Source organism: Camelina sativa, chromosome 2 (genome assembly GCF_030686135.1).
Source record: "Camelina sativa cultivar CO46 ecotype springtype chromosome 2, ASM3068613v1".
Classification (NCBI taxonomy): domain Eukaryota; kingdom Viridiplantae; phylum Streptophyta; class Magnoliopsida; order Brassicales; family Brassicaceae; genus Camelina; species Camelina sativa.
Genome location: NC_141881.1, coordinates 21,115,150 through 21,238,469, shown reverse-complemented (window position 1 = coordinate 21,238,469; position 123,320 = coordinate 21,115,150). Strand labels below are relative to the sequence as shown.

The following is a 123,320-nucleotide window of genomic DNA, read 5'->3' as shown; positions in this document are numbered from 1 at the left end:
GGGTACGAAACAATCAACCTTTTTCTTTCTAAAACCAGGTCGGTATGTTTTTTTCCTTATTTTTACACTTTCTATGCGTTTTAATTGAAATAGCAACTCGCTAAAATCTTTAGTGGAAGATTTACCGTGAAGAGGGTTAACAAAATCCTCAAATTAGCTCAACAAAGGATTAGTTAAATTTTTCAAACTTTTCCTGTTGTTACATCTTGTTTTGGATATTTTTACATGCCCAAAAAACTTTCGAATTGGATATTTTTATTAAGGTTTGTTTTCGAAGATATTTATTTGCTTATTTTCATTTGTGAGGTTGTAATATTAAAACGCATGTGTTTGTTTAAGATTACTTATTCAATGAAAAAACTATTTGCTGGAAAATAGTCTGCACAAAATGCCCACACACGTTAAATATGACATACAACATATATATAAAATTGTAGATATTCTTTTTTATGGATCTTTACTTCATAAATTTTTTTCTCATTTGTATTTTAGTTATAATATTTATTGTTTAAAGTGGACCAACTGTTACTTAAAAATAATTAAATTAAACTATTGCATGTTTTGGAGTTTTTTCATCTTTTAAAAAATTATTAAACAAATAATTAAGTATCTATAATTTAAGAGGTTTTACTTAAAATATCCAAAATGTTTGATTTTCTCCATTATAAAGTGATATTCTTTTTTCTCTTAATGTGGTTGTCCATACAAATTATAATAGGTACGTCCAGTTATTTTGTTTGATAATATAAGCTTTTTCCACACCTAAGATAATAATATATTAAGATTTAGACTTTACTTATTTAGTTTTAGAGTTCCAATCTTAACCTTTGTATTACAGTTAAGTTAATTTTTAGTCTTCCCTAAAGATTATCTGTCTATATATATTAGACAAGCATTATAAACTAGATATTTTATAACATATTATTTTTGACATAATTTCTATTTACTATTTTAAACCATACAAAAGCAATAATCCAAATTTATTCTCTTACACTTTTTTTGATTCAACCATAAAAAGCTAACCAGTGACATTGTTGGATCTCAAATTTTACTTTGGATTAAGAAAAACATTAAAATAATAAATATGAACTATCAGTTTAGTATGGTTCAATGAGCATAGTTGTTGTGCGAGTAGAACTCACACATCTAAATTTAACCGGAAATTAGAAAAGAAATTAATTCGATGAAGAAAATATATTCTTTTATTAATCAAAAACATCTTTAAGATTACAAGAAATAATTAACTCCTGTGAATTACAAATAAGGATTTTTTAAGTGTGTAAAAAAATTTCTTTGCGTAAGCTCTCCTTATATATCTTCGAGGTCTCGATCGTCGTCCGTCGATAAGACTTGTTTTCATTATTTTCAGAGAGAAATATTTTCTTTTCCCTATCTTTCTTATAAGTTATAATCTTAGAGAATTCATTGGATAGTTAAATTATCTCTCGACAAATTTATGAAGGAAAAATGAGAAAATTTAGTAGTATATATAAAGACAACCTTGAGTTACATGGCAGAGAAGATGTGTATATATATACTAATATCACATTTAAAAAGAAAAAAATAGAAGAAGAAGATATATGCTAATACTATATATCATCATACAAATACCCTAGGTGCTGTATTATCAAGTTCTCTAATGGCCATTTTAACAATAACCCATAAAATGATAAAATAAGTCAATTTGGTGGTACCACCAACAAACAGATGTCACTACTTCTGGTCATCAATCTACTCAACTCTTTCTCGGCTATCACAATCACCTTTGAATAATTAAATAAATGTCTGGAACTAACTTGTGTTTTTGTATATTTAAGCCTATAAAGTAGAGCTTTTTAATTAATCCAAAGCAAATATATTTTATTAACCCAATCTCTTTTTCATACAAAGATCAAAATACATCAAAGTCAAAAGACAAAGAGGGAACAAACAGAAACACACATAAACACAAAACATTCAAAAGCAAAACCCCAAATCTTCAGTTGCCAGAACTAGGTTGAACTCCCCTAGCTCCACCAACACCGCCTAAGTCACTTCCACTGGAATCCGAGAACCCCATAGTCCCTACCATTGCAAGAAAACATTTTGAGTAAATCACAAAACAAATGAAAACACATTTAAATCTTATTAAACGCATAACAAGACGAGTGAGTTTTTACCAACGGTGGTGCCAAGTGATTGTGGAGACTCTTCAGCCGAATGAGGCGATTTCGGCTTCACCTCCTCCTTTGTACCACCGAGCCAAGAAGTGACCGCTCCTTTAACTTTCCCCACCATTCCTACACCTCCTTTCCCTTCCCCTGCAACCGCCTCACTGTGTTCTTTATCCTCCAATATCTTCTCCGCAGGGATTGGGATCTTCTCAACCGTCACTTCCACCTCCTTTGTCGCCGTTGTCTTCTTCTTCTCTCCTCCTCCCCCAAAATGAAGTTTCTCAGATATCACTTCTGATAAGGCTTTGTCTTCTTCTCCAGGTCTCAGCTTCTCTGAGAGATAATCTCTAGCCGACGACACACCTTTCTCTTCTCCTTGTTGCGTCTCCTTCACTCCACTTCCACCTCCGGAGAGGGGAAGTTTCGTCATCACGTTTGATCCTGTTTCTTTGACCTTTTCATAGACCGGAGTCAACTTCTCAGCAACAGTTCCCGCCACTGTCTGCCCGTAACCCGTAGCGGACCTCGGAGTTTCGTCTTTTACATGGCTCTCGTATTGCCCCCCACCGCCGCTTTCTCCAGAGTAACCTAACTTTGAGGCCACGGCGTTCTTCGCCGCTATAGCTTTGTTTGTTATGGCTGAAGTAGCTGAAGCAAACTGCTCTGTATAAGTGCTTGGTTTTGTCTCATGTGTAGCCTCTTCTCTCGTCTCCTCAGAACCCCCTCTCTCTTTAGGGCGAGAAAGTTCCGGTGAGAACTGTTCATGAGTTCCCGTCGGCAAGTCTCTTCCCTCCAGTCCACCTCCTGATTCTCCTCCAAATCTCGCCGGCGAATCCTTGCCGATTCCAGATTCATTTTTCAGACCAAATTCTTGGCTTCTCAAGTCTCTTTCGAATCCTTGTCCTGTTCTCTGACCAGGAGACTCATCTGTCACTTTCATCCTACCAAGAGACTCAGCAATCTCTGGTACTCCAGCTACTCCACCTATTACATTAAACACAAACAAAGAGTTCAAGATTCATAAACCCTAACAACACAACCCTAAAGACCTAATGTAATCTCACTCAAAGTGCTTACCTTCTCTTGTCGGATCAGTGACTTTGGACTGATAATTAGATACACCACTGAGATAATCCGACCCTCCTCCTGGACCAGCAGGATCTTCCTCCAATCCTTTCGGAGTCTCGACGTTTACTTTACGTTGACCACCGAGATAATCATCATCACCACCAGGAGCAAACGTCCTCGTCACATCCTCTGTTGCAGAAAGCAGAGAAGCAGGAGTGTTCAATGGCTCGTAATGAGCTTCTCTCCTCTCTTCTCTGTCAGACACTCCGAGAGGATAATGAGTCGATGCCTCTCTTCTCTGTTCCCAGTCCGACGTATCCATCGGTGTTACAGGATCAGACAGTGCCTCATGTCCGTAAGCGGTATCTTGGAATGATACAGGTTCAATAGGTTTGGTTTGCTCGGAAGACACGACAGGAAACACCTTTGTCCCGGGAGGAACGATCTCCTCCGCTGCCGGAACATTAGTTTCTCCGGTATGACTTAAAGCCTCAGGTTTACCCGTTACACCACCTCTCACCGCAGATGATTCATACACTGGTGCGCCGTGAACTTCTGGATCTTGCTCCTCATACTCATCATATTCTGCTTCGTCCACATCGTGATCATGGCCATTACCATGTTTAGTGAGACTGTTCTTGATCTTCTTTGCTTTTTCTTTTACTTTCTTCAACACTTTAGATGCTCCCTTCTCATGATGCTCTTCTTCCTCTGTTTCAGATTCACAAATAGATAAGATAAGGCTAACTAAAAGAAAGTTTCAATCTAGCTACTTGCATAAATCTCATATATATTACCTGGATGGTGAATTCTGATTGGATCCTCTGCCTGATCATGACCATAAGGACGTGTCATCTGCGACTCCATTTTCCAAAGCTGTGTTCTCTCTTCTTTTTATTTTTCAATCAAACTCTCCCTTTGTTATAGTGTTGTTTTCTTCTTTTCGTGTCTCTGATGAAAAACAGAACAAGGTTCTATGAAGTTTATAGAGGGAGAGCGATGACATATGGCCCGAACCACCTCTCTCTGGCTTGTACCGCTTTACTTCTGTAGGATTCTGACACGTACGATGCGTCGATTTGGTCGTGCCACGTCTCAGTCATTTGCTCTCTACGTGGCTATGTAACATGATCTTTTTTTATCCGAAACCAATCTTTTAATGAAGCCCTGTCGATTTAACTTCTATTATTAGTCGGTCCACGTTTATAACAAAACGGCACATCGTTCACATTCTAAAGTTAAAAACGGCGTGGAAAAATAAAACAATTTAGATAACTGCGTGCAGGTTTTGAAAAGGGAAAATGGCAGATCGTTCGCATTTAAAATCGAAAGACGACAAGTGGCGAGCGTTGCTTCGGTCTTCTCTCTCGTTTGAAATCGACGAAGATATTTTTTAATTTCTTAAAAAATCAATCGGCGAAACATTAAAACCGCCAATTTCAAAATTCGTTCTCTTCTTCTTCATCATCATCACTGTTACAGTCTCACATCCCAAGTCCGAATCTGGGGAATTTAAGATGCGAACTCGATTTCTCAACATCGATTACTTCTCTACTCCACCTTCGGAGGTATTCAAAACCCTAGGTTTCCTCAATCTTCCGGTTCCTGATAATTTTCCGGCACCTCTCGTCTGCGACGGGGTAGAAGACCTTCTTCGGTTTGGATCTATCGAAAATGTCTCTCTCCCGATCGGTAATTTTCCTATTGAATCTGCTTTGTCGAAGTTCCTCTCCGACGTGGTTCCCGATCGCGTCAGTGTGGACCATGAAGTTTTTGAAATCGGCGGCTCTTCGCTCCGAGATTATTATCTATCAGACGAGGTAAGGTTCTTTGGGTGTTGAGATCTTTCATATCCTGGAAGGTGAAATTTCGAATTTGTTAAGTCTCGCAGTGTATAGTGAGATTGGGGTTTTCGAAATTTGTGGTGTATTTGCTTAGTTTCCATAAGTAGAGTAGTTTCAATTTTGGTAGTGAATCTGGAGTTTGAATAACATAAGTTCCTATCTATTGCAGAAGAATGAAGTAGATGCCATTGAGGAGAAAGCTACATTTAACATTATTGAGTTAGAGACTCCGGAGTTGGATTGCGAAATGGTAATGCTCAAGCCATGTAAACATGTACCAATTATGCTATAGTTCAAACAACCATTTATTTCGAAATGGTAATGCTCAATCTTTTGATTTACAGGAGAACAAGCTCTTATCCACTGGTGAGGATCATCTCCAATGTTTCTCTGAAGTTCTAGAGATTGAAAATGAGCCGGTAAATCCCTATTGAGTTGATTTTAGTTGTCACACACCACAGTAGTTTTGCTTTTGTTGTAGAGTGGTTGAGCTTGTTATCCTGTTCTTCTCTGGTTCTGATTCTGACAGAGATCTTCACTAAACAGTTTCATGGAAATGTATATTAGCAGTATGTATGGAAATACCTAATTGTCATCATCTGATTTTAGCTAGTCTTCATATTGCAGGTTAAATATGAAGGGTCAGATATTATCCTGAAGAACTCAAAGGACATTCAAGAACAGATTTATTCTGTTGATTACATTTCTTTTGATTACTTTACAGAGAACAACACTTCTGTAGAAGAAAATGAATGCTTCCGCAAGAATCGACCATGGTTCAAAGATGCCAGGTTTCCCCTTCTAGAAGTGGATGAAGTTAACTTGAGCGATCTATCAAGCTTATCTGTGCTTGATAAAGTATTTACTGTTCTTGAAACAATCGAACCCCAAGACACTGATGCAGGGAGTTCTCTCATTATCAATTCTAAGGAGCTTATAGGGTCTAAGGATTATGATCTGTTGGAGATCCTCTCTAGGGATTGCTGTTTGAACAAGAGTAGCCAATCTGATGTGGCACCAGAGGATGAATCTTCTGAAATGGATATAGTGACTATCCTGGATATATCAGATGCTGAGGAAAATTTTCAGTTTGAACAACTGGGAAAGGTGGCTGTCCCAGTAACTTTTGAAGAATTTCAGATCCTGGATGTGGAGATATCTGATATTTTTGATATCTTCCTTGGTCTTCAAAAAGCCATTGAACCAGAAATGTGTTACGGGATGTTCAGTAAAGAGATGAACTTCAAGAATTTCGATGAATTAGTTGTCAGTTCCGAACTTGCTTTCACGGATGATGCCTTCAAGTCTCTGCCTACTCCTATTTTACATGATGATGAGGTGATGAGATCTCTGGATCTCATTTATGAGGATGTTTTGTCAAAGATCAAGCCTCAATCCTTGTCTGCCTCAAATGACATATACTTGCCCTGGAACCTTCTTGAGGAGAGAAACCACAATCATTGTGAGTATCTGTTTGAAGAAATAGTTACATGCAAAATTGATTATAAGTGGGAATCTTCAGAAGGAGACAAATGGGTTTATGATTTCGTTTTCTCTGAGGATGCTCTCTGCGAGTCACTTGCAGAGAAATGCACTGAGCCTTTCTATGGTATATCTACCCTTGATGAGCATGCTCCTGTTAATACCTCTCATGGGTCATTGGAAACCGCTTTCCAAGAAACAGGAGCCAGGGATTGTGGAGGGGAAGATAATGCTAAGAAGGCTACACTGTTGTTCAAATCAATGTCTGCTTTTGATGACTTGTCCTTTTTCATGGATCCTCAGAAGGCTATGACTGAAGATAATCTCGAGTCTAGAGTCGAAGCTGCTAAGAATGCCAACCACAAAGTTATGCCTATCGACTCGAAGGCGTCATGTCTGGTTGGTGGCATGCACCCAAACCCAAAGACAGAGGAAATGATACTTCACAGTGTGTACCCGTCAGAAAATATTCTGGCCCTTGTCAGGGACTTTGTGAGGAGCTATTTAACTCTTGTGAAGGATGAATCAGAGAATTTATCAGATGATAAACTTAAGTTACTCAGCATATCCAAAGGAAAGCTTATTGACTGCATAAGAAAGGCAAATGTCCACAAAACACAGTTGGCGGATGATAACTCTTTCACGTTTGCATTACTACTAGCAATTAAACAGATGGCATGGTATATGTGTTTCTTCGGTATCCGTGTGGCATATCTCTATCTTAAGAAGTTGTGTCGAAGCTCAAATCCCATGAAGCTAGGATTGCACACCCTCTACTCAGCAGTTGAAACAGAACAAAAATCAGATGAGACAGACGTCACAAGATCACATCCATCACTAGCTGTTATCCAGGGGATTTTACAGTCAGAATTTACCCGGGGGAACTCCAAAGCATTACTTTTGGCTGAGAAAGTTTTTTGGTCCTCGCTGAAGAGGCTACTGATGTCCATGGGGTTATCTTACAATGAGCTCAACAGTCCCTCCCCAAGTGGAAATCGACCAAATGTTCATGAAGCCGCGGGGTTTAAAACCACAGAACTTGGTTTCTTGCCGACTTCAGACTGTCTAGTTATCTCTTACGAGTGAGTATTATTTCTTCGTATAGCTTTTCACATTTAAATTTCATGGGAACTGGTAAGGGAACCAAAGAATTAATATATAATGGCCTGGAAAACATTTACAGTCTTTTAGCATGGTGATTGCAACAGACACCACAAAATGTTGTTACTTCTGAATCTGCTCGGGATATTGCTGCATTATATTTTTTCTTTTAAGTCTTTCAATGCTAAAAACATACCTTTATCAATTACTTTTTCAATATCTTTTAGTTAATTTGACTATTTGGGAGTAGTTAAGCTAACTAGTCCTTTCTTTTTCATCCAAGGCAAATTTCTCCATCTTTTCCTGTGGAGAATTTCAGCATCATTGTAGAATATGGAGGTGCAAATGGTTCGCCCAGATTTTCTGCTCCTTCGAAGTTGGATCGCTTTCCTTCCTTCCATTTCATTAAAGTGGAGTTGGATATGTCCAGTGCATGTGGGCAACTGTGCGCAGGTCTTACAGTACCTTATAGTCTGAAAACGATAAAGGTGAGAAGTATTCAACTTTTTTTAACAACGTATATCTGTAGATTGTATAATATGATGGAAGAGTCTGTGTGAAGGCTTCAAATTCAGAGCAGAGGAGCAATCTATATCAAAAATTATGTTTTCAGGAGCACATAATCTTGATTGGTTTTGCAACTCTGAAAATCATACAACTTTAACACTATGTACTTGAACCTATAATTGTGTTTTCACATCACTGGTATAAGTGCATATATATTGAACGCGTTGTTTGAAAATGTTCCAGAATATGCATCTGTCAAGAACTTATGACTAACTTTAATGTCTCTTTTGTAGGGAGATGAAGTTGAGACGAAAACTGGGTGGTTGGAAGAAGTGTTGAACTTTGTTCCACTTGAAAATGTGTGTTTTGCAGGATCTTCAGAAACCACAAATGAATCTGAATTTATCTCCATGCCCCAAGAATCTGAAAGAAAAGGTGGGATAATTGAAGAGGGAATTCTCTCTAACCAAAGATCCGTGATTGTTGTGAACACAAAAAATGTTGATAAGGAGATGATCATATCCAGAAGAAGTACATACCAGAAGGTTTTAGCAATGGAAAAAGAAGGAGTGCAAGTTGTGGAGCGTGATTCAGATCTACCTGTGGACCTGATGCTAAGTCCTGCAGTTTGCCTACTCTGGTATGATTGTGAAGATTTTAGTAAGAAGTCAGCTGCAACTATTGGTACTTCCTCAAGCTCACTTTCATGGATTGGAGATATCGCAACCAATGTTTTGACGTCATTGAGTTTCAGTTTTAACAGCTGCATCATGGTAAATCTAAATTCCACTGAACTTTGCTTTTTGCCATTTTTTTGTGGGAACATTGCACTATACATATGGAATTATCTTTCACTTTATGAATCATCTTCTAATATTTCGCTAAATCTATGATTACAAACTCACTAGATGTATAGTGCAATGTTCCTTTTGTATTGCATTATTTTTCATACTCTTGTACCAAGTCGCTGCAACATTTACGTCTCAAACTGGAGAGTGAGCCAGAGAACTTAAAGAATGATTTTATTTTTCCTACAGGTTTTTGAAGGGGAACCCGCCTTCCTAGTTACAATAATGGATTCGTCTGATGAACTGTATGCAGCAGCTGGTAGCCTGGGAATCAGTTTACAGTTGTTTTGCTCATCGTCAGCTGATTTAACTGATGAAATTATATTGAGGTGTATCAAATCTTCCGTTAAGTTGTCCAAACTCCCTGTCAAAATGCCCGAGTCAGAATCTCTTGCCGAATCATTTCTCACGAAATTTCCGTCCGTGAATCCACTTACAGCTCAAGTAATTCTGTCATCTTCTGGATCACTTCTCGAATTCATGAAGCTCCCATATAGTAGCAAGGTTGAATGGATGAAAAAGTATCATGTACCTGAAGAGAGTGTTGATCTATTTAGTTCACTATGCAGATACGGTGCGAGGGAGGACTCCAAATCTGTAATGACAGACAGCTCTTCGTCAGTATCTTCTGGACCTGACTCAGACACACACCATGTCAGTGTTCATTCTGGTTCGAAAAAGAATCACCACAGTGCTGAGAAAAATAGGATAGATATGGAAGACTTGGTCCATTTTGCTCCCTCGACAGAATTCGCTGATGCGCAGCTCAAGCCTTCAGGGGATTTCCAACTTGACGATTCTTGGTCATCTAGAGATCATGAGATATTTGATTTTGACCCTGTCACTGAATTCTCCGATGCACCTTTCAAACCTTCTGGGATCATTCGTCACAATGACTCTTGGCCAGTTAGAGATCCTGAGAGATTTGACAAGAAGTCAGGACCTGGTTCATCATCGAAGGACCCGTTTTGGGGAAAAGATCTACCTGACTTTTCAGTGGAGGACAGTCTTCCAGAAATTCCTGAATTAGAAGATTGGAGTTTCCCAAGTAAAGACGAATTCATAAGCCCGAACAGAGGATATAAACTTCCAGTGATGGGAAATTTCAACTTGCATGACCATAGGAACTCAGATAGTTTCATTGCAGACTACAAAGGTGAAGTGATTGACAGAGCTGATAAGTATCTCGAGGAAGACTTCCCGCCTTCTCCTGGTTATAATAGGTTTGCTCCAATAGTTTCTGATGTTGATGAAGACGAACTTCCAAGAAAATCAAAATCTGCAAGGAAGTTATCTTTCTTTCAATCTCTGCAGCCTAACTTCCCAAAAACGGCTGACATTGACTCGAGTTCTGAAAGATTCACCACCGAGAAAGATTCAAAATATGATAACAGTGCTTCTGTACGTGGCTTTGTTGACAGCTATCCAGCAAAACGCCAAAGGACCCTTTTGGAGGAGGTCTTAACACGAAGATCTGCAGTTCCCACGACAGAGCTTCCATTTAGAGAAGAGATATCACATTTCGGTGGATCTCCACTATCAAACGCAATCCGTTCTTCCAATCCAGTACAAGGTTCTCCTTGGACGATTGAGTTTCTTAACAGAGCTCGAGAAAGAACCAGAGCAAGGAGACAACAACAATCTCTTCCTTATTATGTCCCTCCCTCTAGTTTGGAGACTACAGGAAACATAAAGAAAGCAAATACCAAGCGAAAGAGTCCTTCCATGCTCGAGTTTTTCAAGTATAGAGGAGGCAACAAACTTCAAGAAGAGAAAAAGCAGAAGCGGTCAAAGAATTCTTCAGCCTCGCCAATAAACGATAGATTTTACTCTCCTCTCAGGTCATGGACACCACTTGATAAGCGAGCAAAACAGGTATTCATTATATATGATCTCTATATAAGTGAGATTTGTTCATGCTTAACACTGTGTTTTCTTTCCAGTCTCTATCTTTCTCAGGGAATGGAACTGAAGGCCAAACAAAACTGGTATGGAAGTAAAGAAGCAAACACGGCGTAGCAATTGGAAACTAACATTAGTGGAGATTCAGATTTGAAGGTGAGCATCTCAAAATCTTATGTAAGCTTTACTTATTTCAGAGAAAAATATTAATTTCTTGACAAGGTTATTAAATAATGTTTATATGAGAGAAACCAATTCTATTAACAACACAAGTTATATAGTAAATTCTACTATGATGTTACAGCAATTGTACTCGCAGCAACATACAAATACTAAAACTTCTTACCATTCTTGAGGTTTCTGACAGCCATCACAAGTTGTTGTCTTTCTCCTTCAACCTCTGCAAATCTCAGGCTTATCTCTGAATATCTCTCTTCCATTTCTTTCAACTCTCTCTCCATTGAACTGTTTTTGTTCTTACAGTAAGCCAATTCATCTGATATCTTTGTTAGAGTCTCCTCTTTGTGTCCGTTTTCTTTTGACCTTGCTTCCATCCTGTAATTGTTGTGTTAGATCGTTATAAGTCAAATATTCACAACTGAAATATATAACATGTCAATTTAGTTCGTTTATTGTCCACATACCTTGCATCTAAGATTTTAGTCATCTCTTCTTCTTTTCTCCGAATATCGACTTTCAAGTTTGATACTTGTTTTCTCAATTCATCATTCTCCATTTTTTCTTGAACAAAGCTGTTTTGTAATTCACTGTACTGTAAGCTTAGACCTTCTACTTCTGTCTTCAAATTCCTGAGTCTGGTCTCTTTTTCATCATTTGACGACTTAGTGAGAGTTAACTCTTTCTGCACTGTCTTGGCTTCGTCTTTAGCCAAAGCAAATTTTCTCTCAAATTCATCTCTTTCTTTCCTCCACTCTTGTATGATCTTCTCTGTTTCAGTAGCTGCTGCATTCGATTCATCTCTTAGCTTTGTGAGCTTCAGAACCTCACTTTCAAGCATCTGGACTTTCATTGACAAAGCTTCGTTCTTCTCTTCCACGTGCCTCTTTATTTCTTTCTGTTGTGTAATCTCGTTATGTGCTTTCTCTTGCATTTCCTCAAGATTTTTCTTTTGCAGACGAAGGTCGTTTGCTTCAGCCAATGTTTTCGTTGTTAGATTCTCATGCTCGCTCAGCTTCGATTCCATTTCAAGAGTAAGCCTCTTGCATTTCTCTTGAAGCCGCTCTGCTGTTATAGCGTTTTTCCATCTTGTTTTCCTCAAATTCTCCTCTGCTTGGATGGCTCTCTGCTCTTGTTCAGTTTTTTCACGCATCATTGTGTCAATATCTTCATCAAAAGCCCGTGTTTGATCCTCCAGTTCTTTCTTTAACTCCTTCACTTGACTCTCAAGCTCATTAACTGTAATCAAGCATTCTGAATACTCCAGAGATTGCTGCTTCAGTTTGCCTTCCAATATCTCTATCTGAGATTTCAATTCTTCTATAATATCCTTGGAATCCGAGAAGTCATCTTCCGCATTTGAGCATTCTTGTCGCTCTAATTTTAAGGATACGTTTTTGTAATTCTCCTCCTTTAAGGTTTCATATTCCTGAGTAAGTTCATCCAATAGAATCTCTTGTTCTTCATTCTTTTTCCTGTAAGACTCTAACTCCCAATCTAAATCTTCGATCTGTTGCTTTAGCGTATCAATCTCACTGTTTCCAGAATCCATTCCCTTATCTTCTTCAAGCTTCTTAGCCTCCTCTAATAAGCTATTCAGAGAAGATATCTCATTGTTCTTTTGCTCCAACATCTCATTGAGATCCCTCACAGCAAGAATCAAATTAGAGTTTGACTCTTGTGTCCTCTGCAACTGCAACTTAAGGTTACTCGTCAAATCCTTCTCACAACTCAGCTCATCTCTGATCTCCTCAATCATATTACTCGAATCTTCGCTTACGCATCTCAACCTGCTTTCAGCATCAGCCTCATCTCTACTATTCTGCACCCTGAGCTTTTCACACTCTCCCAGAGCTCCATCTCTTTCACTCTTGAGACAACTAACTTCCCTCGACAGTTCCTGTATCCGTTTGCTCTCCTTTGTCGCTTGTTTCCTTAAAGACTGCTTTTCCAGCTCGGATAACTCTGATTGCCTCCTCAAAGCTTCCAATTCCATCTTGAGCCTTTCAATAGGGTCACTCGATTCAGTAACAACACCAGGGAATCCTCTTTGGAAATTGTTCTCAGGACTGGTTCTTGACTCGATGTAACTTTCGTCTGATGTTGAACTAGCTGACCAGTCTGTGTTTGATCTTCGATGCCCGTTTTTTGTTGCAGGAACTGAGTTATGTCGTTGAGGTAAGCGTGCATTTCCATCATCTATCCATCCTGATTCACCAATTGAATCAAAGGAACCTCCTAGACCAGCATTCTTAGCCGTGTTTGCATCTAAGCTCCTTTCCTGCAAAACAAATTCAAAACCTAACTATCACAACTTTCTTAATAAACAAAGACAGTTTAATTTAACTTATCTGAACCCCAAAGAACCTTACATCTTGGTTATATCCTTCTAACTCATCATTGCTTTGTAGACTTTTGAAGCTGTCTTCCTTGCTAAGTGTTTGATCTTTATTTTCCTCAATAAATCTGCAAAAATTTGAAGTCAATAAATCTCTAACAAAGAAAACAGTAAACAACAACAACAACATGTAAAAGAAAGAAGAAACTATTTACTTTAAATCACTGGCTCCTTGTATCTTATGAATCGTCACCTGCACCAAACACAACAACCAAACAATTTACATAAACTTCTCATGTATTTTTCACATATTTCTAACTCAGGTTTCAAAAAGGAGAAGAAAAGGAGTACATTTAAGACAGCACCAGAGTTGGCAAATTTGAGAGGTAAGGAAACAGTAACTGGCTCTGTTTCTGTCAGAAAGTCTGCAAAATCAATGGAAGCTTCTCCTAGAAAACCCGATTTCGAAGAACCCTGAAACAGAATTTGGTAAATTTTGAGCCTTTTCTTTCCCAGAATAACTCAAAAGACATAATATGTTGGTGTTCCACTCACAGTTGCAACAACAAAATGATAAATTTTCTCACGAACAATCCCAGATTTAGGTGCCTTGATTAGCTTCACTGACACATAAATTGGATTCTCCCATGAACAGATCCCTTCTTTAACCTCAGCTTTCTCCAGCTTAAACGTTGGCTTCCCAACATCATCAGGAACCAATGAGATCATCAAAGCAGTCTTCTTCAGCTTCGGCACCTTCACATTCAATAAAAAAGGTAACATTTTTTTATTTCTTCTAAAAATCACATTCACACTTCAAAAACAAATCTTGAAACTTTGGAATACACAGATCTAGGAGTATAGCCAACACATTGTCTGAATTTTTACAAAGAAATATGAAAACAAGTTTCGAGATTTAAAGAGACAAAACACACACAAACCTGAGTTGCCTGAAACTGAAGCTTGAACACAGCCTTGATCTTGTTCTTGTCGTTCCTCCATGACTTAAACATTGTTTTCTTTTTCTCGAAAGAAACCAAAAACCTTCTTCAACCCAAAATAAATTTGGATTCTCTGATTTGTATCAGTTTCCAAAGAATCTAGGAGGAAACAAAAACAAAACACAAAACCTGATTTACAGACTGTGTGTGATCACTTTACTTGTAGAATATAAAGGTTGATTCGTAATCGTACCACTTTGTTTAATAGTATAAAACTTAATCAGTGAGTTATAAGTAGATTCCATCTAAAGCCTAAATTTTTTCTTACTGCTTTAAATGGGGTTTTGATAATTGATTGAGTAGGAAATTAACTTTTAATAGTTTATTAAATGAATTGAAAAGTGCTTTCCTTTTTAATGCAGTAAGGCATATAATGTGGGTGTGATTTTATGGGTCCTTGTAAATTTAATAGACACCCCAACCTCTCCCTTTTTAATTGCTTTGTGTGACTTACAAAAAAGTCTTTTAAGAATTGTAATTGAAACTTGTATCATGTTAAAAAGTATCTTTACATTTACATGAGTGAAGGGTAAAAGAGGTTTAGTGGCTTCTAGTATTGAAATGTATTTAAAAAAGTTTTAAAGTAAATCATATAGTATATGAAAGGCATTTGCACATTACACCATTATTGAGTTGAGACTACTCTTTTGGTGGCCCCAAGAAAAACCAGAAACACCTTTATCTGCATGCCACATCCTGGTCATGATCCATCATGCATTATGTTTATGTACATACAGCTGTACTACACACTATAGAATATATGTATGTTGCGTGTGATGTGTTTATATTTAATGATACAACATTTAATTCAGAATTTTAATGAATCTGCACTCAATATATTTTTCTTGTATCAGTAGATATATATTGGTTTGATAATTGCAACACTCACTCTCTTCTCCATTTTTTGGTACTAATTCGCAATTTTAAAACTAATTTTGATATATGGACATTGACACATTGTATTAGACTTTTGTAATGATTTTAAAAGTTTGATTAAAGTTATAGACCTGAAATTCTTCAAATCGAAACCAACTCATCAGAATTTTATGATTTTGATTTTCTAATAATGAAGGTGAATATTTAAAAAAAAAAGGTTTATACTGATTAAAAAAATAATTAGAAGCTGGATCAACAAAACGTATATAAAAATGAGAGCAAGTATTGGAAGCACATGAAAACATGTGCAACAAACACTGTCCCTCTCTTCAATGCTCTCATTTTCTTTGTCTCCTAATTTTCCTTTTTCTTTTATAATAATGTTATGTTTAGACATCTCATCTCTTAATATTTTGTCGTTAACAAGTTTTGTAAATCATCCCCATAATTTTTCTTAGATTAGGTGCAGAACATATTCAATAATTAGCATTTGGTGATTAAAACAAAATCGGGAATGACGTCAACAAAAAAGGTTAGGAAATTAAGACGCATGACTTTGTCTATAAAGACTATAGAGAAATCTGGTTCACTAGAAGACATATCTTGCATGGGCCACTTGTTAGTTGTTAAGCTTTTGTGAACAATTGTCAAACCACTTTATAAATGTAAGACTTATATGATTTTTTATTTTATTTTTGCCTAGAGAAAATTGCTCAAAATACCCCAAAACAGTATAAAGAATTTTATTACATTTTGTCTTCAATCCACACAATCATAAATGTGTGTATGCTATAAGTTTGCATCGCTATCATTGTGGTCTAACCATATTTATGACAGACTTGCAATAATTACTTCGGAAATTTTTATAGAGATTAGGTGGGTTTACACAATATTCGTTTGTGTTGTTTGAGTGAATCTTAGCCTTAGTAATAGGTGGGCTTGGGCTCACAGAGATATGAATGTGTGCATGTAAGCCTAGTTGCCAACTACGACGTGCGGCGTAGTTAAATAGATGCCTGCTTTGGCTACTTCTCGGGTTGCCACATGACAACAACCTAGTCGTTTATTAGATGTTCATCAACGGTCACGATAACACACATGAATACAAAAATACTAAAACAAAACTTATCATGCATGTGTGTTTCCGAAACGTGCCCCACCAAATGGATAAAACAAAAGTATTAGATTTTTCATTAGATCCACTCTCAAGAAGATTCAGATTCTTATTACTTTCTAAGTTCCATATCTCTCGGACATATATATATCGAAGAAGATCCCAAAACATGGTATCGAAATAAACGCGAGGAAGGTGGCATTTGTGCCACACGCATTCGCTATAGTCGCAAGTCGCAACGATGATGGTGCTTCATTGTTGCCATCAAGAACCACAACGAGTTAAACATCCCAAAACGCGGTTTGCATCCATGAGACGTGTCTACGGCTACGGGCCTCCATATTTGTGTTGTTGCTGTTGGAAATTCGGCTTTAGGCGTCGTTGAAAAGCTTACTTCCATGGAAAATTCAGGGGTTGACAAGTATGGATCGGATCAGAAGCGTTTCTAGCCAATCTGATGGCTATGATTACAATTCTCTTTGCTACTTTTGTGATATTCATTGTTTCCCTCAAGTCTCCTCCTTCCTCAGGATCCATTGAAGATAATGATGATAGTTCTTAATGCCGCAGTTCCACCCGTGGTAAATGAGTTTACTAACTAATAATGGTCTTGAAACCTTTTTTTTTTCCATAAATTATCATTGTTTCCTTGTAATTGGATTGATTTAATCTTATATATATATATATATATATATATATATATATATATATATATATATATATATATATATATTGGGGTTTTTTTGGGAGATATATAACTCTAGACGAAGACGTGAAGGTTTGTTCAAAATCCGGAATTTTTTAAAAATTTCGAAAAAACTAATTTGATGTCCAACTGGCCTTTCCTTTAACATGATTTGAATGTCTTGATCCTCAGTGCTATTTCAACAATAGCTGACTTACATAAGATAAAATAAATATAAAAGTATAAAGCTTATAATAGTATGAAAAATATATTAAGCACCTAAAATAAATGACCGTTAGGCTTGTGTATTACTTTGAGTTCAACAAATTAAGTCGTCGGTCTTAATTAAATCTGTGACTCTTAGCCTGAGGTGGGATTGGGCTCATATAGACTGAATTTTGAGCCTGTAATAGATCCACTGACATGTTTAGTAAATTATCCATTCGTTGACTCGTTGGCACGACGTCCGTGCTACTGCAAGGGTTAGTAGTTGACTTTCATTAAGACTCAGGATTTTCTTCTTGCTTTTGGTTCCAAATTTATCGAACAATCGAAGAAACAAACACATGGCCGTCAAAATAAACGCAAGGATGGTGGCGTTTGTGGTACACACGCTCGCCTTAGTCGCATCGGTGATGGTTCTTTATTGGTCAATCAGTTACAGAGGTGGATTTGCATGGGAGTCTACGAACAAGAACCTCATCTTTAATGTAACCTCTTCTCTCTACACCTCTCTGTTTAGTTTCTTCTTTATTCGTACGCTGACCAGTTTTGGATTTTGTATATTAAGCCAATAAATTAGATAGTAGAAAGAAAAAAACTAGTAGTCTCTTTTTGTTTCATTGTTAAAGATATGTGTTTTTTCTGTTGTGATGCTTAAGCTTAATCAGTAGACCTAATTCAGTTTCTTCATTTGCAAGTTAACTTTTCCTGAATTTATGTTTATTCATCTTTCTATCTACATTAGCTTCATCCTGTTTTGATGCTCATCGGCTTAATAATTCTGGGAGGCGAAGGTAACAAGACAGTAATAAAACTGATATACCAAAAAAGATGATATTTTTACTTCATGCAGTCTAAATTGTGAATGGTTTTTTTTTTTCAAATGTACTCAGCAATTATAAGTTACAAATGGCTTCGAAATGAGAAACAAAAGAAGAAAAAGATCCACCTTGTCCTCCACGCCATTGCTCTGATTCTCGGAATATGGGGGATATGTGCTGCTTTCAAGAACCATAACGAGTCACACATCCCAAATCTCTATAGCCTCCATTCTTGGATTGGTATTGGAGTCATTGTTCTTTATGCCTTCCAGGTAAATAAATTCGTTAATTCATGAAAATATATATCTTTAAAATCGAAGTTGTTGATAGAAAATGCTTCTTTTTGTTTACTTTGCAGTGGCATTATAGCTTTATAGTCTTCTTCTTCCCAAGAGGATCATCAACTCTTAGAAGCAACTTGCTTCCATGGCACGCGTTTCTAGGCCTCTTTGTTTATGTTCTTGCCGTTGGAAACTCGGCTTTAGGGTTTCTTGAGAAACTCACTTTCATGGAAAATTCAGGGCTTGACAAATTTGGATCAGAAGCGTTTCTAGTCAATTTCATGGCTATTGTCACAATTCTCTTTGGTACTTTTGTGATACTCACTGTTTCTGCCAAGCCAGCTGATCCTTCCTCTGATGAATATAACTATACCTACTCAGCTATCTGACCTCTTCAATCTTTTTCCCTTACAAGTCTCTACTTCCATAATTTGTTTATCACATATAATGTTGTCGTTTCATACGTAAAAGGTTTGAACCAAAATTTGTATTAAACATTTGCACTTTGCAATTACACAAGGAAAACTAATATGCTTTCCCCTTCCCTAAAGTTGTCTTTATGAACAAGATATCCCAAATCTATTTTAAATCGCCTCCAAAAAGTTTTCCTACATTAACTTCCCACCACCACGCTATGTTTCTTTGCATATCCAAATGGAATATCTTCATCTTCAATCTTTCTTCCCCCTATCGTTGTTTATATATGACTAATTAACATAAGATTGATCTATTTTCTGAATAAATTAAGAATCATCGATCATGGTGAAGCTAACAATAGTTGGTAGGGTTGAAGATGGATTGCCTCTTGCACAAGATCAACCCTATGTAAATCAACAAGACAACATTAGTTTCTTGTTGTACAAGCAACAAGCCGAATTCCTTCTAACACAAATCTCCAAAGGCTCATTGTTACATCCAAAGATGACCATCTTGCTCGATCATCATTCTTTCCAGTATCCTTTCATATTAATCAATACTACATTTTCGACATATCCTCTGTTTGTTTTTTTTTCTATTTACTCAAATATTAATCTCTCAAGTTTTGAAACGGTGAAGCTTCTTGGTGGAGAAGAAGATATGTTACATCGTGCTATCGGATTCATCGTACCCAAGAAAGCTATTGTTTCATTACCTGCAGGATCTGCACAAGGAACTTGATAAGCTCGACGAGACAGACCTGATTCAAAAAATCTCAAAACCCTATAGCTTCGTTAGGTTTGGTAAGATCATAGGGAGAATAAGGAAACAATATATGGACACGAGAACACAGGCTAATCTATCGAAGCTAAATGCTTTGCGGAATGAAGAACTCCATGTAGTCACTGAGCATATGAATGATATAAAACAAATACGACAACTTTTAGGTACTTTGTTCTTGATCGTTTTTTTTTACCTTAATTAACGTAATTTTTGTTAATCCTCTTTTTTTTTTTTTTTTTTTTTTTTTTTTTTTTTTTGCAAGAAACATCGGAAATAACGTCTTTGGATGCACGAACGTCTGTTTCAACCATTTGGAACTCACAATGTCTTCAGGTATTTGAAATAAAAAGCTAGACATGGTTCATCAAATTATGACTAATAACGTTTCACACTTTTCAATCAAATTATGACTAATAACGTTTCACACTTTTCAATTGAATTTTTTGTCTTGGTTATAGTTAATGTTTGTACTTTATGTTATTACAAATTTTGCAGGATATTGCATTAAAATGGACACCAGTGGCGATCATTATTCTCGTTATTCTTGTTCTTTTCAAAGCAAGATTGATTATGACAGATGATTATTTAATTTCAACAATGATATAATCAAGTAATATTTTTAAAATTCAAAAGAAGAAGAAGAGTGTATATACGAAACATCCTAGCTAGCTAGTAGTTATAAAATTATCGTTACTTGTTAAAATAATTTGACTTTGAAATGTTGTTTAAGAGTAGTCTACGACAATAGTAAACTCTATGGAGGAACAAGAAGACAGACAATGATAGAGACATGAACCAATTATAAAAAACACTTCACATACAAATAATTATTCTATTTGTATATACAGATTTTCTTGAAAATTTAATAAATAACTAAAACCAATTTGAAATAAAAGATCCAAGCTTTCCATTGAAAAAGTATACTTTGTTCATGTTTGATCTAAAAAAATCAGAACATTTTTTGTAACTTGTAACGCAAGGAAGTTGTTTATGTTTCTCTTGCGATCATATTCACTTTTCTTGATTACGTCTTCATTTAAACGTAATTTTGGTCGTTGTTGATGAAGAAATCTCCAGAAGAATAATAATTTGCATACTCATGATCCGGCTGCAAGAACTCTGTACGGAGCATGACATCCTCAAGTGAAGAAGAGTAGCTGTTGTTGTTGATCATCATTACTTCTTCCTCATCGATTTGATCTTGAGTTTGATTAATATGCTTAGAGTCTGTAAGAGCAGAAGAGTAGTCGATGTGCGGATTTGAAGAACTGATCCACTCGGAGAAGAACAGCTTGGGCAAGTATTTACCGTTGTTCATCATGTTTGTGTTGCTTTCTTCTGGTGGTGATGAAGATGGTTTCTCTGCTAATTTCTCGAAGGATATCACGTGATCTAGGGTTTCAGTTTCCAGGTTTCTTTTCCCGCAAGAAAGTAGTGAAGAAGCAGACTCTGCGAGGTTTGTTCTCTGAGTTTTGAGTTGTGGTTGAGATTTGAGCCATCTCTTCTTCAGATAAGAGTGCCAATAGTTCTTTATCTCGTTGTCTGTTCTTCCCGGTAAGTACTTAGCAATCCGCGACCACCTATATATCCAATTCATACTATCAAATTTAGTGACAAATCCACTACGGCTTTTTCTATTCGGGAAGTGTATAACTAAGGTATTACTTACTTGTTACCCAAGGAAGAATGTAAAGTCAATATGGTCTCTTCGTCTTCTGCACTAAATGTTCCTCTCTTTAGTCCTGGTCTTAGGTAATTAATCCACCTTAATCGGCAGCTTTTCCCATTCCTTTGCAATCCTGGCAGAATAATAATAATTAGTTAAGGATGAGACTAACAATAATGATGAGAATTAAGAGTGTAATAACGGTTTTGAGAGATTAAAGAAAAAGAAAAAAAAAACCAGCTAGGATGGGAACAGTGGTCCAGCAAGCATGGCCATGAGAGATAATGAAGTTCTTGAGCTTCTGGTCTTCTTCAGGTGACCATAACCCTTTCCTCTGTCTTTGTTTTGGTCTCTCTCCAGATTTGGTCATCATCTTCCACGTATCCTTCTTTCTTTCTCTCTCAAGTCTTGTCAATTAAGAGATAATTTGTGTAAATGATGAATGAGAGAGAGAAAGAGACAAAGACAGATAGAGAGAAGTATATATGAGCATAGACAATTATGCATAGAGAGATAGAGAGACCATTTATTTAAAACGCAAACGCAAACACAAACACATAAAAGCCATAATCTAGAGACTTTTAGGAATTAGCCACAAATGGGGCTGCGTAGTATATAATAAAAGGCATATGACTCAAATGAAATTGCATGTATACACGTGTTTATCTGTGTATTTGTAATTAGTGCATATGTGTAATTAAGTATTAGAAGGTAGCTAAGGATGGAGCCAGGATAAAAGTCTGGTGGAATATGTAAGCAAAGATTAGTTGTAAACCCAAGTCACTTGGTTTAAACTAAACTATACATTAATTGATGACAAATTAGAGAGAAGAAGGAATCTTTAATTGTTTTTTGCTTTCAGATATCTTTTGTTCTTTTCTTCTTAACTCTATATGAAAAAAAGTCTATAAGGCCTAATAAAATATAAAGATTTTGACGAAACTGTGAATCACAAGGAAACTTTTGTTACGATGATAAGATCGATGTTAGTATTAATCACAGTGTTATCTATGATTTAACTCAAGTGGATTTATATCACTTGTCTCCATCTCTTTACACAAACAAAAGTAAACTGAAAATATCACTATCAATGTCAAACAAGTTTGTGTCAAAAATTGACTTAAGTACTTTGGTTCCGGATGCGTATTAAAGTAAAAAGATCAAGACTTTGGGTTTTCAAGTAAAAGCGCAAATGATGTAATTTGACCAAATCATATAAATGAGTAAAATGTTCTCTCTTGAGGGCAAAACTTAACGTTGACAAAACAATCTTTGTCTGGTACGAATCAATAATTATGAAATTAATTAAAGAATTTAAAGAATCATCCAATCTTTGCAAAGGTGTATCTTTGCTAAACTAATCAGAAGCGAGCGGACAAATTGGATTTTCCATTAACCAAACTTGGCAATGTTTGTATTTAATCATAACCATATAATATAAACTACTATCAATATAAAAATTTTATTTGTTAGGATATTTATGTAATTAATATTGGTAGGTGAGTCAACACTTTCCTCCTATTTGCTACACATTTTTGTACATTTAATTTTTTTTTTTTGGATTTTATTGATAATAGAAGTGTACAATACATTTCAAATTCACAAATAGGGTTTACATTTGAGAGAGGGAATATTTTGCATTTCCATATGTAGCCACCCAAATGGGTTTGCTGGCTTTTCATTTTGAAACTAGATTAGGACCCACAGTACACCGTGGACAAAGTTATTTATAACTAAAATATTTAAATTATAAGTTGTATTTGTTAGTTAAATATGTTATAATTATATAATAATTTTTAAATAAACCATATAATACCGTAATATAATTTATTTTTTACATAATATTTATTTATTTTATTTAATTAGATATGTCTATTCTCTGATACCGATAGTGTTAACAAAATAATGAAATGATGTTTTATCCCGTAAGACCGAATTAATGATATTTTTTAATTTATATAAATATCGATAAAATTCGTCCCGCTATATAACCCCGTCCCGAGATATTTTTAACTCACACTATATCATCTTAATTTTTAATATTTATTGTGTATCTACGGTATAATAATTATCATATTTAACTTTTTAAAAGTTTTAAATATTTTTCATATTTAACCTTTTAAAAATCTTTAAAATAAAGAACCGGAATAAACCAAAAAAAAGTTTTTAAAGTTTGAATGCCTGATAAATTAAGATTTCTACTCATTTGTATTCAGAATCATTTTGGTCTGTTTTATAGTATGACTCTAAACCATTGCCAAAAATTTTTAGACGATTTGGGATATTGTACCCGTATTTTTTATTCATCTATTGAGTAATATATGTCTGTTTTGAAAACTTTGTATTACATCGGAAAAAATCAAAAATTTTGTTAACTAAATGTATTATAGAATAATTCAAGATAATTCAAATAAAAAAATGAAAGGAATCATATATTTATGTTTGAATGAGGTAAAAAGATTTCTTTATTTTTAAAAATATTACCTATAATTATTTTTGAAGTTTTGGTAACTAATATTAAAGTCAATGCATTAAATGTATAAACTTTCCAAAAAGTATTTCTGAGTAAAAACTGCTGTAAAAATACTAGTATAGATGCTTCCAATATACATCATGTTCTAATTCTTACGTATTTTATTAAAGGCATTCTCAAAAATGCCATTTGAACAAGTTTTGTTTCAAAAATATCATCACAGTTTTTTTTTCTTCTCAAAAATACCACTATAATTAAGATATTTTTTTCTTAAAATAACCCAAAACTAAAACTAAATTTTTAAACCTTCAAAACTAAATCATAAACACTAAAAAATAAATCATAAAACTAAACTTTAAATCATTAAAACTAAATCATAAACCCTAAAAAAATAAACTCTAAGCCCAAAATACTAAGAGAACCCCAAAACCAAAATTTTCAATTTAAATTATAAATCATTAGTTTTTATTTTTAGCGTTTGTGACATTTCCGGACTAAATAATTAGTGTTAGTATTTTTTTTTTTTTAAAAGAATAGTATTGGTATTTTAAAACAAAAAGATTTTTAGTAATATTCTAAAATTTTAAGTACAGTTTTGTTTTATTAATAATAATTATTCTCTAAAGCCACATTCACGTTTCTTTTATATAGCTATCTTAACAAAAAATTGACAAAAAAAATATGATGATCATATATGATCTTATATTGCCACAGTCTTATATGGACCAGTCCACTTTCATGGCACATAGCAAGAGTTTTGAATTCAATATTAACTCTGTGGAGTAAATGTGTCTCGTCAATGTTCTCAGAACCTGAAATTGACCAACAGCTCTTTACGTTTGATTTAAATTATATTCTTACAATACAAATAACCAATTTTCTAAACAAATATAAGGAATGTGAATTTTAAATTTTTTTACTATTTTTTTTCTGGTCTTCTATTCGACTGTTTCGTTTTAGCCAGTCTTCATTGTGCAATTTCTCTGACCTAGTATGAAATCAGCAAATAACTAATTGAGAAAACAAACCAGAAAAAAATTATAAGGATAATTGTGATAATTTACTAAAGAAATATATCTCATTTTTATTTCAAACTGTATAAATTGCTCAACAAATATAAAATAAGCGGCCTTTTCTCTAGCTAGTTTCAGTTTAATAATTAAAATGAATTGATCCAGCGAAGTCTCGAGGGATGTTATAGACATCAAGATAAGACAATTATTAAGATCAAACATAAAAAAATTAACATTTATAGAACACATCTATTATTTATCTTCATTCTCGTTATCAAAATTTCTAGTAAATGAAAATAAGACTAATGTATAAGCCTAAAGTACAAAAGCTTTGTCCCATTTATATAGAAGAAATCTTAAGAGAACAAATGAAAAATATTATTTGGCAAGAATTGTTTTCTCTATGCTCTAAATCATGCAGATTATTTTTTCAAGACTCACCATGTTCCAACTCATTATCAACTTGCAAATGGTTTCACCAAAACAAATCATATTTTCTAGATACAAAATATCATTTTCCAATTCAATATACGCACTCTCTTATATACCTTTTTATCTTCCAAAGCAATTAAAACTTTCCTATATTCCATCTCTGTGTACACTTCATGTGCATTCGTTTACCGATAATATTAATATATATCAAATATAATAACTAAATTGATATCATCTTCTATTAATCCTCCTTTATTCTTTGACCACCCAAGTTGTATCCCACGAATTATGACTGATTTAAAAGAGTTGTCCATTTGCGTATATCATTTGTAGTGCATATATATGTAGATTTTTAAAAAAAATATTGATGATTATAGCTAATGGTAGTAACTTGGCTTCGTGATTTTAGATTAGTTGACAAAATCTTCACCACTAAATTTGGACTCTCCATAAATTCTCATGAAAAATGAATGTTAAAAATTGAGTTTGTAACTTCGAAAGCAAAAATGACCATAATCATTTTCATTTTACGAAATTTGTCTCAACTTAACATATACATCGAATTTAAAAGTGAATATTCTTTCATGAGAAAAAAGAAAAATGTTAACCATTTTGAATTAAATTTTAATTCCTTATAGAATGTGTATTCGAAGTGCGATGATTGGAAGTTCTGAATATCAGTTACAAAAAATAAAATTGGTCACATTGAAATTGAATCATATTAAAATCAATAATTATAGACAGTTTATAGTTCAACTTTGTATTAATAATCATGAGCATAATATATAAATACTGACTTAGCTCCGTTTGCCCGAGAAAATCTCTAAAACCCCATCGGATCCTCCGGCCACAAGTGTGCACCAATCTTCATCCACTTGTCTCAAACACACACTGCTCACAAACCGTCGGTCAGACCCAAACCGGTCTGTTTGACCCAACCCACACACCCAAACCGGTTCCTCCCACCTCTTATCATACACAAACACTTGGTTATTCTCGGACCCGGACACGACCAAACCACCATGTCTCCAAACCGACAACCCGACAAAATTCCGGCTGTTAACATGCCCCCGGTACGTTCGAACCACGCGCCGTCCGTTGTTTATATCCCATTGCTTCAAGCTCCCGTCGGTCGAACCGGTGACGATCGTATGAGGATCCATGAACCGAGCATACGTCACCGTTTTGGTATGACCGTCTAATACGATCAAAGGATCAACGAGTCTTCTGATGTCGTACACGTAAGCATTCCGGTCAGCACATCCGACGGCTAGGGAAGCTCCACCGAACGGATCAAACTCTACCGAACAGACCGCCGCGCCGCCTCCGGGCCTAACCATTTCCTCCAACGACCCTCCGTTACGTGGATCCCACATTTGAACCGTTCCGTCGTCGGAGCCCGACGCGCCTATAAGAGAGCCATTGTGTAGCGTGTAGTCCATGCTCCAAATCCTTCTACCTCCATGCTCGTCTCTCTCGAAAACAGGAACTTGTTTCTCGACGTCGTACTCCGTGACAACCCCGTCGTAGTCTCCCGATCCGATAACCCGACCGGATAAATCGGGTCTCCATCTGAGACTGCTTAGCTTCGCCGGCGTGCATATACAGCTCTCTGAAGCCGTAACGTGATCGTCACGTGACCTTAACAAAGAGCTCAAACGGTACGTTCTGATCTTTCTTGCGATACCTCCTGTAGCTATGATCTCTCCGGTAGGGTCGAACTCGATTGTTCCGATAGCGTCTGATCCGGTGGATGCAGAGGAAACAACGGCGGAGAGAGAAAGATCCCAGTCGCATCTAGGAATGTTGTTATCTGTTTCCATGATTGTGTGAGATAAAGAAGAAGAGGAGGTCATGATCATTGGCCATGTATATGAAGAAGAAGAAGAAGAAGAAGAGTAAGAGAGATCGTTAATGGAGGATCTGATGTTGTTGTTTGGTATCTCAGAGCAGAACAAAGCCTCCATGAATGAGTTACGACGACTAGTTTTAGCTAGTTATTAGGTCCACACGAAAACTATTTTTACATTTCATTTCATGTGTTGTTGATGTGTATATATAAGCTATAAAGTGGGGTTTATAAAGTGGGGTATATATTTTAATTTAACCTAGATGCATATGTATATGGGCTCTTCTTCATCTAGTAAACAAATAAAATGCTAAATTCATGACTCATGGAACTTTCCTTTTGTGTGATATTACATGAAAATGCATTCATGGATTTACTACTTGTTCTCCGAATGGTTCCAACTAGAATAGTAATTTAGGAAAATTACATGTGGATATATTGCATTTTTTTTTTCAAATAATCCAAAATCTTAATTTATGATAATTAGTCTATGATTTAGAGTGTAACTTTGATCACTCCTTAAGTTAGAACAAGGCGATGAGGGTACTAACTACTACGGATTTTGGGTAGACTATCAACTTGCAATTTTTTTTTTTTATTATGTATATAAAAAAGAAAGAATGTAAGGTAATATTTACTTTTATTTTTAGGTGCAGATATACATAGATCGCATTGAAGGAGGAACGAATGGAAACACGAGATAAGCTTCACAACCTCAAATTGTGAAATCTTTCCTAACGACTAGTTTGGTCGTCGTAGCGTAGATCTCAAACTCCTTAGCTACGTGGGTTACATTGAGCCTCTTTATTTCTTAGTTTTCAATTATTCTTGAAGACAAAAATAAAGTGAACGCAAAAAGTACACGTCGATCGACGGTCCATTACGTTTGGGGAATGCTATTTGCTATAATAACAACTACATGTGCATTAATATCTTGGTGCATGTTTGGCTTTTTTCTGATCTTTGACGATTTCAATTATATCTCTCACGACTTAGAGAGAGTTGAGACTGCTGTTTTAATAAATATACTAGGATATATCCCATGCTTTAAGCACGGATCAACATTTTAAAAAAAAAATTATAATATAATAATAAAAATTATTGCTTTATTTAAAAAAAAAGTTATTTTGTTTGAGATAATATTTATTTTTAATTGTTATGTAAATCTATTAGTCTATTTGAATAATAATTATTTTAAAATATTATAGTATTTTATTTTTGACGTATTATTACACTTTTATATTGTTTGTTTGTTGTATTTGCATCATTATTTTGTGAAATATAAAATAGTAATTTTAATATTATAATTGTGAGCAAATAAAAATTATTAATTTATCATTTATATAAATTTAGTTTTACCAACCTGTCAATGTGGAAATTAAAACACACATTTTCATACAATGAGTAAATATATATTCGTTTAAAAAAATTCAAATCACAACATATGAAGAAAAAAATATGCATTTTAAATTATAAGTATTATATGAAAATTCCAAACAATTTGTAAATAAAATAAAATAAAAGTGATAGGAGAATCATAATTTGAAAACTTAACAAAATCTTCGAATTTAGTTATTAAAAATAATTGTATTGTATACTTGGATATAAAATCTTAGTTTTTAAAATTCTGATTGGTTTATATATTTTTGAAAAAATAATTAGTAATTTCGTCCATAATTTATTAGAGAGAGAAAATATTTTTTTAGATTTTTTTAGATTTTTTAATATTTGATATGTTAGTGTTTTTTATTTTTAATTAATTATATTTATTTAAATTAGTTAATTAAGCTTAATTATTTTTTTCTAATGGCAATTGAATGTAATTTTTTACACATTTTAAAGTTAGTTTTATATTTGTACTTCTCAATTAATATAGTAGGATTCATCAATTATCTTGACAGCTTGGAAAAAAGGTCTCTTTGAGCCCACATCAAGTAGGTCTTAACCCATATGAATCGCTGAGAAGCGCTCTAATCTTCAAACTTAAAAGTGCATCTTGTTTTTTTTCCTGAACCAGCAAGTGTTTTTTTGTTTGTTTGGCATATATAGCTTCCCATATCTAGGATCAGCCATGAGATTTATGGAGTCAAAAAGTTGAAACTTCGAAAGAAAGATTAGAACCTGCAAGGCAATCATAAGAGATAATGTTCTTGCGGATTAGAACCAAAGAATGGTGCCGATCAAAGCATAATTGCTATGCTACCAGAGGACTAACTCGATCCTAATCAAAACTACAAGCGATCACTATCTAACCAGAAATGCCTAGGTAAAGAAGAGCATAATTGTGTATGAATATTTTGTTATAATTTGTTTCGTATCCAAAAGTTCTGAAAAAGATGTAAACTAAACCAAAATAGAAGAGAAATTACAGAAAAAAAAAAAAAAACGGGGAAGATCAGGTTCAGGCTTGATGGTTTTTGTTTTTCAGATACATGAAGCAGAGTCATAAAACAAGCATAAACTCAACCACTCAGTAATCTATTTGAAAAAGTCTACACTTTATAGTGCTTTTTGTCTAATCATTAATCATCAAAGATTACATTGACACATTAACATTAGAGATTCTACAATCCTTTTAATAAAACTGGTCTCTATGACAAAGGAGAGCATACATCCGAAATGGACTCTATTCTTTCTTCAAATCACTCTCAGCAGGAGCCTCGTCACTCTTCTCCACAACAGTCTTCTCAGGCGTTGTGGTCTTATGAGCATCACGATCACCGGTTTCTACGGGTTCAGACACAGAGGCGGTTTCAGGTTCTGAACCGGTCACTTTCACAGTACCAACCTTGGCATACTTGCTCATGAACTTGTACTCCCAATCTTGAAGAGCTTCTAGCTCAAAAGGACCAAGACCAGAGATATCCCAAGTCAAGTCTTTCTCCTCAAACGACATCTTTGCAAGGGCTCGGCTAGCATCTCTCCCTGCAAACAAAGCATATGGTCCTCCTGGTCCATAGAACATCCTACAAAACCAAATAAGCCAATAAATATCAAACCTTTCACTACAAACACAAAACTCATACACACAAAAGTGATAAAACCCAGTCTCGAGTAATCATAAGAAGATGATCTAAAATATGATCTAAGAGCCTTCACAAAAGATTTTAACAGCTAGCAGAGATTAATACCAAGAACATATTACAACTTCATCTGAATATTTCTCTTGTATGGAAGTAGCAAAAGGATAATTTCTATGCTATGCAAGCCAAAAAGCTCGACTATACCAGCTTAGGAAGAATCAATTAATACAAATTAGACTAATTTTGCGAAATTTATCCTTAAAGTGAACAAATGTCCAACTTGTTATAGGCTCAAACGAGGCAGGGAAAGCTAGAAAACACAAAACTTTGTATACTATAACCAGTCTAACGTGATCATAAGAAGATGATCAAATTGAATATACTCAAAGATGAGCTAAGAGAGTTGTCACACAATTAGCAGACATCAACAACAAGAACATACTAACAGCTTCCGCTGAATCATTCTCTTGTATGAAGTAGCAACATAATACATTCTTTAAATATGCCAACCCAAAAGCTCGACTAGATTGATTCTCAAATTAGACTACTTTTGTGAAATTGATTCTCAAAGTGAACAACTTTACAATATCACAGCTTCATAGAGAAAAAGAACTCTGCAAAAGGTTGGATCTTTACAATATGCCACACATAAAGAAAACATCAATCACCCTAAAACAGATTCTCAAAGTGAACAACTTTATGATCTCTCACAACTTCATAGTCATAGTCTCATAGATAACAAAAAAGCATGCAAAGTCTAAGTTGTTATATACTTAAACAAGATTAGACGAAACCATAAACCAAACCCAACTCAGATTAAAAAAAAATATCTCACCTGCTTTGTGTCACATCATAGATCTGATGTTTGATAGCCATAAGAAGGGGCTTTTGAGGATCAGAGCCATCGTACTGTTTAAGCTCATCCTCTGTGATCTCACCGACTTGAACAGGCGGAGGAATCGGTGGCTCCTCCTCCTCTTGAGCCAACGATCTAGCTCTCTGATGTCGGCGAACATCATCGAACGGTGAGGCGAACCAGCCTGAGACAACTTGGTAAATGGCGAAGGCGAGAGCGAGAGCGGTGAAGAAGACTACAGGAGAGAGACCTGTGTAAGCATGGATTGCTTCTTTGAGAGTTTGCCATAGGTGTAGTGCCATTGATGAGAGAAGAAGAGATCAGTCACTGTGTTGATTGTTAAAAAGTTTAGATTTTTTTTTGTGCTAAATAGAAGAGTGGTTGGAGTCTTTCACTCTTTTGTTACTTCCTCCTAAGTCCTAACCTTGATTGATTTTTTAATTTACTTCCTTGGGTTTATAATCAAATACAGGTAAGACTTCGTTAAAACTTAAAACCACCAAAAAAAATATACTGTATGTTTCTATACTGAGGGAATAATCTTTATTTTTACCATATTAATTACAAGAATAATGCTTTATTTTAAGTTAAAACTTATAATACATGGAGCAATAGTTGGATTTGTTGTAGCTGTACAATAAAAACCTACTTTTAAAAAAAAATCCAAATTTCAATAGAATACTTTAAATCTAAAAATGGAATAAAAAAAATCATACTTTTAAAATCTACTAAACATAATATAAAAATATAAAATTTAATAACATGACTTCTACCAACAGATGTTAAAAATGAAATAATAAATAAGAAATAAATTATACCAGCAAATTGTTATATATAAAAAAAGACTACATTTCCATTTTTTTTTCTAATGACAAATCTACTTCCCATCTTTTTTTCTTTTTGTCAACAAAATAAATTGATAAGCTCAGGAGAGCCAAATCTAGTTCCAATCCTAACATTTATAATTATTTATTTTCTAATGACACATTGACACAACATGTGTGTATTCTTAATTTATTTTCAGAAAAAAAAACATCACCATATTTAGATTTCATTTACCAAACCAAGCAAAGTTTTGATCTACAGTGTAAAGTTTTAGATAATAAGATTCTGAGAGAGAAAAAAAAGAAAAAGAAAAGAGTTACATGAGAATAATAAAATGGGAGCAAATGAGGAAATAGATAGAGAATAGAGAAGAGAGGCGTTGGGGCAGAAGACTCGCGTGCTGAGTTGTTGTGGTGTGTTGTGTTGGACTGAGTTTTCTCGTTAGCCTCTCAAATCGGGAAATCACCATTGAAATTGAAAACCTCCTTTCACTACTACACCTTTTCTCCTTCTTCTTCTTCCCAATTAAAAAAAAAACCTATCTTTTTCTTATTACCTTAGTGGAGAGATACCCAAATCAGAAAGGTTCCTTCTTTATAACTCCGAGGACTCTTTGGTGTTTGCTTTCTGGTGAATCCTTTGATGGGTTTTGGCGTTTTCAGTTGAGAAACCATTCTGGGTTACGAATCAGGGGTTCTAGTGTGAGAGGAAAGTGTGGTTTCAGGTGAGGAGTAATGGAGGGTGAAGGGATCTCAGCTGAGCGGAGAGTGGAGATCAGAGTAAGGAAGAATGGGAGAAAGGATAAGGTGATTATTGAGTTTTTGAACCCAATTCTTAATTTGACTTTCTTGTGTGTCATTGTTTGTCTTATGCATGTTTGGTTCTTGTTACTGAATGATTGTATGATTCCGTAATAATTAATGGACAAAAGGTGAAATCTTTTGTGCCCGTTTAATTGATTTTGTCTTGCATGCAATGCATAGCTTTTAGGAAAATAGATAGGGACTAGATCAACAGAGAAGATGTTTGATGAACTAGTTTTTTTTGTTTTTAGTGTCTGAAAATGGATAAACTTCATAGTCTTGTGATGTGGTTTGATCAAAGCTTTGTTATGAAAGCTACATTTTTTCTTTTTGAATTAATTGGAGATGTTAATTTGTAGTTGGCCTCTTGTGAAAAAGACGTATCTGCTTACTCTGCTGAGATAGTTAAGAGTAATTGATTTCGTGAAAATGAGTTTCTTTTTGTAAAATAACCTGTTTGATTGTTGATCTGTCCTGTTCTTTGGTTATTGGCTGGAAATGACTATTAGCACACCACCTTCGTGGGAAGACTATATACCGTAAAACCTTTTTTACCACTCCGCTTATATGCAATGGGAAGATTAAGAAGATTAACATTCATATTGAGAGAGGTCATGTATCAGATTGTTTAAGAATATTCATAAGTAAATAGAGAGTTTTGTGTTGTCTGTATGTTTGGAAAGAATGTTATTTTGTTACTTGTGATTTCTCAGATTTGACACTTAAACATCTCTTAAAAAAGAAAAACTCTTTTATGTTCAAGTGATACAGGTTATAGTTGAGAAATCTGCAGCTAAAGGTTTACCTGAAGGATGGATCAAGAAGCTTGAAATAACAAACAGATCAGGCCGTAAAATCAGAAGAGATCCGGTTTGTACCTTCTACTATTGTTCAGCTTTCCTCATCTTTGATCTCTAAAGAACATTTTGTGTCTTTTGACAAATTTTATCTACATTGTACCTGCTCAATTCTCGTATGTGATTTTATTGTTGCAGTTCTTTATTGACCCTAAAAGTGGGTATATCTTTCAATCCTTCAAAGATGCATCACGGTATGTTAAGACTGGCGATATTGGACATTATGCACGTAAGGTGAAGGAAAGCTATACCGAAGATGATGATTCCGGAAATGGAAAGACCGTCGTGAGTTCCTTTTACCTTTTCGTGATTGTTAGTTAAATGGAAAGCTCTATAGCTGAGTAGTTGGTCTTCTGATTATTTAACTCTTGACTTTTTACTGTCTGATATTAGCTTTGTCTGCAGTCTGTGGAAAAGAGATCTGCTGATGATTTATTGGAAAAGGAGAAAAAGATAGATACTCATGTCAGAGAAAGTAAACGGAGAAACTTATCTACTTCTGATGAACATTCCAAGAAGTGTAAGTACAAATTCTTTTGTCACTTGCTAGGGTACGTATAATCATCATACTATTGCCGAGAGTAACTTAAAATGTCAATATTTCGATTATAATTTCAGGTAATATGAATTCTGACTTGAGCATCGTAGCCTCACATGTTCTTGAGGATTTGGGGGAGAAGGAAGTGGCGAAAGATCCTATCGAAAAGCAGCCTATAGTGAAACGGGTTACTAGGAGCCAAGCTAAAGCCAGTAAGAATGAGGAAGTCGTAGATTTAAAAAGAAAGAACCCGTCTTCATCAAATGCAAAATCAGCAAAAGGTACGTAGATTCCTGACTTAAAATTTCCACCCGAGTAGTAGTGGCTGAGATAACAAAAAGTCTGACTACGCCAATGTTATCTATGGTGTCTGTATTTGTAGAGTCTGTAAAATCCAGATTGAGGAGCAATGCAAGGTCACAAGAACCAAAGAAGGAATCTGTTATGAAGGAAGAAGAGGAAAAAGGTTCTACTGAAAAACGGATTACAAGGAGTAAAGCTAAAGTGAAGACGAAGGAGCTAAGTAATAGTGTAGCCCGGCGAACATCAAAACGATTAGCTGGTATTGAGCTTGAACCAACGCCTGAACTGAAGACAAGAACCAAAGTTCAACGAATAGTACCTCCTGATGAACAACAGACGCCTGAATGTAATAAGACAGGAACCAAAGCTCAACGAATAATACCTCCTGATGATGGCACAGCCGGAAAGTGCACTGATGATGAACAGACGCCTGAATGTAATAAGATAGGAACCAAAGCTCAACGAATAACAGCTCCTGATGATGGCACAGCCGGAAAGTGCAAGCAACCTGTGAATCCTGTTGCTACCAGCGGATTGAACGAGACGGAGATACCCCTCAACAAGGAAGCAGCTAAAAGCTATATTGAAAATCGTTCTCAGAAACCATATGCTGCTGCTGCTGCTACAAGCAATAATCGTGTGAGTGCAGAAATGGCAGTGGGAGTTAAAAAGATCCGTAAATCAGTAGGCAGAAAGCCTTCTGTAGACAAGAAGACAGTAAAAACACCACCGATTATATATGAACTGAATCCAGTTTTTCATCTTGACGGTTACATGCAGAAGGAAGAAATGTCGCCTGTCTCACCATTGTCTTGCGAAACTTCTGCATCAAAGTGGGAGAAGACAGCAGCAGGCAAAAGACTGGGACGGTCTAGTCCAAAGGCTAAACTTACTACCAGTGTGAAAGCAACGGAGACATCGGCTTCGAGATCACCAAATAAAGGAAAGCATCCATATCCTTGTGATAGTAGTAATACCATTCAAAGGAGAAATAAATTAGGCAACGAGTTATCTAACGCATCTGTCGTAAGAGGCGCTTGCTCAGAAGTGATGGAGAAGAATACCAACAGCTTCTCTTCAGCATATAACTCGACTCTTGCAGATCTTTGGAAAGATCCTTGCATTGCCTTTGCTATCAAAACTCTGACCGGAGGAGAGTCGCTGCATCTTCCCAACACCACAGCAATCTCTTCTGATCCCATTAACAATCATACCAAGCAGAAAGGAGTCTCCTTTATCCCAGAGACTCCTGGTAATGTTAACACATGCTCTGAAAAACCAAGTGAACCCCCAGTTCCGGATATCTGGAAAGACCCGTGTATCGACTTTGCTATAAAAACTCTGACAGGCGCCATCCCAATAGGGTTAGATGAACCACAAGTGAAATCCAAGTCCGACGGAATGACGATAACCACAGCAGCAGTGCAAGAACAGGAAGGTAGGTCAAGCAACTGTGATCATTTGGTTCAACAATGTAACATGAAGAACAAGTCTGTGGCTAAAGGAGACTTGTGTGCACAATCTTTATCTAAGGACTAACAGCAAGAAGAAATAAAAGCTTAGTGTTTTAGTTCCGTATGTTAGGGGGCCTTTTGATAACGCCATGGGTGATAGATAGTATAAGATCCATGTGCAATGCCTTAGTCTTGTACTTAGGTAGCCATGTTCTGTAAAATACATAATGTATTAGTTTTGTGTATCGACAGAACCTGGAGAAAACTCTTAACCACCTCAATGATCTTGTTTCTCGTCTGTAACATTGGTTGTTTGATCGTTTCTTCTTAAAAGTTAGCCTTTTTAAACTCAATTTTGGAGCTTTCAGTTCACACTACTCTGATCGGAACTGAGAAGATAATGTTGACGTCATCTCAAACGAAAAAAGCCCGCGAAAAAATCTAGCTTTCCGCCAAAAAAACCTATACATACATATATACACATATAAAGCAAATGTATCGGAGACGAAAGAGGAAGAAGAAGAAGAAGAAGATGGAGATTCGAGTGAAGTGTAGATGTGGAGAAGATGAGTGTAGCGAGTGGGCAATCGTAGAACTCCAAGGAGTTGTCGAGACTCAAGCTTCGTTCGAAGGTTCTATTCAGAATCTCGAGATCGGTCGTCTCTGTCATACCGAATCGTCGCAGGTTTCGGTTTTTTTTTTTCCTATTTCAATTCTCTAATCGGAATTTGTAACCACCAGAGATTGATGATGTTGCTCAATCGGTTCAGGAAACGTACACGTTCACGGTGGGTTACCATGAACTCATAGGCTCTAAAGTGATTCTAAAGAAGCCATTACTGGTTTTGAAGAAGCTTCAGTTGGATGATGAAGTTTCAGGGAAAACAACGGAACTTGAAGTTGTTGGGATTATACGAACTAAGATCTTGTTTAAGACCAGACCTAAGCCTCTCATTTCTGGTAACAACCTCTCCCTCTCTTCTGTTCTTGATTGCTTTATGAACTTTAAGCCTTAGATTTGGTCTGATAGTTCTGAGTTTTCTAAGTCACTTCTTCTTCTTTGTTTCAGGAACAAACTGAAACCTCTCTGTTGCTTCATTGTCTCTGCTTGTTTCCTGTCTTAAAAGTGATAAACTATGTAGTCTCTCTGTTCGTTCTTTTCAATGAGTTTGCAAATCAAGAAACTTGATTACATTATTTGGTTTGTAGTACAAAGAGGGAGTAACTAAAATGCTCATGATCTCAAAATCTCAATTGAATTCATAACATTAGTAAAAGGCCGTAGATAAAGAGATTACTAGTCCTACTCATCATGTGAATTTTGATGCTAACCAAAAACAATGCAAAGATTCTTTTTTTATCTACATATATAATCAAAGGAAACCAGTTGGTTGGAGAGTTGAGTTTGCGAGTCCTTTTTCGTGTGTCTATGCATTTGGCACGGGAGCGTACCCTGCACGGGCTCTTAATGTTTCGGTTCTTTTGCTTCTCTCCATCACTCCAACCAGCCATTCTATACTTTCTTTAATTCCTCGCCTGTTCACCAAAACATACGTTTTAAAATTCTGGTGTGTGGCTAAAGTTAGATTCCGGTATGTAGCTAAAGTTAGATTTTACTTACCCATCATATCCAGAAACTGCTTCAAACATGTAAACCCTTTCGTCCAATTTCTTTAGATCCAGATACCGGTCCAGTTCCTCAGCTGACACAGCACTTGGAAGATCCTGCTCATCAATTACAGATTCAATACTATCAGCAACAACATATCAAAGGAGAAGTTAAGCCAATAAATGAAGCAATGCAACTTCCTTACTTGCTTGTTTGCCAATATCAAAAGAGGGGCTCCTTGCAAATCCTCATGCCGCAGGGCTTTTTCTGGTGAAGGCAATTTATATTTTAGTTTTGGCTTCATAATGCTGTGTTTGATGTCAACTTGTGTGCACATACTTACCTAGAGCAGATTTTGAATCTTCAAAGCGTTGTGGACAAGCGGCATCGATCAAATATATCAATGCATGTGCTTCTTCATAATACTTCTCCCAAATCGACCGTAAACCAGGCTGCCATAATGAGGAAAAGGCTCAGATATTTGGTTAGAAAGACTGATCCTTTTACACAATCAGGATTTGTAAATCAAAACAAACGATCGGAAAGAAACTATATTGCAAACAAGGCTCTATCATATATTCCCAAAAAGAAGAATGCTAACTTAGAGAGGGGAAGAGTTCAAAAGAATCGCTCATGTAACATCTATCTCTCATATCATCTCAATGCAAATGCTCTAGAGTGGTATATGTGACTATTAAATAGTAGAGCACAACAGAACATGATTAACTAGGAACACATAAATAGGCACAAAGACGAATGATCAATTACATGATGTAAGGCATTTCCAACTCACCTGACCTCCCAGGTCCCAAAACACAATTTTAGCATTGGAGACTTCAATACGACCAATATTAAGCCCAACAGTAGGAACAATTCGATCATGAGGAAGACCTTCTGAGATTGAGTATATTGTCTTCAATTTCTCCAAAAACGTCTAAGAGGTATAAGCAAGTACATCAGAGGTGAATTCAGGCAGTACTAACACATGGAAATAAGATAAAAAGAGGAAAAAAAAATTACCGTCTTCCCAGCTTTGTCGATACCAAGAATGAGCACATGGAACTCAGTCTTGCTGAACATGTAACTCCATAGCCCAGCCATAAGAGAAAACATGACTTCCTCCTCCTACTTCAAACTTCTTTAATTACTTTGATCTTCCTTTGGCTGAACCAAAACAAGAGTGAAGCTTATCATCAGTATCAAGATAACTTTGCTTCCTTATCATAATTTAACTAAAGCATAACAGAAGAATCATCAAGAAGTAAATTAGATATCACAAGAATCCATGATCTGACACACATTCACTCACAATAACAAAAAAAAGAACCCCACAATGCAATAATCAAATCTACCTAAGAGACATCAAACTATCAAAACCACTTTGAATCACAAAAGGTTTCAATTTCCAACACCGTAGCAACTAAAAGGGTAGATCTTGGAATAGGTAATGGATCAAATAAGAAAAACCAGTGAATCATTAAGACCTAAGACCTCATTCGCCATTGCACATCAGAAAGATCAAGAGCTAGATCAATATAAGCTCCTTAAGTATGATAAAATCATCAAAAAAGATACTTTTTAACCTTCGATTGAGAAACAAGAAACTGAAGATTCGAAAAAATCCTTACAGTTACTGAAGATCTCGAGAGAAGAACTGACGAAAGATCGAAACTTAGTTTTTTTTTTTCGCACTCCTCCTCCTCCGTCTTCGATTCGATCGTCCTCCTCACTTCAAAGAAACTTCTAAAGCTAAATTCCAAAATTACCCTTACCTCATTCTTCACGCGCTTGATCAAATCCAACGGGTTTTAAGTATCCCATGTGGCTAAATCTGGATGAAACATTAGTCAAAGTCAAATAAACGGACGGCTTCTGTTATATCTCTTCGTTGCTTTTGTAATCAAGAAGAACACAAAGGCAGGTCTTAAAAACTTGCGATCGAGACAGCAAAAAATAAGTTGCCGGAGATTCTGAAGATGGCCGAACCAAAGAGGTAACGTAATTTTCTTGTTTCGATGGTCACAAGAGATCTACCTTTGATTTTTAGTTTTGGTATCTGTAGAACAAAACGTAGGCTAGGGTTTCTTCACAGTGTCTTTGAGGATATGTTCTTAATCTGGGAAAGTGATAAGCTTTTGATATCAATTGGTTCTTTGAATTGAACCCTTTTTTTTTTATTGAAACCATTACTCAGCTAATTTGATAAGTTTAGGAGTTGTTTGCTTGAGCTCAATGATCCTGATTACTACTGCTTCATTGTCTTTAAAGGTTTTGTTGTGATTTTGAGTGGTCACTTTATACCATTGTGTACATTTCTTTGAAAAAGGTAGCAGATTAAATTGATTTAGCTGGATTATTAGCCTTAAGTATGTTTCTCTATTTCAGAATTTTCTTTCGTTTGTGTCTATAGCTTACTGCATCAGAAGTGTACCTTTCATGTGTTCATAGTAACATCAATTTCTAAGCCAATCGCTATGTTAATTTTGTGGAGGGATGAAACATTCATAAATATTAAGTTCTAAGCCTTCTATGGCGGTCTTTTTATGAAAAAAGAAATGGAAGAGGGAGGTCTTACTGTGTTAATGTTCATGGAACTTTATTGTCTTTAGTTTGATATTGGAAAGAGAGATGACCTTTGTATATAATGTATTATAGTTTCTTGTGGAATTAGTCTCTCTTGTGCCATATTAAGGATGTTTTTTGTTTATGGCAGGGGGCGTGTACAATGGGATGAAGCTAATATAGTGGAAATTGAATCTAACAAACCTGTTAGGCAGAAGATTACTGAACCAAAGACACCCTACCACCCGATGATTGATGATGATGGTTTGTCTATTTCTCTTTTATTTGGTTTCTGTTTCTATATGCACATAACTTATGATACACATTTGAGCAGACGTTTATATGTTTATTCCATTTTCAGATACATACTTATCATCATATGTATATTGATAAATTGTAACTAAGGCATTAAGTAAAGTGTAAGCGAAAAAGATTTGCTTTCAAGGTTTGTATAGTTCTGAACGAATTAGAGCTGGCTGAATTTAGGAAGTTGAACAGTTGCTAGTTACTACTCTTATATGGGGAAACCTTGTACCTGCTATTGGTTGGTTTATTTGAAAATCTTTCATTCTAGACGTAAGATTAACTTGAATTAGTTCTGTTTTTTGTCTTCTAATTTGTGTCAAATAATGCAAATATACACTTTCTAAATGGTGTTGCCTGATTGATTGTACCAGGTTCTCTGTCTCCTAGAGGAAGAGCATTTGATGAATGCGTTGATGATATGCAACGTGCAGAAGAACTGAGGAACAGTCTGAATGATGCAGCAGCTTCCTCCAGTAGAAACTCTAGCCAGGGTTCTGGTGGTGGTGGCTGGAGCTCGTCTGACGAAGAAGAAGCAGATCCAATGGATCAAGATGAAGAAGGTCCTCCTCAAAAACCAAACAAATACACTGTCATGTTTTAGGTTCCTTTGTTAGATCATCTCCATATATATCTGTTTTTTTTTCGTGTGTAACTCACAGGTCCGGAAAATGGGAAAAATGCACGTTTCAACGCACACCGCAAAGCACACTACGACGAGTTTCGGAAGGTGAAGGAACTGAGATCCTCAGGGTCCTTCTACGAAGAAGAAGAAGAGGAAGATCATGATGGTGCAAAGGGGAATAAATCAGAGGCAGTAACAACAACCTCACGACACACGAAAAGCGGAAACAAAGAGTTAGATGCAGGCACAACAACTGTATCAGAGAAGTCATCTTCACCCCCGAGTTAATAATATAAAAACCTCTCTCTGTTGAATCAAATTTGTATTACTCTGGTTCAGGCTTTACAGAGCTCTCTATCTCTACTAATCTGAGTTTTATCTACTTGAATCCTTCTGAAGTTCTGATAAAAGAAAGAAAGAAGAGAAAAAAAAACCATCAAAATTCTGAAATTATGTTATTGTCTTTATACCAGTTTGAAGCAGTTGCTTACAAATTACAATCACTTCTGTTCTTCCATGTTCTCACGTTGTGTTTTGTTTGATCATCTTTGTATCTCTCTGTATTGTGTTCTTTGGTTGACATAAAACCGAACCAAACCGGAATCAATTATCCGAATCGAACGGTATAAATATGGAAAAATGTTTCGCAGCTACTTAGACTATGCTCTAACACATGTGCACCCATACAGACAAAATAAATGTCAGCTTAACTACTTGATCTATCCTTATTACATAAGGACATGAATAAATTATCACAAGTTATGTGTGGAGCACCATAACCATAGATTCCGATACCGGCCCGGTGTACGGAGCGGCGGAATCCGGTACCGGAGCTTTGGTCCGTTATGACCCGATTATCATCAGAGCACACACATTACTTTGTACATTTGACACCCGAAAAACTTTCTACCAGGATACGTTTTGACCTGGGTTTACTAAAAAAATAATCGGGTCAAAAATTGTAATTGGGTCATAACGGACCAAAGCTCCGGTACCGGATTCCTCCGCTCCGTACACCGGGCCAGTATCGGAATCTATGGTTATGGTGCTCCACACATAACTTGTGATAGTTTATTCATGTCCTTATGTAATAACGACTATTACATAAATCAAGTAGTTAGACTGACATTTATTTTGTCTGTATGTGTGCGCATGTGTTGGAGCATAGTCCAAGTAGCTGCGAAACATTTTTCCTATAAATATTTGTAAATGTGGTCCAAATTGCACGATTGAAGATTATTATTATTAACACACATCAATGGCGAGCAAGAAAGCTCAAGAAATGGCGGATCTAGCTTCTCAAATCTGCAATCAAATCTCCTCTGTCTTCGCCACCACAACCTCTCCATATCCACCACCACTCGACCTCCTCGTAACAGAGCTCGCCGCAATCTCCCGCAACAGCAACTCTCGTGTCTTCCTCTACGGAGTAGGACGAGAAGGTCTCATGCTAAAAGCCTTCGCGATGCGTCTTTCTCACCTCGGTCTCTCCGCTCACGTAGTCTTTGACATGACCACACCACCAATCTCATCATCCGATCTCCTCATCGCTTCAGCTGGTCCTGGAGGATTCTCAACCGTCGATGCGATTTGTTCTGTAGCTAAATCGAACGGTGCTAAGGTTCTACTCCTCACTGCTCAGCCGGAGACAGGTTCTTGTCTAAAACATGCCACGGATGTGTGTTACGTACCTGCTCAAACTATGGCGAGTGATAACGGTGGTGGTGATGCGGGGGAGATAGGTGAGAAACGTTTGTTGCCGATGGGGAGTGTATATGAAGGAGCTTTGTTTGTGTTGTTTGAGATGGTTGTTTACAAGTTAGTTGATGTTTTGGGTGAGACTCCTGAGTCGGTACGTGCTCGTCACACTAATCTTGAGTGACGTATGAATTTTATTAGCACGCTGTGTTGTTTTGTATGTTTAGGATCTTGATTTTACCTAAATTTTTAATAATCTAAAATAATTTATCCTCCATTGTGTGATGGTTATTTCTTGGCTGAGTATTTTGATTGTTATTTGTCATTTCCACGAAAGCAGCATATATGACCTCTGGGGTTTATGAATTTAAACAACAATCAATCTATTAAAAAGTTCATTGCCTATGATAGAATATTGATGGAATCCATTGTTTTAATCTTTTAACTGAATGTAAAATTATATTTAATCGAAATTCATACTATGAATACACTCCCCTATTGTTTACTTTCTTGAAATGAAATAGAATATGTTTGAAACATAAATCAAATTTTACTCTTGTTTTACGCCATGGGACGTGTGACTAACACTCTTATAAAACTACCTCGTATTTATGGTTTCCCATGATCCTAGATTACTCTTAAGTCTGTTTCAAACATTTTGTCAAATGATTATATTATAAAATTTGGTGTCTTTTTTTTTTTTCTTTTTCCCAAGAGTGTCTTTTATTGATTGAAGCCTAGTTTAACAGGCCAAAATTACAAGCCAAAATTACCAAATCTACAATACAAACCCAATAAAACAAAAACTCAATAAGATAACTCTTGGATATGGAAAGCTCAAATACAACACATAACACGTGGCTATTGGAGAACATGTAAGAAGACACGTGGAAAAACGAAGGGGTGGAAATCTCCGATCTCCAGCAGTTGCTGTGTCGCCGGAAGGCAACTATCCCAGCCGAAATCACCAGAAAACTGAATGCTCGACCGATCTTACTCTTTGCCCAAAGATTTAAAGGCAAGATCCCAGTTTAGGTTGATGAGAATAAGACTCCACTTAGCACAATCTGAAAATCTTCTTCATCTTCGATTAACAGCTTTTCTATCGTCAAGGTTTTTTATCTTAAAAGCTTCCACCATTGAACCTGCAAAACAAACAAACTACCTCTATCCAACCAGTATCGGCATATGGATTATACCATCAATTGCTTTAATTGCTTCTAAATCATCCCAAAGAACTAAGAGAGACACCAATCCACAACTCCCAACCAGATCGAGCCCCTTAAACAAGGGAGGACCAACGAATTACAAACTCGGATTGAAGGAGATATATGCAATTAAAACCAATTGAAACCGATACACAATTAAAATACAAGGAGAGAAAAGAAAGAAAAAACTAAATCCAAAAAAAAATCGGATCCAAAAGTTGATACTCGCTAGAAAACGACCAACGAATAGCTAGAGACAAAGCAGAATATCTTCACTATATAAGCTGAAAGATACCGGAAACAAAGCCAGCCAGACGTGTTAATTGGAGCCACCTATGCCAGAAGCAGAGCCGGCCAAAGGTGCTAATCAGAGCCACCTATGCCGGAAGAAAGCCGGCCGACGTTGCTAAAAAAGCCAACGATGCCAGATAAAAGCCAACCATCCCACTATAAAAGCTAGAGATGTTGGACAGAAGCCGGAAAACACCGGACGGCAAAACAAACATTCTCTCTCGCTAAAAGATTTTAGAGAGATAAGAGAGAGAGCATGTTCCTCCCAAAGAACTTTCCCAAACCCTAAAAAATTGAGCCATCTAATTAAAATTTGGCGTCTATCTTTACTTTTGTATGGAATCCACTTTATATTGTACTCCTTTTAACAGGATTGGATCCGCGCTACAGTGCGGGGAATATTTACAGAAATACATATAGTTCATAACATAAGTATATATTCGTAAAAAGAACTTTAAGAAAAAATTAGAAAATGCATTCCTAAAAATTACACATTCACAATGTAAAGATTGCATTTGTAAAAATTACAAACTCACCAGTAATAATACAAAACGATAAGGTTGAGCTAAATTTTTTTACATGTTCTGACCCGTTGAAAATTACATATGTATCTTCAAAATTGAATTTGATTAATTACTCCAATAATTGTTATAGGCAAAGTAGACCTATATATCAATTTTAAGATGTTCTGACCCACTGAAAAACTACATATATCTATAAAAATGAATTTGATAACTACTCCAACAATATAGCAATGATGGAGAAATCGATCTATGATTTGTCATAAAATAAAGAGAGAAAATAGATTTAGAAAATACTATAAAATAATTAATGTAAATATATTAATGTAAATATATTTGAATAATAATTTTATTTGTATAAAATTACTCTACAATTAGAAATAGGATTTATATATTCAATTAAATATTATTAATATTCCGAATTGATGTTTCAAACAAATACAAAATTAGGAATACATTAATTTGTTTGAATCTTGTGATCATGGCTCTCCTTTCTTTAACCCGTTATTTCCTGGGGCATATTTAAGAAACTAAACTATAAATTTTGATATAAGAAAAAAATCAAATATATATATAACCTGAAAAAAAATCAATATAATTTTTTCAGATTGATAGTTATAATCTGAATGATACTTAGGTAAAATATTGAGTGAAATCGTATACATACCCATATCACATAAGAACATATGGGTTTGATATCATTACAATTTTAGATGTTCCTGCAAAATACAAAAAAACATTAATTTACATAATATTGGATAAAACAACTTATTGCAAACATATCGAGGGGATGATTAAAGGTACATGAATTAAGAGGGGGGTATTAAACTTGTTTTTTAGAGGATTTTAAGGTATTTTTAAAATCACTTGTTATTCAATTGATGATTTTTAAAAATCTTTTAAAATCCTATGTTATTGAACTTATGATTTATGTAAAATCATTTAAAATGATTCACAATCTCTTGTTATTCAATACATAATTTTTAAAACTCACTTAAAATCTACTGTTATTCAAAATATTACAACTTTTTAAAATATAGCTACTTTGAATGATTTTAAGAGACTTTTCATCTTTTTTTAGTTGAAAAATGTGACTCATATAATCACAGCCTTCAAGATGGAATTTTGAAGGATTTCCAAAATTCTTTTAAAAAAACTCTGTTCCTGCAACTGGCTATAACATGGGTTAATCTAACCTCATTGAAACAGGCTAAGTAACGATCCTGCAACTGGTCATCACCTAAATGCTTTGCTGCAACAGTACCAAGAGCACGTACACCAACATGACCACATATAAATGTCACACGCCTGTTAAAAATTACACTCATCATGCCTCAATTAGCCTGTTATAAAATTAGTCATGATATCTCTTCATATGGCTATTAAATAAAAGAGAGGACTTTACTCAAAATCTCTTGAAACTACATCACAAGCCTCAACAATCTCTAATAAGACTTGAACAAGAGATAAGCCATCCCAAGAACTCCAATGTACAGCTAATAGTCACGAACACGCTTTCCAGACCGTTCTCATGTCTCCAACACTACCTGAGAATTGAAAACATAGAACAACAATTTCAGTAGCTTTCATACCGAATCCAATATCAAAAACTTATGTCAAACTGAAGACTGAGTTTTACCGTATCTTTGAGGCTTAAAGCAAGTCAACGAATCTTTACCTCCGGTAACAGTTTCCTCATCTCCGACGGACTCTTCCTGTACAAACTTCGGCATCTCGTTTCGGAAGAAACGTTCTCCTATCTCTCTCACTCTCACTAAGCGGTGATGAACGACGAAGTGACAGTGACACACATCATTGCATCAAAAGCTGGAAAATTGCCAATTCTTCAATTCAAGAAAATACCAGTTCTTCAACTCAAGCAAACGTCAGGTCACACTCGGAATCGAGACACCAAATGTGTCTTCTGACACAACTCAGAATCTACCTAGACTTTTAATGTCTCGTGTGAATTGGAGGTTTGAAGCATAATGATATTCACTTCTTGTTTATCAAAAGACCATTTTCTCGTTTACTCTAATGTGTTTTTTTTTGCAGGCTACCAAAGATAATGAGATATCAATAATGTTATTTCTCGTTTAATAACGAAGAGGATGGCTTGTTTTGAAATTACTCAAAATCTTACTCAAATCTTTTCAATACCCCCTCTAAACAAATAGCTATAAAAACTAATTGAAAAATTACATGAAATCGATTAAAAAGTTATATTACCTTAAGAGAAGTGATTTGCTCTACACACCTGAAAAAGATTATAAAAATTAAAAAGATTAGCTATGACATATGTACTAAACAATGAGGATAATAAATCGTTTTCTTGCAAATTCAAAATAAAAAAACTTGCAAATGATAAATTATCTATAATATAGATGAACAACTATGATAATAAAAATGAAAAAGAGATACTTTCAAGATGCAAATGATTAGGGGTCTCAAAATGGGTAGAAACCCATGGGTTTACCATGTTTGTCTATTATTTTAACGGATATGGATTAAGTTTTTATACCCATATAAATAAATGGATTTTGATGGGTTCGTCCAATGGGTTCGTGGGTTTATCGGGGTAAACCCATTAGGGTTATGGGTTACCAATGGGTTGATTGAAAAAAACAAAAATAATATATATATATATATGCATATAATATAATATAGATATATATTAATATTTAAAATATTTTCTTTTTATAACTAATTTATGTAAAATATCTAAAATAAATGTTAAGTTTTTCTACTTTGCTAATAACAAAAAAAATAAACAATAATATATATGTCAATGAAAAGACTAAAATGAATGTGAAATTTTTCTATAATATTTAGAAATTAAATTTTTAAGGTTGAAAACTTTGGTTGGGTTTTAATTATATTTTATATAAATATATTATAGATTTAATATCAATTATTTTATTTTATTTTATTTTTATATGGATAACCCATTTAGCCATTGGGTTTTATATAATTGGGTTTGGGTATATAAATTCAATCCATTATAATAAATAGGTCGGGTTGAACCCGCCCACAAAAGTCTCTAACCCATGTGGGTATGGATCGGGTCAGGTTGGGTTACCCATTTTGACACCCCCTACAAATGATCGATTATCAATTATCAATTTATAGGCTAAGAAGAGTCGGCTAATAATTATCACAAATTAAGTTTAATAAAATCAGATCTTTTGAATTTAAAAATATAATGCAATGAGAATATATGTGGAATATTGTGTATTACCTGTTTCGATTATATATATGGGATGCACAATATTTTATTGTATTAAAAATGTTTACATATGTAAAATTTGGATTTTAAATGCTTGATTTTAATTTAATAAATTATCTTAAAATATGTCACCAAATTAAATAGCTTGATTTTATGGTAAAAACTTTAAATGATTTCCAAATTTTTTGGATAGATGTTATTTTTAAATTATATTATCGTTATTTTTAATTGTTATGTCAAGTGCTAATTATTTGGATGATTGATTTTATTCTAATTTCCTTATTATCTGTAAACAATTTTTAAATATGGTTAGTTCTTCATAATCCAAATAATTAACATTAAATATTTTTTAGGATTTGAATATAATAGTAGTTGTTACGTTAGATACAAAATCTTCACCATTTACATTTTTTGGTTACAATCATTTATGAATATTATATTATTTAAATTATTTCTTCTTTCAATATTTTCGAAATTAAAATTTGGCGTCTATCTTTACTTTTGTATGGAATCCACTTTATATTGTACTCCTTTTAATAGTTTTATACGGTTTAATAGTTTGTGGATGATCAAATTACGACATATGCACAATTAATGGTTTAAAAGCATAAAACATTGATCAACTTTTATAATGCACTTTAAAGCCATCTCTAGTTAACTATTATACAGTATAAAATAAATTCAATATTTTCACATCACTAGTTTTTGACTATTGCAAAAGGTGAAGCTTTAGCAACATTCTGTTCAATTTATAAACCAAAAATTCTATTAAAAAAACAGCAAAATATAAAAACACAGTCCATACTTTTGACTTTTCATGCAAGTACTAAGAAATACTTTTTAATTGTTTCACACTTGTTTCCAAATAATCAATTCACGTTTCCATTAAATCAACTTTATTTTTCACTTTCATTTTCAAAGTGTTAATCTCTAGTATTAAATCATAATTATTTCGACACTGGTTGGAGCTAGAGAATATAGCTATTAGTTTATATTATAATCCCAAATTTTTGTGTAATTTGATATAGATATGTCCAAAAATAGTAATATTGTATAAATCTAGCACACTTAATCTATTAAATCTTAGTTGTATCTCATTAAAGTGACAAGCTTTTAACAAGATTCAAAGAAGCTATAGTGTGTCATCTGATGAACCAATTGAATTGGCCAGCAAATCAAGCTATTAAAGCCTTGATTTATGAAGGCACAAAGGAGTTCCAGATATTTCTCACACCAAGTGAAAACCTCATCACCCAATAAACTATCCACATTATCCATACGAGCATCTATATTCTTGGATAGTCCATATTCTTGGATTGAATCAAATGATTGATATGAAGATCCATGTAATCTATTGTTCAAGCATGCCAGTGAATGAGAGATATGATACCACTGAAAAGAAGTTGCTTGATTTTGGGAAATTTAGAAGCTATTTAGTGAAAATAGAATAGTATCACTTGAATTGAAGCGTTGTACATAGTTTTACTTATTTGAAATTAAATCTCGCTCGATAATATATAAATGTAATTTTTTATAATTTATATTATAATACATAATATAATTGTATTATACTAAACATAATTTATATTATAATTTTTTAATTTGTTGAATCTCACTGTTGAATAACACAATCTTACTCGCATAAATTGGTGAGCAAAATATGTACACGGTGCATATGAAACATCAGCTTGTGCCCGAAAATGATATATATCTATAATCGACAATATTTCTAAGAAGCTTTGTTATCCTAGTGGTATAAGCAGTAGAAGAGAGTCTGAAATGTCCCGAGTTCGACGCTCAAAACGCTTACTTACTTGTCTTTTCATTAATTTTTTTTTTTTTAACAGGCCTAAAAAAAAGTATGGAAGATTACTTTATACTTCACATCATCTTCTTCTTCCACAAGAGAGAGAGTCGAAGAACAGAGTGACCGAAGAAGAACAATGCTTGAGATTCTTGGAACTTACAGGAATCTCACACTTCAAATCCTACTATCTGCCTTCTTAGCCCTAATCCTCTCATTCGTAAAAATCTCAATCATCTTCCTCCACGGTCTCTGTACCTACATCCAACCTGAAAATCTCAACCAAAACAACAACTCCGGAAACGGACTCCGACCCGCGATTCGACGACCATCTAACACCGAGGATCCGAAGTCCAATGTCGAAGTCAGGAGAAGAAACAGATCCAAAGATAAATCCGAATTCGACGAAAGCAACGCCCAGATCTTTCGAATTAAGCTCGATGAAGATCACCTCAGATCTCGAATGTATTTCACAGAGTACAATTCGCTTTTCGTTTTATCCTTCTTAACTGTTTCTTGCTTTCTTCTTAACCGTTACTTCGGTGTAGAGGAGACTCATGGAGTGTTAGGGAACGGTTTGATTTTTCCGCTTGTTCTTGGGTTTGTAGCTTTGTGTAAGGTGTTGGTTGCTTTAGGGAAGATCTCTATTGAGAGATCTGCTTCTAAGAAATCTGAGAAGAAGCTTAGTTTGATTTTTGGGGGTTTAGGGTTTGTGTTTGGGATTATCATCAGTGCTGGTGTGTTCCCTAAAGGATTTGATTTTCAATTGGGTTCTGTTGATGCCTTCTGCTGTATTGTGATCTCGTTTTCGATGGCTTGTATCTGTGGGTTTCTTTATATGCCTGCTGGGAGAAGTGCAAGGTCGTTTTGGATTGGAACTGATCAGATTAGGAGTAATCTGTCGATCATTTCTTGTGGTTGGTTTGGGAGGATGGTTCTGTACGCGAATTATATCGTACCTGTGTTCACTTCTTTGCTTTGGATTCATCCCTTGGCTGAGATTTTAGTGAAGAGAACTGGAAGTAGTGGGTTGGTTGGTAATGTAGGCTTGTCGAGTGATGATTTTGTTGAGTTTCGGGTGTTGTGTTTGTTACTGTCGGGTTTGCTTCAAGCTATGGCTGTTCGTCCTAACCTTCAGATGTTTTTGAACGAAGCGGTGCTTTCTTGGTATCAGAGATTACATGGAAGTAAAACTCCTGATTTGGACTTTAGCCGCGCGAAGATGTTTCTTCATAACCATTACTTATGCCTTGTGGCTTTGCAGTTTTTGGCGCCATCGGTTCTTGTGATTCTTTTCCTCGGCTTGTCTCAGATTGACTTGAGCTCTTTTGCTGTGGCGCAACTGGTATGTGGTTCTTTGCCTTGTAGCGATTTCGTTAAACAAGTTGGTTTGCTGATGTCTTGGTGGGTACTGTTTGTTTGGTCGTGTTTTACTTCGGCAAGTCTTGTCTTTTATCGTCGAGGTGTCTTGTATGTTTCTTGAGAAGTCTGTAGCTTTTTTTTCCCAACGTTTTTTATGTATCAGAGGAAAATGGCAGAAACAACAACAACAAATCAGTTTTGCATAATATAAAACTTTGGTCCATTCGTTTCTTTGTTCTACTCTACTTGCTACACTCTCACAAAATGTAAATTATTCTATTGTCTCTCCTACACTTTGACAAAATGTTTCAGACAGAGAAACAAGATTAGAAAGTTAGCTAAGCAGGTATACGAAGAGCGGCTCTGATCTTGTGAATGGTGCATGCGATGAGGTTGTTAACAGTTTCAACAGACTCCACGTTGAGTTTTGCACTAGGTAGGCTATTCACTAATATCTGAAATCCTACAGTCAGGAGACATCCTTTGCTTTCTTGATTCACCAAACCGCCGTTGGTATTGATCTGGTCAGACAATGATGATCCGTCAGGCAATATCGAGAACCCCGATGGAAGAAGCGCCACATAAGCTGAATCTCCACCGCTCATTACAACGTTCATAGATGGAATATCAACAGGTGCGTAAACCACCAGTGCACCAGAAGCGTCATTCCATGTCTCTTGCAAGATGAGCATACTACTCTCGTTTTGATCCTTCCCCTGCAATTAGGTCTAGTCAGTAACCAAGAACAGAGATTTATTAGGAATTAAATGAACAGAGATTCAGAAAAGATTATAAACTCACAGCTGCACGAAGAAGAGAGACGCAGCTTCCTTCGCGTTGCCCTTTAGGGACGAGAAGCGTGGTTTCCATTGAAGCACCATTAGACAATATATCCCACTGGTTTCTGCATTTACCATCACACAGAAACTCAAAGAGTCTCTGCTGAGTCACTGGTAGCCAGAGAGACGTTGCGGCGCTCAGGACAATACCAGACGGCTCAAGACTCTTCCTAGTCAGTATCCTCGTGTCCTGTCCCACGTTCTCAGCATTAAGCTTCTCCCATTTGTGAACTGACGAAGCAGTTATTCCCGAGTAAAAGCTGACCTTCATACGCTGTGCCAGCTTAAGTATACTCTTAGTTCCAGCAAGTGACAAACCTATCAGAAAACATTCTTGAATGATTTCTCTCTTTCAAATCTAAACATTTCAAGATTCAAAATGCAGAGAGAAAATAAAGAGAAAGAGAGAAAACCTGTGTGATCTTGAGAAGACAAAAGGTTCGTGAAGCTTTCGCATTGTCTCTGTAGAGTCGCGAGCCATTTGGTTGCGCCTAACCCAACTGAAGAACCAAACAACGGTTGGTAAAGCGAGTGGATGTGACTCTCTTCATACTCTAAATGTTCAATCCATGTCACCTGTTAAAAGTCTCTGTGTTAAACCATATGTGGGACATTGAGTTTGTTACCAGTGGTAATAACTCATTTTACTAACAAATGTTTACATAGTAGATGAACAACATACCAAAAGTTTCCATCGATCAAAGTAAACAAAACGAGATATTATTGTTTTTAATTATAAATGTATATAGCCTAGATTTAGCCCAGACAAAGAAGCAAGATTTGCCTTGAAAAATGAAGCCTTTGATATGAGTTTAAAATTTCTTAAAGGAATCTTTTAGAGTTTTATGATAAGATATACAGAAAGGCTTCAGGTTCTCAGGCTAATTTGTCGACTAACCAAACTTCTTAACTATAAAAAATTCAAGAAAATCTCACGCAGATCCATGACATCAAATTGACAAGTTACCTTGGAGCAACCATTGCCTATGTCTTGTATGATGCAGCCTGAAGGAAACCTCTTAGAGCCACCATAAGACTTCAAGTGCTCATTTTCTCTGTTTATATCATAAGAAACATCAACGACCGCCCACAAACCATCTCCATGTTGCTTGCAATATCTAAGAAACTTCTTCTGTCTGATTGGAACTAATGGAGACATCACTTGAAACTCTGCTTGCATCTGTCCCAAACAAAAAAGGATCATTGAATTAGCAAATGTGGCCAAAATATATAATCTTTATGGTTCTTGAGAAACATACCAATTGAAGTGAGCCGTTTCTAGATCCATCACTACCGTTGGATATCACTTCAACGGTTGATGCAACTGCGACAATACACTCAAAAATCTCTGCCCATTTGTTCTGTAACAACCCAAAAGCAAAGATGAAATATTTATCAGTGAGTGTGTGCACCAATAAAAATAATGGTTACTAGAGAGTATACAAGTTTCTCATACCGTCTCCATAAGAGAGTCGACTAAAGCCACACTATTGATGAGAACTAAACCAATTTCTCTTGTACACGCAGGTCTGACTATTGCTTCTTTCTCACTCTTTGAGCTCCATAAAGGATTGTCCAATTCAGCTAACTTCAACAACTCATCCATAGCCTCCATGGTAAGATCCATAAGCATCAGTGAAGTTCCACCACTGAAGCCATTCCCTATAGGCAAATGCTGTGAGCCATTCCCACCATTTGAAGGCTGCTCAAGTGAAATAGACCCACCAATGAATCTGTTTGCTAAAGCACAAATCCTATCAAGCTCGTCCTTAAGCTTAGCGTTCTCAATCCTAAGTTGGTGCTGCTCAAATGAAACCTCACCAGGTATAACTGCTCCACCACAATCAATACATAAAGAACCTCTCATTGACTCTTTAAGGAAACTGTTTTCGAGACGCAGCTTTTCATTCTCTTGTCTTAGAATCACATTCTCATGCCTCTCTAGTTGTGTCTGGTCAATATAAAAACAACAACATTCCCATAAAAATCACAACTTTTTCATTTCAAATACTGAGATAAAAAGTACCTTCATTTGAGTTCTTCTGTTCTGAAACCAAAACTTGATTTGCTTACTCTCCAAAGTAAGTTTTTTTCCAAGTTCCAACCTTTGCTTTTCATTAGGATGAGGACACACTTTGAAGAAACTACAATCAGAAAATAGCAAATAGTACATATAACTCAAAAACCAATTGATGAAAATGAGAAAATTTAGATGCTTTTGAAAAGAGAAACAACTTACGATTCGAGTTCTTGAATCTGGTAAGAAGTGTGCCTATGGTATCTTGTCCTCTTCTTCTTCTTCTTGTTAGGGCGTTGTTCTTGTTTATTCTCATCACCAGACATTGCATCAAAGCTATCATCATCACACAACGATCTACTCTCAAAATCATCATCTTTAAGCCTTCCAAGATAAAAACTTGGATTAAAATCTCCTCTAGACATATCAACATCAAGATCACCGTTCATTTCCTCTTTCTGCAACCAAAAAAAAAAAAAAAAACAGACAATAATCTTGCTTTAGAACAAAACAGACAAAGCCACGAGTGAACTTGTAACATAATGCAACAACTCAACATATATTTTGTATGGTCACTGTTTCTACTCTTCTCAGTGTTTAACATTGCTTGTTCAGCAAGTTTCATACCTTTCAATCAATACACAGAAAATTTCTGACGACTAAACAAGAATTAAATCTTGCTTTAGTCTATATCGTAAGAGTGAGATCAGCAAAATGAAAGAGAAAAAGGTGTCTAGTCTAGCCTCCTTTGTTATATCATATGACTTTACCCCTTTTTTGTTCAAAACTCTGTTTTTGTCTCTTTCTCTCTCTCTCTCTTGACAATTTTTACTCAACGGGTCCCAAAAACACAAGTTATATATATACATACACCTTTGACCTTTTTAATCCCTATTCCTTCGAAGAATGTCCTAGATAGGTGAAAAAAACAAAAAAAACGAAACCGTAATTTTACTTAGATCAAGAAAGCTTCGAATTTGACCTAATGGGTTTCTTCTTTTGTCATTTTCCCTCAAGATTTTGACAATTTAGCAAGAAAATTAAAAAAACAAGCCTTGAGCTAAAAAGCCTAAAAGATCTAGTTTGACTCTTCCTCACCATTTCTAAATTATTTTAATTTTTAACCATGGGTAACTGCAACATAAGATAAACTAAAATATAAAAACCCAACTTTTGTTAATTTTTTTTTGCTTCATTTAAAACTGTAAACAAATGTAAAGGAGTCTTTCTTGAATTTGACAGTTTTAAATTAACATATAGTATTGTGTCTTTGGTTTAGAGATTTAGAAGACTTCAACCAAGCACTTCTGGCTAAACAAGCCTGGAGAATCATACAAGAACCTAATAGTCTCTTTGCTCAAGTTATAAAGAGTAGGTATTGTGTTGAGGTTGACTTTCTTGAGGCAGGAATTGGGGAGAGACCCTCTTTTGGCTGGCGTAGCATTGTCCATGGCAGAGAGTTGTTGAAAAAAGGGTTGAAGAAGAAAATAGGAAATGGGAAGTCTTTCAAAGTCTGGTGGGATCCTTGGATCTTTGATAATTGTTGGCGAGCTCCCTACAGGAAAAACACATTGTTTGATTGGGACCTGAGAGTCTCTGATCTAATCAACAGTGAGTCAAGAACTTGGAACTATGAGATCCTGGATTCCATTTTCCTACCCAATGATATAGAATGCATCAAAAAGCTGAAGCCGATCATCAGTAATGAAGACTTCTGGTGTTGGGATCATACGAAGAGTGGAGAGTATACCGTCAAGTCGGGCTATTGGCTGGCGAGCACTTTTAAGAACCCAGAGCTGCTAGAGGAAGCAAAGTCGCAACCATCTCTCAATGGCATCAAACACAAAGTTTGGTCTCTTCAAACTGTTCCCAAAATCAAGGCGTTCCTCTGGAGAGCAGTTAGTGACGCATTGCCGGTGACTGATCTGGTTTTGAAAAGAGGAATTAAGCTGGACTCCAGATGTCAGACTTGTGGCAAAGAGGGAGAATCAATCAATCATGTATTGTTTACTTGCACTCTGGCTAGGCAGGTATGGGCATTATCAAACTTCCCCTCTCCCCCAAATGGTTTTGACGAGCTCTCAGTGCATTCAAACTTCCACTATCTCTATAGAATAGCTAAGATCTCAAGTGTTCCTATTGAGACTAGAAGGTTATTCCCGTGGATTCTTTGGAGATTGTGGAAGAACAGAAACTCCTTCTTTTTTGAAGCAAAAATGTTCGATCCTCTTGATACAATCCTCAAAATCAGAGAGGATGCAGATCAATGGAGCTTATCTCAACAGGTGAACATTGAAAGCGAAATGGAGGAAGAAGCAGAGGAACATCGGAATGTTAACTTGTGGAAACCGCCACCTGCTGGATGGTTAAAGTGTAACATAGGCACTTCAAGAGGAAACAAAAATTTGGTCTCAGGAGCTGCCTGGGTTCTTAGAGATGAACATGGTTCAGTTCTCCTACATAGCAGAAAAGCCTTGGAGAGTTCTATGAATAGGGAAGAAGCAGATTTTCAAAGTTTCTTATGGGCTGCCGAGAGTATGATCAGCCACAAATTCTTGAAAGTGATCTTCGCTTCTGAGTCTGCAGCACTGACTGGGGGGATTTTAAGACCAAAAGCTTGGCCATCTTATGCACACCAACAATCAGAATTGCTTCTGCTACTAACTAGAATACAAGAATGGAGAGTACTTTTTGAAAAACCAGATTCAAATAGAGGAGCCTCTCTCATAGCTCAAAGTGTTCCTGATCATGCTTTATTGCAATCTTATGTTTCCATTGGGGATCCCAGATGGTTACATGAACTCTTTGAATCTGAGAGATTCTTTTCCTCTGTTTAGGTATGGGTTTCATCTCCCTTAATGGCTAACTTGTTAGAGCCTACTTTTTGGAGGGTTAAGTCGAGTTTGTTTAAATCACTTTCCCGTAGTAGCTTTTGATCTCACTACAAAGCTACACTTATGTAATCCCTTCTTATTTGAATGGAAAATCCAGATGACAAAAAAAAAAAATTAACATATAGTATTATGTTGACAATATATAAAGAAACAGAGGGAGATGAGCGTGTGGCCCGAGCTCGTGATGTCCGCCGAGCAGTTCAACTTGGAGACGCGCTAACAGTATTGTTACGTCACACGCGTTTTCTGGTAGCATGCTAGCTAAAAGTAGTCTCATGAAACGATCCTGATTTACAGATATACTTCCATGATAAAGCAATTATCCATACAACTCTCTTAATTAGCCGTACCGGTTTAAACATATTACATGTGCTCTTGGGCAAACTAAAAAAAAAATGCCTCTTAACCTATAGAAAAACTTACTAATTATTTTTTTGGTTTTCTTTGGTTCATATAAATTTTTTTTTTGTACTCCTTTCTAGCTTAAAACTTTTTTTTGTGCCTCTTTAACTTGCAAAGTTTTTTTTCGTGCCTCTTTTAACTTACAATTTTTTTTTATGCCCTTTTTCTTATACGTATATGCCCATTTAATTTATGTACCTGGGGCGGTCGCACTGCCCGCCCACCTAGTTAAGCCGGCACTGTTAATTAGCCTTTACAAATTAATAGGTAAATGTTGAAACAATAAACTACACGGATTCGAATTACCAAGATCACTATATATCATCAACCTCTCTTCAATCCTCGACGTAATTACTTACTTCATATAGAAATCTACCACTTTTTAGAAATTATTAGATTTTAGAAGCCTGTTAGGTTACCCTCAATGTCTAAAGTTTGAAGCCCAAAAATAAAGATTCGTTTTATTTTATTTTATCATAGTTTAATCAAATGTAAAAGCAACTTCTTTCCCATTGTGGTTTATAGAACTTCCTAGACTTGAAGTCACTGCACGGCTGATCTGCCTGTAGGATTCATTTGTCAACGTGAAGTTCAACCATTCAAGTTTTTTATTTTATTTTATTAAGTTAATAAACCATTTAAAAGAGAGATTATAATTTCACTCCAATATTATTCATTTTTTAATTCCAAACCCATTGGTTTTACAGCGACGAACAAAAGCCAAAAACAAAAAAAACAACAACTCAAACTCCGAGTTTTTTATTCTTAGATGTATCCATCTCCGTGATCTCTTGTCATGCTTCTCCTAAAGCAAGAAATAAGAGAGATCTTAGATGCATAAATTATGCATATATAACAATCAACGTAATAAATGTTAATTATATTGGTAAGCTTTTTAGCCACTTACATATAACGTTTTGAATTGATATGGGAAGATCCATATCAACTGCAGGAAAGTGTAGGGATGTTGCAGCGAGAGGGAAGCCTAGAGGCAATGCGGAACGTGTTGCAAAGGCATTCGTTAGGCACTGCCTCAAGAGCATTGCAACACTCTGCACTCGGGTTGGTCCTGTCAGCTCCAGGAACCACAAACTCACCACACACGTTCAGTCCACTCAGCTGTGCATTGCAGCTCTGCCCATCGACCACCGTCGCTGCCACCACAACGAGCATCACCATCACTGTCACCTTCATGATCAACTTGGAAGAGCTGGACGAGGCTGCCATCTTCTGTTTCTTTATCTTATGCAAATATGATTTTTGATAATGTGGGGTATTTTTGTTTGATCTATATAAGTGTTTAGGGTTCTATTGATGTTTATATAGAGTGGAAGAGGATTGGATCTTCATATGGTAAAGAGCGGGTCTAGGTTCGTCATCTGTGAGCTACCTAACGAAAGAGGTCACGCTAAGGTGCACCTTTTTTTGTGTGTGTGTGTGTGTCAATGTGTGAAAGTGAGAGAATATGCATGCTTGTGAATTGTGATTCCTTAGTTAATGTTTTGTTGATATATTCATTTTTATACATGTATATATACATATGGATATGGTATTTACTATTCAGTATTCACTATAAGAAAAGAGCAAATTAATTTATATACTAGGTACTAACCCGCGGTATACCGCTGGCTGAACATTTTCATTTATGTAAATTTGTAATAATTTATTTTATTATTATATTATTTATATTCATTTGTGATCATAAATTCAGTTTGCTTATATAATTTTTGTATTTTAATTTTTTTTTATTGAAAATCTTTGTCAATAAAACTCCAGAATTGTAACAATGAATAAAATTGTTTAAACATTTGTCAATAAAATAAAACAACATCCTTGTTCTAGTTCTAAAATAAGTAAAAAGATTGTCACATTGACAGATTTGTAATTTAGGATTTATAGCCATTTGCCTAAAGATATTCGGTAAGTTTCCGTTTAATTTGAATCATATAATATCTTTATATAGTTCTATAAACTCTGTTTGTAAAGGATATATATAGTAACATGATGTGTAAATGACTTAATCTCTGGTAGAACACTATATAATTGATGACTTAAATATGAGTTCATTTTTATAGTGTTAATGTTAATAATTTTTATTCTGGATATCAATAATAATATGTGTAATTAGCAATAATATGACTTTTCAACCTTTCAACATTACTCTTTTTTGTTATTAAAGGTAGCTGAAAACTTTATCCTTATTGAATTTGAAAAATTTAAAGAAAATCCTACTAATTTAAATGAAAACAAAAAATAAGAAAAACCAATAATGTAATGAATAAAATGTGAGTGACTAATTTTTCTAATAATAATATTAATAGTTTTATTTTATCATAGCAATAATAATATGTGTAAATAGAAATCTATGATTTTCAACATTTCAACATTACTCTTTATACTATATGGTAAATATATATGATACTATATGGGATTAAAAATCTAAGGTGTTTCACAAAACTGATATATTTTTTATTTGGTCAATGTATCCTACTTAATTCGATTGAGTATCTACGTAACCTAGGATTTTCTGATTAATTAGATAATTAAATGATTATTAATTATTAATTATCTTTATAATACTCTCAATGATTTTAGCCTCTACTGTATTTAAATATTTCTAATGGCATTTGAACGTAATTTTTTATACTTTTTAAAGTTAGTTTATTTTTTGTACTTCTCAATTAATATAGTAGGATTTTAAGAAAATGTGATTGTATTGACGAAGGTGTGTCAATTCATCCCAAAAGCTTAAATGATTCCCTTGAAGTTTGAGGTAGAAGAGGATTTTTGTTTTATTTTTATTACAAACAGAAAAACATTTTACGCCTATCCGGCTTTAGATAGAAGAGTTAGATCCAAGAACCTCAATATGTAAGGGCCTAAATAACCAAAGCGTATCCAATCAAGTTGGAACAGAGGTTTAGTGAAATACTAACAAACAAACCCCTTAAACAAAGGTTTCTTCAGATTAGTGTTATTAATTATTTAACTTTTCTATTTTTGATAAGAATGTAAGTATTCATTTCACAGTGAAAGTTTAAGTTACAGTGTTACACATGAAACATAATCCTTTTGTAACATCCGCGAACCAATTTTTGTTGTTTTGGTGTGAGTATCGATCGATACCCTTGTGGCATCGATCGACACCACTATTTCTGGGTTCGTCAGGTTTGTTTTAATTCGCGATTTTAGTTTGGTTGGCTTGGTTTAGTTATCTAAACCGAGTATATAAGTGGAGAAGCGACAAATTAAGGGTTTTAGGGTGTCTGGTCGCCGTTTGCAGAGATAGAGAGAGAGGAGAGAGCCTATTGTGGTGTGAAGGAGATTAAAGGAGAAAGATCAGAATCGTTAGGGTTTGGGAGGAAACAATTTCGGCATATCAAATCGTTCTCAAAGGTAATGAAATTTGGTAGGTTTATTACCAAGTCTTTCATCGTCATTCGCCTTTTTACAGAATTAGATTTGGATTTAAACTCGATGAGTTATTGGCAGTTTCGTGAGACACGTTTTCTCAGACGCGAGTTCGGACCATCGGAGATTGTAACTGAGATCGTGGTCTCGTGTTGTGCCTGATCGTGCTAAAAATTTGTGGAAAGCTTCATGACGTCTAGGGGTAGCTTTTCACCGGAGCGATTTGATAGTTAACGGTTGGTTTTTATTTTAGGGATTCGTCTTTGAGACTGGTCTTTTCTGATGTTTCTGTCCAGTTTTGCTATAAGTCGTTTTTGGTTGTGTGGCTTGTTGTAGGGCGTTGCTGGGCTGTTTCAGACGTTAGGAGAGTCTCAACTGGTTGTATTCGTTGTTATAATCAGTTGATAAGGTGAGTGCATGACCATGGCTTATCTAAGCCTGAGAATCCTTTTTGTTCTTGCTTGATTGGTGGTGCTTTGTGGTGTTGTTCTTGCTTGATTGGTGGTGTTAGTGGTGTTGTTCTTGCTTGTGGTGGTTGTGTTATGGTTCTTATAGGTTCCTGAAGGTTTTGGGTGAGGTTGGAACGTATTAGAGATGATTGGAAACGGAGGTTCGTCGTTCGGATTTGTGCAGTTCACGTCTGCGAAGGGAGTGTCGATCGACACCTGTTAGGTGTCGGTCGACACCATGTTTGGCCAGTGTCGATCGACCTGGTGTCGGTCGACACCAAGTTGCTTGTTTCGTGATTTTCCTGGTTTGTTTGTGTTTGGTTGTTATTTGTTAAGCATTGGTTTCTCAGTTGCGTGTGTATAGCCCAGTAGATGGGAGGATTGCCTCACTAAGTATTTGTGATAATACTTACGCATCTCAGTTGTTGTTTGTGGTGTGCAGGTTTGTGACGTGGAATCATGGCAATGAGGAGGAGGATGATCTAGGGTCTCGTTTGTCTGTTATTGGATTTGTTGGTTATGTTGTTGGAACCTTGGTTAGTGTTATGTTAGGTTGCCGGATAGAAAGGTTAGGAATGTTATTGTATTGATGATGTTGTTGGTTTTGTATTATTGGTATGTTTCCGCTGTGCTTAATGTTATTGCTGGTTTAATGTTGAGTTGTGGTTTGGGTTGGTTAATTAAGTAGTATGGGATGCTTAATTATATATACTGTTTTTAATTAAAAAAAAAAAGAAGGGTCGGGTCGTTTCATTTTGGTATCAGAGCCTTTACGGTTCTAGGATGGTTAAATGGATGGTTAGAGCGGTTAGGTATTAAATTGGGTGAATTATTTTCCTTTTGCTTGATGCATGATGTTGTGTGATGGAATTGATTATGAGTAGTTAGTAAATTTGTTTGCGGTATTGAGTCCTAGTATCATCCTCTTCGAGCCTTCAATGAGATTCCACGGTAAGATGTGTACTCTATGTGCGGTTTTTGAATTGTGTGCTTAGCCTTCTGTTCTGGGTAGTGCAGATGGCTAGAGAGGGTGCTGTTGGTCGCGGTCGTGGTCGTGGTCGTGGGCGTGGTCGTGGTCGTGGTCGGGGACGAGGTCAAGTTCCTGAGGCCAGTGTGAGTGTAGCCCAGAGCATGACCAGTGAGGAGGTGGCGGAGTCACAGGTTCATTCTAGAGTGTCTGGAGACCAGGCTGGTTTGGGTGACGGTGTTGGTCACGGTGTTGCCCCGGGTGTGGGGGTTGCAGCAGGAGGTGCTCCAGGCAGGGAGGATGTCTTGATGGACTTGCTAGCTCAGGTTTTGCAGCGACTTCCAGCAGTTGTGCCGCCAGTGGTTGGTGGGCAGGATCCAGTAGTGCCGCCAGTGGTTGGTGGGCAGAATCCAGTAGTGCCGCCGGTGGGTGGTGGGCAGGTTCCAGCAGTGCAGCCTGTGGCGGGTTTGCAGGTAGGTGTGCAGCTGGGGGCCGAGGTAGTGGATGCTCAGTATGTGCGGATGATGGAGCAGCTGCGGCATGTGGGAGCAGGGTATTTCTCAGGAAGTACCGATCTGAGTGTAGCGGATGAGTGGAGAGAGCGGATGGAGGATATTTTCCTTTCGCTTAGGTGTCCCGACCATTACAGGGTGGATATGACAGTGTTTTACTTGTCAGGAGATGCACGTGTGTGGTGGAGGTCGGTGACAGCATGGAGGGTGCAGCGGGGTATGTCTTGGGGGGATTTTGTGAGGGAGTTTAACTCCAAGTATTTTCCTCAGGAGGCTCTTGATCGTATGGAGGCACGATTCTTGGGGTTGACTCAGGGGGACCGTACAGTGCGGGAGCTGGATGCAGAGTTCAGTCGGCTTGTGGGGTATGCAGGCCGGGCATGGGAGCCAGAGTCGGCTCAGGTGCGGAGGTTTTTGTTGGCTCTGCGGGATGATTTGAGGACTCGGTGCAGAGTGAGGAGCTATGCTACGAGAGCGGAGCTGGTTGAGGTTGCAGCTGGGATAGAGGATGACTTGAGGTCACAGTTGGTGGTGGTCAGTTCAGCGGCTCAGACAGAGAAGACATTGGAGCAGGGCATTCCAAGCAAGGATAGGCAGTCGGAGCAAAGGCGTAAGAGGAGGTGGGAAGAGACGACAGTGGCAAACCAAGGTGGCCAGGGAGGTTTTGGGCGCGGGAGCATGGATCACGTGTCGGCAAGCGGGCCCAAGGGAGGTGATTCGCAGGAGTACCATCGAGTGTGTTATCATTGCGGGGAGGAAGGGCATATCAGGCCTTTCTGTCCTAAGAGGAGGCAGATGATGGAGGTTGCGGCGTAGCCAAAGGGAGGACCGGGTGTCCATTCCGGCGCTTAGTTTTAGCTTTTGTTTTCTTTCGTTCATGATGTATTTTCATTTGGAGTTGTAAACGATTATTGCGTTTGAGGTTCTAATAAAAGTTGGAGTTCTTTGGTTTTGGGATTGTGAAACCAGTGGAAAGGAAATAGCTCGGGAATTCTATAAATGGAAAGTTTCCATAAATAGAAGGTTGCTACAAATGGATAGTTTCCATAAATAGAATGTCATTATAAATGGAAAGTGTTATAGGAGTCAGAGCTTTTCTATTTTTGAAAAGTGTATGGAAATACCTTGAGGGTAGGGTGTTCCAGGGTGACCGGGTGGTGGTCATGGTGGTGTTCGGGTTATGAGTTTTCGTGAAGGCGCAATGCTAAAAGAGGAAAGTTTCTAGAAATGAAAAGTGTCGAGGTAGATCTAGTCAGGAGATACTCGTTGACATCAGACTTGTTTGCTCAAGATTGTGTGGGCCCAACTCATGTGATATCGATAGCTCGATGGACTTTGTGGCCAGAGAGTGGGAGTGGTATGTCTGCTTCGGATGACGATCCGAGAGCGCGCTTTAGGGTGACGACCCAAGAGCGGGATATTTGAGACTCCCTGGATACCGTAGCTGTGAGCCGTGACTCGGCAGTGAGCCGGTATGTCTCGAGGGTTGCGACCCGAGAGCGGGGGGAGTGGGCGTGTGAGACTCCCTGGATACCGTAGCTGTAGGCTGTGGCCTGACAGTGAGCCGGTATGACTCGAAGGTTGCGACCTGAGAGCGGGGGGAGTGTGTGTGTGAGTGACTTCCTGGATGCCGTAGCTTAAGGCGGTTGGCCTGATTGCGAGCCGGCATGATTCGTTGGTTGCGACCACGGACGGGGGAAGCACTGAGTTGTGAGCAAATAGTGTCTTTGATGTGAGTATATTGACTAGAGGGAGACCTCGTTGTTCAGTTGAAGGTGTGCGGGCTGTTGCGACAGTTGCACGGGAAACCTTGGCTGACGGTGTTCAGTCTGGTCGGAGGACGTGTGGGCCGTGTTGACGGTGGCATGGAGGTCCTTGACGGATGGACGGTGTTGCGGGATTCGAGGACGAATCCTTATTGGTGGGGGAGAATTGTAACATTGGTGTGAGTATCGATCGATACCCTTGTGGCATCGATCGACTCCACTATTTCTGGGTTCGTCGGGTTTGTTTTAATTCGCGATTTTGGTTTGGTTGGTTTGGTTTAGTTATCTAAACCGAGTATATAAGTGGAGAAGCGACAAATTAAGGGTTTTAGGGTGTCTGGTCGCCGTTTGCAGAGATAGAGAGAGAGGAGAGAGCCTATTGTGGTGTGAAGGAGATTAAAGGAGAAAGATCAGAATCGTTAGGGTTTGGGAGGAAACAATTTCGGCATATCAAATCGTTCTTAAAGGTAATGAAATTTGGTAGGTTTATTACCAAGTCTTTCATCGTCATTCGCCTTTTTACAGAATTAGATTTGGATTTAAACTCGATGAGTTATTGGCAGTTTCGTGAGACACGTTTTCTCAGACGCGAGTTGGGACCATCGGAGATTGTAACTGAGATCGTGGTCTCGTGTTGTGCCTGATCGTGCTAAAAATTTGTGGAAAGCTTCGTGACGTCTAGGGGTAGCTTTTCACCGGAGCGAGTTGATAGTTAACGGTTGGTGTTTATTTTAGGGATTCGTCTTTGAGACTGTTCTTTTCTGATGTTTCTGTCCAGTTTTGCTATAAGTCGTTTTTGGTTGTGTGGCTTGTTGTAGGGCGTTGCTGGGCTGTTTCAGACGTTAGGAGAGTCTCAACTGGTTGTATTCGTTGTTATAATCAGTTGATAAGGTGAGTGCATGACCATGGCTTATCTAAGCCTGAGAATCCTTTTTGTTCTTGCTTGATTGGTGGTGCTTTGTGGTGTTGTTCTTGCTTGATTGGTGGTGTTAGTGGTGTTGTTCTTGCTTGTGGTGGTTGTGTTATGGTTCTTATAGGTTCCTGAAGGTTTTGGGTGAGGTTGGAACGGATTAGAGATGATTGGAAACGGAGGTTCGTCGTTCGGATTCGTGCAGTTCGCGTCTGCGAAGGGAGTGTCGATCGACACCTCTCTGGTGTCGGTCGACACCAAGTTGCTTGTTTCGTGATTTTCCTGGTTTGTTTGTGTTTGGTTGTTATTTGTTAAGCATTGGTTTCTCAGTTGCGTGTGTATAGCCCAGTAGATGGGAGGATTGCCTCACTAAGTATTTGTGATAATACTTACGCATCTCAATTGTTGTTTGTGGTGTGCAGGTTTGTGACGTGGAATCATGGCAATGAGGAGGAGGATGATCTAGGGTCTCGTTTGTGTGTTATTGGATTTGTTGGTTATGTTGTTGGAACCTTGGTTAGTGTTATGTTAGGTTGCCGGATAGAAAGGTTAAGAATGTTATTGTATTGATGATGTTGTTGGTTTTGTATTATTGGTATGTTTCCGCTGTGCTTAATGTTATTGCTGGTTTAATGTTGAGTTGTGGTTTGGGTTGGTTAATTAAGTAGTATGGGATGATTAATTATATATATTGTTTTTAATTAAAAAAAAAAAGAAGGGTCGGGTCGTTTCACCTTTTTATGGTCCCATGCCGAAAAAAAGGAAGTATACACATTCTTGACTCAAAACTTCAATTCAATCCTTAAGCAAACAAATGCTTGAAAAAGATGGATTTAAACATGAACTAAAGAATCCTTAAAGTGGAACTATATATAGAAAGAGAAACTTAATTTAACTAATGGAAAATTAATTAATTAACTGTTCTCTCCAGAAATTTTATAAGGCGTGGAGTATTGGTTTGCTATACATATCTCCTATATATTAATAGAGAAGCATTTTTAAGAAAATGATGATGTGTCGTTGTTATAGAGCTCGAGACACCAATGAATTTATTGTCTCATTTTTGGATATTTACACATAATTGCTATTGAATGATTAAGGAATATTCCATTTCAATTAATTAAATAAAATCAAACATTTCAATTTTAAAATTTATTTTAATCATTTGTATAACATAGTTAATTATTAAAAAATAAATTTATTAGATCTAAAACGTTTTCAAAACCCGAATTTATTCACCTATTAAAAAAAATTGATTACTATTCACATAAATAAAATTTCAAAAATAAAATTATCACAATAATCATTAGTATAGGCAATTGACTTATTTAATATCATTAGTATAATATTTCACGGGTGAAATATATTCTTATACAAAATAAAATAAAAATTTAAAGAAAATAAAAAATCTTGCATAGAATGAGGAAATAGCAGATTATATATTTAGTTGATACATAATTGTTTGATCTAAACATATTCTAACAGGTTTTATATTTTGTTTTTATACAAACAAATTTTATATTCTAGAAAATAATTTTACTCATAACTCTAGCTTTATCTGCATAGATTTATCCCGCACATAGTGCATGTTACTACGTAGTATATTTAGTAAACGTAAAGTGATGAAATTAAAGATAAAACTTATCCACTGAAATCATAATATTTTTTGAAAAATAAATTTGTTTGAGATAGGTTTTTAGTTGTATCAAGACAATTTATTAGAAATATCCTTTTTAATATACCATTTTTCAAAAATATCATTTTTTCTGGTCATTTTTATTTTTGTCCTCCTTTAATATTTAATAACCATTTTATCCTTACATGAAAGATATTTTAATCAATAAAATGAAAACAAAATTTTCCCGCAAAACATTTTTCGACATATTTTCCCGCAAAAAAAAATCAAAAACAAAATTCTCGCCAAAAATGTTTTTGTCAAAAAAAATTTGACAAAAAATTTCAACAAAAAACTGAGAATTTGCTAAAAATGTCCTTTTTGGCATACTCTTTTCAAAAATGCTTTTCTTTTTGAACATTTTCATTTTTTTCTCTTTTACACAATTACACTGTGTTAAATTAACTTTTAGACTTTTTTTTTTAGGTTTGGATTATCTATTTACATTTAGCGTATAGTTTTTAAGGGATAGGATTTAGTATTGGGGTTTAGGGTTTATAATTTTGTAATTTTTTATATTAAAAGGGGTATTTTTGAAAATGGACACCATGAAAGGTAATTTTTGAAAAGTGACATAGAAAAAGGGATATTTTTGAAAATCTCCCAAAAACATTTTCCGCCAAAAGGTTTCCCACACAAAAAAATTTTACAAGGCTTTTGATAAGGTTTTAAAGGATTTAAAAATATTTATAAGACATTTATAAAGTTTTTATAACTAAAAATCTTATAAAAACCGTATAAAAAACAATATAAAAACTTTGGAAACGTCTTATAAAAATCTTATAAAAAAACCTTTAAAAAACTTTTTAAAAACCTTTTAAACACTTTTAAAAGGTTTTTGTAAAGTTTTTATAGTAATTTTAAAAGGGTTTACAAGTTTTTTATAAGGTTTTTATAAAATATAAATTTCAAAATTTTTGGCGGGAAAATCCAGTTTCGTAATTTTGGCGGAATTTTTTTTTTTTAAATTTTTTGGCGAGAAATTTTTTCGATTTTAGTGGATTTTTTATTTATTTTGGTGGGTAAGACATAATTTTTGGCGGAAATGTTTTTCATTTTCTGTCGGATTTTGTTTTCTTTGATTTTGGTGACTGTATATTTTTGTTGTCACTCAAAAAAAGAGTAATTTAGTTCTTTTGTACATAAAGAAGGGTAGTTTTGAAAATGGTCAATATGGAAAAGTAATTTTAAAAAGGTGCATGGAAAAAATGATATTTTTTGAGAATGCCCTTTTATCAATATACATATCTTTCTAATTAATCAATTATAATCTAAATTAAATTTAATTATTATATTTTACTCTATATAAATATTCAATTAAGAAAATTAACTATCTCTGGATTTTAAAGCATAAATATATAACACATATAAGATTTTGATATGACGTGTTATCATAATATCATCACAATTTATTATGGTCTTTACACAAATTCAACACGTTTTCTACTATATGAAACTTTTAAATTGATATAATATTTAATTGGTTAGAGATATGATGATTACCTAAAATAGCTAGCAAGAAAAAGCTTAAACATGTTCATTATAAATACATTGTTGGGAGATGATCACAAAGAACAAGGTGTGAGACTGTGAGTAGTTCTTTTATATTTGATTGAAAGAAACTTAGAAACCAATCATCGTTAAACGACGACAATCTCTTCACCATCTTCAAAGTGAAATCAATGTTTCGCGGTCCTGCCGAATGTTATGCGTGTACTTGTATAGGTAAATTACATGCGTATAGTATATATACATATACTCCATTTCCATATACAAAAAAAATTATCTGAATCAACTATGATGTGCTTCGATCGAACTAGATATGTTACTTAAGACCATAGCCTGAAACATAGGCTGTTTTGATCATGTAAGAAATTGAACTTGTAGACTTGAGGTTTTATACTCTTTCACGTTTAGCTTTGACACTTGACAGGGTTCGGTTTGAGCCAAAAAGTCTAAATATTACATAAAATTGATTGAAATTTTTTTATTAATTTTAGTGCATGCACATTTTTTCCTTGATAAATCATAGTAAAACACAAAATGTTGTATCACTAATGCTAATGTATATTTTTTGTTTTCCGTTTAACCTATAGTAAATGCTCCGCGATTTCACTGTCCGTACTGTCCTTGTCCGTACTTCCACATGCATGATGTTCCATTGGTAATTATATTGACTGATCTACTATAGTTTTTTTTTTTTTTTGTTATATTCATTTATAAGTTCTAAAATGAAACGCACATTCTTTTTGTTTTTTGGTCAGCAACTCTAGAATTTGACAACTAATTTATCAATAATTTTGCTTTGTTTTCTTATTAAATATTAGACGAGTGGAAGGTTTGATGGCTATGATAACTATAGTAATAGTTCCCCGGATCCGTATACACTTAGACGTAGTTTTTCAGATATCTCATTACATAGTCCTGACACTTTCGATCTCGACAATATTGCTTATGAGGTATGTACTCTTCTGTCCAAGCTGATTCATACTGCTATTTCATGATAGAATATTAAGAGACAACTCTGAGTATCATACTCATATAACCCCACTGTTATGGATGAGCAGGGTTCGAATGAGATAGAAGAATCAGTGGGACAAAGCAGTAACGGCTTGCCGGAGTGGAAAATATCCAAATTACCAACTCATAAATATGGGGAAAAAAAACCCAAATTCAAGTGGTGGTGGCAAAAGAAAAAGAAGTTTGTCGCCAATGATACTCAGTACGACCATGGATCAATATACATCGTTCAACTAGCTAGTTTATATATATATCCTTGCTCAAATTGATTTCAAATTCAATGTGTCTATTAATCTTGGCCTAGTATGAAAAATACAAGCTTTGGGATTAGACCAATATTATAATTTTCGTTTGATTTGGTTTGGGTGATACTTTGTAGGTGTTCGATATGTCTAGTCGACTACGAGAAGGGAGATAAGATGATCACTTTGCCATGTAAGCATATCTACCACAAGGATTGCATATCACGGTGGTTGAAAGAACACAGGGTACGTACGTATGACATATATACACAATAACATACGGCAATTTTTGTTTCCAACAAGCATAAAATACATTCTCATCTTTAATATTCTAATGAAAATGAAATTGTTTCGTTTATGCAGGTATGCTGCGTGTGCAAACGAGATGTTTTCTAATATATTAATGCTCATTCTCGTCGGATAATAATGATTAACAACAATGTATTTTGTTCGCATGGTTAATTTTAGTTTATCACTAAAAAAATATAGTTATTAAACTAGACGAATTTTCATTTATTGTAAATATTTATTATATTCAGTATTATTTGCCCGCTGATATTAAATTTTATCAAAATACAAAATAATTTATGAGAATATCAAATATTAATGTAACTTAATTTGTTAGAAATTTTTTTTTATCTGTGTTCAAGATTTGTATCTACATAAAATTTGTATATAACTTTTTTTTAAAAATCGTTGTAATTCAAGACCAAAAACGAAAGTTGATTGTTCGGGAGATAACAAGTTTTTTTTCCCTAACCACTCCTCACAATATTGTTCGTAAGAAACCCTTCCGTTGGTCAAATAGAGTTGGTCTCACGATTCTCGCTGATGTGTTAATTGTAATGTCCAATCCCTATATAGAGTTCAAGCAAAAGTAAAAAGAATTTGGGTTTCTATATGTTAGGAACTGACTTTGATTCTCTGTAAAATATCACTCTCAAACTCGCGATCTCAGTCGTTGAATTGACAAACATTGTCAAAATGAATGTAAAGCAAGAAAAAAAAAACAAAAGAACACACAAGTTTGTTTATCCAGTTCAGCTAAATTGATTTGACAAAGTCTATGTCTGGAGCCAGATTGGATCTGGCAATTCACTATCAAAGAAGATGAATCAGCTCAAGAGCAAGCTAGTACAACAATGGAATATTACCATTTTCCCTCTCTCTCTCTTCTTTTACAATTAGAAAGATAGAATTTGTTACAAAGACAAAGAATATATTTTCAATCCTTTTTGTGTCAGTGGTTCGAATCCACAACCACTTCTATTTGAAGCGTTCCTCGGACGGCCTGTAGAGCACATGTAACGCACAGTCGGGTTGCTCACGCAGCGGATCTCTCTTTCTTATAGTACGACAAAATACTTATATCAATAAAATGGTAAACTCTCTATCGCGACTAGAGTCTTTGCTTTACTCCTTCTCTTTTACCAATCCGATAACCAGTTATAACCGAAACTCAATCAGAACCAATTTCATCGGTTTAGGCTAAACCTGAAAACTGAATCACAACCAAGAACCACAAAACTCCACCTCATATTTTCCTCTTCTTCTAATGAACTGCACTACTTGGATGTAACCTATGGCGGTAGCGAACTCACTGATTACCTAAGAAGCTTTAGGAAATCCAAAGCCTCCTTAAACTTGTTCACCTAAATAATTTTGGTAAGCATTTCTGCAGGATTTACAGAAGTATGAATTTTATGTGCCTCGACTTCACTAGCTTCAGTCACGTCTCTGATGAAGTAATACTTGACTGCAATGTGCTTCGTCCTCTCGTGAAATGCATTGTTCTTTGACAAACAAATCACTGACTGTGAGTCACACCACACCGTAGCCTCCTCAGGATTAAGTTTCATATCTTCAAGAAGACCTTTTATCCATAACGCTTCTTTCACAGCCTCAGTAAATGACATATACTTGGTTTCTGTTTATGACATAGCCACCACTTGCTGCAAACTAGACTTCCAGCTAACTGCGTTTTCACCCATAGTAAACACATAACCGTTCAGAGATCTTCTACGATCAAGGTCTACACCATAATCTGAATCATAGAAACCTTGCACTTTGAAATCCTTTCCTTTAGTATAAACCAAGTTCAAGTATGAAGATCCCATCAAGTATCGCATTACCCACTTAATACCCTCCCAATGCATTTCTCCAGGCTTACTCATGAATCGACTCAAGAGTCCAATAGCATAAGCTACATCATGTCATGTTCCAACCATAGTGTACATTATACTGCCGACAACACTTGCATATGGAACCTTTTCTGTATCTACACATTCTCTATCTGCTTTGACAGATGAAAGCTTGAAATATCCTCCAATAGGAGTGTCCACAGAGCGTGCTGCATTCATATTGAACCGACACAACACCTTTCCTAAGTAATTGGACTGAGACAAATACAAAGTTTTATTCTTCCTATCTCTCTTAATATCAATTCCCAAGATTCTACTAGCTGCTCCTAGATCCTTCATTTTAAACTCTGAGCGTAGAACCTTCTTAACCTTGTTGACTTCAGACATGTTTCTAGCCACTATCAACATATCATCTACATATAATAGTATATAGAAAAACTCGTCAGGGCATACCTCCTTCACATAGACACATGAGTCATGCATGCTCCTATTAAAACTCTGACTGAACATGAAAGCATTAAACCTTTTATTCCACTGTCTGGGCGACTTCTTTAACAGACAGACTTGATCTTTACCAGGATTTACTTCAAAATCTTATGGTTGTTTCATGTATAGAGGTTGATCATCCATGTAGAAATGCTTTCTTTACATCCATCTGCTTCAGCTCCATGTCTTCTTTAACTACCGAGGACATCAATACTCTGATGGAAATATACTTCACAACTGGTGCAAATACTTCATGGTAATCAATATCTCTCTCTGTGTGAAGCCACAGACAACTAACCTCGCCTTGTATCTCTCTAGTTCCACTCCAGAAATCCCAGCCTTCTTCTAATACAACCATCTACAGCCTAAAACCTTTTTGTAACACCCCGACAGTCATCTTGCTTAGTGGACCCCATGTCCACTCTTGGCTCATGGGTCCACCATGCTTAATGGGCCTCACGTCCTCTCACTATGCCTGTGAGCCCATTCACATCCGACGGCCAGTTTGCTATGTCCGGGAGGTTTTAAAGACTTGTTACCGTCCCTACAAATCACCACATGATATTTTCCTGTGTTTTGTCCGCACTCGCACAGTTCTGACAATCACTTCCCAGAAGGTCACCATTAACTGTAGAGTTCTCTCAAGACCTTTGACCGAAAAGATAAGTGCACTTTGGTGACAAAGGTGGCCAAATCAATTCTTTTAGACCTCTCCGCATGTCCATGAAATCGGGGTGTCATACTTTTCATCCTTAGGTCTGTCGAAGATATCTCATGTTCCACTTTTCAGTTGCGACTGCATTTCTTATGACATGGCATGATTCCATTTATCCCAATCTTTACTCAACTTTGCATTGTGATAACATCCTGGCTCCTCTGAATCTATCTCATCTGAAACACATAGTGCAAACGAAAACTGACTGTAATATGTGAGTTTAGTAGGTGGCTTAATGACTCTTCTCACCTTGTCTCTTGCCAGTTTGTAATTCTCCAATCCAATATTGTCAAAAACACCTCCTTCAGGTTCAAAATATTCCTCTTCAGAATCACTTAATACCACCGTAGCATCTCCACCTTCTTTAATCACCACGGTATCCTTAACAACGAGGTTCTTTGGCAAAGCCATAGTTTCTGATGCTGCAGGCGAATCTTCTGTTTCACTTCGTTCAGTGTCCTGAAACAAATCTTTATAGACCAAATTCTCATTAAACACAACATTCCTTCTCACAACACACCTTTGCTCTTCAAGTAACCAAATCTTATATCCTTTTTCCTTGAGGATATCCCAAGAGCATTCCTTTCAGAGCTCTTAGTTTCAACTTGCCTTGATTTTGATGAACGTATGCAACATACCCGACTTCCTCAAATGACTATAACCTGGTTTTCTTCCTAGCCATAACTGTTCAGGAACATTGTGATCCACAGCTGATGTTGGAGACCTGTTAATCAGATATGCTGCAGTTGCAGCAGCTTCAACCCAAAATTTCTCTTCAAGTCCAGACTCATCCAACAAACACCTTACCTTTTCCATCACAGTTCTATTCATTTTTTCATCAACTCCATTTTGTTTAGGTAAATGTTCTATGTTTCTCTATACCGTTCTTAGCACAATACTCACTAAACTTCAGGTTACAGAACTCCAATTTGTTATCTGTTCTCAGTGGCTTTACCTTCTTTTCCATCTGGTTTTGTACCAATTCTTTCCATTCACAGAACTTGTCAAATGTTTCATCTTTGGATTTAAGAAACATTAACCAAACTTTCCTAATCTTATCATCAATGATGGAGAGGAAGTATTGTTTACCTGAAATAGACTGAGTCACAATTGGTGATCCCCACAGATCTGCATGAACATACCCAGGAACATCCTCTTTAATGTATTTTCCAACATTGAAGCTCAGCAAAACCAGCAAGTTACACGAGTCTTGGAGTTTGATCGGCTCCTACTTTTCACTTTTGAGCCTTTGTTCTTACTTCTTTCTTATGGTCTTCCTCTGTCTGTGGTACATAAGACTGTTGCTGATCCTTTCTCAGACTCTTTCAGCTCTGCTAACTCTCTTTCTAATGACTTTGCAGATGAAAAAACATCCTGAATAGGTAGAGTCTTGTGCTTCAGTGTGTGCTTCAGCTGACTATAATGAATATGCAATGTAAGTATCAAGATAGACTGAACTTCCTCAGCGACCTCAATCTCCAAGCTTCCTCACTCATCAACTATCTTTAAAAAGTCATCAACATTCTGATCAATAGACTGAGTATTGATCATCTTGAAAGAGTAGAACTTAAGTTGTACGTAGATCCTATTCGGAAGAGACGTTTCCATGTACAACTTGGTCAACAAAGACCACATCTTTGCAGCAAACTTACAATGTTTTACCTTCCTCAGTACCTTGTAACTGATATGATTGATAATGATGTTTAACGCTTGCTCCGATTGATCAATCTTGACCTGATCGGGAACTTCCTTAGTCTACGGCGGCTCGATCTCTGAGTCTTCATCACCAGATGGTTTCTTTAATTCACCCTTGGTGAGCGGTACGGTCTTCGTTAGCAAGGAATCGAGAAGACTGTTCTTCAATCCGAGAACCCCAAGTTGAGCCATTATCCTAATCATCCATTATCTCCATTGAAGGCCTTAATCTCCACCTTTGTTGTCATCGCCATCGATCTAGGAATTAAGAACCACGGCTCTGATACCACTTTGTTAGGAATTGACTTTGATTCTTTGTGAAATCTCACTCTTAAACTTACGATCTCAGTCGTTGAACCAACAAATATAGTCAAACTAAATCATAAAGCAAGAAAAAAAGAAAACAAAAGAACACACAAGTTTGTTTACCCAGTTCAGCTAAGTTGATTTGACAAAGCCTATTAAAGAAGATGAATCAGATCAAGAGCAAGCTAGTACAACAATGGAGTATCACAAGTTTCCCTCTCTCTCTATCTCTCCTTTTACAATTAGAAAGATAGAACTTGTTACAGAGACGAAGAAAAGGTTTTGATACTTATATCAATAAAACGGCAAACCCTCTATCGCGACTAGAGTCTTTTGCTTTACTCGTTCTCTTTTACCAATCGATAACCGGTCATAACTGGAACTCAATCAGAACCAATTTCATCGATTTAGGCTAAACCTGAAAACTAAATCACAACCAAGAACCACAACACTATATAATGTTGTCTTCTGTTTTCGATGGTGCATGCTGCTCTAAATTAGTATGTTGAATCTTTTTTTTAATTGAAATATGAAACGATCCGACCCATTTTTTTTGTTTTTGATATAATATTAAACTAGTGATCCCATATTCACTAACATTCTAACCCCAATCAATATAACAGTGGAAATATTCAACAACATAAAACCAGAAACTCCAATAGAAATAATAACCAATAAACCAATAACATCTATCAAACAATGCCAATAATATAAACACGTCAGAGAACAATGAAACAGCAACCTAAACAATCAATCTAGACCACTACATTCCATTCTAGCAACCTAACAGCAGCATAGAACAAATAACCAAACCTCTAGAACATCCTCCTCTTCATTGCCTTGATTCCACGATCACACTTTGCCTTTACCTGCACCACAAACAAAAATTGAGATGCATGAGTATTGTCATAAACACTCAGTGAGGCAATCCTCCCATATATTGGACTATACACACAAGCAATTGAGAATCCGATGTTCAACAACCAACAAACAACACAATCAAACCAAGAAAAGCAAGTATTAGCCGCCTGCTGAAGGTAGGTGTTGATTGACTCTCCTAGTGTCGATCGACACTGAAAAGGTTGGTGTCGACCGACACACTCCTTGTGTCGATCGATGCAAGCCGCCCAATGTCTACCGACACACTCTTTGTGTCGATCAACACATGCTCGACATTTCCCGAAAACGCTAGCTGTGTCGACTGACACCTCCACATGGTGTTGACCGATACTCATTAGAGCCCTTGAGCCGTCCTTGCATTTGTGTCGACTGACGCACTCCTTGTATCGATCAACACATATGCCGAGCATCGTTCTCCTGCGATCTCCGTCGCAGATCCCTGACTCCAAACATCTCCATTGTGGCCGAGGCTCAGTCAGAAGCCATGTAATACCATTGGGAACATGAAACAACCACAAGAAAGCAAGGAATCAATCACACAACTCAAAGAATACTCAAAACATAGAATTCTCAAGCTTAGATCAGCCATGGTCATGCACTCACGTCTTTAACAGGAGAAATCTGACCAACCAATGACGAATCCAACACCCCAGCAAGCCTCTCTCACGATCCTAGCCTCATATCTCATTCTACAGGAGAGATCTCCCAAGAAACAGACACCAAAAACTCCAAAAACTCCAAAAACTCACAAGAATAACTTTGTCTCTTCTATTTCTCTAGAAAACGACAAATGAGCGGAATCTAGACCCTCACATCGACTTTCCACTTAAATACCACGGTTTTAGGGATTTTTCCTAAACCAAACCCCTCCAATTCGACAATTTAAAACAAACCGGTCAAATCAAAAAGTGACAAAAAACCATAAGTTGGTTCGAGGATGTTACAAAATGTTCCAACTAAAATTGGACATCCAAAATGTAATATCACAATCTAAGAACAATACTTGGGTTCACCCCTAGGGGTGAACCTCTCCATTCACCCCCTAATAAAATAAGGCAATAAAATCTGTATACATTATTATAAAATTAAAAAACTTAAACCGTACTTTAATAAACCCAAACCAACATATATAAAATCTAAACCCTAACCATCTCATTTGTGAACCCAAACCGTATATAATTTCGTTCTACTTATAAAATCTAAACCCTAACCATCTTATTTGTGAACCCAAACTGACATATAATTTCGTTCTAATTGTGAAATCTAAAACCTAACATCTCATTTGTGAACCCAAACCGACATATTATTTTGTTCTACTTGTAAAATCTAAACCCTAACTATCTCATTTGTGAACCCAAACTGACATATAATTTCGTTCTAATTGTAAAATCTAAACCCTAACCACTTCATTTGTAAACCCAAACCGACATAATTTTATTCTAAGTTTAAAAATCTAAACCAAGCCAATATGTAACTTTCCTTAATTAAAAGTATACATAATTTGTTTCCTTAATTTGGTTTGCTTTTTAATTTAATTTTAATTTATTTTTGAAATAAAATATTAGATGGAAGATTCTGATTGGCTGAGAGAAGAGGGGGTGAATGGAGAGGTTCACCCTAGGGGTGAACCTAAGTATTTTTCTAATTTAATATAAAGATATTTATAATCTTTATATTAATTGCTATCTAACTTTAGATAGTAGATCCCTTTTCAAATTTAAATTTCAGATACTTTTAACCTTTTTGTTTCTTGCATATATAATGTATTTCTATGATATTTATAATTTTATTTAATATTTTTATAGATTAATTCTAATAAATACACTATCTGTCATTTTATTTATTAACCTTGATCATCTTTATAGAATAGTCAAAAGAAGTTAAAACCCTTTTACCAAAAAAAAGAAGCTAAAAATCTATGTATATTTATTAGAAGATTTGAGAAAATAGAAATGAGAAAAATTGTGGTGTAAATTAGTTGTGTAATTAATAGCATAGAGATTAGAATTCAATTATATTTAGGGGCAATCTCTCGGCCATCTTATGTCATTGCAAAGCTCAGCAAAACACCAATGTCTCAACCCCTAAATCAGGCAGCCATTGATGAAGCAATAGCATTAGGGATAGATTTGCAGTTTGATGATTTATACCACCCTGATGAAATTGCGTTAAAAATTAAACAAAGAGAAGGTAAATCAATAATATATATATATATATATATATATATATAGTTTCTGTAAACTATATGCAAATATTTTCATGATTTAATCTGATGTAAAAATTATGTGTTATTAAATGATTATTCATTTCTTATATTATAATTACATATTGTTCGGTTATCTGTTTATTATAACTACTAATTGTATTGAAATATATTTACAGAAGCGCTTTCTATACAAGCAGATGAAGAATATGCAAAAATGTTGCAATTACAATTACAGGAAGATGAAGAATTTGTAAAAAATTTGCATGCCATTTCCATGGAAGGTGATTTTGTTTGCTGATTAATCTTTATTTAAATTAATAACGTGATTAAAAAAAACTGATCGAATTTTGTTATACAGAAGATTTTTTTGTGGCTTCGCAGTAAACTTTGTATTATAAATGCTAACGGTTATTTCTTTCTTTTCTTCAATCTTTAGAAAATCCTCCGAACAATTTTCAACATGATGTTCCTTCGGTAATCCCAAATCCTTTTTTTATATATATTACATGTCTTTTAACAATTGTTACATATGTTGTTCTTGTAAAAGATTGTCACAAACCAATTGCTTTTGATTAAATATCAGACTAGTGGAGGAAGTAGTTTACCTAATCAAACTGCTACTACTGAGAACAACAATCCAGAAAATGAAATAGAAGAATTAACCGAGGAAGTTAGTAAAGAAGGATTACCAGAAGATGTTATCTCTGGATTACCAACTCAAAAGTACCGTCGCAAAACCTGGTGGAGAAGGAGATCATTTGTTCCCGATAAAAACGAGTAAGATCATATCATTTCATATTTGTTTGTTTCAATTTTTTTGTAATACCAAATGTGACTTTAATTCTATATCGTCAGTATTTACTATGGTTAGTCTGTGTCAGTCTTTGATTAATCTAGGTAATTTATGGATATTCTTTGGTGATTGTATAAGTAAGATCCGGTTACGACTATGATTTTAATTATTTTGTTTGTGTGATCTTTGTAGGTGTTCCATATGTACAGTTAGCTATGAGAAGGGAGATAAGATAACTATGTTACCATGCAAGCATGCCTTCCATAAGGATTGCATTTCAAATTGGTTAAAAGAAAACAAGGTATGAGTGTTAATATTTATAAAAGTAAAAATGTTAATGAACGTTGCATATATGACGTGTTCTCACCTATATGATATTGTTTGGTTCATGCAGGTATGCTGTGAATGCCAAGCCGAAGTTAATCCGTAATTGGAACCGTTATACTAACTGTCATGGGGTGATAAGATTAATATCTTATATAAGCCAGGTTGTCTTGATGTAATGTTCTGGCATTTTTTGAGAATTTTAAAATAATTTATCAAGAATAACTAAAATATATTTATAATTTTATTTAAATAATATTAAAATTATAATAGCCGGATCAAATAATAAAGGGACATTTGTAAAAATACAATATTTTTCAGAATAATGGAGATTAACAACAATCTGAAAATGGAGAAATTTACAAAGTCCTGCTGATTATTTATATATATCACACAGATATCCACGTTCTTATTTTGGAAAGTTGATTTTAAGATAAACACAAAATTAACTTTTCCTAGGCTAGAGTATTATATAAGGTTCCCTCAAATTCATGTTTTGAGGAATTCATGTTTTGAGGAATTGACAAGTGACTTTCTATCTACTTGACATGTGTCTTCTTTTCTTCAAACTCATAAGTATATATTATATTTTCTTCTAATTTAGTTATATTATCTTATATTAAAAAAATATCACAACCAAATATTCCATTTTTCATTAAATTTCATTACATCATTAAATTTGATTATATCATTACATATTAAATATATATGAGTAAAACACATTTGATTTTTCTACATTTTATCAAGAAAAACATCAACAACAGATAAAAAAAATAAAAATTTTCATAAGCAAGCCATGTAATACCATTAGGAACACGAAACAACCACAAGCAAGCAAGAAATCAATCACACAACTCAAAGAATACTCAAAATATAGAATTCTCAAGCTTAGATCAGCCATGGTCATGCAATCACCTCTTTAACAGGAGAAATCTGACCAACCAATAACAAATCCAACACCCCAGCAAGCCTCTCTCACGATCTTAGCCTCATATCCCACTCCACAGGGGAGATCTCCCAAGAAACAGGCACCAAAAACTCACAAGAACAACTTTCTCTCTTCTATTTCTCTGGAAAACAACAAATGAGCGGAATCTAGACCCTCACATCGACTTTCCACTTAAATACCACGGTATTAGGGGTTTTTCGTAAACCAAACCGCTCCAATTCGACGATTTAAAACAAACCAGTGAACCAGAAAGTGACAAAATTCCATAAGTTGGTTCGCGGTTATTACAAAATGTTCCAACTAAAATTGGACATCCAAAATGTAATGGGATTATATAAACATATCAAAATCTAATTTAATATAAAGATATTTATAATCTTTATATTAATTGCTATCATCTTTAGATATATATATATATATATATTTTTTTTTAACAAAAGAATCAGCTCAGACGAGCCAATTAGGTGGAAAATTGTCTACAAACAAAACAGGATGTGGAGACACACGCGCTTGACGTGCTAAAGAATCCGCTCGTACATTAGCATTACGAGAAACATAAATCAAAGAGAAAGAAGAAAACTCCTCCCTGTCGATCCGAATGTCGTCTAGATATGTTGCAAAAGCTGGCCAATCAGTTGGGGAAGACACTATCTTCACCAAGCCGGAGCAGTCGGTAAGAAAAGCCACATCCCGGAAGTCATGTCCAATCATACATCGCATCGCCCAGATGAAGGCTTCAACTTCTGCATGTAACGGGGGTAAACTTCGCCGGAAATTTGTCGCTCCAAGCACTGGGGGCGATCCTTCTGATGAAATACAGCACCATCCTGCACCGGTAAAAACATCTGTCGCTTTCCAATAGCCGTCAACATAACATCTCTGTCCCATAAAAACCGTAGGAAGAGATAAACCCCTTCTATACCCAGGTGTTAAACACGTAGTAGTGGAGGGAAACTCCTCCCCCTCGACATCTACCTGAGCCTCCTGCCAGGACAAAGCCTCACCCTCTGCCACCCGGACAACCTCATCAGGGCGTTCAGCCTGGTTTTTAAAAACACGGGCATTTCGAGCTTTCTAAATATACCACATCAGCCAAGAAAAAACCTGAACCTGTGAACCCGGACTTATGGGATCTAGAAAATGATCAACATTAGCATATACAGAGTTCTTCGGAAAGAGTTGCGGCCCCACTGGTACGTGAGCTAAAAGCCCAGGCTTGTCGGGCCGGCGGGCATAGAAAGATGGCATGATTTATATCCTCCTCCTCCATCCCGCACCGTGTACAAACGACATCACAACTCAATCCCCGACGATGCAAATTAGCCGATACCGAAATACAATCCGATAAAACTTGCCACATAAAATGTTGTAGTTTTGGTGGACATTTAACTTGCCAAACCCTAGCAAGAAGGGGAGTGATTGCTGGACTAGATTCGAATGCCTGAAAAGGACATTGGACATCCAAACGTTCCGTCTCATACCCAGATTTTACCGTATATTTCCTAGTTTTAGTAAAGTGCCATCCTAAATAATCTGCCTTGGAACAACTGCTTAGAGGAATTGCCTCTATCAGAACGACATCCACAGGATCAAAATTCTGAGTAAGCAGATCCTTTCGCCAAGAATTCGTTCGTCGATCAATCAAATCAGGTAATCGGAGATTTGGGTCCTTAAAAAGACCGTTACTTAAGGCTGGTCTCGGGAATTGAGCCGGAACCCAGGGATCAGACCATATCGAAATGGAGGTCCCTGAGCCAACCCGTGTAATTAGCCCTTTTTTCATCAGAGAGCGAGCAGATACGATACTCCTCCACCCATACGAGGGTGAATAAGACCGTATTGGATCCATAGGATCGGAGTTCCGGTAATACCTACTTTTAAAAACCCTTGCAAATAGTGAATCCGGACAATCTATCAATTGCCATAACTGCTTAGCCAGCAAAGCCGTGTTAAAATCATCAACACTCTTGAAACCCAATCCACCCAACTGCTTGCTACAACAAAGCCTCTCCCAAGCAATCCAATGCATACCCCCTGCCTGACCATTCGTACTCCACCAGAAATTTGCCACTGCACTAGTCAGTTTAGATGTGATAGTCTTGGGCAGACGATAACAAGACATCACAAAAGTCGGGACAGCCGTCGCGACAGACTTAATCATCACCTCTTTCCCCCCTTTTGAGAGTAACCTCGCTGACCAGCCGGTCGTCCGACTCTGCAGACGATCCCGGACAAAGGAAAAAACCTTTGTTTTGAACCCCTCCACCCATACGAGGGTGAATAAGACCGTATTGGATCCATAGGATCGGAGTTCCGGTAATACCTACTTTTAAAAACCCTTGCAAATAGTGAATCCGGACAATCTATCAATTGCCATAACTGCTTAGCCAGCAAAGCCGTGTTAAAATCATCAACACTCTTGAAACCCAATCCACCCAACTGCTTGCTACAACAAAGCCTCTCCCAAGCAATCCAATGCATACCCCCTGCCTGACCATTCGTACTCCACCAGAAATTTGCCACTGCACTAGTCAGTTTAGATGTGATAGTCTTGGGCAGACGATAACAAGACATCACAAAAGTCGGGACAGCCGTCGCGACAGACTTAATCATCACCTCTTTCCCCCCTTTTGAGAGTAACCTCGCTGACCAGCCGGTCGTCCGACTCTGCAGACGATCCCGGACAAAGGAAAAAACCTTTGTTTTGAACCCCCCCCACCCGCCCCCCCCCCCCCAAACTCTTAGGGATTCCCTAATAAGAACCCATACGATACTCCTCCACCCATACGAGGGTGAATAAGACCGTATTGGATCCATAGGATCGGAGTTCCGGTAATACCTACTTTTAAAAACCCTTGCAAATAGTGAATCCGGACAATCTATCAATTGCCATAACTGCTTAGCCAGCAAAGCCGTGTTAAAATCATCAACACTCTTGAAACCCAATCCACCCAACTGCTTGCTACAACAAAGCCTCTCCCAAGCAATCCAATGCATACCCCCTGCCTGACCATTCGTACTCCACCAGAAATTTGCCACTGCACTAGTCAGTTTAGATGTGATAGTCTTGGGCAGACGATAACAAGACATCACAAAAGTCGGGACAGCCGTCGCGACAGACTTAATCATCACCTCTTTCCCCCCTTTAGAGAGTAACCTCGCTGACCAGCCGGTCGTCCGACTCTGCAGACGATCCCGGACAAAGGAAAAAACCTTTGTTTTGAACCCCCCCCCCCCAAACTCTTAGGGATTCCCTAATAAGAACCCATACGATACTCCTCCACCCATACGAGGGTGAATAAGACCGTATTGGATCCATAGGATCGGAGTTCCGGTAATACCTACTTTTAAAAACCCTTGCAAATAGTGAATCCGGACAATCTATCAATTGCCATAACTGCTTAGCCAGCAAAGCCGTGTTAAAATCATCAACACTCTTGAAACCCAATCCACCCAACTGCTTGCTACAACAAAGCCTCTCCCAAGCAATCCAATGCATACCCCCTGCCTGACCATTCGTACTCCACCAGAAATTTGCCACTGCACTAGTCAGTTTAGATGTGATAGTCTTGGGCAGACGATAACAAGACATCACAAAAGTCGGGACAGCCGTCGCGACAGACTTAATCATCACCTCTTTCCCCCCTTTTGAGAGTAACCTCGCTGACCAGCCGGTCGTCCGACTCTGCAGACGATCCCGGACAAAGGAAAATGCCTCATACTGTTTTAGAATATCCAAAACCACCCACATTGTTCCTTATCAATCTTACAGAAAAACAGACTGTCATCTGCAAATAACAAGTGGGTGATTGGCGGGCACTTGTTTGCCACCTTAATACCCGTAATCCGCTTATCGGCCTCCGCCTTCTGAATATTTGCAATAAGGACCTCCGTACATAAAATAAATAAGTATGGTGACAGCGGATCGCCCTGTCTCAATCCCCTTTCCGGAACTATCAAACCATTTGGTTGACCATTGAGAAGAACCCTATACTCCACCAAAGAGACACAAAACATAAGCCAGGAAATCCATCGTTCCGCAAAACCCATTTTTTGTAGTAAAGCCTCTAAAAAACCCCACTCAACTCTATCATATGCCTTATTCATATCCGTCTTAATTGCCATAAACTTTCCTCTACATGACTTATTCGTCCACAACCCGTGAAACATCTCCTGAGCCATCAATATATTGTCCAAAATCAAACGACCCGGAACAAAGGCCGATTGTGTCTCCGAAATTAGACCAGGTAAAAGCGCATTAAGGCGTTGACACAAGACTTTTGAGAGTATCTTGTACCCCACATTACACAAGCTAATAGGATGCAACTCTGTCATCCGTGTCGGTTTAGCCACCTTAGGGATAAGACAGAGGTGCGTTCAATTTAAACTCATATCCAAAACACCCTCATCAAGAAACTGATTGACCATAGAAACAAGGTCAGCCTTAACAACCGTCCATGCCTTTTGAAAGAACAAAGCAGTCATCCCATCCGGCTCTGGAGCCTTATCCGGGTGCATCCTAAATAAATCCCGTCTCACCTCTGCTTCTGTAGCTGGGGCTGTTAACTGTTCATTATCCGCCTCTAAAATTTCCGTGTTGACCTCACGTAATACTTCCTCAAAATTATCAGGATTAATTGTAGTGAACAGTTCCTGAAAATACGAGACAGCCGTGTCACAAGTATCCACATCATTCGTAGAACAAACCTCATGCTTATTATAAAGCCCAACAATCCAATTATGAGCCCGGCGCTGCTTAGTTTGTGCCTGAAAATACTTTGTATTTTATCCCCCACCCGCATCCAACGATTCCTACTCTTTTGATACCAATGAATTTCCTCATCCCAGTATGCCTCGCGCAACTGGGCATGTAAGTCCGAAATTAACTCCGGTGCAGACGTATCGTCAGCCTGAGCCACCTCCAGCTGCCGTTTTAGATCCTCAATCAGAACCCTACCATATAGGGCCTGCGTTTTACGCCAAAGAGAGACCGCCCACCTACAATTCACGATTTTGTCCGTGAACCTTGGTGATCCGTGATCCCAGTCAGCAGCCCAACCAGACGAGATCGCCTCCATTAAGCCCGTCTTACCAATCCAACGACGATCAAACATAAAACTCCGCCTTCCCCGCGGCCTCTTGGCTCCTACACTAGTCACGAGAGGCATATGATCATAAGCGATCATCGGCAAATATTCATTCACCATGTCCGGGAATAAATCATGCCAATCCTCATTACCTAAAGCCTTATCCAATCGACACCGGATAGGCTTCTTATCTCGCCAACCCCTCCAGGAGAGACAATCACCCAGATATGGGAATTCCAGAAAACCACAATCCCAAATCATGCCGTTAAAATCGAGAAAGGAAGAAGCGGGGCGTAACCTCCCTCCGCGTTTTTCATGATTACCAGTTAATTCATTAAAATCCCCAATTATAAACCAAGGTGTAGACCGAGTAGTACTTATCCTTGTCAACCGTTCCCAAACCAAAGCTCGGTTCTTGGGAACAAGATCACCATAGACAAAAGTCAAATGAATAACACGCCCCTTAAAACATGCTTCAACATCAATTAATCTATTTGTTTCCATTAGAATTGAAACATTAAAAACATCTTTATTATAAAATAAAGCCAAACCACCACTACAACCAAAAGTTGCACTGTTGTCAAATTATTATAGCCAAAATGGCCTACAAATTTTTCCATAAAAGAAAGAGACTGTTTGGTTTCCATAAGAAATAAAAAATCTGGCCTATGTTTATTCCAAAGATCCCTAAGATTCCATATAGAGGCCTTATTACCAAGCCCTTGACAATTCCAACTCAAGATATTCAGTTATAAACTCTTGATTGTAGTAGTTGCTGGCCACTAAATCCCGCCTTCTCCACTCCATGAATCGATGAGTTAACATTAGCTTCCAACGGTTTCAATAATATGATGCACATCCCCAAAAATAAGACACTCCGACCAATGATTAACCAATAAACCACCACAAAGACAAACCATTTCATTGCCGGGATCAAAACCCTAGAAGGGCCTTTACCATCACCATCGCCACTAGAGAACCAAATGTTGTCTTTCTCAAAAAGAGGCAAAATCCCAAATCTTTCCTTGATACATTCCCATAACTTATCCGATTTGCAAATATGCAACCGATAAGCCATTCTGAAATTAGAAATAGGAGTGCAACAACCTATTACGACACCCTTTCCCTCCTGATAAAAAAATAAAATAATTTTCAACCTAAGACTATTGAGAAAGTCATACTTCCAACCAATATAAGCCAAACACGGTAGAAAACTAACAGCAACATAAAAGCCGAAACGCAAAACAAGTGGGAACAGAGGAGAAAAAAATCCCCCGAGCCAAAAAAAGAGCAAGCACGGTTTTATTAAGTCTGAGGTAATACAACCACAAATACATCCAACAGAAAGAAACAACAACAAATGGATATGAGAACCAAACGGAACAAATCCCGTGACCTTGATAATGGTCGGGTGAATGAATTTATACACAACCCCGTGAGACAGGAACAAATCGGCCCTTAACTCCACAATCACACACGGATCCCGAATCCTTACCAAACGATAACACCAAGCAGAAAATCCCGATCTGCAATCCCAACTTAAGTCGCGTAGCAATCCAAAGAATGAAACTAGGGAAACCTGTAGATCCCCATTACCCAGAATCAATATTCCCGTAATCAAATCCAATCTACACCAATTAATCCAAATTAATCCCGAACAAACAGGGCCATAATCAACGACGAAAGCACCCGGATCCGATTGAACCTTCAGATCGAGACCTTCCCCCATTACACCCAACCGCAAATCAAGAGAAAGATCCAGTGAAAAAGACCAATTCTCCAAAAAAAGAAACCCGAAATCCAAAGGAATCCATCTCATATCCAAAACAAACCGACACTTAAAATCAGAACCTACAAAGGAGAATCTCGAGTCGAGATCCACTGCCATAAACCAAAGAACAGAACCCGATCAGAAACCTACGAAGCCCAACGCCATCGTAGAGAGAGGTTTTCTCGACCATTATTATTGATTTACCTTCCCCTGCGATCTCCGTCTGTTACAGGAAATTCCCCTGTTAGTGCAAATAAGGGAAGTTGGAGGGTATAAGAATAATAAAAGAAGGTTATAAGAATAATAAAAGAAGGTTGTGGGAGTTTTGAATAATAAAGTATGTGGTGTGTGTGAATAAGGTGTGAACGCGTCTCATCAGTAGAAGAGTGACACGTATTGTCGGTGGTGTTGGTCAAGAGTGAAGCACGTGACTAAAGAGTGACGGTGGTATCAGGTGAGGTTTAAGAAGGAAGGACGAGTCATCGTTTATCCCATTACGAAATTTTATCAAGAATCTGATTTTGTAATCACCTTCCTCTATACTCTCTGTTCTCTCTGTAATCGGTGTCGAAGCTCTTGTTTATTGGAGTTGTTTCTTATTTTCAAACTCTTGTAAGCTTGGGAACTGGATCTTTGTTTATTTACAAGCATTGATTCATTTGTTTGAGAAATTTCTAATAAAAAATCCGTTTATCGTTATCAAAGGTATCAGAGCTAAACGACCTCGGAATCCATGGCTGAAACACGTTCACAGGCGATTCTGAAGGAGACGGTGGCTAGCGAAGCTGGAGTTGTGGTTCGCGAAGCAGAGGAAGTGCTCAGTTCTCAGATCCATCAGGTAATCTCGAAAACTGAAGCATTAGAAGAGAAGTTGTTGGACCAGAACCGGAAAATAGATAAGAATATAGAAGAGATGTTCACGGCGATTCGTTTGTTGTCTGGAAATAAGTCAAAGGAACCGGTTCAGGTCGATTTAGTTCGAGATCTGAGTCCACCACGGGCTTCGACCTCGCAGGAGGTGTGTACGGAGGGTCACCGGAGGGAAGGTGGTGTACATGCAACATCTCCGGAGCATCACGAAGGGTTAACCAGACTCGGTAAGCTTGACTTTCCCAGGTTCGATGGTAATGGGGTTAAGGAGTGGCTGTTTAAGGTTGAAGAGTTCTTTGAGCTGGATAAAACACCCCAAGCGAGGAAGATAAGAACGGCAGCGGTTCATTTTGATGGACCTGCGGCTCATTGGCATCAAGCGTTGGTACAGTCGGGGTTGTATTACCATTTGCTTCGGGACTGGGAAGCGTATAAGGTGACGTTGAAGGAAAGGTTTGATGATGTCTTGGAGGACCCGATTGCTGAGCTTAAACGGTTGCACGAGACTGACAGAATAGTCGAATATCATCAGAAATTCGAACTGCTTCGTACGAGGGTGAATATGTCAGAAGACTATCTGGTGAGTGCTTATTTGGCTGGGTTGCGTATAGACACACAGATGCACGTCAGAATGTTTCAGCCTCAGACGGTACATCACTGTTTGATGCTGGGTAGGCTCTATGAAAAGGCTCACCCATTTAAGCCTAACCAGCAGAGCAGTGTGGCGAGTAAACCAACTGGCGGACAAGGTTATAATAACAAAGGTTTGCTCGGGGTTGCTCCTAAGAAAGAGTTTCTTGCGGAAAGGAAGTCCGAAGTCAAGAGTAAGGCAAGTCCAAGAAAATCCCTCTGAAACTTACCCCTACAAAGTGCCTTCTCTCCACGGGAGTAAGGCACTTCGATTGTCGGCACATCTTGGAACCCCCTCGGAAACAATCTCCCGTCACCCTTTTATGAGGAGCAATCCATACCAAGTTCTGGTCGAATCCACACAGCCTTACGATTAGGACCAGTGCTTTCTCCCCAATCCTTAAGCAATGAACCGGAGAGTTCCAAATCAAAGGGTAGACATATCTCAAAGGCCCAAGCTGCAAAAAAGGCCCAGTTAAAAATCCGCCAGCTACCACTAAACGGGCCTCCACAAAAGCTGTTATTGCCAATACGTCTAGAGGACGTCCAAAAAGGAAAACAGCTTCCAAACCTCCTCTCCATCGAACAAGAGAAGCAAACAGCCCACTTATGGGTGTCAGTCTCAGGAAGAGAAACACCACTAGAGGTTTGAATCCACCAAGGAAGCGGCTGTGTACGGATGCTGGCTCTTCTACCCCAAATGAACCCAATGTCATAGAGGAGCTTCCCACAAACCAACCCCCTCACACTGCTCAAATTCCTGCTATAATTCTGACTCCAGATGGTAACTCTGGTAGGGTGGATTTTCAGTATCCACCCGATCCTCTTCCTTAGTCACAGTGAGCTGGAACTGTCAAGGGGTGGGGACCTCCTTCACAGTTCATCGACTCTGGGAAATTTGCTTAAGTATCTTCCTAGATGTAATGTTCCTCAATGAGACTAAGAAACAAGATGAATATGTCTCAAAGGTGTTCATACTGGATGGGCTATTCCAACTGTTTCACTGTTCCCCTATAGGAAAAAGTGGTGGTTTGGCCCTCTTTTGGAAAGTGACATAAATTTGATTGTTCTTGACTCCTCTGCAAACTTCATTGACACCAAGATCTCTCACAAGCGGAACTCGTTCCACCTGACCTTTGTTTATGGACCACCTCAGCGTGATAATAGAGCGGAGTTCTGGACTAAGCTTTCCCTCCTCGGCACTCTGAGAGACTCAGCATGGCTTTAACGGGTGATTTAAATGACATCCTTAATAAATTCAGAAAAATTTGGAGGTCCCCCTAGACATGAAGGGTCCTTCTTCCACTTCCGAAGTTTTGTTGCACAGCTGGGACTGTGGGACTTAAAACACTCAGGCAATCCCCTCTCCTGGCGGGGAATGAGGTATGATCATTTTGTGAAATAAAGACTCGACTGAGCTCTAGCCAACACAACATGGACATAAATGTTATCCTCAGGTAGATGTGCTTATCTTCGCTATGAAGGATCCAAAAACAGACCGATTGTCACTCTGTTTGACATCTCTAGACAAAAGAGGAAAGTTCTGTTCCGGTTTAACAGGCGACTTCAAAGTAACCCGGATATCAGGAGCCTAGTAGAGGTTGTATGGGGTAACCCTCAACTCTCTACTGTGTTAGCAAAGACTAATGCATGCAGACACCAGCTTGTCAAATGGACCAAAGAGCAACAAGTAAATAGTGTGCTGGACATTAAGACAAATCAGGCTGCCCTTGAGGAAGCGCTATCAGCCTCGGTACCTGATCCAGACCTTATTACTACAATCAAAACCCTACTAGGAAAAGCCTACAAAGCAGAGAAATTATTTTGGAGACAGAGATCTCGTATTCTATGGTTACAAAGTGGTGATCGCAACACAGGTTTCTTTCATGCAACCACCAAGGGGAGAAGAGTCAGAAACTGACTCACAGTCATCGAGGATGACGTTGGGAATGTCGTTCATGAGGAAAACCAAATTTCCTCAACCATAGCCAATTATTTCCATACCATTTTAACTGCGAACCCAGTTAATGATTTGACGGTTCTGGAGGAGAATACTCTACCAAAAGTCTCTCTGGATATGAATGCAGCTCTTACTTGTATACCTAACCAAGAGGAGATAAGAGCTACAGTCTTTGCGATTCACCTAGACAGAGACCCTAGCCCAGATGGCTTTTCGGCGGGTTTCTACAGAACCTATTGGGACATAGTCAGACACGATATCTGCAAGGAAATCACACTATTCTTGAGTCCAGTTCAATGCCAACTTGTTTAAACGAGACTCATGTTTGCCTCATCCCAAAAGGCCAGTGACCAAAAAAAGTCGTTGACTATAGACCGATTGCCCTCTGCAACGTCACCTATAAGATCATCGCCAAAATCCTTACTAAGCAGCTACAACCTTTCCTCCCAAACCTTATCTCAGAAGAACAATAAGCCTTTGTTCCAGGGAAGTCCATCTCCGATAATGTCCTTATCACACATGAGATCCTGCATTTCCTCCGCACATCCAAGGCAAGAGTCAGATGCTCAATGGCGGTTAAAACCGACATGAGCAAGGTCTATGACCGAATCGAATGGAGCTTCCTGCGAGCAGTGCTAACCAAGATGGATTTTCATAAGCAGTGGATCTCTTGGATCATGGAATGTGTAACATCAGTGTCGTACTCATTTTTAATCAATGGTACCCCACAAGGGAAAGTCCATCCTTCACGAGGGCTCCGACAAGGCGATCCGCTCTCCCCTTACCTCTTCATCCTCTACACCGAAGTTCTTTCTAGCTTATGTCGTGCGGGACAAGATAGTGGAGCGTTCAAGGGTATTCAAGTAGCTCGGGGAAGCCCTCCAATAAACCACCTTCTTTTCGCGGATGACACTATGTTCTTCTGTAGATCGGATGAGAAGGCATGTGCTGCCCTAACTTCAATAATCCAAAAGTATGAGTTTGCGTCCGACCAATGCATCAACTACAAATAATCCTCCCTCACTTTCTCTTCCAAGACTCCAAATGCAATCAAATTACGGGTGAAGCAAGTCTTAAAATCACAAAAGATGGGGGGATTGGAAAATAATTTGGGTTTTCCCGAGCATTTTAGGAGACGTAAGTCTGATATTTTCACCTCTATCGTTGATCGCATACTAAGCAATATGACGGTCGGAGAGTGGCCATTAAGCGAGGTGGGCCCATAGGCCGGTACAGAGACAGGAAACACAATATGGGTTTATTTTTTTGTCCTATATTGTGATGTATTTGCGAGGGTGCCTAGCAAATCCCTCGAAATATTTGCTACGGAATTGTGTGGATATTAAATCTCTATATATACGAATGACGTAGTTTGAGCTTCGCTCAAACCCAGCCGCCTGAATAAAAACTCTAAACTCCGTTTTTCTCCTTCCTTCTTCTTCTATGGTACTTTTCTGGTAAACCCTTCTCTACTCGTTTCTTCTTCTTCTCTGTTAAGCCTTGCGCCATTTCACTGAAACCTAGATCTGAGGTTGTCTCTCCTTCCATTTTATTGTCTTATTTGTTAGATTTAAGTTTCTTATGCTTGTCTCATGCTTGATTTGGAGAGGGAACAGGAAATATATGATTCTGGTGGCAGCATGGGGAGAACTTATGACACCCCGGTTTCAGGGACATGCGGAAAGGTTTAAAATAAATGATTTAGCCACCTATGTCACCAAAGTGCACTTATCTTTTCAGTCAAGATCTATGGACTGGGATTGGACATGGGACTCACTACGAGGTGGCGGTCGAGGCGTTACAATCACAGTCTCCAAACTTCTATGGATATATCAACAACAATTTATGTTTTTTCAATCTATCTATCTATGTTTGTTGTAAGTTTGTATTTGATTAGTCGATTTTATCTAACCATTAGGTTGATGAGCTTCTACTTATTATCTCCCTTTGAGATTGAATGAATTGTAACAATTATGTTTTTTGTAATTTTTTGATAATTATTTTTTTACATTATTAATATTATTTAAAACAAAATATTTTGTTTTTTTGTTGTAATCTCTAATCTCTCATATTAAATATTAACTTTTACAAATGTCAAAATCTCAGATTGATATAATCTTGACACATGTCAAAATCTTATTAATGGCTAACTTTCAAAACTCAACTTTATAAGTTTGTGTTTGATTAGCCTATTTTATCTAACCACTAGATATTAGATAATATCCCGCGCATATGCGCGCGTTGTTGTATTAGTTATGTTAATTCACTTTAGTTTATACACTTTATTTATTCAAATCATACAAAAAAATAATGTATTACAAATTTTTTGGAGGTAAGAGAGAGTTAAAAATTTTGATTTAATAATTCTATTATAATAGTTCATTTTGTTAAAACATTGCATACTTTTAAAAATAAAATAAATATACATGAAAAAATGATTCTTTAGTTTCATTCCCTCATTGGTTTTTGATAGAAATTAGTATTGTTGAATCTGCATCGATAATTTTTTTTACAGCCACCAAAATTTTATTATACATATGTAATTGAAAATTAAAAATAATAAGAAGACAAAGAAGGAAGGAAGAAATACATAAAAACAAAGAAATAAATTTTTGAACAAAATATAAGATAAATATAACAAAGTATATAATCACACTCTTACCATGAGTTTTGAACCCATCCAAGGATATAAACAAAAGAAAAATAAATATTTAGAATTTGAGATATGGTGGTGTATGATGATGTGAGAATGGTTATTTATAGGATTTCAAGGGATGAAAGTTACATTTCTAAAATAATTTAATTAGAGGAGTTACAATTGTAATTTATAGTGTGTTTGAATGAAAATGAATGGAAAAAATAGTCAGTTCATAATTTATGTAATTTCAGTTACAATTTAGTAGTAAAGTGTAGATTTAAAGTATAGATTTAAAGTATAGATTAATGTACATTATTACATTTTTATTTAATTAAAAATAAATATTATTTTTTAGAAATTAAATGCTAAATTGACTAATAAGGAGAGAATGGAAAATTATTTTTTACAGCCACCAAAATTTTATAATACATATGCAATTGAAAATTAAAAATAATAAGAAGATAAAGAAAGAAGGAAAAATGCATTAAAACAAAGAAATAAAATTGAACAAGATATAAGATAAATCTAACAAAAATATATAATCACATTCTTACCATAAGTTTTGAACCCGTGCAAGAACATAAACAAAACAAAGAAAATATTTAGAATTTGAGATATGGTGGATGATGATGTAAGAATGATTATTTATAGGATTTTAAAGGATAGAAGTTACATTTCTAAAATAATTTATTATACATATGTAATTGAAAATCAAAAATAATAAGAAGATAAAGAATGAAGGAAGAAATACATAAAAACAAAGAAAGAAAATTGCACAAAATATAAGATAACTCTAACAAAATATATAATCACACTGTTACCATGAGTTTTGAACCCATGCAAGAACATAAACAAAACAAATAAAATATTTAGAATTTGAAATATGGTGGATGATGATGTGAGAATGGTTATTTATAGGATTCAAGGGATGAAATCTAACAAAATATATAATCACACTTTTACCATGAGTTTTGAACCCATGCAAGAATATAAACAAAACATAGAAAATATTTAGAATTTGAGATATGGTGGATGATGATGTGAGAATGATTATTTATAGGATTTTAATGGATGAAAGTTACATTTCTAAAATAAATTGTTAGAGGAGTTACAATTATAATTTATAGTGTGTTTGAATGAAATGAATGGAAAAAATAGTCAATTCATAATTTATGTAATTTTCGTTACAATTTAGTATTAAAAATGTGGATTTAAAGTATAGATTAATGTGCATTATTACATTTTTATTTAATTAAAAATAAATATTAATTTAAAAAAATTAAATGTTAAATGGACTAATAAGGAGAGAGTGAAACCTTACTTTATGTATATGATTAGGTTGATGAGCTTATACTCCCTATCTCCATTTGGGATTGAATGAATGGTAACAATTATGTTTTTTGTAATTTTTTTATAATTATCTTTTTATTATTATTAATATTGTTTAAAACAAAATATTTTATTTTTTTGTTGTAATCTCAATTCCCTCCTATTAATTATTAACTTTTACACATGTCAAAATCTCAGATTGATATAAACTTGACACATATCAAAATCTTATTATTGGCTAACTTTCAAAACCTAACTTTATAATAAGATATATATATATATATATATATATATATATATATATATATATATATATTTAAAGTCAATGAATTTAAAAATGTTGGCTTATAAAAGCATAATCAATTTAAGAAGATTTTTTACTATTTATAAAATATTCAGTGGTCAATGTTTTTTATTCAAAATGACATATGTTAACATTATGGAAAATGTAACCCAATTTCGTATGTATAGTATATTTCTAGCAATAAATAAAAGTCAACGTGGTGAAAAGGTGCCGTAACATTTTACCATTTAAACACTTAAAAGAAAAGAGTGAATCTGTGGAGCCAAAAATAAAATTCAAATATATTTAAATCACACAAATTTTAAATAAAGGGCAAAGAAGCTTTTAAATTTTAATTAATATAATCTTCTTTTGCTGTCACTAATTAGCCTCATATCTCCAAAGATAAAACTTTCTTCAAGTGAGCGTATTAAAGGGTTTGAGAGATGATATAAATTATGGTACAAAGTTCTTTTCTTGATGATTAAGAGTAAACATAGAGATCAATCATCGTCGAAAGCATCACCTCCTTTGTTAAGAAAATCAACAAATTTGCGATGTCTCGATTTGTAAACCAGTCGTTTGTTGACGAAAATATTGCAATATGTTTACAAAATGGGTTATCAGAACAGACGCTTAGTGATGATGTTATTGCTCGGGTGGTTGAACAACAATATCAAAATGAATTGATGTGTAGCGATGTAGCTATTGCTTTGGAGATTCAGCAAGAAGAAGGTATATTAATCTTATATGTATATTTCAGTTTTCAATAGCAAAATACTTTTATGATTTCGTTTGTAACTAGTTTCGAATTCTCTTATATATAAACATCAATATATCTCTTTTGACTTACAAAGCAATGATCCTACGTACTTAAACCATATTTTGTCTGAAATCATATAATGATTTTGACTTACAAAGCAATGATCCAACATACAATGATCCTATATAATCATATAATCATATATTTTTTTTTATGATTAAAGAGATTTTTGTGCATTGAAATTTTACAGAAGCTTGTGGGCCTTCTTGTGTACATGATGATGAAGGATTGGCAAGAACGTTGCAAGAATTGGAAGGTAGTCTTATTATCTTCCGTATACTTTGTTTACCACACACATCAAAGAGTATGTCATATATCTTTAGTATAACGTAATAACCTTGAGGTTTATTTTTCGTTTTAGTACTTTTTTTTGTGTGCAAATTTTTCGTTTTAGTACAAGGTCTAGATGTTTAAATTCTATTGTTCTCCGGATGATGAAAAAAAAACTAATATACCTTTGATTAACCTAGTTAGGCAAAAAATAAATGATTCATATACCATAATGCTTATATTGATTATATATTTTATGTTTTTGTAAAAACTAAAAAAAAAAAATCCAAAACCAAGAAAAAGAGACTTATGAATCGTTTTATGGTACTTCCAATTTTATTTGTTTTTACAGGTAATCTGCAGAGCTCTCTAAGTGATGATGAGAAACTTGCTAGATATTTGCAAGAACAAGATGAATGTAAGTATATAATATATATTTTTAATGTTAAGCATAATTAGACATATTTCATTTACTTAATGAATAATTTCGCCACCTGACGATTGAAATTGTCATACATATAGCGGCAAATAATACGGACGTATGTATCCAAGGAACCCATCAATACCAACCCATGCGAGGTACATTCATATAAGTTACATAAAAACTCCAAGTAAGCTTGCTAGATGGGTTTATAAGCTTCAAATTTTATTCTTCTTCAAAAGTACGTAATATTCAATTTACTATTTTTCATAAAAATAAAGTGAAATAGACGCATGATTGACTCGTATAGTTTGCCCCAAAAAAAAAAAGAGATTGACACTTATATGTAGAGTTCGTCATACTTCGTTTTATTACGCTGAAGCTTTTTTTTTTTTTTTTTTTTTTTTTTTTTTGGACAAATACGCTGAAGCTTTTCATGTTTCATTCAATCTGCAGTGAATCGTTCATACATACCTCAACGTGATGCTCCCTCGGTACGCGTGGCTATTCTTTTCTCAATACTTGAAATTTAATTACTTAGAAAAGCTTATATAGTTTTTAAAATAGGTTATAGGCTAAGGCTTATAGCTAGTAACTATATATATGTTATATGTTATAGGTTAACTCGGAAAAGCTAGTAAACTATATATATATATATATATATGTTAGAAAAGCTTATATAGTTTTAAAAATAGGTTATAGGTTATAGATAAATTAACTCGCATGTTTTTATTTTCATTAAATTTATATATCTATGATTACCCGGAAAAATATATATGGTTATCTATAATTTTCGTAATTGACACAAATCTTTGCTTTGCATAAAAATTTAGACTAGTATAGCACTTTCTCACTATGACAATGATGAGAACTTCTTGGATCATCATACGCATACTCTTAGTCCTTCAAATATCTCCCACAATACTCCAGCTAATGAGGACATTGATACCGCAAATATGACGTATGAGGTATGTACCATGCCAACTCAACAATTTCGTATATATATATATATGGTCATTGATCAAGAAAATAGAACATATATATCAATGTTGTTTTCTTTGATTTGGGTGAACAGGAAATAAATGAATTACAAGACGCTATTGGAGATTTCAATAGAGGATTGTCCCGAGAGAAGATCTCCCGACTGCGGACTCATAAGTATGGTACTAAAACCAAAACTGGATGTTGGTTCAGGAAAAAGAAGTTTGTTGCCGATGATTCTCAGTAAGATAATATCAATATATCTTTCATCTTCTTTACTAAGTGTTTGTCGCTCATTTGGAATCTCGCTTCGTTACTCTGAACCAAATTAACGAATGTACAATTGCTTTCAAATAGATAATGAATCTAATTTTTGGTTTGGATAACATCGTAGGTGTTCGATATGCCTGGTGGACTATGAGAACGGAGATAAGATTACAACTTTGCCATGTAATCATATCTACCATAAGGACTGCATTTCACAATGGCTGAAACAAAACAAGGTAGATACGAACATAAAATTCAGTTTAAATGTTTGTTTTGAAAAAAAAAAAACCTGCATATATTTATCATGCATTTAATAATATGTACAAAACATATTCTCATTTTAGTATTCTAATCGATCTAATGTATATATTTTGTTTAATATATGCAGGTATGCTGTGTTTGCAAAGCCGAGGTTTATCCATAATATAATACTAATTTTCGTCGGACGATAATGTTTAACAATCTGCAATTTTCGGTTTAGACTTTAAAAGTTATTCATATTTACATATTCAGCAAAAAAAAAAAAGAAGTTATTCTCCAATCATTCTCCCATTTTTAAAACTAGATGAATACTTGTGCCTATGGATAAATTTATATATTTCCAAATGTGTTTGGATTTTATTAATTTCAAAACTTCTTTTTCATTTTATATAGTTGGTATGAAATGATATATAATAGTTATGTTTGGTTATAATTACTGAGTCATTAAACAAGGTCGATATTTGTATATAGCATTTTTAAAATTTTAAAATATATTAAATATTCAAAATAAAATTTAGAGACAGCAACATTCTCATTTGTTTAGATAATTCACCACTGATTAAATATATCGAAGTTTAACTTATTTAGTATAGTTTTACTTCTAAATTTAGATAAAACATGTATTGCCACAATTTAATCAATACAGTATATGAAACTGGAAATATGAGTGGCACTATAACAAATATGCACATTGTTAACCAGAGAAAAACGCTATCATAGGCCTTTGATAGCGTTTTCATGAGCGCTGTTTTAGGGCACTGTTATTATATGTACTCCATATACAATAGCACGAATTACGTATGCTATGTTATATTTTTATAACATAGCTTTAAGAAATTGCTATATTATCAAGATCATAATTTTGAAAAAATTTATACAACATTTGTTTTTTCGTGCTATGTTATAGTTTTATAACATAGCTCTAATAAACTGCTGTATTATCAAGATTATAATTTTGCAAAAATTGATACAATATTTAATTTTTCGTGCTATGTTATACATATCTAATATAGCTGTTGCGAAATGCTATTTTATCTTGTTTACTGTGCTATGGTATATTCTTTTATCATAACGTTTACCTGTACTTTTATAGCATTTTCTGATATGTGATTATAGCACACATAACCTGTTTTATAAAATCTCATACATTGACCATTGATTAAACGTCTCAGATCCAAAATACATAACAAAAGTCTCAAGAACATCAGTTTACCATCAAAGTCTCAAGAACATCCAAAATAAACAATCAATCTCAAGTACTTAACATTACACAATAAAACCATCAATTTAAGACATAATGACCTTGTTCTCTGGCCAAGCAATGCAGGAGCTAAGTGCATCTTCAATAATCTCTCTTTCATCGGATGGCCTCCAAACTTTTACATTTTTCACCTTCACAACATCTATCCACACTTTAACTGCATTAGAACCCAAGCGAGTAAAGTAAACCTTATGTTCTGGATCATTTGTTCCCCATCGTCCTTCAGCCACAACCCTATTCTTTCCAGTTAAATCCATCAACTTGCACTTTTTATTCTCCTTGGAAATAAATTTATTAATGCGCTGCCATGTTTACAATATAAACCATCAGTCATCATATAATTAACAAAAACAACTTCATAACATATGAAAACACTTACTGGAGACTTCCTGAGAGGAGACTGTGATGGTAAAGTATTCTTTATTGGAGATATTGGACCCGTTGCATCATCAACATGAGATTCAGAACCAGATGCAGACTTAGAAGACATAGATGCAGATTTGGCCTGCGATGCATCCTTTGAAGATGTTGCTGAAGTTTTGGACTCTGTAGCAGACTTAGAAGCTGTGGCTGCAGACTTGGCCTTTGATGCAGACAAAGAAGCATGTGATGTAGCATTCTGACCAGTTGGAGATGAGGGATTTTCAAAATCAACCTTACTCAGGGGCCAAGATACGTAAGCCATCAAACAGTCCTCAAGATATGACATTTCAGCTGTAGGTCTCCATAGTGATGTATCAGGCTGCTTTACTGAATCCACAAATACTTTAACTGCTTTTGGTCCAAGAGGAATTCCGTTAACCAACGCACTTGGTTCTTGTGTCTCCCAATGCCCCTCAGCAACAATGACTTCACCCTTAGACAAATCCAATAGTTTACATTTGTTTCCTTGTATACCCTGTTAAACACAATCAGTAAACAAATCCAGTATAAATAATTAGCATGATAGACAGGGGTAATACATTGCTAACACATTGCTAGAAATTATAAATACCATAGGGGCAATGTCTTCCATTTGGATGTTGTTGTCTACCAGTCTACACTTATCAGTTGGCCATGCGATTATATGTCCAACAGCTTCTTTCATATGAAAGATCTTTTGTGCAGGTCTCCATAGAAATGCATCTGGTTTATATGCAGCTTCAACTAACACTTTGAGATCATAAGGGCCAAGACGACAGTCATTCACTATGTCATCCGGATCAGAAGAAAGAATCCAACCCTCACCAAGATTTTCATCAGTGTCAGACCAATCAACAAACACACACTTAGGATGTGCTCTTTTGTTTACACTCTGCAACAATTTCATGAGCAACTAAGAATCATAAACGACACTAAGAAGAATCACTTAGCTGATATGAAAAGAAGTAAGAATATGTTACTCTTGCAGCTGAGTTTTCATCCATTTCAGCTTCTGGTCTCTGTAACATAAACAAAAATAACATCAATTTATATTACTCTAACTGGCTGATGAATAGTAGAGAACTCTTAAGTATCTAACCTGATTCTTGATTCTGCCAAGTTCACTTTCCAAGGCATTGACCTGTTTTACTAATTTTACTTGCCGCTCTTCCATTTCAGCCATACACTTGCTCTGCATTTGTAAACAAGCTAATTTGGTCTTACTCATGCCTCTACCCATTGCCCTCAGCCTACCAGAATTGTCAGGTCCTAAAAGCTTGGCGAGGTGATCTTCATCTGGATTTGTTAAAAATACTGGAGCATCACTTCCACCAATTTCAGCTGTTTTTTGCTGAAAAACATAAAGACAGATTCAGGTTTTACTAGTCGATAACACACTATTTACTGGTGTACAACTCTATTCAGACTTACAATCAAATCAGCTGCATTCGTATCTACTGGTGTACCATCCTTTTTGGTGCGAGACTTGATCCAAACATCTAGTCTTGTCACGCTGGAAGGATCTTCACTTTCAGCTTTCTGTTCCAGAAAACAAAATTTCAGTAACAGTACAAGCAGTATGTATATATGCTTGCCATTTCTTCTGTTAGTCTGCTGACCCTTTACGGCTAGTGGTGTGAGGTATCTGATTCTTTCTTTTTGCTTTATATTTCTCACTCACAGCCTAATAATGAAACATGTTAATTACTAATCACCAATCAACTACTAAACAATTATAATCACAAGTAATTACCTTAAATGCAGCACTAGTTTTGAGTTTGACAAATTTTTGCCAATCAACAGGACCAATATTTGGTGGTCTCAAATTCATCCTCTCTTGGTTATTTGCAGCCAAATTTATAGCCTTCACCGTGACAGACTTGTGTGATCTCCACAAATGTCCCATCTGGTGAATCACAGATATCCTTTGCCAATCTTCATCAAGCTCAAATCTTGCCTGCATTCACTTACACTCACACCATAACTATAAAAGTAAACCTGTTCAATTGAGAGATTTTTTAAAAACAAAAAAACTTCTTGTTACCTGAACAGATCTCCAGAGAAGTGTTTTGAGATCTGGAGTCACTTTCTTCCAGTTAGGTATGTTGATAGGGATGTGTTCTCGAATCAATGTCCCTACATATGATGCCAACTTGACTGACCCTGGACCAACCGCTACTCCAAGTACATTGTAATCAACTTTCACTCTAACAGATGGATCCTTGGCTAGGTTTTTCATCTTTGTTGGTCCTCGTTTTCTTTTACGCGTAGCAGGCTGCTCATGTTCTTCAGACAACACAAACTCTCCTACTGGTTCTTCTGGTTGTTGTTGAGTTTGTGGTTCCTCCTCCACATGCTGTTCTGTTGCTACAGGTTAGGCCTCCACATGCTGTTCTGTTGCTACAGGTTGGGCCTCCACATGCTGTTCTGTTGCTACAGGTTGGGCCTCCACAGTACAAATAAACTCAGGTTCGTCATCATCCTTAGACTTTCTCTTTCTTTTTTCTCCACCCTTCTTCTCTCCAACCTTCTTTTTAGTTCCACCCATTTTAATTCACCTGCGTAAACAGAAAATTAATCACTTAGAACAGAAACTTAATCACGTAGAACTTATATAATAGAATACATCATAAAATCTATAATATTCAACAAACATCAACCATAAACAAAAGCATATATATATATATAAATGAATCAAGAATCTACTCTTGCACATATATGCCTTCACAATCAGATCTAGCATATTCAGCTTCATCCATTTCAGTATCCATGTCAACATCTACTGGCAATGGACCAATTATATCTGCATTTCTAGACTGAACATCTTCTTTAATATATCTTCTTGAAGCACCTCTCATAACAACAGACCCTAACAAAACAGATGGATTCGAACTTCCACATTCTCAAAATTTGTAAATAATTGAACCCTAACAAAACAGATAACGAAATAAATCTAGATAAATCGAACCCTAACAAAACAGATAACTAAACTAGATAAATCTGACCTAAACTTATCGAAATCACACATAAGAGGGATGTTTGAAATCACAAATAATCGAAACAGATAATGAAATTAGGAGGAAGAAGAAAGACATGCCTCAAAATGGATTCGAGCTCTCAATTGCGATGGATATGGAGATTTAGGGCTTCTCAAAAACGGCGAAATTGGGGCTTTTCACAAACGGCGATAAAATTGAAGATTTGATAGAGATTTAAGATAAGAAATTGAGCACATACAGAGAATTTAGAAGAAGAAATCGAGTGTAGCGAGCTTAGGTTGTAACGAGAGAGAGAGAGAGAGAGTGTGTTGAGTTTTTGGTTTTTTTTTATTTGGCGATTTAAGTGAATAATTTCACTAAGTATTGGCGGACAAAAGTCACTTTTGTTTCCCGCTACATAATTTTCCTATCATAACGTTAATAAGATGCTATTAAAAATTAACCAAAAAAAATCTTATCTTTCATAGCAGTGACGGAAAATGAGCTATATCCGTCTGCTATCAATGTGCATATTTGTTGTAGCGTGGACATTAACTGAGATTATACATGCATATCAAAAGATCCCTGTTTGTTCAAAAAAAAAATTAAAAGATCCCTTAATCACACACATAGGAAACACATTTATTTGGCGTGCTTATAACCTTTTAATTGATCTAATCAATGTGAGTTGTAATCTTTTTCATCAATGTCAACAATTACCAAATATAACTCTTAAAGTCACTAATAAATTTTTTTGGTTATAAAATGGTTTGAGTGATGAGAAAGATAAGTACGTGAATCCTTTTGCCAAAACATTAATAAGTCAAGTCTTTTTTCCTCTTCATAAAATACAAATGAGGATGCCATCGAGCCAGGTGATAAATGATGAAGCCTTGGCGGCGTTTCTGCAACAAGAAGAAGAAGGTAAATTATTGTTCATAGGGTTTTTCATAATGTGGACCATTATCTGAACCAGTTCGGTCTAGTCGCGTTTTCGTTTTTCCTTATTTTTAATCTTCCGACCCAATCTACGATAACATAAACACATATTTTTTTAGCCTTATATAACAAATCATTGATCGAATTAGGATCATTGCTTACTAAGTTATGTTAAACTTTTTATCTATATTATCCAAATTGTTTGATGATTACTTATAATCCTTTTTTTGTTCTCTTATATAGAAGCGATGGCAAGAGAGTGGCAAAATATGGAAGGTAATTTTGTTACGCCTTCGAAATTAAGTGTATTGTACACCTAAAAAGTGACTCAGATAATTCATCACAAAATTTTGCTAAATGTAGATCATTCTCAATTCTCTCTAAGCGATGACGAAAAGATGGCTAAACTGTTACAAGAACAAGATTCTCAATTATTTCTAAGCGATGACGAAAAGATGGCTAAATCGTTACAAGAACAAGAATGTAAGTATATCTTTTTTTTTTGTTTTGCACAAAAAAAAAGTAGTTATATTTTTTGTTTGAGGTATCCTATTTTCATATCTCAGTTGTAAATGTTGTATATAACATGCGTTTTGATTAATGTACAAAACTGCATGTCGAAATTGATCCACATATCTAGATATGGCGAATGGTGTTGCGTTAACGGAAGATATTGACCAACTTACCTATCAGTTCCAAGACGTAGGAGGTATGAAATAAAATTCTCAACATTATAAATAAATCTTATTTAATATAGATATTTCACCTTTAACCATGTAGTGAACGGTTCGACATCCCAACATCAACAAGGTCATGTTGGCAGTTCCTCAAATGCTCCATCTCACAGTTCTGAAGCTCTTCCTTCTGATGGTGACATCGATACTGATACCATGAGCTATGAGGTATATGCAGATAGATTTCGACATTTATCAATTTTTATGATAGACTTAACCTTGGTTTGAATGATACAGGAACTGAATGAATTAGGAGAATCGATTGGATCGGTCAACAAAGGATTATCGGAGAGGAGGATTGGCCAAATATTAGCACCTAAAATCAACAAATCTAGAATGAAAACTCTTGTATCCGAAAAAACTGAGTAAGATTAATTGATCTAATTATTTTTATCGTTGCTATATGTAGGAATAGTTTACAACCAATATTGTCACTCTCTACAGTATTGCTTTTTTTCTATTTTTGTTCAATGTCATATATTAAGTTCTGGTTTAAGTTGGTAAGTTTAATCGGTTTGTGGAATATTGAAGGTGTCCAATATGTTTTATCGGATTCAAGGAAAAAGATACGCTATCGACTTTGCCATGTGATCATATTTATCATAAGGAATGCATTACACTTTGGTTACAGGATAACAAGGTATGAACATAATTAAATTTAATCAAAGTCAACTATATATTTTTATGTTATGTGCTGAAAAATGCATACTTAAAATAACAATGTTATAATATAAATATATATATTTATATTTATATTTAGACGTTATTGTTTGTTTTATGCAGACTTGCTGCGTTTGCACAAGGGAGATTAATTAGACCATAATGCCTAATGCGTTGATTAAATAAAAGTTTTTCGAATTTGATGTGTAACACTGTAATAAAACATAAAATATATATTTTCACCAAAATAAATAAAAATGATTTCAAGAAATGAAATTTCTAAATTCCTCGGACAATATTCTTGGGCGAGTCACAATCTCCATTATTATAATTTATAAATCCTCGTTTCTATGTTTCTTCTATTGGTATATGTAGGCCAGTGGTTTGATAGCCAACTTATTAAGATCTGACATTTTACTTTCTTTCTTTAATTATTATCATCATACTAGCTTAGACGTGATTCACGTGATACACGTTAATAAATTTAACTTTAACTACTTTGACATGTAAGGTGTCCGCTCCAATCATTGATCGTTGTAAGGTTATGTATAACTAAACAATCTCTATTATACTAGCATCATTACTATTATGAAGGACCGAGGACGCGTATCTATCTTTTATGCAAAAGAAGCCTATTGCTACTCGTATAATGGTCCACTATATACATATTGTTGTGAGGCTACATTTAACATCCGTGAATAAGAGATTTAACCACCCACAAAGAAATGACACAACCCACTTGACAAGGGAGCTTCACGCTTTGTACGTGAATGAATTTTCAAACATTTTAGTCTGATTTATATTGTATATTTACAAATGTTTAAAACTTTAAAGTCGAATTCTATTGGGTCAGAATGCGTTGGCCACAAGCGCCCATAGACTATTTCTAGATTTTTTGCACCCACTAGATCTCGAGACATATTATGGTAATGAAAACTAACTCATAGTCGAATATTTTAAATTTGCTAAAAACTTATTTATGAGGAATCACTCCTCTCTGTCATACTAAAATAATATAAATAATCCTTTTTTTATTCTTTTTCTAATTAACAACATGAATACTCATTTTTAATATAATAGAAAGTTACAAACCATATGTAGAGAAATATTTAATATTTATTTTTTTTAAATAAATATGTAGAAACTAAATTGGTAGAAAATAAATTTTAATCATATGTAGAAAAAAATATATCTAAAATTTTATCATATTTACTTTCCTTTACTGGGAACTAGGATTCTGATATGATAAGCATCTTCCATGGGACTAGTCTGTCACATGAAACCATACACTTTGAATATGTTCCAAATAAAATCCTTTCAACATGTCTTTCTCTTTTACTTTTAATATGCTTTGTAAGTTCCACTTTTTCCCCTTCCATTTAGTAACCCTTCCCTTTAGTACTCACTGATAACACAAAGTTGTACAAATTTTTAACTGTAAGTTGGAACAGCAAACTGTTGTTATAAAATAATGCAAAACTAGATAAAAAAAAAGTACTACATGAAAGTTAGAAATTGAGAGTAACGCTTTTGACTACCCAATAACTCATTTAATTTTTTTTAACATATACGTTACTACTGTATGTAGTATACTTTACAATATTTCATTGGTCAACATTAAAAAACGTTAGGAATAAAACTGACACATTTATCAAACATTTAATTTGTATTAGAAATCTAAAACAACATTAATTTTAAAACAAAACTTTAAATCCTCAACTCTCACATAAACTAAAACAGGCAGAATAATAAATTATCGAATTAAAAAAAAAATCATCAAATTCACATCGAATAATCTAAGAAAAATGGAACTTGTTCTTCTTGTATTACAAATATTCTTAGTAAGAAAACAATTAAATAATTAAATATTTTCTGTTCACATTAATTTCTTTTCCCTAATCCCACGTACAACCCTTTCTCTCTCCTTTAAAACCAAGAAAGCCATTAACTTCTCCCATTAGACAAAGAACAAAAGAATCGTAAATATGTCAAACCCATCTCTTTCATCCATATTTTTTCTACTTCTCCACCACATCAAACCCATATCTTGAATACATGCACCAGATCCAAGAAAAGGAAAGACCAAAGAGGAATCATTTACTATATACATCATCTGATCTTTCCATCTATGGGGGCGGCTTCATCGAGCATCTCCGGATCCGAACCTTTTGGCAGAAAATTATGCGGCCTCGAAGACGTGCCTGAGAACTGTATAACGGCAATGTTCATGTACATGGACCCACCAGAGATCTGCCTACTGGCGAGTGTAAACAAGTCTTTTCATAGGGCGTCGAGATCAGATGCGGTGTGGGAACACAAGCTTCCTTGTAACTACAAGTTTCTTGTCAGAAGAATTCTTGAAGATCAACAACAAGTAGGAGAAAAAGACAAACTTATCAGACGCAAGAAAGAGATCTATGCAAGGCTTTGTCGACCAAACCTCTTCGACGCCGGCACAAAGGTTCTATCTTCTTTTATCAATATTTATGTTTTTTTTTTTTTTTTTAATGAATCTTATGATTTATTTGATGGTCAATTACGTCCCATTAGATACTTCTTGGGATGTAAAAATATATATTCTGTGGAGGATTTTTGTCAATATGTTTAATTTAGCCTATTATTCCCACTTTATGACCCAAATAAAAAGTTTGAAAAAAGCTTCTAGAAACAGTAGAATTAAACACACTTTTCTTTAAAAAGCTACATATTAGTACTATTTTACACACTTTTCCTTTTTCTTACAAAACAAAAATTAAACACACTTTTCTTACATCTTAGGTACCTACTGTATAAAAATTAAACAAATAACTAGAGTTAGAAAAAAAAATCTTTATACCCCTAACCTTTACGTATTTTTTTTGGTCGAATGATATTTAAGTTGAATAGAAAGAGGAACTATTGGCTAAGAAAACCTGAAATGAATTGAGGATAAAATGCATAAATTATTTGAAAGATATTTTTTGTGACTCGATATTTTTTTTCTTATTGGGGTTCGTAACATATTATTTGTATGCGGAGAAAATTAAAACCGGAAAGCATGAATAAAAATTTATGGTTCAGTTTTATATATAAGTGGTTCCGGTATGTTTGGATTTGACTTGTAAATCAAATAAAAAGGTTTAATGCTGCCAAAAGAAAAATCAAATAAAAAAAAGGCTAATTTTTTTTTTTTTTGTCAAAGAAAAAAAGCTAATTTTAAAACTCGGGGTGTGTCATGTGTGTACGAAATAAGAAACAAAAGAAAAAGATCATTCCTATCTTGTTAAGAATATGAAAATCTTGTAAAGTTGGTTGCGATTTAATTATTCATAACTTAATATTAATAGAAAAGTAAATATTTGGATTGTAATAATGAAAAGGAAGCATGGTTGGACAAGAGAAGTGGGAAAGTGTGTTTGGCGATATCACCAAAGGCAATGAACATAACCGGCATCGATGATCGCCGATATTGGGAACATCTTTCTTCCGGCGAATCCAGGTTCTTTTCTTTGAATCTTTCTCTTTGATTATCTTTTAAAATTTTAGTATTTTTTGGTTGATAATTCATAACTTCATTAAAAATTGATTGTAAACTCTCGCTGATTTGATTATATAATTGTGACTTTGTCAACATATATTTGTTTCTCTTTCGAAGCTAATCATTTGATAATATAAACAAGAAATGACAATGTTATTATTGGTTATAAATCATAGAAACGTGCCATGACCTCGGTCATAGTTGATGATTACACATTTTGTATTCACACACTCTTCTACGTCGAAAGCTTAAAACTCTAAAGTCTATTTCTGTACTTACGTTTAATTTAAACGAGTTTTTAAGAATATACATCATAAATTCATAATGTTTGAAGTTTCTGTTTGACAAAAATAACTAATATGCTGACATAAATAAGAGAACTGCATTTTGAAATTTAAATAATGTTCAAGTGATGGTAGATATATTTTGGCCTTTGTTACTAAAAATCTTAGATAGAAGATATATATCAACACGTATACGAAATGTATAATGACGTATACATCATATATATTCGTAAATTTACAGGTAATATGTACATATAGAATCTTTAGATAAGCTCAAAAAAACTGGTTTGTTTAGTGAATAGGGAAAGTTTTAGGTCGTCGACGAATATGTCATTTTCTCTTATCCCAAATTTGCTCGATCATATCAATTATTGGATGGCTTTCTTTCAACAATCGTTTTTAAAATATAAATTATTTTCCCCCCACACTTATTGTTTATTATTTCTCATATCATATCATTCTTTACAGAAATACAATTGGAAACTTTATCCAGGTTCTATCCACATAATTCATATATTTTCACCAAAAATAGGAACAAATATATAATATATACATATAAATATACATAATCATTAACTCCACTACACCACTTTAATATAGTGTTATTTATCAACCAAATTATGAAACTAATAATTTATTTCATTAGTGTTGCTTAAAGGTAAAAGACCAAATAAAGAAAAGTACGTACTTATTTATAAGTCTATTAGATGAGATCGAATATTTCATGATCCACTTGTGATATATCAAGGGACCTATTCTAAAAAGTTGTAGAGCTTATCAACAATGTATCTACTTGGACCAACTCTCTCACATTATGATTTATATATATCATTAAGTTCTTACGATGAGTCTCATTTTGTTCCAACAGATTTGGTTCGATATCTTATCTCCGGCAAATATGGTGGTTAGAAGCAGTTGGAAATATCAAATTCGAATTTGCACCCGGAAAATACAGTATACTTTTCAAGATACAACTAGGCAAACCTATTAGAAAATGTGGGAGGAAAACATGTAATTTGGACCAAGTTCATGGTTGGGGCATCAAACCGGTCAGGTTTCAACTGTCCACGTCCGACGGCCAGTGTGCTATGTCCGAACGACATTTGGAGGAATCAGGGAGGTGGGTTTATCACCACGTGGGTGACTTTGTCGTGGAGAATGAGAACTCACCAGTTTGGGTCAAATTCTCTATGCTTCAGATAGATTGTACACATACCAAAGGTGGGTTGTGTTTAGATTGTGTGATCATATGCCCATCTGAGTATAGAGGGAAATATACATTTTTCGATTAAATTTTTTGATTTTTTATATTAGTTTTTAGGATATTTTTTGTCAGTATATGTAAAGTAATATACTTGTGCAAATTTTTGTATTAAGCAGATGTATAGTTCTAAATTGACAATGTAAAGATGTGCATGTATGTAATAATATATGTGATGAGTTTTGGCATTTTTAGGAGTTAATTAGTAAATTAAATAGTAATTTCATGCTCACTAACAACCTAACAGCACTCAATTTAAATAGCAGAAACAACCAACATTAAATCAGAAATTATCCAATAGCCAAAACCAATAAATTAAATAACCAATAAACCAATGAATTAAATAACAATGAACCGGCAATGTCATAAAACAAATCACCAGCATTCTAATATCATTCTAATGACTCTAGCAACTTAACAGAAGATAGACATCAATCAAACAATTCATTAAACACAAAATCAGAGAATCACAAGCTTATAAGCCATGGTAATGAACTCACCTTTCCATCAAAAAAATTATGACCAACAATAACGAATCCAAGACCACAACAATCCTCCCAACATATCTTTAGCCTAAGATCTCCAGGGACAAATCTCTCCATAAAGGCTTAGAACTCTCATGGAAACTCGTAGAAAACTATTTCTCTCTTCTGAAACTCTTTGGAGAATGAAAAGTGGCTTAAAGAAACAAGGGCGTTGGGTTTTCTCTTTAAATATCCTAACTCTAGGGTTTTCCACTAAACCGCGCAATAAAAGAGAAATTAGAAATAGTCCGAGGACAAACAACTAAATGGTGTCGACCCACACCGTTTTTTGGTGTCTATCGACATCCAAACCGGAAATTTGATTCGCGAGTGTTACATAATGTATTTTGCTTCTAAATATAAAACAAGATGTGAGTAAACAAGATGGTTATTTAACTCTTTATATGCTAATTATTATATTTTAATATTACATTTTATAACGTGAGCTCCAGCTTAGAAATTGCGTTCACATTTCCTATTATTGATCTATATCTTCCAATGAAACTTGTAGAAATTGCTTACATGTATCTTATATTATCTTTAAGAATTTGAGACTCGGTGAAGCCTCAATTAAAACATCTTCGTCCTACAAACCACAGTCAAACTAAACACCATTGTTATTTGACACAACATGGACATGAGACATTGAGACGACAAATAACACACCGAGACAGTGTAGATGAGCGACTCAATCTCTGTGGTGGCCGGTGCGTCTGGCTAATTACTTTCTAGTGTAGTATGCATATATGGAGATATGATTTTTTAAAATGATATAGAAAACATAAGATCAAAGTCTCATTACAATCTGAAAAACCCTGCTTCAAGATACAACCATATGCTAGGAGCATCAAACAACATCCAAAAACAAAATTAAAAGTAAAGATAAATTCACTGAATCAATACAAAATAGATACTGACTCAATTTCACTGTAGTTTCTTGAATCAAATATAAAAAGCAAAAAAAAAAAAGCAGGGTATCAGACTCCGGTGAGAACCATTACCGTGCTTAGGTTCATATAGGCTTAGGGCGAAAAAAAAGATAGATTTAAAAAAAAAAAATTAAAAATGATCTATACTAGATGGTTACCCATAAAATACATAGATGATATGTATTTTTAATTATTTCTAAATTTCTATTATTTTGTGACGATGATAAAATCATCTATATGTATATAATTTATTTGATTGTTTGATACATTGAGTATAGTTTAAACTAAATTCTATATAAATATAAATTTTAGGTGTGATTGTTTATACATGGCAGCAAATTAGTCATTTTTTTGGTTTTTTGAAATGTTGAATAGATATTAACAAAAAAATAAACAAAACATATGCAAAATATAACCAAAACATAAGTAAAATATTTGTATGTATGTGTTTTATAATATATTAGATGTTTGAAAGTAAAATAGAAAAACCACATGAAAGTTGAAAATTTGCAACTACACTAACAAAAAGCTAATGTGACAATAAAAAATAGATGGTATGATATTTCAGAGTCTATTTTATGTGTTATTACACATTAGCATGTTGTTAATTAATTAAAAATATCTTTCGTAAAAAAATTTAATACAAATTCTCAATTTTCATGTGATTTTTCATTTTACTTTTAAATATTTAATAAATTATATAATACTCTATTAATGCAAATAAAAGATTAAAAAATATGAAATCAGAAGAATTGACAAACAAAATATCATAGATTTTTAAAATAATAAGCGTAAACACATTTTCAAACTAAATACATAACCTAACTAAAAAAAAATATGTGCCTTACAATTTCTTTCTATTTTGTGGCCTTGGGCAATTGCCCTTTTCAATATAGATGAGGCACGACACTGGTGAGAACCTTGACTTAATCCTCCTATTCACTCATCTCGTCCTCAGTGAGAAGCTCCTCCTCGGAGAGATCCCCGCGAAGCTCCGGTGACAAAGCTGCTGGATCAAGCTCCAAACAATCTTCTGGAACATTCTCACCTTCCTGACCACTGAGCATGTGATAGACCACCTGATGTGAGAACTTGAGCAGTTCTTTGACTGAGAATGCCAACTGATCAGAATCGCGACGAAAGACAGCTTTGAATCCAGGGACCTTCACTAATGGCAAAACCATTACACCTACTTCCCTGTCAAAGTCTTCAACCACTTCAACGATTTCAAACTCGTTCCACTCTTCTTCATCGCTCCAATCATCTTCATCTCCCCATGATGGTGACCAGTTTTGTATACAAAGCCCACACATCACCTTTCATTGGATAGATGTGAATAAACCCTTCAGCATCTTTTGTACACTTGAGTCTATGTGAGAATAGCGTGAGAGCTTTGGTGTTGATCATGCGTTCCCCGATTGAGAAGCGTCCGCTTGTCTTGGAAAAACCTGAATCAACCCACTTCATTGTAGCCGGTTCCTCATCGTTGGTAATATCCAGCCAAGAAATACTCATGTTGAAGGGTTCTTGAGAGACAACACTATGCACCAGTGCATAAAACCGGGGCATTCCATCATAACCATAAGCAGCCCATACTTCATTCTCTTTAAACGAACCTCCAAGTCGGTCCTTGTCAAAGTCATAGAAATCATTATCTGGAACAAACTTAGATCAAAGAGGGCTTATCTCTTCAGCAACAACAGCGTCAACAGCACCAACAACACCACCATTATTGTCTTGAGAGGTAGATGCATTCTTCTTAAGGCTTAGTTTGATTGCATTCCTAGCCTTTTCAGCAGAAGCACCTCCAATCATATTTGGAGTATTCTCGAGTCTGCCACGTCTGCCTCTATTTTTGCGGATATTTTGTAGGAACATATCGATATCGTCGCTTGCGTCCATTTCTTGAAAAAAGTTGAACCAATAAGAGAGAAAGCTTTTGAATATAACACAGTAAATTACAAATCAATGAAAACATAAGTTGAACCAAAATTCGTTATGGATCAATCATTAAATTTAATATCCAACTAGATTGTTTGCGCCCTAAAATTCGTTATAGATCAATCATGAAATTTAAAATCCAACAATATTGTTCTTGTAATTAATATATTTTCTTTAAGATCTGTTTCAAATATAGATGTCCGTCCAGATCTAAAGAGTAACAAAAACACTTCAATAAGCAACCCATGCCAAATCTGGAAAATCTACAATAAGTTTGTGGGCGAAAGTTCGCTGAAAATTTATAAAATTTGAGAAAGCTCGTTACATAGTAAAATCACGAACTCATGAAAACAGATTCGGGTTTCAAAAACATGTTTATTGAAGTGTCTCTAAAATATTGATGTCTCTAAAATTGAAGCTAATAAATATCTGAAAACATTAAGCGTTTATGAACATGTATATAAATATGTTTAAGACAAGGAAAGGTGATACGATCGAACACACACAATTAGTCAGGAAAACACAAACTGAATAACAGCAACCCATTATCAAAACGAAGGAGTAGAGATTAAAACACGAAAATCAAAACTAAAGTAACAATTCAATACCTTTACTTCTCCACACAATTAATCTGAAGAGCCAAACACCAAAACCCACCTATCAAAAGAGAGATATTCATATCATATTACATAACATAACTGAGAAAAGAATGATGCATAGTAACGTTACGTAGGTGATGAAAGTATACATATACATACCTCTACGTTTAGGAGAACCAAGAAAAGAACAGTTTTAAACTTGTAGGTGATTTTGCTTATGCTTCTTCGTTAGATTAATCGATGAAGAAGCTCAATTTATAGAGCTTCGAACAGCATATTTTTTTCTTTTCTTTTATGGTAAAATGTACCATGATTATATTACTAGTAATTACAAAATGTATCTAGTCAAAGTTTCCAGTGCTCAATTTTAAGTTATTTCCATTCTCAAAATCTGCAATTAGTGTTTGTCTAAATTAATCAATTTATAGTATATATGTTTTGGATTTATTTCTCTTTTTGCTTGATAAAAAAAAAACTTTGAACAAATTAAAGACTTATTTATTTCTCTACAAACTGTAACAAGATATTTATTTATGTTTTTTTTTTGTTTCTTTTTTCATTATTGTAGTTACTTTTTAATATGGCTAATTATGGTCAAAGTAAGGACGACCGTATTCGAAAAAGTATATTTTTATTATTCTTCCTAACTGTAAAAGATATTTTTTTTTCTGAGAGATATTTCAAAATAAGTTAAATTAAATTTCAAATTTAGAATTATATATTATATAATTATTTGAAAATATTGCTAAATAACAAAATTAAAAATTATTCCAAAAGAAGAAAATAATAAGTAGGGCTAAAACTTCATAAATATTGAACATATATAACTGTGAATTTAAGAAACATAACGATCAAAATAAAAACTTATAATAAAAAAAAGTAATATGGTAAAAAGACTCAACTCTAGTTAAAAATTATTAAATGAAAAATCATAATGAATTGAGGCAACTCTAATTGCATTGAGACAAATTATTAAATAATTTGTATGTATTATAAGTATAAGATATTGTATGAAAAATTATTGTAATGAGTAACAAGCATCATAACAGTTAATAATATTCATATTACTCATAAACAAATATTGTGACGAAGTGTCATAAGTGAGAATATCAAATAAACGATTATAATAAGTCAATGCAATTTTCTGATAAAATAATTTTTAAAATAAAATAAATTTTATCTCGAGTGAAAATTTATCAACCAATAATTATAATAAAAATACATAACTTCTAAAACTAAAAGATAAATAGTTAAATCTTATAAAATACATATTTTACGAACGTTACGATAAATAAATGCAATTGTAAGTTACATAACTAAAGTTGATTAAATTTTCATATTACTATAATCATTTCTAAAATCTTTAGTTAGATTATAGAATAATATTGGATATTGAATATTAAAATTCATATTATTTAGATTCAGCATGAAACGAAAAACTTTATGTCAGCGAACAATGATTCATTGATTTGTTAGTTATCTAAGAAGAGACAAATAAGAGAGAGTTCAAAAGACATAAACATTTATATAAACAAAACTATTAGAACGAAAAGTTGTAAATAAGATATGGTGAAAAGACATAACTCTACAATGAACAAAAGCAACTGTATGATTTTCTTTTATGATAAAAGACACAACTCTACAATGAATAGACGCAACCATATGATTTTTTTTAATAATTATTTAACTAAAAGATACGACAAAAAATCAACTGTTACTGGCATTTATTCAAATTGTTATTATTATATAGATTTTTATCGTAAAAGGTACAACTCTACAATAAACAGACACAATCATATAATTTTTTTGAAAATAAATATATTATATAGATATTTTATGGTAAAAGACACAACTCTACAATGAACATACGCAACTGTATGATATTTTAAAAATAAATATAAAATAATATTTAACGAAATGATCCTCCTTTTATATTGAAGCGACGAATCAGAATCATTGTTTTTCTTCTAACAGGTGAAATTTTATCCGGAAAAGAATACCATTTAAAACGATTCATTTCACGTCTACTACAATTAAAGCGTCCAACACAAATAAAAAATATACAAAATAGCTATATAGCTTGAAGATATCTTTCCAGATCTAGATTTTGTAGTAATTTAATACAACATCCAATTTCGATGTATGCAGCCTATATAAACAGATTTTCAATAGAAGACATCTTTATTATCATATTCAAAAGTTAAATCCAAAAACTCACTATATAATCCATCTAACTCTAGGAAAAAAACTTTAGGTATTTTCATTAAATTTTTCTATTTAAAATTAACTAAAAGTTGTAAATTAAATTCACCATTCCAAAAAACTTTTGTTAAATCAAGAATTGGAGAAATTTATTTACTTTTAAAAGAATGAATGCTAGAGAATAATTTAGAAACTGTAAAAACCGTTGAGAATGAAATTTTATATTATTTTGTATCATGGCAAAAAAATTGAAAACAGTTTGAACAGACAAATATATATAGATTTCAAAATATACGAATATTCGTATAAAACACAAATTTACAATGAACTGTTGCAAATTTACAAAAAAAACTATTACAATAAACAATTGCAACTATTCATAAAACACACAATTGAAAATTTCTACAGATTTTTTGGATAATTATCCAAAATATACTATTAAAAAAAAAACAACTGTTGGTAGCATTTATTTGGATTGCTATTATAAATAGATTTCACTATCTTATCCCTCATGGGAAAATGGTATATTTCAATACGTACGTGTATTTTAAATTTCTTAGTGGGCCTGGTATTAGTGGGTTATCCAATTAACTATTGGGCCTTATATTGGTGGGCCTATCCCACTACGCAGAGGTTCTTGGAGAAGTCATCAATGGCGGATACAGAAGCTATGAGACTCGAAGACACCTGAGAGAGAGAGAGAGAGATGAGTATTCGAATTTGTAATCTCCCGTTCAATTCAAGCTTCGCGCCGCAACCTCGTGCTCGTATCTCCTCAAGGTCTACACGAGTCTTCGCTCGTACGGAGAACGATACTCAACAACAACTCAATCTCTCTGTTCTTCGCTTCACTTTCGGTAATTCTCTTCCTTCTCCACTTGAAAGCTCAGATTTTTGTTTTGTTTTTAAGCATTTGTGAGATAAGTTCAGAATCGGATTGTGTCTGCATTTGTTAGGGATTCCTGGGCTAGATGAATCTTATCTACCGAGATGGCTTGGGTACGGGTTTGGATCACTTCTTCTTCTTAACCACTTCTCAGCTTCTGCTCCAATCAATGAACCTCAGCTGGTAATGGCTTAACAGTGTTTAAGAAGTTTTTAAGAGATAAATTTTAGCATTTTTATGTGATTTTATTTTTGTGGTGATAGAGATCAGAAGCTTTGGGATTATTACTAGCTGCATTCTCAATAGCTTTACCTTACATTGGAAAATTTCTCAAGGTAATTCTGATTTACATTTTCTACTTTTGAGTGAAGTGAAATTTTGCTGTTTGTTTATAGTAGTAACTGTTGTTGATGGGTGGTGTGTTTAGGGTTCTGTAGTGGAGCAGAGAACTCTACCTGAAGAGGGAGAGCAAGTTTTTGTTATATCATCAAATATTGGAGATTCTTTGAAGGAGGATTTAGCATGGGCGACGTATGTTTTGTTAAGGAATACAAGTACGATAGCTGTGGTATGGTGTTTCTGTCTTGGATGAGGGGTTTGATCTTATTTGGTGCTTTGTTTTGTTCTTACTTCTCTGTTCTACTTAAAAATGCCTGTTTTTTTTTGTTCAGTTGATATCCGTTGAAGGTGAGCTTTGTATTCGCGGGTACTGGAATTGTCCAGATCAGATGCTTAAGGCTCAACTACATGACTGGTTTAAGAAAAAGGTGGATGAAATTGGCTTGGCTGATGTGAAGGAGACCCTTTATTTCCCTCAATATGAAGGTATTGCGTTTTCTTTAATCGCACAACCTTGATTTTGTTAAGTAGTGTTGATCTATTGTTCAGCAGTGTTGATCCACTGTATACTTGAAATTTTACTCATTTGGGCTGCGGAAAGACAACTGTCTTTTGGTGATGTAATATTGTAACTTTCAGTTTGGTTTATAGGTTCTTCAGCATCTTGGGATATTCTTCCCAATGGGACACGTTCTCTTTTTGTACAACCTCTCATACAAGATATAAATGAACCGCAGAAAATGGATGGGTTTTTGCTGGTAGCTTCTACTGCTGGATATGCATACAGCGATAAAGATAGAGCATGGATTGGAGCTATGGCTGAGAAATTCAGAGGTTAGGTTGTTCCCATGGATCAAAACGAAATAGGACTTCTTGCTTTCTAATTTTTCTCTTACTGTGGCTTTTGGTAAAGTTGTCATTGTGCAGTCATATATATGACATACTTTCATCACTTGTATTTATGCTTCCTTGCTGGTCTATCTGAATATGGGAGGACTTTGCATGTTCTGATAGAAAGTTAACTGGATATGAGCCAGGCATTTAGTTTCTCTTACTAATTTATTTATAAAACTTCATGATGTCATGATCCTCGTGGGTAGACTACGTAGGACTGGCTATATAGAATCTAAAAATAATAATAATGATATACAGAACCCAAAAGCATTGAACATCTTATTTTCCAGGCCGTGAAGCTATTAGTAATGTAGCAGTTGTTTAATAAAAAATCCTTAGGATAATGCTTTTTTTATAGTCTGACGTAGTTAGTGTTCTCACCTTAAAAATTGATAGCTCTTATCATCAATGATGATACATAATGAAAGAAAATATGAACCTATTTCTAAACTTTATTTGTAATGTTTTTTTCCTTCATATGACTTGTAGGATGACATAAGGTATTCATGATAATTTAATCTTTGACTCATATCTTGATACTTGATTGATGACTGGCGAGAGACACTTCAGTTTCTACAGGAATTTCTCAAGGCCATAAACCAGATTCTGTAAAACCAAAAGAGAATACCGGAAGTAGTTAGATAACAGTAAGACATCAATGGATGGAGAATTCTCGCCTTTCCTTGTTACCTTGAGGCGTACCACCTTTCTGATAGCTAGGAGTAGGCCAGGCATTAGGGACCTTACGTCAATTATGTCGTGTTTAATAGTGTAAACCTGTGTACAGTAGTTTGTGGATGAGATACCTTATGAGCTATGAAGCCTGAAAAGTGAGAATCCAATATTCGGTTTGAGTTTTGAAAATAGATTGCAGTATTGATAATTACATCTCCTGGACTTGAGAAGTAGACTTGTGTACTAGATGGTAGTCCCGGTAGAACCATACTGTGAACACGAACCCCGTCTTCTCCAATTACTTGACCTCTTGCCTGGAAATATGAGTGAAACTCAGGCTCTATTATGTATAATATGTACACAATCCTTATTGGTCTATCTTTGTTAGCCTTTCTGACATTCTTTTTCTGCAATGTTATTCATGCTTTACCTTAACATCTGTTGAACTATCCTCTCTGTTGTAGATCTGACCAAGATTTGATATGTTGTTTGCGATTTGGGTGGCTTCTGGAGAAGGAAGATCCTGCATTTCATAGGTATCTTTTGAGTCACTTCTTGTGAATCAATTGCAAAAGCTGCATATGATTTTTTTGTCATAGATGACTATTTCATCATATTTACCTTGGTTCATGCAAATGATATGCAAAAGGTCTATATTGTCTTGGCAAATTCTCTATATGCAAAAGCTCTATATATGGATCTTTCGTAAGCCGTAACTAGCCTCATTAGTCTTGTTTGCCTTAATTAGTCTTGATGAACATTCCAAAAGTTTCAAATTCTAGGAAATCTAAACTGTTTTTGTTTTTGTCATACCGCTGCATTAGGCCTTGACTCCACGAGTTCTACATTGTTGTAGTGGAAGGAGGCCATGATCACAGCCTGCTGGAGTAGTATAGATCCTATGGATAGAGTTGGTGCTACTAGGCATCCCTATAACGCAAGCAGGGATGAAATTAGATTAAACTGGGCCATCTCTCGTCTAACAATTGTTGCTTCTGGACACACTCAACCTCACAAAGAAAGGAAACATAATGAATTATCTGCGAGTATCTCACCCTGTGCTCACCATGGTGGCCTTGTCACATAGTGCCGATAACGCAGATACTGTCTCTGGCTTAATCCGAGGTACATACACCACACTCTTCATCCCAAATGCAGTTGCCTTGATATATTCAGTACTCATGAACACTGTTGATAGTTTTCTGATTTTACCATACTAGTGGATATATGGAGCTTGATAAAAATTTATTACCTGTTTTACATTCTCATACACTGTTGACGGGTCTGTAAAGTCGATCACGACTCCAACTTCTTTTCCCTACCAACGATATTTCCGTTTAGGTTGTTCTGTAGAACTTAAAATCTGGTGGAAACAGAGAGAGGGAGGGTTTGGAAAGAATGGGAACCTGAGATATTGAGCCTAAGACCATTGTTAGATCACTCACTACGGGTATCTCTAAAGGCTCCTCCATGTTGCACAGCTAGTCAAGAACATTAGAGTTAGGGAGTCAAAATCTACCAGTTGGAATAGTATGTACAGAGGGGTTATAAGTTAAGCCACCAAGCCAATATCCTCGCCAAGAAAATGGTTATCGACAGCACCAGCTAACTCCATTCCCCTGGCCTTAGTCACAGCAACCACAGCCGCTCTTCCTATTTCCTTTGCAGCTCCATTTATGATAACCTGATAGTAGTAGCATTATCAATCAAAGCTGCATTGTATGGCAACTCGATGACGATGATGTGATTACCTTTATGTTGTTTTGTGAAGGTTGAGAAGCGGAGCAGGTAAAGGAAGGCCTTGAGGGTTTGAGATGTCGTGATAGCTTGAAGAAGTGGCAGTTCACAGCTGCCATTGCTCTGACCCCGGAGATAGCTTTTGCCTTCTGTTTTTTTTTTTTTTTTTGCTTATAGTTTCCTCATGTTGATAAGAGATTCTGCACTGTTCGTGTCCTCTGCTTAAAACGATGTCAGTTTTGTTGGAGGCGTATGGATGGATAAGGTTACTTTGGCTCTTTGTTTTTTGTTTCTTCAAGATAATTTCAAAAAATTGCCAATGATTTTTATTTTGTCCCTTCAACAAAAAGATTTATAATATCATTTCCAGTAAATTTTTCTTTTGAAAAACCAAATTGTTTGTTAGTTTCATATGATTTATTCTAAACCGTTGAAAAATAACAAAAGAGATCTTTTATGGAACACATAAAAATACGAGGATCAATGTTGACCACACAAAAAAAAAAGGTAAGATGGTACATAAAAGAATTGTTTTCCAAGAAGTCTCATCTTTTGGCTTCATTCTACTCCTACCAGGTATTATTGATATGATCTTACATTCTCAGTGTTTACATGTTCTTAAATAAGTGTTTGCGTTATAGTCTTGTAGTTGGTGATTAGGTTTATAGTCTTGTAGTTGGATTTTGGACTTGAGTTTAGGAACTCTGATATATGCTTACGATATGATGTTTTTGGTTTTATTATATACCACCAATATAAAAGTCAAATCCTTAGGCCATGAAACCATTAAAAAGCGGTTTTCTGAGTTGCGTTTTCCAAAAATATACGGTGAAGAGTGTGTTATACATCGGGAAAAATGTTATTAAAATCATGAAATTTCAAATTTTGGCCATTTAAAATATGAACTTTGTTGTAGGCCATTTAAAACATCAACTTTTGTTGACTAGTTTTTTTATGAAGTTTCGTTGACTAGGCCAAAATAGGCATAACGTTAAATCTGATAGTTGACCTACTAACAGATGTTACTATGCCGTTAATCATTCCGTTACTGACAAAACGACATCGTTTTAATTGAAGTTTTAGTTTGAAATAATGTCATTTAAACCAAGAACTTTTAAATATAGGCCATTTAAATCATGAACTTGTAAATGTATGTCATTTAAACCATGAACTTTTAGTTTATGTTATTTAAACCATGAACTCGCTCTGGGCATTCGGTAAAAACCAGACAACCTAAAAATTTTGGTTATCAGAGCAAATCAAAGAGAGAAAGCTTAATCGTTCGGTGCAATTGATTTGAATAACCGGATATTGGTTTGACTCGGTAATCGAATCGATTGGTTTATTAGAAACTGTAGAAGTATATAAGCTTAATCGGCTAACCCGTTTAACCCTAGTTTAGTTTATCTCTTCTTTCTTCGACTCTGCCTCATGATGCGATTCTGAGAAAGAGAGAGAAGAACATCATTTCATCATTCTTTTTCGATCTTTGTTATGTATTTTGTGTCTTTCTGTTTTTTTCTTGAGTCTTCTTCATTTATTAGGACACTACACTAGAGTCTGAAGGATTGATCATCTTGTTTTTAGGATACTGCACTAGAGTTTGAAAGATTGATCACCATTTTTATGTATTATGGTTTACATAACATAAATTTGAAAGTTCATGGTTTAAATGACATACATTTACAAGTTCATGGTTTAAATGACATATATTTACAAGTTCATGGTTTAAATGGCCTGTATTTAAAAGTTCATGGTTTAAATGACACTTTTCAAATTAAAACTTCCATTAAAACGACGTCGTTTTGTTAGTAACAGAGTGATTAACGGCATAGTAACGTCTGTTTGTAGGTCAATTATCGGATTTAACGTCATGTCTTTTTTGGCCTGGTCAACGAAACTTCATATTTAAAAAAGCTAGTCAACGATGTTTTAAATGGCCTACAACAAAATTCATGTTTTAAATGGCCAAAATTTGAAAGTTCATGATTTTAATGACATTTTTCCCGTTATACATCGGTCCACTAGAAATCCACGGTGAATAATCATTTTTTTTATTATTATGTAAGTAAGCTCTATATATCATCCCAATTTCAAAAGACCAATACTAATAACAAAAAGCCATATTTTTTTGCCTTCTCTCGTCTAAACCTAAAAACCAGCGGCAGCCAAATTTTTTCAGATCTGGGACCGGAATGCAGTGGTTCCTTTAGCACCGGCTCCGGTCTCCTTTTTTTCTTCCTTTCTTGTTTTGCTTTAGTTTTATTTTAAGTGAAGTTTTTGGCCTTCAATTGGGGATTCTATCAGTTTAACCAGATTGTGCTTTTGGGTGTCTTGAGGAAACGGTCGAGCAGTTCAGATTTGTTTGGTTCATGGCTCTTGCGAGGAGGATGGTGCTGGATCTGAGATCGACAGAGACAAGCCTTCGTTTCTTCGCCTGCTCACGACCCAGATCTGTCTCTCGCTCTTGTGCTTGAGTTTGTTTTGATGCCGCGTTTTTTTGGTTTGTGAGTGCTCTGTAGGAAGACTTCACCTTGCCATTTTTTTACTCGCTCATTCTTCTGCCTGGTTTTACTTAATAGGATCCCTTTCAGTTCGTCTCTTTTCTAAGAAGAGGTTCTTTTTTGTGAAGTTTGTGCTTGGCTCTCTGCTTCACATCCTTTTGCTCTTAGGTGGAAGTTGCTGCTGATGGCAACCTCTATAGATGAGTGTCGTTTCAGTTCTTGAATTTGAAGCTCATCGAAGTGGTTTTGTTTTGCTCTTTGTCTCTGCGTGTCCGAACATGGAGGATGTCATATTGCGTTCTTATGGTTTCTATCTAGGCACTCATTAACGCTTCAATCGCCGCATCTGAAAGTGTATTAAGGTTCTGAATTGGACCTTTGCTTGTCAGGTTATGAAGACTGGTTCTTGGTTTGGAGTGATCA

General features: G+C 35.5%; 23 protein-coding genes, 1 long non-coding RNA gene and 3 pseudogenes across 42 annotated transcripts; 14 read left to right on the top strand and 13 right to left on the bottom strand.

Moving 5' to 3' along the window:
- Window positions 1-1,832: 1,832 nt before the first annotated feature.
- LOC104753133 (low-temperature-induced 65 kDa protein-like) lies at window positions 1,833-4,239 on the bottom strand. Its single transcript, XM_087486738.1, has 4 exons — window positions 4,019-4,239; window positions 3,231-3,932; window positions 2,160-3,137; window positions 1,833-2,064 (listed from the first exon to the last, which is right to left on the bottom strand). The coding sequence occupies exons 1-4, from the start codon at window positions 4,086-4,088 to the stop codon at window positions 1,979-1,981; spliced, it is 1,836 nt and encodes a 611-aa protein (XP_087342864.1). The 5' UTR covers window positions 4,089-4,239; the 3' UTR covers window positions 1,833-1,978.
- Window positions 4,240-4,569: 330 nt separating this feature from the next.
- On the top strand, window positions 4,570-15,269 carry LOC104753123 (protein SHORTAGE IN CHIASMATA 1-like). Of its 3 annotated transcripts, XR_015581355.1 has the most exons (11): window positions 4,570-5,041; window positions 5,235-5,315; window positions 5,410-5,484; window positions 5,693-7,629; window positions 7,932-8,136; window positions 8,449-8,928; window positions 9,193-10,878; window positions 10,947-11,061; window positions 13,744-13,909; window positions 14,076-14,196; window positions 14,784-15,009. XR_015581355.1 is itself a non-coding variant. In XM_087486729.1 (8 exons), the coding sequence occupies exons 1-8, from the start codon at window positions 4,739-4,741 to the stop codon at window positions 11,001-11,003; spliced, it is 4,824 nt and encodes a 1,607-aa protein (XP_087342855.1). In that variant the 5' UTR covers window positions 4,573-4,738; the 3' UTR covers window positions 11,004-11,156. The 3 variants fall into 3 exon arrangements, 1 of the variants encoding a protein (XP_087342855.1); XR_015581352.1 differs by having other exon boundaries at window positions 4,573-5,041; window positions 14,076-15,269; XM_087486729.1 differs by lacking the exons at window positions 13,744-13,909; window positions 14,076-14,196; window positions 14,784-15,009 and having other exon boundaries at window positions 4,573-5,041; window positions 10,947-11,156.
- Window positions 11,097-14,501, bottom strand: LOC104727307 (uncharacterized). Its single transcript, XM_087486733.1, has 7 exons — window positions 14,362-14,501; window positions 13,976-14,176; window positions 13,772-13,894; window positions 13,636-13,673; window positions 13,455-13,548; window positions 11,550-13,363; window positions 11,097-11,460 (listed from the first exon to the last, which is right to left on the bottom strand). The coding sequence occupies exons 1-7, from the start codon at window positions 14,431-14,433 to the stop codon at window positions 11,238-11,240; spliced, it is 2,565 nt and encodes an 854-aa protein (XP_087342859.1). The 5' UTR covers window positions 14,434-14,501; the 3' UTR covers window positions 11,097-11,237.
- A 2,252-nt stretch (window positions 15,270-17,521) lies between the features above and the next one.
- Window positions 17,522-18,832, top strand: LOC104727296 (transmembrane ascorbate ferrireductase 1-like). The gene is made up of 4 exons (XM_010446368.3): window positions 17,522-17,806; window positions 18,064-18,112; window positions 18,212-18,411; window positions 18,498-18,832. The coding sequence occupies exons 1-4, from the start codon at window positions 17,663-17,665 to the stop codon at window positions 18,807-18,809; spliced, it is 705 nt and encodes a 234-aa protein (XP_010444670.3). The 5' UTR covers window positions 17,522-17,662; the 3' UTR covers window positions 18,810-18,832.
- Window positions 18,833-19,156: 324 nt separating this feature from the next.
- LOC104727270 (25.3 kDa vesicle transport protein SEC22-1-like) lies at window positions 19,157-20,334 on the top strand (annotated as a pseudogene). The gene is made up of 4 exons (XR_015581334.1): window positions 19,157-19,373; window positions 19,477-19,784; window positions 19,883-19,953; window positions 20,116-20,334. The product of XR_015581334.1 is annotated as a 25.3 kDa vesicle transport protein SEC22-1-like (transcript).
- Window positions 20,335-20,400: 66 nt separating this feature from the next.
- Window positions 20,401-21,958, bottom strand: LOC104727286 (transcription factor LAF1-like). Its single transcript, XM_010446355.2, has 3 exons — window positions 21,524-21,958; window positions 21,290-21,419; window positions 20,401-21,200 (listed from the first exon to the last, which is right to left on the bottom strand). Exons 1-3 carry the CDS (start codon window positions 21,657-21,659, stop codon window positions 20,657-20,659), a joined length of 810 nt encoding a protein of 269 aa, XP_010444657.1. The 5' UTR covers window positions 21,660-21,958; the 3' UTR covers window positions 20,401-20,656.
- Window positions 21,959-25,900: 3,942 nt separating this feature from the next.
- On the bottom strand, window positions 25,901-27,367 carry LOC104727263 (WD repeat-containing protein RUP1). Its single transcript, XM_010446324.2, has one exon. It carries the CDS (start codon window positions 27,169-27,171, stop codon window positions 26,002-26,004), a length of 1,170 nt encoding a protein of 389 aa, XP_010444626.2. The 5' UTR covers window positions 27,172-27,367; the 3' UTR covers window positions 25,901-26,001.
- Window positions 27,368-29,512: 2,145 nt separating this feature from the next.
- LOC104727253 (membrane steroid-binding protein 1) lies at window positions 29,513-31,540 on the bottom strand. Its single transcript, XM_010446313.3, has 2 exons — window positions 30,912-31,540; window positions 29,513-30,019 (listed from the first exon to the last, which is right to left on the bottom strand). Exons 1-2 carry the CDS (start codon window positions 31,232-31,234, stop codon window positions 29,680-29,682), a joined length of 663 nt encoding a protein of 220 aa, XP_010444615.1. The 5' UTR covers window positions 31,235-31,540; the 3' UTR covers window positions 29,513-29,679.
- A 259-nt stretch (window positions 31,541-31,799) lies between these two features.
- On the top strand, window positions 31,800-36,065 carry LOC104727237 (methyl-CpG-binding domain-containing protein 13). 4 transcript variants are annotated; one of them, XM_010446302.3, is made up of 6 exons: window positions 31,800-32,563; window positions 33,332-33,430; window positions 33,556-33,702; window positions 33,823-33,937; window positions 34,036-34,236; window positions 34,338-36,065. In XM_010446302.3, exons 1-6 carry the CDS (start codon window positions 32,492-32,494, stop codon window positions 35,795-35,797), a joined length of 2,094 nt encoding a protein of 697 aa, XP_010444604.1. In that variant the 5' UTR covers window positions 31,800-32,491; the 3' UTR covers window positions 35,798-36,065. The 4 variants fall into 4 exon arrangements, with proteins under 4 accessions (XP_010444604.1, XP_010444597.1, XP_087342814.1 ...); XM_010446295.3 differs by having other exon boundaries at window positions 31,922-32,563; window positions 33,811-33,937; XM_087486688.1 differs by having other exon boundaries at window positions 31,979-32,563; window positions 33,324-33,430.
- Window positions 36,066-36,115: 50 nt separating this feature from the next.
- On the top strand, window positions 36,116-36,909 carry LOC104727228 (uncharacterized). The gene is made up of 3 exons (XM_010446282.3): window positions 36,116-36,397; window positions 36,483-36,672; window positions 36,782-36,909. Exons 1-3 carry the CDS (start codon window positions 36,206-36,208, stop codon window positions 36,790-36,792), a joined length of 393 nt encoding a protein of 130 aa, XP_010444584.2. The 5' UTR covers window positions 36,116-36,205; the 3' UTR covers window positions 36,793-36,909.
- LOC104727218 (uncharacterized) lies at window positions 36,877-39,186 on the bottom strand. Its single transcript, XM_010446272.2, has 7 exons — window positions 38,950-39,186; window positions 38,342-38,485; window positions 38,115-38,255; window positions 37,665-37,773; window positions 37,527-37,588; window positions 37,334-37,437; window positions 36,877-37,248 (listed from the first exon to the last, which is right to left on the bottom strand). The coding sequence occupies exons 2-7, from the start codon at window positions 38,432-38,434 to the stop codon at window positions 37,140-37,142; spliced, it is 618 nt and encodes a 205-aa protein (XP_010444574.1). The 5' UTR covers window positions 38,435-38,485; window positions 38,950-39,186; the 3' UTR covers window positions 36,877-37,139.
- LOC104727215 (protein phosphatase inhibitor 2) lies at window positions 39,159-41,314 on the top strand. Its single transcript, XM_010446260.2, has 4 exons — window positions 39,159-39,314; window positions 40,035-40,147; window positions 40,561-40,749; window positions 40,849-41,314. The coding sequence occupies exons 1-4, from the start codon at window positions 39,298-39,300 to the stop codon at window positions 41,097-41,099; spliced, it is 570 nt and encodes a 189-aa protein (XP_010444562.1). The 5' UTR covers window positions 39,159-39,297; the 3' UTR covers window positions 41,100-41,314.
- Window positions 41,315-43,304: 1,990 nt separating this feature from the next.
- Window positions 43,305-44,346, bottom strand: LOC104727201 (uncharacterized). Its single transcript, XR_758194.3, has 2 exons — window positions 44,013-44,346; window positions 43,305-43,790 (listed from the first exon to the last, which is right to left on the bottom strand). It is a non-coding gene; the product is annotated as an uncharacterized LOC104727201 (long non-coding RNA).
- A 5,285-nt stretch (window positions 44,347-49,631) lies between these two features.
- Window positions 49,632-54,226, bottom strand: LOC104727191 (homeobox-leucine zipper protein HDG7-like). The gene is made up of 8 exons (XM_019235634.2): window positions 54,000-54,226; window positions 53,787-53,904; window positions 53,217-53,711; window positions 53,020-53,121; window positions 52,728-52,940; window positions 52,174-52,336; window positions 51,723-52,078; window positions 49,632-51,637 (listed from the first exon to the last, which is right to left on the bottom strand). Exons 1-8 carry the CDS (start codon window positions 54,224-54,226, stop codon window positions 51,260-51,262), a joined length of 2,052 nt encoding a protein of 683 aa, XP_019091179.2. The 3' UTR covers window positions 49,632-51,259.
- Window positions 49,699-51,144, top strand: LOC104727184 (uncharacterized). The gene has a single exon (XM_010446216.3). It carries the CDS (start codon window positions 49,699-49,701, stop codon window positions 51,040-51,042), a length of 1,344 nt encoding a protein of 447 aa, XP_010444518.2. The 3' UTR covers window positions 51,043-51,144.
- A 3,491-nt stretch (window positions 54,227-57,717) lies between the features above and the next one.
- Window positions 57,718-58,362, bottom strand: LOC109127636 (stamen-specific protein FIL1 pseudogene; annotated as a pseudogene). Its single transcript, XR_015573880.1, has 2 exons — window positions 57,981-58,362; window positions 57,718-57,878 (listed from the first exon to the last, which is right to left on the bottom strand). The product of XR_015573880.1 is annotated as a stamen-specific protein FIL1 pseudogene (transcript).
- Window positions 58,363-68,264: 9,902 nt separating this feature from the next.
- LOC104727174 (E3 ubiquitin-protein ligase BIG BROTHER-like) lies at window positions 68,265-70,174 on the top strand. Its single transcript, XM_010446205.3, has 6 exons — window positions 68,265-68,488; window positions 68,860-68,927; window positions 69,091-69,222; window positions 69,331-69,485; window positions 69,663-69,771; window positions 69,889-70,174. Exons 1-6 carry the CDS (start codon window positions 68,446-68,448, stop codon window positions 69,919-69,921), a joined length of 540 nt encoding a protein of 179 aa, XP_010444507.1. The 5' UTR covers window positions 68,265-68,445; the 3' UTR covers window positions 69,922-70,174.
- A 2,783-nt stretch (window positions 70,175-72,957) lies between these two features.
- Window positions 72,958-74,502, bottom strand: LOC147948981 (uncharacterized). The gene is made up of 5 exons (XM_087469424.1): window positions 74,360-74,502; window positions 74,160-74,284; window positions 73,823-73,995; window positions 73,477-73,674; window positions 72,958-73,326 (listed from the first exon to the last, which is right to left on the bottom strand). Exons 1-5 carry the CDS (start codon window positions 74,500-74,502, stop codon window positions 72,958-72,960), a joined length of 1,008 nt encoding a protein of 335 aa, XP_087325550.1.
- A 3,225-nt stretch (window positions 74,503-77,727) lies between these two features.
- LOC104727157 (uncharacterized) lies at window positions 77,728-79,363 on the top strand. Of its 2 annotated transcripts, XM_010446185.3 has the most exons (6): window positions 77,728-77,958; window positions 78,151-78,255; window positions 78,411-78,448; window positions 78,558-78,751; window positions 78,960-79,068; window positions 79,162-79,363. In XM_010446185.3, the coding sequence occupies exons 1-6, from the start codon at window positions 77,841-77,843 to the stop codon at window positions 79,195-79,197; spliced, it is 600 nt and encodes a 199-aa protein (XP_010444487.1). In that variant the 5' UTR covers window positions 77,728-77,840; the 3' UTR covers window positions 79,198-79,363. The 2 variants fall into 2 exon arrangements, with proteins under 2 accessions (XP_010444487.1, XP_019087599.1); XM_019232054.2 differs by lacking the exon at window positions 79,162-79,363 and having other exon boundaries at window positions 78,960-79,074.
- Window positions 79,364-80,487: 1,124 nt separating this feature from the next.
- On the bottom strand, window positions 80,488-82,201 carry LOC147948980 (uncharacterized). The gene is made up of 3 exons (XM_087469416.1): window positions 81,325-82,201; window positions 81,145-81,173; window positions 80,488-81,081 (listed from the first exon to the last, which is right to left on the bottom strand). The coding sequence occupies exons 1-3, from the start codon at window positions 82,199-82,201 to the stop codon at window positions 80,488-80,490; spliced, it is 1,500 nt and encodes a 499-aa protein (XP_087325542.1).
- Window positions 82,202-90,927: 8,726 nt separating this feature from the next.
- On the top strand, window positions 90,928-91,371 carry LOC147948979 (secreted RxLR effector protein 78-like). Its single transcript, XM_087469410.1, has one exon. It carries the CDS (start codon window positions 90,928-90,930, stop codon window positions 91,369-91,371), a length of 444 nt encoding a protein of 147 aa, XP_087325536.1.
- A 3,591-nt stretch (window positions 91,372-94,962) lies between these two features.
- Window positions 94,963-98,019, top strand: LOC104753103 (E3 ubiquitin-protein ligase BIG BROTHER-like). Of its 5 annotated transcripts, none has more exons than XM_087477572.1 (9): window positions 94,963-95,343; window positions 95,622-95,735; window positions 96,054-96,119; window positions 96,224-96,280; window positions 96,579-96,616; window positions 96,956-97,090; window positions 97,198-97,346; window positions 97,498-97,606; window positions 97,759-98,019. In XM_087477572.1, exons 1-9 carry the CDS (start codon window positions 95,166-95,168, stop codon window positions 97,792-97,794), a joined length of 882 nt encoding a protein of 293 aa, XP_087333698.1. In that variant the 5' UTR covers window positions 94,963-95,165; the 3' UTR covers window positions 97,795-98,019. The 5 variants fall into 5 exon arrangements, 4 of the variants coding, with proteins under 4 accessions (XP_087333698.1, XP_087333704.1, XP_087333710.1 ...); XM_087477578.1 differs by having other exon boundaries at window positions 94,996-95,343; window positions 95,622-95,687; XM_087477584.1 differs by having other exon boundaries at window positions 95,091-95,343; window positions 95,622-95,687; window positions 96,224-96,312.
- Window positions 98,020-103,126: 5,107 nt separating this feature from the next.
- On the top strand, window positions 103,127-104,314 carry LOC147948978 (uncharacterized). Its single transcript, XM_087469406.1, has 6 exons — window positions 103,127-103,196; window positions 103,455-103,487; window positions 103,575-103,694; window positions 103,852-103,920; window positions 103,992-104,113; window positions 104,183-104,314. Exons 1-6 carry the CDS (start codon window positions 103,127-103,129, stop codon window positions 104,312-104,314), a joined length of 546 nt encoding a protein of 181 aa, XP_087325532.1.
- A 2,174-nt stretch (window positions 104,315-106,488) lies between these two features.
- Window positions 106,489-109,855, top strand: LOC104727143 (F-box protein PP2-A14). Its single transcript, XM_010446164.3, has 3 exons — window positions 106,489-107,066; window positions 107,965-108,083; window positions 109,275-109,855. Exons 1-3 carry the CDS (start codon window positions 106,734-106,736, stop codon window positions 109,696-109,698), a joined length of 876 nt encoding a protein of 291 aa, XP_010444466.1. The 5' UTR covers window positions 106,489-106,733; the 3' UTR covers window positions 109,699-109,855.
- Window positions 109,856-112,046: 2,191 nt separating this feature from the next.
- LOC147948977 (uncharacterized) lies at window positions 112,047-112,791 on the bottom strand (annotated as a pseudogene).
- Window positions 112,792-116,494: 3,703 nt separating this feature from the next.
- On the top strand, window positions 116,495-118,141 carry LOC104727110 (protein COFACTOR ASSEMBLY OF COMPLEX C SUBUNIT B CCB2, chloroplastic). Of its 3 annotated transcripts, none has more exons than XM_010446126.3 (6): window positions 116,495-116,719; window positions 116,819-116,931; window positions 117,012-117,083; window positions 117,176-117,316; window positions 117,420-117,573; window positions 117,739-118,141. In XM_010446126.3, the coding sequence occupies exons 1-6, from the start codon at window positions 116,569-116,571 to the stop codon at window positions 117,924-117,926; spliced, it is 819 nt and encodes a 272-aa protein (XP_010444428.2). In that variant the 5' UTR covers window positions 116,495-116,568; the 3' UTR covers window positions 117,927-118,141. The 3 variants fall into 3 exon arrangements, with proteins under 3 accessions (XP_010444428.2, XP_010444423.2, XP_010444437.2); XM_010446121.3 differs by having other exon boundaries at window positions 117,727-118,141; XM_010446135.3 differs by having other exon boundaries at window positions 116,499-116,719; window positions 117,825-118,141.
- A 160-nt stretch (window positions 118,142-118,301) lies between these two features.
- LOC104727127 (dihydrodipicolinate reductase-like protein CRR1, chloroplastic) lies at window positions 118,302-120,714 on the bottom strand. Of its 5 annotated transcripts, none has more exons than XR_015581258.1 (10): window positions 120,408-120,714; window positions 120,218-120,340; window positions 120,063-120,137; window positions 119,909-119,974; window positions 119,712-119,818; window positions 119,470-119,586; window positions 119,087-119,179; window positions 118,869-118,970; window positions 118,672-118,758; window positions 118,302-118,587 (listed from the first exon to the last, which is right to left on the bottom strand). XR_015581258.1 is itself a non-coding variant. In XM_010446146.3 (10 exons), exons 1-10 carry the CDS (start codon window positions 120,510-120,512, stop codon window positions 118,555-118,557), a joined length of 897 nt encoding a protein of 298 aa, XP_010444448.1. In that variant the 5' UTR covers window positions 120,513-120,714; the 3' UTR covers window positions 118,302-118,554. The 5 variants fall into 5 exon arrangements, 3 of the variants coding, with proteins under 3 accessions (XP_010444448.1, XP_010444456.1, XP_087342774.1); XR_015581261.1 differs by having other exon boundaries at window positions 119,712-119,797; window positions 120,408-120,660; XM_010446146.3 differs by having other exon boundaries at window positions 119,723-119,818.
- Between the last annotated feature and the right edge of the window lie 2,606 nt (window positions 120,715-123,320).

Bases quoted from the DNA above. Each gene is read 5' to 3' on its own strand.
- LOC147948979 (XM_087469410.1), top strand. From the start codon at position 90,928: ATGGCGGTTAAAACCGACATGAGCAAGGTCTATGACCGAATCGAATGG.
- LOC147948980 (XM_087469416.1), bottom strand. From the start codon at position 82,201: ATGATTAAGTCTGTCGCGACGGCTGTCCCGACTTTTGTGATGTCTTGT. The intron at 81,174-81,324 runs GTACACGGTGCG...ATCATTTTCTAG, and splicing joins ATTGAGTTGTGATGTCGTTT to ATCCCATAAGTCCGGGTTCA. The intron at 81,082-81,144 runs GTTTTTTCTTGG...TTTAAAAACCAG, and splicing joins GTCCGGGTTCACAGGTTCAG to GCTGAACGCCCTGATGAGGT.
- LOC147948981 (XM_087469424.1), bottom strand. From the start codon at position 74,502: ATGTGGTCTTTGTTGACCAAGTTGTACATGGAAACGTCTCTTCCGAAT. The intron at 73,996-74,159 runs GTACCACAGACA...ATGTTCATGCAG, and splicing joins AGGATCAGCAACAGTCTTAT to ATCTGTGGGGATCACCAATT. The intron at 73,327-73,476 runs GCAAGTTGAAAC...GATTTGTTTCAG, and splicing joins ATACGTTCATCAAAATCAAG to GACACTGAACGAAGTGAAAC.
- LOC104727184 (XM_010446216.3), top strand. From the start codon at position 49,699: ATGCTTGAGATTCTTGGAACTTACAGGAATCTCACACTTCAAATCCTA.
- LOC104753103 (XM_087477572.1), top strand. From the start codon at position 95,166: ATGTCTCGATTTGTAAACCAGTCGTTTGTTGACGAAAATATTGCAATA. The intron at 97,091-97,197 runs GTATGTACCATG...TTGGGTGAACAG, and splicing joins CCGCAAATATGACGTATGAG to GAAATAAATGAATTACAAGA. The intron at 97,607-97,758 runs GTAGATACGAAC...TAATATATGCAG, and splicing joins AATGGCTGAAACAAAACAAG to GTATGCTGTGTTTGCAAAGC.
- LOC104727263 (XM_010446324.2), bottom strand. From the start codon at position 27,171: ATGGAGGCTTTGTTCTGCTCTGAGATACCAAACAACAACATCAGATCC.
- LOC104727215 (XM_010446260.2), top strand. The intron at 40,148-40,560 runs GTTTGTCTATTT...TGATTGTACCAG, and splicing joins CCCGATGATTGATGATGATG to GTTCTCTGTCTCCTAGAGGA. The intron at 40,750-40,848 runs GTCCTCCTCAAA...TGTAACTCACAG, and splicing joins AATGGATCAAGATGAAGAAG to GTCCGGAAAATGGGAAAAAT.
- LOC104727174 (XM_010446205.3), top strand. From the start codon at position 68,446: ATGTTTCGCGGTCCTGCCGAATGTTATGCGTGTACTTGTATAG. The intron at 69,486-69,662 runs GTACGACCATGG...GATACTTTGTAG, and splicing joins TTTGTCGCCAATGATACTCA to GTGTTCGATATGTCTAGTCG. The intron at 69,772-69,888 runs GTACGTACGTAT...TCGTTTATGCAG, and splicing joins GGTGGTTGAAAGAACACAGG to GTATGCTGCGTGTGCAAACG.
- LOC104727143 (XM_010446164.3), top strand. From the start codon at position 106,734: ATGGGGGCGGCTTCATCGAGCATCTCCGGATCCGAACCTTTTGGCAGA. The intron at 107,067-107,964 runs GTTCTATCTTCT...AATAATGAAAAG, and splicing joins TCTTCGACGCCGGCACAAAG to GAAGCATGGTTGGACAAGAG. The intron at 108,084-109,274 runs GTTCTTTTCTTT...TTGTTCCAACAG, and splicing joins CTTTCTTCCGGCGAATCCAG to ATTTGGTTCGATATCTTATC.
- LOC104727286 (XM_010446355.2), bottom strand. From the start codon at position 21,659: ATGATGACCAAATCTGGAGAGAGACCAAAACAAAGACAGAGGAAAGGG. The intron at 21,420-21,523 runs GTTTTTTTTTTC...TTATTCTGCCAG, and splicing joins CACTGTTCCCATCCTAGCTG to GATTGCAAAGGAATGGGAAA. The intron at 21,201-21,289 runs GTAAGTAATACC...TTGGATATATAG, and splicing joins CATTCTTCCTTGGGTAACAA to GTGGTCGCGGATTGCTAAGT.
- LOC104727127 (XM_010446146.3), bottom strand. From the start codon at position 120,512: ATGGCAGCTGTGAACTGCCACTTCTTCAAGCTATCACGACATCTCAAA. The intron at 119,587-119,722 runs GTGAGCACAGGG...CTTGCGTTATAG, and splicing joins TATGTGACAAGGCCACCATG to GGATGCCTAGTAGCACCAAC. The intron at 119,180-119,469 runs GTATGACAAAAA...TATGAAATGCAG, and splicing joins AGTCAAGGCCTAATGCAGCG to GATCTTCCTTCTCCAGAAGC.
- LOC104727218 (XM_010446272.2), bottom strand. From the start codon at position 38,434: ATGTTTTCTCTTATGGCTGGGCTATGGAGTTACATGTTCAGCAAGACT. The intron at 37,774-38,114 runs GTGAGTTGGAAA...TCATTATGGCAG, and splicing joins TTTGGGACCTGGGAGGTCAG to CCTGGTTTACGGTCGATTTG. The intron at 37,589-37,664 runs GTAAGTATGTGC...TGCCTTCACCAG, and splicing joins AGATTCAAAATCTGCTCTAG to AAAAAGCCCTGCGGCATGAG.
- LOC104727191 (XM_019235634.2), bottom strand. From the start codon at position 54,226: ATGAACGGTGATCTTGATGTTGATATGTCTAGAGGAGATTTTAATCCA. The intron at 52,337-52,727 runs GTAACTTGTCAA...GACTTTTAACAG, and splicing joins TAGGCAATGGTTGCTCCAAG to GTGACATGGATTGAACATTT. The intron at 51,638-51,722 runs GTGAGTTTATAA...ACCTAATTGCAG, and splicing joins TCTCTCTTCTTCGTGCAGCT to GGGAAGGATCAAAACGAGAG.
- LOC104727253 (XM_010446313.3), bottom strand. From the start codon at position 31,234: ATGGCACTACACCTATGGCAAACTCTCAAAGAAGCAATCCATGCTTAC. The intron at 30,020-30,911 runs GTGAGATATTTT...TTGGTTTTGTAG, and splicing joins TATGATGTGACACAAAGCAG to GATGTTCTATGGACCAGGAG.
- LOC104727110 (XM_010446121.3), top strand. From the start codon at position 116,569: ATGAGTATTCGAATTTGTAATCTCCCGTTCAATTCAAGCTTCGCGCCG. The intron at 117,084-117,175 runs GTAATTCTGATT...TGGTGTGTTTAG, and splicing joins ACATTGGAAAATTTCTCAAG to GGTTCTGTAGTGGAGCAGAG. The intron at 117,574-117,726 runs GTATTGCGTTTT...TGTAACTTTCAG, and splicing joins TTATTTCCCTCAATATGAAG to TTTGGTTTATAGGTTCTTCA.
- LOC104727157 (XM_010446185.3), top strand. From the start codon at position 77,841: ATGTCTCAACCCCTAAATCAGGCAGCCATTGATGAAGCAATAGCATTA. The intron at 78,256-78,410 runs GTGATTTTGTTT...TTCAATCTTTAG, and splicing joins GCATGCCATTTCCATGGAAG to AAAATCCTCCGAACAATTTT. The intron at 79,069-79,161 runs GTATGAGTGTTA...TGGTTCATGCAG, and splicing joins ATTGGTTAAAAGAAAACAAG to GTATGCTGTGAATGCCAAGC.
- LOC104753123 (XM_087486729.1), top strand. From the start codon at position 4,739: ATGCGAACTCGATTTCTCAACATCGATTACTTCTCTACTCCACCTTCG. The intron at 5,485-5,692 runs GTAAATCCCTAT...TTCATATTGCAG, and splicing joins TAGAGATTGAAAATGAGCCG to GTTAAATATGAAGGGTCAGA. The intron at 8,929-9,192 runs GTAAATCTAAAT...TTTTTCCTACAG, and splicing joins GTTTTAACAGCTGCATCATG to GTTTTTGAAGGGGAACCCGC.
- LOC104727228 (XM_010446282.3), top strand. From the start codon at position 36,206: ATGTATCGGAGACGAAAGAGGAAGAAGAAGAAGAAGAAGATGGAGATT. The intron at 36,398-36,482 runs GTTTCGGTTTTT...CAATCGGTTCAG, and splicing joins GTCATACCGAATCGTCGCAG to GAAACGTACACGTTCACGGT.
- LOC104727296 (XM_010446368.3), top strand. From the start codon at position 17,663: ATGGCCGTCAAAATAAACGCAAGGATGGTGGCGTTTGTGGTACACACG. The intron at 17,807-18,063 runs GTAACCTCTTCT...TATCTACATTAG, and splicing joins ACAAGAACCTCATCTTTAAT to CTTCATCCTGTTTTGATGCT. The intron at 18,412-18,497 runs GTAAATAAATTC...TTTACTTTGCAG, and splicing joins TTGTTCTTTATGCCTTCCAG to TGGCATTATAGCTTTATAGT.
- LOC104727237 (XM_010446295.3), top strand. From the start codon at position 32,492: ATGGAGGGTGAAGGGATCTCAGCTGAGCGGAGAGTGGAGATCAGAGTA. The intron at 33,938-34,035 runs GTAAGTACAAAT...TTATAATTTCAG, and splicing joins TGATGAACATTCCAAGAAGT to GTAATATGAATTCTGACTTG. The intron at 34,237-34,337 runs GTACGTAGATTC...CTGTATTTGTAG, and splicing joins AAATGCAAAATCAGCAAAAG to AGTCTGTAAAATCCAGATTG.
- LOC147948978 (XM_087469406.1), top strand. From the start codon at position 103,127: ATGAGGATGCCATCGAGCCAGGTGATAAATGATGAAGCCTTGGCGGCG. The intron at 103,695-103,851 runs GTAAGTATATCT...CCACATATCTAG, and splicing joins ATCGTTACAAGAACAAGAAT to ATATGGCGAATGGTGTTGCG. The intron at 104,114-104,182 runs GTATATGCAGAT...TGAATGATACAG, and splicing joins CTGATACCATGAGCTATGAG to GAACTGAATGAATTAGGAGA.
- LOC104753133 (XM_087486738.1), bottom strand. From the start codon at position 4,088: ATGGAGTCGCAGATGACACGTCCTTATGGTCATGATCAGGCAGAGGAT. The intron at 3,933-4,018 runs GTAATATATATG...AATCTGAAACAG, and splicing joins AATCAGAATTCACCATCCAG to AGGAAGAAGAGCATCATGAG. The intron at 3,138-3,230 runs GTAAGCACTTTG...TTAATGTAATAG, and splicing joins CACTGATCCGACAAGAGAAG to GTGGAGTAGCTGGAGTACCA.
- LOC104727307 (XM_087486733.1), bottom strand. From the start codon at position 14,433: ATGTTTAAGTCATGGAGGAACGACAAGAACAAGATCAAGGCTGTGTTC. The intron at 13,895-13,975 runs GTGAGTGGAACA...ATTCTGTTTCAG, and splicing joins ATCATTTTGTTGTTGCAACT to GGTTCTTCGAAATCGGGTTT. The intron at 13,549-13,635 runs GTAAATAGTTTC...AAATTTTTGCAG, and splicing joins CAAGGAGCCAGTGATTTAAA to ATTTATTGAGGAAAATAAAG.